This window comes from Cnephaeus nilssonii (genome assembly GCF_951640355.1).
Source record: "Cnephaeus nilssonii genome assembly, chromosome: 6".
Lineage (NCBI taxonomy): Eukaryota > Metazoa > Chordata > Mammalia > Chiroptera > Vespertilionidae > Cnephaeus > Cnephaeus nilssonii.
The window spans coordinates 88,696,375-88,840,553 of NC_137077.1; the positions used below are offsets into that span (position 1 = coordinate 88,696,375).

The following is a 144,179-nucleotide window of genomic DNA, read 5'->3' on the forward strand; positions in this document are numbered from 1 at the left end:
CCCAGCGCACACCTCCAGGTACTTACCGACTGGAAACTCCCGAGCCCTGGGCTAGGGCTTGTATGGAGGTTTCATCACACAGGCGTGATTGATGGAATAACTGTCCCTCTCCTTCCTAGAGGTGGGAGGGTGGGGGGACCTGGAAAACCTGACCCTGTAATCACATGGTTGGTTCCTCTGGCAATCAGCCCCATTCAGGGGGCTATCTAGGGCCTGCCTAGATTAAGCTCATTACCATATACTCAGGTATGGATGAAAGGGGCTCATTATAAACTACAAAAGATACTCCTTTCACTCAGGAAATTCCGAGGGCTTTAGGAGCTCTGTGCTAGGAACCAGTATTTTTCATTATACCACAAATGTTCACCACTCTGAGCCCTCACTCTCAATGGTTTTAATAAGAAACCAACACACATTTATTGAGCAACTGTTGTATGTGAAGTACCAGGCTGGGGATTGGTGGGGCATTTGTTCATTCAAATGAGCAACTATCAATTTCATTCTTAGTAAGATTTATTAAGGAGGCTTCTGCCTTTGAGGAAAAAAGAAGAAATATCAGGTTGTCACCCATGTGTCTGACTGACCAGCCATACATTCTGGGCTTGTTTCCACCAGACCGAGCAGTACGTTCTAACGCCCGAAGCATGCGAGCGGACTCAGAGACACAGATGCCGGGGTGGTCAGGGGAGGTGGGCTGAAAACTGGGCCCTGAAGGCACATGCAACACTGAGAGTTGGGGCAGACCTAGAGAGTGTTTTTACAGGAGGGGGAAGGAATTGAAAAACTTCCCTTTGTTGAGTCCTAGAAAACAAATGTAGCCGTATTATGCACCTGGTCTTTTCCCTTACCTCTCAGTGGCGTTAAGTTTGAGTCCCAGCTCAACTTGCTCATGACCTGAGACGTGTCACTTAACCTTTTGGAGAATGAGATTCTCATTCATAAAAGCAGGAAAAGGCAGCCAGTCCTGACATCTTCACAGGATCACTATGGAAATGAGGTCACAGAAGTGAACATTCTTTTTAAACTACAAAGTGTAATTAGTGTCATTATTGGTTTATAGTGTCTTTAATTATTTCATCACCTCCCAAAGAGTCATCTTACTATCAGAATTTTGAACTAAACAGGTTAATAGTGAAAATGCCTTAGAAATAATCACAAGAGCTAACATCTATCAACTCCTTGCTCGGTGCCAGGCATCATTTCAAGGTCTTTTACATGCTTGAAGTCGCTTAGTCCTCACATGAAGTAGATGCAGTCATCTGCATTTTACAGATGGAGAAACTGAGTCCTGGAGAGGTTAACTTGCTCAAGGCCATGCAGCTAGGAGGTGGTGGAGGCAGGATTTGAACCTAGGGAAATTTGGCCCTTACCATCCTTCTGTGTTGGATTCCTCTTTTCCATGGGGAGGAGGAGAGAGATGGCGTTTTCTCTCTGCTCTGGTCCCCAGCCTTTCCCCACCTCACCCTCCACATTTTTCCTGTTGCCGGTGGAAATGAAGTTCTTGTGGTATCGTGAGAAAAGCGTTTCAGGGACCACGCATGGAGGATGAGATGTAGTGGGAAGATTTATTGAAGCTGAAGAAAACACAATCGATTGTTTCCAGGATGAGTCAGTGTCTCCTCCACGGCCAGGCGGTTAAGCTCCGTCCCGCTGTGGAAGAAGTCCAGCCTACCTTCATCACGCCCAGAAGGAGGTCCAGGATCCAGAAATCCTGTGTCATCAGTTCAGGCGATGCCAAAGCTTAGTCCAGCTCAGTCCCCGTCCCCGTCCAGCTAGGTTAGTCCTTGTTTCCAGGTGTGCTCCGACTGGTGCTGCATTGCCCGGCCCCGGCCAGCACGTGGAGCCCATGCTTGGGCCTGAACACGCGAGTGCGCAAACACTCAAACAAACGAACGCGTGTTACCCTGAGAGACCTTTGTTAAGTTTTTATTATATTACCTCGGGCTTCCAAACTGACCAATCTCTTTCCCAGTCGTTTGCAGGCCCTTTTCCCAGGCTAGATGCCTCTCCCTTATGGTCCCCATCTTGGCTCCTACTGGCATGCGCCCAGCAGAGGAATTTTCCCTTTATTGTTTTATCTCTCCCTCAGTAATCCCAGCTAATGGCCAGTAACCAATCTTTCCTGCATGCTTCAAGAATTAGAGGATGCGGAGGGGTGATGGTGGTGGTGGTTGGGGGGGGGGGGGCGTCTGGAATGTGCAAAGCTGTAGCTTTCAACCTAATTAAGCTCAGCCAGTATTGCTCCCTTGTTTATTGGGCTTAATGTCTGATTCCATTTGCTCCCTTCCTTTATTTACAACTAACTAGCTACCTAGGCAAACACTCCCTAGTGAAAAGCAGGATTGGGGTGCCATGTGGGTGGCCCAGAACCTCTCCTCACCCCACCTACCCCTGTGATGCTACCAGGGCCCCACCCACATCAGGGGGCCTGACCATTTCCATGTCTTCTGGCAACTTCCAGCGGCCAGTGTCTGTCTCTTGCCTGGGGCTTTCCTGCACCCACTGCACACATGGCCAAGTGGAGTGCGGGGAATTAATGCCCCCCAGGTGCAGCCCGCACCCAGTGACTGATAGGGCTGATGTATAAATACCCCAGCTTCTTTGCCCCTGGGTTGGATCATTGAGACGTGTGGTGTTCGCCAAGCTGCAGAGGTACCTGGGATTAAGCTCAAGGAAGGCACAGTGCTTTCCAAAAGTTGGCTGCAGCAGGAGCCCTTTATTGTCCCTCTCCCCTCGCCCCCCCCCTCCTCTCCCCTCCCCTCCCTTTCCTTCCCTTCCCCTTTCCTCCCCTCTCCTCTCCTCCCCCCCACCCCACTCCTCTGAGTCTCAAGGTCTTCTGTGTCATTACTTGCTAAGGGTTGAATTGCACCCCCCCCCCCCCCGAAAAAGGTATGTTTTAAATCCATCTTAGTACGTGGGGGAAAAGTGCTTTAACCAAACCTCGGGGTTTCACAGGTGGCCTGGTTGCTGTTCATGCCCTTGCCCCTCCCTCTCCCCCTCCCCATGGCTCTGGGTGGACCCTCTGCTGGGACCAAGTCAGAGAGGCAGGTGTGAGGATCTTCTCAGGGAGCACAGAGTGGCCAAGCTGCTTCTTCAGGGGGCTCCTCTCTCCACCCCTTCCAACTCCCTCTCCCAACTCCTCCCTTCCCCCCACCACTGCTCAATTGTCAGCACAGGAGCCAGCCCAGTCTGGAAACCAGAACTTACCCCTATGAGACTGCTGTGTGCTTCTTTGACACGCGGTGGCGGTGGGGGTGGGGGGGGGGAGGTTGGGCAAATCCCACCCCTTCTCTGATAGGCCCCTTACTGTGGGGATAAGAACACAGACTCCAAGGCCAGATGCCAGACCACCTGGGGCACCAGCCATGTGGCCACAAACAGGTTTCTTCAGCTCCCTGAGCCTCTTCCCTCACCTGTAACATGAGGGTGCCAGCTCTTGTTACTATTCTTATTACTGTAGAACTCAAACCCTACACCCCAGATCAAATTCTAACCAAACAAACTGATAAACAAAAAGCAACAAAACAAAAAATATTATATGAGGGGATAGAATCAAGAGGCCCATCAACCTCCCATTGACTGCCCCGGCTGCATGGGACTTGGTGGTATAATGTCACCCACCACAGGCCACCAGGAGGGCCATGTGCCCGCCAGCCCATACAAAGGGGCTAGTGTATGCAAGCGCCTTTGAGAGGGTGACCTTTCCACTCTGTGGCCCACCAGGCACCATTCTCTGTATCTCACACCCATTCCTGGAGCTGCCTTTGGAACCCTCCCTGCAGCAGCCCTCCTGCCCCCTCTGCATTTTGACAAGACTCACCTGTCTCTGCCTTCCTGTGACAGCCAACTCAGAGCTAATGGTAGAGACTTGGGCTGCTGCTGCCTGGGGAGCATCCCTCCACCGGAGCTGGGTAATTGAGGAGGTCTGATGGGTCCTGAAGATGCTTTGAGGCTTTTGATTTCCTAACTGTGTGCTGCGGGAGAGATGCGAGGGAGATCAGGGTGGATTAATAGCCTCTTTCAAGTTTGCAAGGGATAGGGCATGGAGGGAGCTACCAGCTGTTTCCCATCTCTGCTGAGCCCAGAGTGAGGGGGAAATTAGCTTAGAAACTTTAGGAGGGTTTAGGCTTGATCTATGAACTTTCTGATTGCAATAGTTACTAAGCTGTTAGAATTACTTTGGAAGTCTGGGAAATGTTCCTGGAAATGGTCGAGGGCTGGATAACTTCCATCTGTGTACAAAGGCTTTCATGGACTCATTCTGGGGGGAGAAGAGTGGTCTGCTCTGAGGGACAGGCAGATAAACAGTAGTTTCGCTGTCCATACTGTTGTCTGTAGGTTTGTTTTTTTTCTTAATACCTTCACCTTTTGCACCCAGCCCCCCTTCCCCTTCCCCTTTGATAGCTTTGAGTCTGTTTCTATTTTGTTTGTTAGTTTCTTTTGTTCATTGGGTTCCACATGTAACTGAAATCATATAAGGGGTGGGGGAAGCAGGAGAGGATAAAGGGGGTGATAAATGGTGATGGAAAGAGACATGGCTTGGGGTGGGAAAGACACAATACATGGATGATGTATTATAGAATTGTACTCCTGAAACCTATATCATTTTATTAACCAATGTCACCCCAACGAATTCAATTTTTATAAAAGCAGTTTCTCTGTTCTCATTGTGATGGTGATGGCCCTTTCCCTTTGCCTTGGACCACACCCCACCACTTCCCTTTTGCAGATACGCTGTCTGCTGCTCTGAAAACTCAGAAAGCTGTCTCCAGCTCTGAGTCAGGACATCCTGGGCCCCATCCAAATGTGAGACCACAGGGCTTAACACTGAGCTTCCATTTTCTTTTGAGTTGAAAGTAGATCGCTTCTGTTGTTTTGTCGTCCATTCCCTTTGGAAGACCCACAGATGCTGTGCAGATTGCAGGCCAAGACAAGCCAAGGAGTAAGAGGAAGGGGGCTGAGCTCACCATGGGGATGGGCTTCAGAGGGACTGAGAGTTTTCACAGGGAAATTACTTAATTTTCAGCCGTTTCCTGCTTGTTAGATTGAATGTTAAAGGAGGAATCAAGCTCCTGAGATGAAGTACAATAGGCAGGGCTAGATTTGCAAGTCCTGGAGAACATAAGAAGGTTCTGGCCTGGACCTATTGTATTCTTTTTAAATATATTTATTGAGCTATTGACATGCATAAACTTCACATATTTAAAGTATACTATTTGATAAATTTTGATATATATTTGTATATATGTGTGCATGTATATATATGTACATATCTCCCACAATTAAGATTGTGAATATATCCACACACCCCAAAAAGTTTCCTCTTAATTCATTTGCAATTCCCCTTTTTCACCCTTCTCCTTCCTTATCTCTTTTCTGTCACTATAGATTGTCTTCATTTTATATAATTTTATGTACATTAAATCAAATAGTATGTACCAGTACTAGTACTCTTTCTTGCCTGGCTTCATTCATTCACATGATTATTTTGTTGCTTGAGTCAATCAATAGTGCCTTCCCTTTCCTGGGAGTAGCATTCCATTGTATGCACACAACACAATTTGTTTCCCACTCTGCTGGTGAGCATTTCTGTTGTTTTGGTTACTATAGCTAACGCTTTTATAAACATTCATGTGCAAGTCTTTGTATGGACCTATGCTTTGATTCTCTTGGATAGAATATTTAGCAGTGGGGTGGCTGGATCATTGGGTAGAAGTTTGTTTGACTTCTTAATGAAACTGATAAATGTTTTCCAAAGGGATTGTACCATTCTACATTCCCCGCTGCAGTGTAGGAGAGTGCCACCACTTGTGCCACATCCTTGCCAAGACTTGGTACGGTCAATCTTTTTCCTTTTAGCTGTTCCAATAAGTGTGTGGTGATATTTCATTACAGTTTAAGTTGTATTTCCCTTATGACTAATGATGTTGAACATTTTCATGTAGTTATTTGATATCTATGTATCAAGTGCCTTTTCAAATGTTTTGCCCATTTTAAAAATTGAGTTATCTTCTTATGAGTTTTGAGAGTTCTTTATATAAACTGAATCAAAATACTCTATCAGATATATGCTTTGCAAATATTTCCCCCCAGTCTATAGCTTAAATGGCATCTTTTAAAGAGCAGAAATTTAAAATTTTAATAAAATCTGAATTATTGGTGTCACAAATATGTTCTTGAAGTTTTATATATTTTGATTTTACATTTAGGTCTGTGATCCATTTTGGGTCATTTTTTGTATGTGGCATAATGTACGAATTGAAATTCTTTTTGCAAATAGATATCCAATTATTCTAGTACCATTTACTGAAAAGATTATGCTTTCTCTGCTGGATTGACTTTGCATGTTTGTCAAAAATAAATTATATATACAGATCTATTTTTGGATTCTCTATTCTGTATTCTATGCCAGGTATCTATTTTTCTGTCTTGATGCTGATTCCACACTACCTTGATTACTATAGATTCATGTCTTGAAATCAAGCAGTGTTAGTCTTCCAGTTTTGTTATTTTTCAAAACTGTTTTGGCTATTCTAAATTTATCTTTATTAGTATTTCCATACAAATTTTAGAGTGTGTTGTCAATTTCTATCCCTGATGGGATTTTGATTGGGATTGAGATGAATTTATACATGAATTTAGGGAGAAATGACATCTTAGTATTGAGTCTTCCAATTTGTGGACATGCATATATCTCCATTTATTTCTGTTTTCTTTAATTTCTCTTATCAACATTTTGTAGCTTTCAGTGAATAGGTATCACACATTTTGTCATATTGCACAATTTTTATGCTATTGTAAGTGTGTTTTTTTATTTCAACTTTTTATTGCTGGTATACAGAAATATAACTGATTTTTATATAGAGCACTTGTATCCAAATCTTGACTATTGTAAATAACGCTGCTGTTAACATAGGGGTGCATATATTCTTTCTGACTGGTGTTTGAGTTTCTTAGGATATATTCCTAGAAGTGGGATTACTGGGTCAAATGGCAGTTCCATTTTTAATTTTTTGAGGAAACGCCATACTGTTTTCCATAGTGGCTGCACCAGTCTGCATTCCCACCAGCAGTGCACAAGGGTTCCTTTTTCTCCACATCCTCGCCAGCACTTGTCATTTGTTGATTTGTTGATGATAGCCATTCTGACAGGTGTGAGATGGTACCTCATTGTCACCAAATAGCCACAGCAATCTTGAGAAAGAACAAAGTTGGAGGGATCACAATACCAGATATCAAGTTATACTACAAAGTCACTGTTCTCAAAACAGCCTGGTACTGGCACAAGAACAGGTATGTAGATCAATGGAACAGAACAGAGAACCCAGAAATTGACCCAAGCCATTTTTCTCATTTAATATTTGACAAAGGAGGCAAGAGCATACAATGGAGTAAAAACAGTCTCTTTAATAAATGGTGTTGAGAAAATTGGACAGATACATGCAAAAAAATGAAACTAGACCACCCACTTATACTATGCACAAGAGTAAATTCAAAATGGATAAAGGACTTAAATGTAAGATGTGAAACCAAAAAATCTTGGAAGAAACCATAGGCAGCAAAATCTCAGACATCTCTTGCAGCAATATGTTTGCCAATACATCTCCTAGAGCAAGGGAAACTAAAGAGAAAATAAACAAATGGGACTTCATAAAAATAAAAAACTTCTGCACAGCAAAAGAAACCATCAAAAAAATTAAAAGGGAGCCCACTGTATGGGAGAACGTATTTGCCAATGCTACATCTGATAAGGAGTTAATTTCTAAAATACATAAGGAACTCATTCAACTTAACAAAAGGAAGACAAACAATCCAATTAAAAAATGGGCAAAGGAACTAGATAAACACTTCTCCAAAGTGGACATACTGATGGCCAAGAGACATTTGAAAAAATGCTCAAAGTCACTAGTCATCAGAGATGCAAATTAAAACGACAATGAGGTATCACCTCATTCCTGAGAGAATGGCTATCATCTATTTCTTTTTTGATATTTAATGTTTTTCAAGGAATTTGTCCATTTCCTCTAAATTGTCAAGTTTATTGTTATGAAATTGTTCATAATAATCCCTTATTAATCTTTCAATGTCTGTAAAATTTGTAATGCTTTTATCTTTCAAACTAGAGGCCCGATGCACGAAATTCATGCATGGAGGGGGGTTGTCCCTCAGTCCAGCATGTACCCTCTCCAATCTGGGACCCCTCAAGGGATGTCCGACTGCCCGTTTAGGCCCGATCCCTGGGATCGGGCCTAAACGGGCAGTCGGACATCCCTCTCACAATCCAGGACTTCTGGCTCCCAACTGCTTGCCTGCCTGCCTTCCTGATTGCCCCTAACCACTTCTGCCTGCCAGCCTGATCACCCCCTAACCACTCTGCTGCCAGCCTGTTTGCCCCCAACTTCCCTCCTCTGCCAGCCTGGTTACCCCTAACTGCCCTCTCCTGCAGGGTTGATCACCTCCAACTGCCCTCCCTTGCAGGCCGGGTGCCTCCCAACTGCCCTCTCCTGCTGGCCATCTTGTGGTGGCCATCTTGTGTCCACATGGGGGCAGGATCTTTGACCACATGGGGGCAGCTATATTGTGTGTTGCAGTGATGATCAATCTGCATAGTACTCTTTTATTAGATAGGATAGAGGCCTGGTACAGGAGTGGGGGCCAGCTGGTTTGCCCTGAAGGGTGTCCCTGATCAGGGTGGGGTTCCCTTGGGGCGTGGGGCGGCCTGAGCGAGGGGTCTGTGGTGGTTTGCAGGCAGGCCACGCCCCCTGGCAACGCAAGCGGAGGCCCTGGTATCTGGAATTTATTTCCTTCTACAATTGAAACTTTGTAGCCTGGAGCAGAGCCAAACCTGGGGCTCCCTCCGAGGCCCGCAGCCATTTGTGTTGGGGTTATAATTGATACTTTGTTGTCTTAAGCGGGTGGGCTCGGCCAGGGTGTGCGGAAAGCTTTGCTTCCCCTGTTGCCAGCGGCAACCCTGGCCTGCTCTCTCAAGCTCCATTCTTCCGCCATTTGTTTGAATTTGTTTACCTTCTATAATTGAAACTTTGTAGCTTGAGTGGAGGCTTAGGCCTGCAACGGCTGGCAGAAAGCTTGGCTTCCTCTGTCACCTAGGAAACCTTGCTCTCTGTGGCTGTAGCCATCTTGGCTGGGGTTAATTTGCATACTCGCTCTGATTGGATGATGGGCGTGGCTTGTGGGTGTGTCGGAGGTATGGTCAATTTGCATATTTTTCTATTATTAGATAGGATTCCTGATATTGTATTTGGGTCTTCTCTCTTTACTGCTCTTAAAGAACCAGATTTTAGTTTAAGTTTTCTCTATTTTTCTTTATTGCTTTCTATTTTATTGATTTCTGCTCTGATCTTTATTATTTTTCCTCTTATTTTGGGTTTAATTTGCTCTTCTTTCTCTAGTTTCTTAGGATAGAAGCTGAGGTAATTGATTTGAGGCCTTTTGCTTTTTTCTTATATATGTGTTTAGTGCTATAAAATTTTTTTCTTGAGTACTGCTTTAGCAATAGCCTACAAATTTTGATATAAAGTATTGTGCTTTCATGTTCATTTAGTTCTAAATACTTTTTAATTTTCCTTTTCATTTCTTCTTTGACCCATGGGTTAATTCAGAAGCGAGGTTCATAGTTTTCACATATTTGATGATTTCCCAGAAGTCTTTCTATTATTGATTCTAATGTAATTCCACTAAGATCAGAGCACATACTTTTATGACTTGATTCCTTTTAAATTTATCGAAACTTGTTTTATGGACCAGAATATGAAATTTTTTGGTAAATATTCCATGTGCACTTGAAAAGAAAGCGTATTCAGCTTTTGTTAAGTGGAGTGTTCTATAACTGTCAATTACTAGTAGTTGACAGTGTTGTTTAAATCTTCTGTGTTCTTAACTGACTTCTGTTGATAAAGGGGCATTGAAATATTTTAATATAATTGTGGATTTGTGTCTTTCTCCTTGCAGTTCTATCAATCAGTTTTTACTTCATCATTTTAAAATCCAGTTATCAGGTGCATAAATGTTTAGGACTGTTACATCCTTTTGATGAATTGACTTCTTTATCATTATGAAACGACTTTATCTTCATTAATATTCTTTGTTCTAGAATCTACATTGTCTTCATATTAATTAATATGCAGCTTTCTCTTGACTAGTGTTAACATGGTATATTTTTTCTAACTTTTAACTTTTAACCTATTCGTGTCTTTATGTTTAAAGTGCATTTCTTTCAGGCAGCATATAGTTGGGTTTTCTCAACTTAAGGAGTTTCCAGGCTCTGCCTGGATTTCCCCTTCCTGTGCCATGACAGAAAAACTCTTTAGGCAACAGGACTTATATTGTTTGTTTCCCACCTCTCAAGAGCAGGGCTTGGCTTAGTGTGAGGTGAGTACAGCCCTTACAGTGAAACTTTTAGATGATAAACACTCTTGGATACATAGTTTGAAAGTGGATTCCTCTTTACATTTTGGACCCCCTTTAAATTTTTTACCTCAGTCTTAAGAAGATACAGAGTTGTGCAAATACAGGGCTAGCAACTGAGAGTAAATGCCTCTTTTATTTTTGCACTTTAGGGCCTCACTCAGCTTACCCTAGTCTCAGCCCTGTCTTTCTTTGCCTAATATCCAGTGTCTTGAAGACCATTAAAAATACATATTTTGTCTGGATTTTTTATTATTTCAACTGGAAGGTTGACTACAGTTTTGGTTACTCCATCTTTTCTGGAAACAGAAGTCTAGTACTCTTTATGAGATTTAAGAATCCTGGATATAGAGCTACCTGACTGAAATATGAATGTTTTCAGGCCTTGCAAAGAATTTAGCAAGATTGGTCTTCTGCAAACAATCAATGAGCACTTACTCTATGCCATATTCAGGGCTAGGATCTGGGGTTAAAATCAAATAAGACAAGGTACCTACCTATCCGTATTCATAGCTGGCTTCTTTAGAAATATTACATAGGCTCTTTTATACCATGCATCACCTGTGACATGGGCCAGGGAAGGCAGAGACCCAGAGAAAGTCAGACCTGGAACTGAGAGATCATCTTTACTAATTTCTATGCCCAGGGTGGTTCAGGGACTCACTTAAGTCACACAGTTGGTCAGTAGTAGATGATTGCTATACCAGTATAGTCTGTTTTGAAGGATATGAAGGAGGGACCCAATCCAAAATACCTTTCTTCACTGCCAGTCACCATGACTAAAATCCCACAGACACTTATTCATTAAGGTTGGGGACCATGTTTTATTCATGTTTCCATTTCTCAATGTTAGCTCAGAGCCTGCTATGTGGTAATCAATAGATATGAATGAATGAATGAATGAATGAATGAAAATGTTAAAATGATGAGCATGCCTCTGGGAGGTGACTTAGATTGTTATCAGTTGGGGATGTGTAGATTGATAACAGGCCCACAGCTGGGACCTATGATAGGAAGGCAATGTGATACAGTAAGTACATGAGTCTCTAACTATACTAGACCTTGATCTGAGTTACTTAACCTATCCCAAACTCCGTTTCCTCATCTGTTTGACAGGAATCCTAATCCTACGTACCTTATGGAAGGATCTCAGGTTTTAATAGGACGAAGTAGGTTAGGGGCCTGGGAATGACAGGTTTTATTAAGCCTAGTGTCTGTGACAGCAGGTGGGGATGAGACCTTGCAGAATCAGGAAGACCGCAGCTGCTCTGCTCATGCTGTGTATTTACAGAAGCTCAGATAGCACCACTGTCATTCTCCAAAGGCCCTCCCTGAGCTCAGCGTTGCACGCAGATGTACCAGGCAGTGCACATAAATAAGCCTTGCAGACACCGCCCTGCTCTCTGGGGACTTACATGCAAGGCAGTTCCCCCTGGGAAAGACAGAATAAAAATGTTAAATCTGCCTCTGATCAGGTGATGGCCCACTCACATATGTAGGGATGAAGGAAAGACCATTTCCCGAGTGAGGGGCTGGTCAGAGGAGTCAGGGTGGGAGTTCCTTGCTCAGCCCGAGCACAGAGAGAAGGGGAGCCTGCTCTGCCCTGTCCCGGCTCTGTTCCGTGGAGTCCATTCCTGGGGCCGAGGCAGTCATCCAGCTCCAGGCCCACGACTCTGGACATATCTCACAGATGGAAGGTGCTGACTGAAATAATAGATGACTTCGGAGTCATGGTGTAGTTGAGCCACAGGCCCAGAATCTAATCGTCAGAGAAACCCACCTGGTGATTCAGGGATTTTTCTGCCTTTATTCTGACCGTGGTCACAGGAGATGTGATTTAGGACTTCACTTTCTCTAGTTTCCCATAAAATGCATTACAGTGCATAGCTATATTTTTAAATTCAAGTATTGTCATACATTTGAAATTTGGACCTAGTCCACTTCCTGAACATTCAGATGGAAAACTCCAAGGATATTGCTATTTTTTTTTTATCATATTAACCCAATTTTTCACTAAAAACATTTAATTATATTAAAATGTCAGACGTCCAGACTGTTAGAGCGAGAAAGACCTTTAAAGACAAGCAGGCCCAGTCTTCTCATTGTACAGATGGGGAAACTGAGGCCCAGACAGGTGACTTGTTCAAGGTCTCATAAGTCGCAGTGCAGTCCAGACTAGAAGCCGGATTTTGTGTGCCTTCTTCTATGACATCACATTGCACTGAACCTTCTGAAAAAAACTCCTTGAGGGACTTTAAGAACCTGATTGAGCCCCAGCTGGTTTGGCTCCGTGGATAGAGTATCAGCCTGCAGACTGAAGGGTCCTGGGTTTGATTCTAGTCAAGGACATGTACCTAGGTTGCAGGCTTAATCCCTGGCCCTGGATTGACAAACCTGGATGGCAATCAACCGATGTGTCTCTCTCAAATTGATGTTTCTTTCTCTGTCTCTCCACCTCCCTTCCACTCTCTCTAAAAATCAATGAAAACTATCCTTGGGTGAAGATTAACACACACACACACACACACACACACACACACACACACACACCCTGATTGAGGTCTGTGATTTGTGATTCTATGTTGGCTGAAGATAGAAACACAAATCACAGAAACCAGGCCTGGGAAGTCCAGTACAACAGGAAGCTTCTTGAGGACAAGGTACACTTTCTCATCCAGCCATCACGGCCTCCATGGATCCGTGGCAGAGGCTAAGAGCTCACCAAGAACTTGTTGGCTGTGAGTGATATAGGAGAGAGTGCATCTGAGTGAGGGGAGCCCTCCAACATTGGCTCAGGAGGAGTCAGGACAGTGTGGGATTAATATCAAATACAAGTTAGGTGACCTTGCATTTATATCACAAACAGTTGTACAAACTGTTGTGTGGCCTTGGCAACTCACTCAACCTCTCTGAGCCTCAATAAAATAGAGATGATAATATCTATTTCAGAGAGATGAGAGAAATAAATGATGACATATAGAGAGAGAGACCATTGCCTGGTGCCTGCCTACAAGTAAACACTCAATAAATGGTAGCTGGTCTATCAGGATCTGTTTAGTTGTTTGTTTAAATTGGGAGAAATTATTTTCAGGCTTCCTCTACCCATTTTCTTTCAGTCTGGAAGTGTCTGTTTTCTTTACCCGCTCTTCTCTTTCCTCTTTGATGGGCTGGCTGATCAATTAGCGATCATGGCACACTTCCCCTTGTCTGAGCTTTTGCTAATTAAGAGGTGGTTGCTAAGAGATGCTGGGCACATTGATAAGCAGTTCTGTGATTCTCTCTCGTCCCCTGTCATTCTTTCTCAGCCTCACTTCATCCCCACCACACCCACCTCTCTCTCTCATCTTCCATTCTCAGGGTCTTGAAAAGATTTGGAGAAAGTGACAAACCTGGATGGCTACCCCTGACCAGAAAGTGGTTTCTAGGCCCCAGAGACCTGCCCGGGGACCGAAGGGGGATGGGGCCTGCCTGGGTCCCCTGGACAGCCTGGAGTGTATGGAGACACAAGAGATGGCGCTGGCAGAGGTAGCCATGCTGAGGAAGGCACAGGAATTCTTCCAGACCTGTGATGCGGAGGGCAAGGGCTTTATCGCCAGGAGAGATATGCAGGTAAGAGGGGCGAGGCTGGGCCTGTCCACCTGGAAAACCAAAAGGCCTGGGTCTCCCTGTCTCAGGTTACAACTTGCCCCCTTGGAGGCAACGTCCTGAACAGAAAAGAGGCCATCACTCTGCCCTGGAAGGAGGCATCAGTCCAAGCTCTCCTGGTTCCCTTATTTTTCTGGTCTTTGCTGTCACACTCGGTGGTTGTTTCCCCTCTCTGACTCAGTAACTCCTCAGGGTTGGGGAGAGGGTGCTAGCAATAAAAGGGACGTACGTCAGAGACGGTGAAGAACCTTCTGAAACAGGTGAAGAGGCACCAACTTGTTGCTTCACATCCAAGCTCTGCTGAAGTCCTTCCTGGGAGGTGCCCTGTGTGTCGGGGCAGCACGCAGAGAAAGGCATTTCTGGAGCTCATCTTGTCTGTCCCTCATGCTGAAACCCAACCACACTTAACCCCTTCTGTAAGCATTCCAGAGAGAGGGATTGCAGATCCTCAGCGCACACATCTACTAGTGTGGGGCTCAGCAAACGGTCTGCAAAGGGCCAGAGAATATATATTCTAGGCTTTATGGGCAACGTGGTCTCTATCCTGACTGTTCAGCTCTGCATGAGCCGTCATAGGCAATATGTAAATGAATGGGAGTGGCATTGAAACTTTATTTATGAAACTTCATCCAATGAAACTTTATTTATTTATGGACACTGAAATTTGAATTTGAAATAATTTTCATGAATCACTAAATATTTTTTTAATATTTTTTCAACCATTTAAAAATGTAAAGGCCATTCTTAGCTGACTGGTCATACAAAAGTGGGATATGTCTGATTTATAGCTAGGAAATGGTTTGCCCACCCCTGGTCTGGTTCTTCTTGGTGTCTCACTTAAGTCTCTTATGCTGCAGTCATAATTTCACCCTGATGTGAGTAAATAAAATACAGATAGAGGTCTATGGAAGCATCTCTTTTCCACATCTTGTCGTCACTTGCTCTGTCAAGAGCATTTTTGGAGGGAAACACAGCTATGCTATTAGAAGCAAGACCTACAATGGCCAGGTTTTCTTTTTTTAAGTCTAGGTTTTCAGAATATACTAAAGTTGGACAATGAAACGTAGACCTCATTAGTTTCAACCCCATTGCTGCTCACTTGTGTGAGCCACAAGGCGTGGAGGCTAAAATAAGCGGGTCTTTCTCTCCTGGACCAGAGGATGGTGTTTTCTGGCTTCTCCCAGCACCCCTCCACCATCCAGTCGTTGTAAAAATTGAGGGGAAAAGACCTGGGAAACAGAGCCAGCTAAGCCCACAGTGAACTCAGACTTGTGGGTTCAATTGCTTTCAGTAATTGACCCTTCAATAAATGTCTGTCACTGAAACTCATCCCCAAAGCCTCACTTCACGTAGAAGGCCGGATTTCATGTATTTTGTGCAAACCAGTGACAAACCTCTGCCTGCAAACTTCGTTCACAGGGCTGGTAGTGGTGCTTGGTGGTCATAGTTCCAATGCCATCCTTAACTTTTGCTTCTCCCTTCCAGAAACAAAGAAAAGGGAACTCACATTTATTGAGGGTCATTCTGGATCACATGCACAGTGCAACTCACTGTGTAGATCCCAGTTAACCTTCATTGAAACACACTCTTCAATGAAAGGAGGCAGAGGCGTGGGGAATCTAAGCTGCCAAGTGTAAATTGTTAAAGAAATCATTTGTGTTTGACTTGGAATGAAGTCAGAAACATTGAGTGCAGAGATACCAGCTCATCTATATCCCGCCTTAGTCTTCCTCCCTCATTCCTCACCCCTGACCCAGGCTGGGGGGCGGGGCGGGGGGGGTGTTGGGGGGGAGGGGATGGCATCCGCCAGCAGATGCATGTGCATTCATGGCACTTATTTCTACCAGCTCCTTAGTTTTTTGAAATTTCTGTGTAACTGTGGACAATGAAGCATTGAACATTCTTCATATTTTCAGACTAAGAGAGGCCTATCAAAAGAGAGAACAAAGCATGTCACTTAAGCACCATCTCTCTGATGCTTCCACTGGTCACGTCTGGAGAAAGACAGGCTGGAAAGAGAGAAACAATGGACAGTCACCTCTCATAGTTGACCCCGGGCTATCTGTGAAAAGTCCATGTGCCCCGGGGTTCTCCTGGGCAGCACCTGCAGATATCTGCCTGCCGCCTGTCACTCCCACATCCTCACCCCTTTGGTTGGTGGTCAGCTCCTTAGACCTGCCCAACACCACCCTTCTCACCATCAGCTCCTAGCACAGCCTCATGGGAGCCGGAGGGAGAAGAGTTCAAAGTGTTCACACACACAAATTCAGCCACTAGGAAAGGCCCTTTAAAACAGAGAATGGCTCTCAAGGAAGGAGAGGCTGTGGGTTACGTGGGATGGAGAACTTAGGGGCTGGAGGAGGCCGGCGAAGAGGCAGTTGGAACAAAACCTCGAGATCTCGCTGTCCTTTTGAAAAATGAACAGGAGAGTTAAGCTCCTTCCCCAGTGCTCTTGTTCTTTCTCCTGATTAACAAAAATCCACGTGCAGAGCGTGAGGTGGACTTCCCAGTCATCTGTGAGGTGGGGGACAGGACCACAGTGGGCGGAGCCCCAGCAGGAGGCAGTCCGCCTGCCCTGAGGAGCAGGGAGCCCAAATGGGAAGGAGCAGGGGCCAGGAGAAGCCTTTCTCCTTAGTGGTCCCCGGAGGGACTGAGTGGCTGCACTGAAGGCAGGGGGTCCTTGTGAGGACATCCTGCTGCAGGGTCAAGAGGGTGGAGCCTGACCTGTGGGAACAGCTTAGGCAGCAGTTGAGGGTCCTCTGCTCCACCCATCGCCCCTCAGACTCCACTCTCCCTCCACAAGGAACCTCTCCGGGTTCCAAGGGATCACCCCAGGCAGAATGGGGGTACAGATTGCTTTGCAGGGTGGGGTCTGCACAGTCCCCTAGAGAAGCAGAGGGCCCTAGAGGGCCCAGGGCCCAGGGTGAGAGCCAGTCCTGTCTCACAGGGACAGAGGGACGTGAAAGGCCAAGCTGGAGAGGGCACGGAGGGACTCCTGCATCTGGGGTGGGAGTGGCATGCAGGGTGGGAGTTCTCTCTGAAGAAACCTAGAGCCTCAAAAACCCTGTTTCCCTAGTATTTTAGAGGAGTGAAATGGTTATCTACCTCCCAACGCTGCCTAGAACTCCTGGCTTAGCCAGACTGTTAAGAATCATCTAGGCATTGGCAGACCAAGCGAATCTGGCCCAGCAGCTGTTCTTGCAAGTGAAGTTGTATTGGAACACAGTGTGCTCACTCGTTTACATAGTGTCCGCAGCAGCTGTCACTCCGAAGGCAGAGCTGAGCAGTTTGTGACAAAGACCAGAGGGCCTGCAAAGCCTAAATATGTACTACCTGACCCTTTACAAAAAGAGTTAGCTGACGCCTGGTTCAGGTTAACAAGAAGACTTTTAAAGATATTTTTTGGGGTAAATTAACCTGAGTGTTAATCCTGAATCTGCAACTTACTAGCAATGTGAGCTTGTATGTCTCCTCACCCTCTGGCCATGCTTCCTCCCCTGTGAACTCTTATAGCACCTCGCAGCATTAGAAGAGAATAAGTGAGCAGTAGGGCACTGAGCCCTGAGACCGGACCTGGTGTGTTTCTGGTGCAGGGGGAGGAGGGGTATTTGTACCCTGTGTCTTAACCCAGACCCTAGTATCCTCCACACCATGATTTTTAAAAATTGTGGTAAAATGGACATCACATAAAATTTACCATTTTAACAATTAAGTGTATGGTTCAGTGGTACATATAGTTCAATAGTCTTCACCACCACCATCTCCAGAACTCTTTTCATCTTGCAAAATAGGAACTCTGTGCCCATTAAACACTGAGTCCCCCTCCCTCCCCAGTTCCGGGTAACCACCATTCTACTTTCTGTCTATGAAGTTTACTACCTCATCTAAGTGGAAATACACAGCATTTGCCCGTTTGTGACTGGTTAGTTTACTTAGCAAAATGTCTTCAAGGTTCATGCACATTGTAGCATGTGTCAGGATATGCTTCCTTTTTAAGGTTGAATAATATACCATGTACACACATGCTCATTTTGTTTCTCTGCTCACCGGTCAATGGACACTTGGGTTGCTTCATGTCTTTGAGTTTCAACAACAGTGCTGTGAACATGGGTGTATAAATATCCTTTGAGTTCCTGCTTTAAATTATTTTGGTTACATGCCCAGAAGTGCAATTACAGGATCACATAATAATTTTTAGTTTTTTGAGGAAATGCCATGCTGTTTTCCATGGTGGCTGCTCCATCAAGCTGTGATTGCAAGTCATCTGTCCTTCCTCAGAGATAAACAAAGGGCTTTTCTGCTGAAGAAGGCACCTTCCATTTGTATCTAGCTGGTGCTATTTTTGTTTGTGTCCAGTGTGCATTAGTGAAGGCAATTTTGCCTCATAGAAAATTTGGCCATATCTGCAGGCATTTTTGATGGAAACAACTGGAGAGGAAGGTGCTATTGGCATCTGCTCCGTAATGCCCAGGGATGTTGCTAAGTATCCTATAATGCACAGGACAGCTTCTCCTCCACTGCCCCTCCTCCAACAGAGAGCTCTCCATTCCAAGATGTCAATAGTGCAGAGGTTGAGAAACCCTATCTACACCAAAGAATCACCCGAAACCAAGCACATCAAACCACAGAGCAGGAAAATGTGGATTCTGCCTCCAAGGCCTCACAGTCTCACCCTGAAAACCTTTGGTTCTGGAAGCTCAGCTCTACCACAGGGAATATCTGGCTGGCGCTGGGACAGAGGTCTGGGCAGGATGCCCTGGAAGCCCCCAAAGGTGGGAGACTTCCATTCTGGCCATAAAGATGGAGCTCTTCTGGTTTTCTGTCTCATGAGTGTCCCCTTAGACATGGATAAAGCCGTGCAAACATTTGCTTCAAGCTTCTTGGGGCAAGTCATGGGCTGTGACCCAGAAGGTGGAGGGGTCAGGCTGGAGTGCAGCAGAAGACAGTGTTTTCCCGGGCCCTGGAGCCCGAGCCCTCGGTGCTGCTGCTGCAGGATTGCACCCGGTTGGATTCCCCAGTTTATAAGAATCTACAGTAGTGCTGCCCTGGCGTCTAGACCAGGGTTCTGTCTATAGGAGTTCAGGATTTCTGTGATCACTCCTAGTCGCTCATTTATTCAACAAATATCTAAATACTCCATGTGTGCACCCTGGCTGGTTTGGCTCAGTGGATAGAGCGTCTGCCTGTGGACTGAAGGGTCTCAGGTTTGATTCCAGTCAAGGGCACATGCCCGGGTTGCAGGCTCGATCCCCAGTAGGGGGCGTGCGAGAGGCAGCCAATCAATGATTCTCTATCATCATTGATGTTTCTATCTTTCTCTACCTCTCCCTTCCTCTCTGAAATAAATAAAAATATATTTTAAAAAAATAAAATAAATACTCCATGTGGTTCAGCACGGGGCTGGATCCTGGGGTCACAGTAGTGAGGAAAAGTGAATGGGGTTCCTGTTCTCAGAGCTTCCAGTCCTCTGAAGGTGCAGACATTCACCAAGGAACCACATCTACAGCGTGTAAAATACAAACCCAGGTGAGACCTGTGAATGAGAGAATGGGTTTGGGGAGTCTGTGTGTACTGGCCAAACCTGGGGCCACAGAGCTCCCTGAGCAAGTGAGGCCGGAGCTGAGAAGGAAGCAGCAATTCAGAGTTTCTTAAAGGTGGTGAAGGGAGGCCAGTGTTTACAAGAGTCGCAGACTCTGAGGAGCTGGTGGGGCCATAGGCCAGGGAACAGGGCGCACTGACCTCCTTCCATGTCTCCTCCCCTCTGCCAGCCCTGCCAGCAGATGGGAGTGAAGCAGGGGCTCTGCCAGGCCGTGCCTGGTGGTGCTGGCCAAATAGACGGTGGTGGTCGGTGGGCAGGGGTGGAACGGTAAGCAGACAGGGAGTGAGAGAATGGTTAACCAGAGGACCCTTGGACTGCAGCGGGAGCCGGGATGGGAAACTGGGTCTTCCTCCCAGCGCTGGCCTCTGCTGTGACTTCAGAGTCTCACAGGTTATTTGCACAGTGGAATGAGTAATCTTGACCAGACACAGCACACTAGGTTCCCAGGGGACAAGAGCAGAATAAGCTGCAGGCCCGAGAGGAAAGACAAATAAGGGAGAATTATAGGTACTAAGACTAAAGGATTTTCCAAGTAGGGCCAGTAAAAGGGGTTATGAACTCGCATGGTGTGGCTTGCGGAGAAGGCTGCAGAAGCTCTCAGTGTGAATTTGCCGGGAGATGAAGAGTAGGAATTACTTAGAGGATATAATAGTGCTCTCCCACCTTCACTGACAACAGAAAGAGGAAACTGGGTTTGAGACGTAGATAGAAGGATTGGGATTAGACAATGGGAAGGATTTGTGGTGAGAAGCATTAGATGCAGGAATGGTGCCTAAGGTGAGCTATGACATAGCTTCTCTTGGCTCATCCTAACAAGATAAAAGCTACCACGTGTGGGTGGTTTGGGTGAAAGCCAAGTTGAGGACCCCACCGACCTCTGCAGTTTCCTTCCAGCCCTTTTCGGGCTTCAGCACTGTGTGTGATGTCCCATCCCATTTCACACCAGGTCCAGCAACCCTAGGCTGATGGTGGGGAGGGAGAAGGATATTTCCAAAGAAAGGACTGGAATCGGGATGGGCTAGGAGTGTGGGCTCTTCCCACCTCCAGTGTGATGCCTTTTGTTTCAGTGGAGCTAATAAATGTTCTTCTTGCAAAACTGATTCCTCACTCCCCATTCTTCTCTTCCTGCGGCTTTTGAGCCGGCTGGTTTATGGATTGCTGGTAAACCAGAGACTCTGCTGTATGCTAAGCAGATGCACTTCTAGAATTTTTGCACACACCCTCACTCCCCTTCCTTAAAATAAAAACTCATTCATGTTTAATTTAATTCTTCAAAGTGGTCTTCCAATTTTGTAATGCTTCATAGTCTCCCTAATGCACATACCTGCCAAATTAAACTTTATGGCGTATCAGCTAGCAGATTGCCACTGGATCAAGCCAAGTATTCTTGCATGTTATGTTATGGGCTTTCACACCTGCCAGCTTTTTTTGTGTCCAGATGAGTATATACTTCCTTCTGGCAGCCCTGTGTTCATTATATTCAGCTGTCAGTCACTTTCACACCAGCAGGAATTCTGTGCAGTTGTCCTTTGGCTAACTGGGAGGGGGATATATAATGAACTCCTTGGGGAGCCCTCATTTGGAGACTTAGATTATTAAGGTATAAGAGGACATTTGTTTCCACGATGCAAATTAACCTTGGCTTGGACCACTGCACACCAGGCAGAGGTGAGAGGCTTGGGCCACTGCACACCAGGCAGAGGTGAGAGGCTTGGGCCACTGCACACCAGGCAGAGGTGAGAGGCTTGGGCCACTGCACACCACACCATGTTGCTCGTTATCCCATCAGTTGGTCCCTTCTGTTCTGGTCTTAGCCCAGGACTCAGGTCAGCGTTTATTTATGACCTCCTCACACACCATCTTGTCCAGGTTCCTTTAAAACACAAATGCTCTCTGGAATTGATGCCTTAAGTCCACAGCAGTTAACATCCAGTCAGAAATTAGTTGAGATCCAGCAGGGAGCAAGAGTGGAGCACAGACTGGTGTGAGGGGTGCAGGTCACTCAGAGGGAAGAAGCGGCTAATCCAGTCCCCACTCAGGGCTGAAGGACCAATCTGTGTCTAGAGAACTTACAGATGTGGTGCTGGGGCCCTGAGACATGAGTGGCCTTCATCAGGGAAAGCTCTGAGAGTGTGACCCACACCCGCATCTCAGTAGGGAGGTAGCATGGCTGAGGAAAGGGGCTCAGGCAGGGCAGGAAAAACGGGGCACAAAACCTGCTTCTGCCGCTGACTCACTGAGTGGCCTTGGTTGATCTCTCTCTCTCTCTCTCTCTCTCTCTCTCTCTCTCTCTCTCTCTCTCTCTCCCTTCCAGGCATTGTGCCATATTCCTTACATTTGTTAGCTCATTTAACTTGACAGCCTCATATTGTGTGGGTATTACCCCACAATAGCATTCAGTCCTGTATAGTTTCAGGTACAGTCGGTCCATTACAGCTGGGAGGAGCACCAGCTTTGGAGTCAGACCTGGACATGACTCCTGGCAACGTCATTCTGTGAGGTCCGAAAGGTTGGTGACTGCTGGTTTAAGGAAACCTTTGGAGCAGCGGTCACCAACCGGTGGTCTGCGGACCACTGGTGGTCCGTGAGGTCCAAAAGGTTGGCGACTGCTGTGCTAGACAACCGTGGGACAGGTCATTTAACTTCACATCTCATCTATAAAAAGGAGATAATAACATCCACCTCTGAGGGTTGTCATGAGAATTCAATGCAGAGATATATTAACATAGAAGCTATATAAATATATTAATAAATATATACATGTTTAAATACTTACTTATAACTCATTTAGCAAATTGCCTAGCACATTGGTAGGCACCCAATAAATGGTAGACATTCTAATATTTAAAGGAGGAGAAGAATGGTGACGTGGTCTTCAGAAGCTCACTCTGGCTTTTGTAGGACAGGGCCAAGTCTGGACCTTTTTTGGCAGGAGGTCCCAGGCCATCCTCCATGATCATGAGTGTTAACCATTGCGGTCTGGGTTGTTTTCAGAGGCTCCATAAAGAGTTGCCCCTCAGCCTGGAGGACTTGGAGGATGTGTTCGATGCCCTGGATGCTGATGGCAATGGCTTCCTGACTCCAGAGGAGTTCACCATTGGGTTTAGTAAGTTCTGATGGATGTGGGGCCCCCCATTGTTTGGGTCTACCTAACTCTGCAGAAAGTGCACCCTGCCCACCAGATCCCAGGGTCTTGGGAGCACAAGCTCTCCTGCCTTCCTGACCTGTTCAGGCTCTGGATTTTGTGGCTCTTTCATATGTCTTCCTTGGCTGCTCACACCACTGCGCTCTCAGTGCTTACCACACTGTCACTGCCAAGTTCCCTGCCACCAGGAATGGCAAGTGGAATCCAGAGAAGCTCTGGCAGAAGGCCTGGCACGAAAGGGGGAGCTGACATGAGATTCCCAGCCTCTCCTTTCTGCCTTGGTACTAGAGGACGATAAAGTGGAATGACTGCATGGCTCACTCCAGCCCAACTCTGGCTGAGTCTCAAGGTTTAGGGCTTTCTAGGGGGTTTGAATAGGACAGTCATTCCAGGTTAACCAGGAGGAAGGAGATCAGAGATCCATGAAGAAGACAAGAAAACCAGCTATGCCATCAAATTAGATTGATCCGATATTGATTAGAGCAGATACTGATCAGATAAATCAGCAGGCATGTTTCACCACACATCTGGCTCTTACAAGGCACCGTATAGTTTACTGTGAAGTATCTGAGGCCTTTCCTGACCTTTGCAATGGACTTAGGAAGGTAAGACAGATTGCTGTATTACTAGACCGTATGAGAATGGGAAAAGTGCACCCAAAGCTATACAGTAATTTGCGAATGTGAAGTATAGCGATGCTGCTGGTAGGTCCAAATAGATGATAACATGGAGCATGGGCAGTCAGGTCACTGGGGTGTGATGGAAAGAAAGGTCTTGTTGCTTAGAGAAGAAATCAATGAAGAGCTGCGTTCTAAGCCAGACTTTAAAGGACTGAGAACCACCAAGGTGCCAGAGTACCTGCCATGCATTCTGCCTTTCCCAGGTCCTATTCTAGCATTTCTGGCAGAGTCTCTTGGGAGTAGGAAAGACACAAAATCCAGAATATGTTATCCTAGGATATTTGCTATAGGTGGTTTCCCTTTTTCTTCTCTCAGATGAACCTCAAATGATTGTTGGCAACTGAGAAAGGGAAGGTCTTCTTGGGTGAGCATTGCCTGATTCAGACCATGTACCATGCATCCCCCAGGTCGTTTCTTCTTCAGCCAGAGCAAGCCAAGTCAGGGAGATGCAGGTGAACAGGCGGCCCAGCTCCAGGAGGAGAAGGTGTATCAGTCCAGAGCAGAGGAGGATCTGGGTGACCTGGATGAAGATGAGGAAGCCCAGTTCCAGATGCTGATGGACAAACTTGGAGCCCAAAATGTTTTGGAAGAGTAAGTGGTGACAGTGATTTGGGGGAGGGAACCCAGCCTAGGAGAAACCTCTGTATCTGCTTCATTCAACCATTAATGTTTGTTAAGCCCCAGAGCCAGGCCCCAGGCTCCGAGCTGCCAGCTTCAAGACTTGCCCCATACAGCCTGCCCTTGCAATGTCCTGTTTGTGTGTCATGGTGTAGGGGCTTTGTCTCTACTTTTTCCACTTTTTTCATGGGGGTCACCTATTTCCCTGCTCTTCCACTCTTTGCGTTTCCTGCTGTTCATTACCAGCACAGTCTGAGGTTCAGTGAGGAGTGCTCACACATTAGAGGGCTGTGCCAGGCCTTGTGGTTTTCGCAGTGCATTTTGCCTAAGGCTTCACCGTCAGCTCACCAGCATTGGAACCTCCATTGGAGCCAAACCAGGCTCTCTGGGGCTGCGGTGTATCCCAGCCACCCCACTGTGGTATGCTCCTGGCAAAGGCACCCTATGTGGAAGTGTCTGCACATTGTATGCCAAGCCAAACCAAATCTGTCAGGAAGCTGAGGCAGGAAATTAACCAGGTTTTACCAGCTCACCACTTGGATAATCAGTAGCTCAGCTAAAAATTTTAGATGGAACTTCAAACAAAACATAATACTCCATTTTTCTATTTTTTCGCAAAAAGTGTTTTGGAAGAGACAGAAGAATCTAAGCCCTAACATTTAAAATGGAATTTAAAATTATATAAAATAAAATAATAAAATAAAATAAAGTGATGGTATCACTAATGGAAACCATACAGTGACCTGAAAAAACATGGAATACTCTGCCTCCTATTTCTGTTGCCTTTTGCCTTTTCATTTTTGGGTCTATAGGTCTTGAGCTGGGTGTGTGTTTCAGGAAGGGTGGGAGTGGCCTAATGATTGGAGCTGAAGTATCCTGAGCTTGGGAAGAGGAGACTGTGATAAAGAGGAAGCAGGAGAGAAGGAGCCTGCAACAATATGCAGGCCAAAGAAAGTGTCTGTTGCTCTGTGAATTTTCTAGCAAATGACAGGCTGTGCAAATGATTTGACTGGCTGTGTCAGAGTTGAGAAAAGTTGGGAAAGCCTGTGCCAGGCAAGGAAAGGACAGGTGGAGGTCTAGGTGAGAGCCCTGGTGGAGGCTCTGGCCAGGAAATGAAATGACACAGTGGCAGCGGCAGCAGCTCTGCTCAGGCCTAGAGGGCTGGTGCAGGTGCAAATCTGCAGAACTGGAGTGGGATAGGCAGGCGTGCTGGGGGCTCAGGTATGTGGGAAGCTCATTAGTCAGACACCTGACTCAGCTTCTCCAGGGACAAGAGGCCAGAGCACAGTGACCACTGCCAGTGGCTGCGTAAAGCCTCCTCCTAGAGGAGGGGGAAGGGGAGGGCAGTGTGGGCAAGCCAAGGGACTGTAATGACAGAGTGGTGCCTCTCTATCCCCCATCACTTCCGGAACAGCCACCTTCCTGGCAGGGCTCGCAAATCAGAGTTCACCAGATGTTACTCTGGAGACTTATGTCAGAGGCAGAACTGAGTCACATGAGATTCCTGGAGAAGAGAAGGCTCTGGGGAAGGTCTCAAGAGTGGCCTACAAAAATTGATACATAGAAGATGGTGACCAGCAATTTCCATCCTCATTGAGGTTGAACAAGATGGAAGAGGGCTTAAGTTTCAGCATGAGGGTTGTGACTGTGGGACTCCAGATAAGGCAATAGATCTAGGAGTCTGTGAAGACTAATATTTCACGCGCCAAGATGGCTTGTGTGTTGTCTTGGAAGCAGGGAGATGGGCAGGTTGACCACCCGAATCCCTTCTAGCTCCATACTCCTATATCTTTCCAGAGGAGTACCCTAGGTGTAGAATGGACATCTGGAGTCCTACCTTTTTTTGATAGTTTGATTCATTGAGTGATTTTGTTGTTTATGTGCCTGGCTTATTATTTTTTACCAAGGGTTTAAAGACTTGTCTTTTCTCTAGAAATCTGGGGGAGGTGATGTGGCCATTAATAAGCGGTTCAAGAGCTTTGGAAAAGGGTCAAATGGGTCTGCAAATCTCCTGGAGGTTCTAGCCCAATTGGTGGTTCTGTCAGGCTCCATTAGGAACTTGACAGATGTGAAAAGACCGACCTAGGCTAGTAAGATGAATCTTTTTATAATGCAATTACTCATAAGGAGAGCAACCTGTCATAGTGACAGGAGGCCATTGTGGTATCACCCTGAGACCTTTTAGCTCTGAAACTTTAGTGCCATATCCAAAGTGGATAGCCACAACATGTTCTGTGTGGGGAGAATGGAGCTCATTATGGAAATAAGGAAGCTCCTTACCTCTCCTTCATTTGTTTCCCAGATTCCTTCATGCCATCCAGTTCAATGCTAGTTTTTCAACAGATAATAAATACTTGTTTGGTGGATGGGTGGGTGGATAAATGGATGGATGGGTGGATCAATAAATGGATGGGTAGGTGGGTGGGTGGATAAATGAGTGGGTGGGTGAGTAGATAGATGGATGGATGGGTAGATAGATGGACAGATAGGTGGTCTAGATGAGTTGGTGGATCTTTGGATGAGACGGAGCAAGGGAAGGAAGGAAGGAGGGAGGGATAATTGGACAGATGATAAGATAACTAACCAGAAGTAGGTCTATTTCTCAATTGGTCTCTTCTCATAGAGTAATATCTACATTCCAGGCACATTAGTAACATGATACTATCAAATATCACTCCTGAAGAAAGTTTCTCAAGTATGGTGCTTGTGATATAAGCACAAAGGATTTTATTCATCACCATGAAGGTTTCTGATCATAGCTACCCTCATATCATAGTGGTTGTAGGATTTAATGGAGTGCAAATCAGATTGCTGTCTAGCTCAGTGGGATCATTGGCTGTAGATTACTGAGTTTCTCCAGAGAGGGGAGCAGGGTCCATGGTGTACACCACCTCCCTATTCCTCCCTGCTGGTCAGCATGACTCTAGTTGTCTCTGCTGCTGTGCATGAACATATGAACGTGCCCTGTATGCATGTGTTGTGTTTTTTGTTTGTTTTTTTTTTGGGGGGGGGGCAGTTTCTGGCCATGTCCCTCTATGTCTTTGTCTCTTGTCTGCTCTTTCCCTCCTGACTTTGTCTTTCCATGTGTGTGCACACATCTTTCAGACTTGCCGCTTCCCCTCCTTTCACCTGTCAGTCATTCCTGCTGCCACCGGGCCCCAGTGGGGTGTTGCCTATTCTCTTCCTTTTCCCGCAGTGACAATTGCTTCTGCCATCCATCAAATGGCATGTCTTTCCCTCTCAGCTGTGAGGACCTTTCTTCCTAGGGCGACAAGCTCTTTCCTGTGGTTCCACAGCATTTGTCCTCACATGCACCAGACTCCTGTCCTCCTTTCTTCTTCTGGGCATCTGAGATGTGCCCAGCACACAGCTGTGCACGCTCAGCACCACCAGCCCCTCGAGAAAGACAGGGGAGTGGAAGCAGCCAGTGAGGCAGATAAGGAGGTCAACACAGGAGCCAGACAGCCCGAGTGTGCCTCCCAGCTCCATCCTTTACCAGCCGAGTGGTCTGAGACAGCTCCTCTACCTCTCCTCTCCTCATCTGTCACCTCATCTCTAAATGGGTGATGGCAGCACCTGCCGCAGAGGTTGCTATGAGATAAAATGAGCTAATATGCTCACAGCAAGCCACTATCGTCATTATAATGATGACGATGCTGTTTCTGGCTGTCTGTTTCACAGCTGGGGACTTCTGTGTTCCCTTAAAGCCTCATTTCCACACTCCTACATTAACGTCCCTTTCCTCTTGCAGTGAAAGTGACGTAAAGCAACTCTGGCTGCAGCTGAAGAAGGATGAGCCTCACTTACTGTCCAACTTCGAGGATTTCCTGACCAGAATATTCTCCCAGCTCCAAGAAGCCCATGAGGAGAAGAATGAACTGGAGTGTGCCCTGAAAAAGTGGGTTCCCGCAGCTGCTCTCTGTCCATCTGTGTGAAAAACAGGAATGTAAATGGCGCTTTCTCTTATATTCTGTAAGAGTAGGAGCCGGCCCCATTGCTGTCATAATGTGTGTGTGTGTGTGTGTGTGTGTATCTATATCTATATCTATCTATATTTAAGCCCTTGCTCACATTTGTTAGGCCCTCACCATATGCTAGGCGCTATTCTAAATGCTTTATATACACTAGCTCATTTGGATTTATTTTATTTTACTTTTTAATTAATTAATTTTTTAATTCTCACCCACGGATATGTGTATTTTTTAAATTTATTTTAGATAGAAAGAGAGAGAGAGCAAGAGAGAGAGAGAGAGAGAGAGAGAGAGAGAGAGAGAGAGAAACATGATCAGTTGCTGCCCATATGCGCCCCAACTGGGGATTGAACCCACAGCCTTTTGGTACACAAGATGATGCTCCAACCAACTGAGTCACCCGGATGACCAACTGAGTCATCCACTCATTTGGATTTATTTTTATTCACATCACAGATGAAGAAATCAAGGGACTGAAAGTTTAAGTAACAAGCCCCAGAATAAACATCTTGTAAGTGGCAGAGCCGGGGTTCAGAGGGAGACAGCCTGGCACTGAGACCAGTTGGAAAACCACTCTACCTACCTCTGGACAGGAAGGCTCCAGCATACTGGACCAACACTCCCAACTCTGGACTGGCCCTTGGTTCACTGAATTCCCCCCTCTGATCACACTGCCATTGTAGCTCATGTCTCTCCTACTGCCTTCTTTGCCCTCAGGGCCTCTCTAGGTAACTAGCAATTTCTAGGATTCCTCCTTTGCCTGGAGGAGGCAGGACCAGGCCAGTCAGTGAACACCAACACCTGAAGAGGCTGCTTAGGAGTCAAATGGGAGTCAGCCAGGCACCTGTTGGCCACAGATGCAAAACCAGCCTATTCACCTGGAGTAAGGGAATGAGTGTACCATTTGGGTGCTGTCCTTGTACACAGCCATTAAATGTATATTACAGCAGGGAGCTCATGTGCTGTGAAACATGGTGTAACTAAGGATGATGCATAATCCTGAATGTGCAGCCAAAATGCATGGCTGCGTTTGGGTAAAGCTCAGAAGCATGCCTCAGCCACAGACTCGTCCCCACCTGGAGACCCGCCTATATTCCATAGGAATCCTCAGCAATTCCAACACAGACCACACCCCCAACCATGCAGATACTTCCCCACAAGCTTCCTGGTGACCAGCACAGCCTCCTGAGGGCAGTGTTTCAGAGTCTGTGTGGACCTGGCCTTAGTGAAAGCTTGCAAGCCCCTAATTAAAAAAGAGATCGCCTTGTGTCTTACTGTGTAGGTCAGCTGCCATATATTACCCAAACTCTGTGCCCACCGCCCGCGCCCCCCCCCCCCACACACACACACATTAACTCTAAAGATAACTTGTTGAGGTCCACTAGTACACAGAGGTCTAGAAAATAAGACCTTTAGGTCCCTGAGTTATAAGAAAGTGTGACCAAGTAGTGTTGGGGGAACCTGGTTTGACTGAGCAATGTCATGAGCCTTCTGGGGAGAGGCCTCCAAGGCTCAGAGAAAGGAGGGTTAAGGATACATTTCCATATAGTCTGTAGCTGATTAACCCATGAGCCAGACAGATCTGAGTTTGAACGTTGGCTTTGCCACTTACTAGCTGTGTGAGTTAGGCAAGTTACTTAAACTCTCTGAATCTCAGCTTCCTTATCTATAAAACTAGAGGCCCAGTGCATGGATTTGTGCACTGGTGGGGTCCCTTGGCCTGGCCTGCACCCTCTCGCAATCTGGGACCCCTCGGAGGATGTCGGAGAGCTGGTTTTGGCCCGATCCCTGCAGGCCAGGCTGAGGGACCTCACCAGTGTACAAATCCATGTACTGGGCCTCTAGTATGCATATAAAATCTCTGGTTAATCTTTTCCTGCCTTTCCTTCTACCCACTTCCCTCTTATATTCATCAGTCTGTTCCATGTTTCCATGCCTGTGCATTGAGCATCTGCCCCCTGGTGGTCAGTGCGTGTCATAGCTACCAGTTGAATGGTAGAACCATCGCTTAGGCTTTTATATATATAGACTAGCAGCCCGTTTGCACGAAGATTTGTGCAATAGACCTTCATTCACCTGGCTGCCTACACCAGTTTTCTGCCAGCATCGGGGACCCAGGCCTTGGCTGTGGCCACCGCCTTCTGCCTTCTTTCAGGGTCGGGGCTTGGCCCCGGGCGGCGGCCTTGGGCTCTGCTGCACCCCAGCATCCCTGCTAAGGATCTTAGAAGCCGACCCCCGATGGTTGCCTGCGATCCATGCAGGCTCCCCGCTGGTGCCCAAGGCCGGGAAAGCCTCCGCCTGAGGCTTTCCCGGCCTTGGGCTCGGCTGCACCCCAACGTCCCTGCGACGGTTTCCTGGTGGGCGTGGCTGGTTGATGTGGCTTGTGAGTGTAGCGAAGGTATGGTCAATTTGCATATTACTCTATTATTAGGTAGGATTGGGATGATAATCATATCCATCTCAGAGTTCTGAGGATTAAATGTGATAATACATGTAAGCATTTGGAATAGTACAGGTACATAAGTATTCAATGAATGTTAAAATAATAATAATGATTGTTTTAAATGTTTGTCAGTCTTAGAGGACTTGCCAGGTTGAGGTGAAGAGTTGAAGCCTTGATATAATTGGAGGTGACCTGTGAGGATCCCTTTACCCTGTCATAGAACCTTGTTACTCAAAGTGTGGTCCATGGACCAGCAGCATTGGCATTACCTGGAAATTTCTTAGGAATGCAGAATCCCAGGCCTTGCCCCAGTTCTATGGAATCTGCATTTTAGCATGATGTCCAGGTGCTTTGTACATGGGTTTGAGAAGTGGGAGGCTGGGAACGAGGAGCTTGAGCTTGAGTCATATGTGGCTCTCCAACCAGCTTGCTCTGTGACCTTGCTCAATTCTCTGGGCCTGTCTGAGCCTTGGTTTTCTCACCTGTAAAATGAGGGGGTTGGATTCGTTTCTGACCATCACCACACTCCCACTCCCCACTGACCATAGCATTCATCACACCAGGAACCATAGCACAAGTCAGGTACCCCCCACCCCCCAGAGAGGATGGCACTCGTGTTCTCTAAGGAGGTGAGGGTAATCACAGTCTGAATGGGCCCAGCCCATGGCCTGGAATCCTACCTGCAGGATGCTGCTGTGCTGCCCATACTCCTGCAGAGAGAGGCCTGTGCTCCTGACCTGCGGCAGAGCCTCCTAGCCCTCACATGCATCTTAAAGTGGCCTCCAGTAGCGCTTTTGCCCTGATTTAGCTATTGCTTAAGAAGTTTTAAGATGAATGTCAAGGGCAGTCATGGCTGAATGTGCAAAACCAGCTCAGCCAAAGGTTCCAGGCCTCTGAGCCCATCATTTGTGGATATCCCTGCCAGCTCCCCAACCTGGGGTCAGGTGATGAAGGCCCACTCCTGGCTGGGGAGCTCTGGGGCGGGGGGGGATTCACGGTGCTCTCTTGACAGTCCCATTCCAGGGGTGTTTTCTGGGTGCAGAACCAGAGCACGGCAACAGGACAGGAGAAACCGGAGTTCTTGCCTAGGCACTGCCACTGACAGCCCTGGGAGCTCAGGCGATGTGCTTTACAGCTCTGTGCTTTCGTGTCCTTATCAGTAATGTGAGAGGATGGGCTTGGTGTTTTTCAAACTGTTTGTGGTTGTGACTCACTAGAAGGGAATGCGTTTGCTTTTGTAACTTCCATACACGAGTGTTTAACTGAAACAAGTTTTGTGAAATAGTGCTCATTCTTTGTCATTTTCTATTAGAGTTTCTTTTATTCTCCTTTCTTTGAGACAAAAAAAAGAAAAGGTTGGTCACATCTCACTTTGGGTTATGACTGGACTAGGTGATCTATAAGGGCTGTCAGAGTCCAGAAGTCAAACAGGAAACCAGTATCCCCAGTGGAATGTAGACCATTTCAGTGGGATTCTTTACAGATGGCTCAGGGTGAAGTTAAGTGGTTCTGGGCATCTTCTAGGAGATGAGTTTGAGGTTTGGGCTTGTGTGTGGGAGGAAGAGAAAGGTGCTTGTGAAGGAAAAGGAAGGAAGCGCTGGGGAATGGCCCAATTCAGGCTGGAGTTGGGGAATCCTGAGGAGTCTCGGAGCACCTCCCAGGCTCCTCCACAGCTCCCTTTCAGTACAGGGAATCACATTTCAATTCCACCGGGAAATGTGCACCTGTCCCGGAGATGGTAATGAGAGCTCAGGTCATTACTGCTGTGTGTCCAGCTCAGGGCCAGGCACCAGGGATACGATCCACGTGTTTCTGGTCGCCCACATTTAATGATCACTTAGTCTGTGCCAGGCTCCGAGTTAGGCAAATAGAACACAGAGTCCCTATCCTTGAGGAGTTTACAATTACAGTGATGAGGCAGAGTTTATACCCATAAAAATTCTGCCACAGAGCCAGCCAGAAAATTCCCATGCTGTTGAAACACTAGACAGTGTTGCCATTGGCAGCTGCGGCCTCTGCTTCTTCCTCCTTTTCCAAACCACGCACCTCTTTCTTTCTCCCACTGGGCCCAGAGGAGATGGGATTGACCTTGGGGGAAATCTGGCCTTAACCAGGTCAAGCAGGTCATGGACTTCCTGTCCCAGCTCCCCAGGCTGGGCCATGCCCTGGGATTAGAGTTTTGTGCAGTGAGTGAAACAGGCCCCCCAGCTTCTTCTCCAGGTTCACCTCCGGGTTCTGGGAGGTAGGAGGATGCAGCCAAGATGAGTGCCTGGGATAACTCTTAAAAGCTGATGTCAGGAGACCCAATCTCTGCAGCATTGTCAGAAATAATCCGGGGTCCCCCTTACCTCACTGCCATGGATACTCTTTAAACATGCATGTTGGGAATAGGAAAAAAGGCCAGTCTGGGAGCATCCAATCCTCCAGCCCCTTGTCCTTTGGGGCAGAGGTTGAGGAAACCTCAGAGTTGAGTTGGAAGCCTGGGTACAATGTTTGACTCTATTGCATGTCCACTGGGAAGTAGCCACAGTCCTGTGGGGTGAGGTGGGGGACAAGGTCAAATGCAGGAACCTGAGGCTAAAACGCAGTTCCGCCGCTGAACTTCCAAAGCGAGGAATGCTCCATCCGTGCCTCTACTTCTCTCCAAGGGAGTGGGGTTAGATGGCCACTGTGCCACTCTCCTCCGTGTCCACTGCGCAGAGGCTCAGCGTCCTTTGCATTTAGCATGAGGGATACAGTTTACAGTAGACTGAGGAAGAATATCTGGCCACCTGGGAAGGGCCTTAGCTGTGTCATTCTTGAATGCTACTTTGCTTCACAATGACAAGAGAATCTTGATTAAAAGGTAGATTCCTAGTCCCTTCCACAGAGATTCTGAATCAGTGTGTCTTGGGGCCCCTCCCAATGCTCTCCCCGCAGTGGTTCTGATGCAGGCAGGCCACAGACTACACCTTGAGAAATGCTGCTCTAGCTTGTCCTTCCAGAATGTAACAACCTGCAGAAGGTACACCAGGGTGCCCTTCCATCTGTAATTTTACTCCTGCTCTGAGAGTAAAGGTAAGTTCTCGGCAGGGGGGGGGGGGGGTGCTCAAGCTAATAAGGCTATGGCTTAATCAGGTGCCTGCATTGGTGTATTATTATCTGAGGCAGCAGTGTGCTGTTAACGTCGCCCTGAGAGCAAGTGGAAAGGTGAGGCCTGTTTGTGCTCTTCGTGCTCCATGGGCATCATTTGTAAACCTAGCTAATGAAAAATGGTTTGCTTTATAAGATGGGATAAAGCTGCAAAGTTGGTTTATACAAGACAGCAGAATCTAATTAGGGAGAAACCATCCATCTTGAAAATTCAATTGGTGGTTTCACAGTCTTTGCAGAATTTTCTACAAATTCTTGTTTTCCTTTTATTAAGCTCTACTCTAATCATATGTGCATGTGGGTGCATGAGAGAGAGAGAGAGACAGACATACAATTAGAGAGTCCTAGAGAGACTATTTCCAGGGGAACAAGAAAATTGTAAATACGGATTTTCTAGTAAGAGCTTCTCCTTGCTGTGCAGAGACTGCAACTGCCTGAAGAAGGTGACAGGGGGCAGTGGCGAATCTGAAACCCTCACATTCTCATCTCAACCACAAAGCTGGTTGAGGCTGAACTTTGCTTCCATTTTCTTCTCTGGCAAATAGAAGACTCATTGAGACTTTTCCACTCTGGGATCAGTGCATATGGGGTGGAGGTGGGAAAGACATGGGGAAGGGAGTCAGGCCTTGGCCATGATCTTGGCCTCCCCAGCCCTGTAGTGCAGTCAGCTGGCTCCATTCCTCACTCCAGTGTCTGCTCATTCCACAATTGACAGGCTCCAGATGGTATTTGGATCATTGATGATCCTAAATGCAAATGTAGGGATTTTTCAGTTTTAGGGAAGACAGTGTGCTGTTGGGGATGGAACATGAGATTGGGAGTTGAGGCCTGGGTTCTCCCCTGCTCTGACCCATGGACTCTGGGTGACCACAGGTTGGTCCAGTCACTGCTTTGACCCTCATTTTCTTCACATGCACAACAAAGGAGGTGGAATACATGAGCTGTTTAAGCTCAGAGTCTGTGATGGGGAGGGGAGGAGTTCTTTCCCCTTTGCTTTTCACCAGACTTTGCCCACCAGGAGACATTGATCAGGCCACTGCCCGTGCATAGAAGCCATGAAATAAGGATGATCACTCTCCAAGGCCGGTGGCCATTTCTGAAGCTCTGCCTTGAGTTCAAGCTTCTGAAATTTATCTAAAATATAGAGAAACTAGAAGCCCGGTGCACGAAATTCATGCACGGCGGGGGGTTGTCCCTCAGCCCAGCCTGTACCCTCTCCAATCTGGGACTCCTAGAGGGATGTCCGACTGCCCGTTTAGGCCCGATCCTGGTGGGATCGGGCCTAAACGGGCAGTCGGACATCCCTCTCACAATCCAGGACTGCTGGCTCCCAACTGCTTGCCTGCCTGCCTTCCTTATTGCCCCTAACCACTTCTGCCTGCCAGCCTGATCACTCCCTAACCACTCTGCTGCCAGCCTGTTTGCCTCCAACTTCCCTCCTCTGCCAGCCTGGTCACCCCTAACTGCCCTCTCCTGCAGGGTTGATCACCTCCAACTGCCCTCCCTTGCAAGCCTGGTCCCTCTCAACTGCCCTCCCTTGCAGGCCTTGTCCCTCACAACTGGCCTCCCTTGCAGGCCAGGTGCCTCCCAACTGCCCTCTCCTGCTGGCCATCTTGTGGTGGCCATCTTGTGTCCACATGGGGGCAGGATCTTTGACCACATGGGGGCAGCTATATTGTGTGTTGCAGTGATGATCAATCTGCATATTACTCTTATATTAGATAGGATAGAGGCCTGGTGCACGGGTGGGGCCCAGCTGGTTTGCCCTGAAGGGTGTTACAGATAAGGGTGGGGGTTCCCTTGGGGTGTGGGGCGGCCTGAGCGAGGGGCCTATGGTGGTTTGCAGGCCGGCCACGCCCCCTGGCAACCCAAGGGGAGGCCCTGGAATCTGGAATTTATTTTCCTTCTACAATTGAAACTTTGTAGCCTGGGGCAGCAGCCATTTCTGTGGCAGTTAATTCACCTTCTACAATTGAAACTTTGTAGCCTTAAGTGGGTGAGCCCCGCCAGGGTGTGTGCAAAGCTTTGCTTCCCCTGTTTCCGCCGGCAACCCTGGCCTGCTCTCTCAAGCTCCATTCTGCCGCCATTTGTTTGAATTTGTTTACCTTCTATAATTGAAACTTTGTAGCTTGAGTGGAGGCTTAGGCCTGCAACCGCTATGGAAAGCTTGGCTTGCTCTGTTACCTGGGAAACCTTGCTCTCTCTGCCTGTAGCCATCTTGGATTGGGGTTAATTTGCATACTCGCCCTGATTGGCTGGTGGGCATGGCTTGGCTTGTGGGCGTGGCCTATGTAGCGGAGTGATGGTTAATTTGCATATTACCATTTTATTAGAGAGGATGTCACTTGTTCTGTCCAAGGTCAAAACTACACCTTCATTTAGGGAAGAGAGAAGGTACTTTTTTCCTGCACTGAAGAAAGTACCCCTACATAGAACCTAGAAGGTGAACCAAATAGCTTTCTGAGACCCCCCCGAACTCTGAATGGATTTTGCTCTTGAGTGAAGGCAAAGGAGAGAGGGAACAAGGAAAATAATATTTGACCAAATAACATTCTAGAGCAGGAAGGTGTTGGCCTGTGGTATGGAATAGTAATGCTTTACTCTAGTGTGGTACCTTAACTCTCAGTATGCAAAGCACTTTGTGAAGGTTAATTAATTTTCATAACACCTGTGGAAGGTTTGCAGAGTAAATTATTGCTAACTACCTCTCACCTTCCAGTTACCTTGTAAAGGCCTCTCAGAACCTAAGCCTTCATGAGAATCAGTATTTCCCCACCTCTGCCTTCTTCCCACACGTCCCATCCTCCAGTCTCCACTACCACACACTCATGTGCACACACACACAAACACAGACATTTATGCTCCTCCTTTAGAGAGGGGGCACCTGCCACAGGCAGATATCTGGCTGACATTCCGTGCTCTAGGTTGGATCTGAGCTTTTCATACTGACCTTCAGGAAGACTCATTTTTTCAGATCCCTCACTGCACATATGGTGTCCTCAGTACATAATTGTTACTTTTCCCGTCACTATGGAAAATCTCCCTTTCCTGGACTCAGCCTTCTTAACGTTTCCCCCAACAACTCTACCATCTTCCCCACCACCAGAGCAGGCAGCTTCTTCTACTTCCCTCCAGTCAAGGCTCTGTGGTCACAGAGTTACTGTCAGCTGGAGTCCAGCAAGGCACTGTGGGCTGGGGTCTACTTCATGGTGTGTTGATTTATTGATGGTAGCCATTCTGATAGTTGTGAGGTGATATCTCATTGTATTAATTTGCATCTCTCTGATGATTGGTAATGTTGAGCATTTTTTTCATATGCCTATTGTCCATCTGTATGTCTTCTTTAGAGAAGTGACTATTCAGGTCCTTTGTCCATTTTTTAATTGGATTGCTTGTCTTCCTGGTGTTGAGTTGTACAAGTTCTTCATATATTTTGGAGATTAACCCCGTATCAGATGAATCATTGGCAAATATGTCCTCCCATACAGTGGGTTCCATTTTTGTTTTGTTGATGGTTTCTTTTGCTGTGCAGAAGCTTTTTAGCAGTCCCATTTGTTTATTTCTTCCTGTATTTCCCTTGCTCTTGGAGACATATCAGCAAAAATATTGCCTGAGATTTTACTGCCTATGCTTACTTCTATAATTTTTATGGTTTCATGACTTACATTTAAGTCTTTTACTCATTTTGAGTTTATTCTTATGTATGATGTAAGTTGGTGGTCTAGTTTCTTTTTTTTTTTTTTTGCATGTACCTGTCCAATTACCCCAATACCATTTATTGAATAGACTGTTTTTACTCCATTGTATGCTCTTGCCTCCTCTGTCAAATATTAATTGACCATAAAGTCATGGAATATTTTTTTCCATCCCTTCAGTTTCAATCTGTGTGAATCTTTTGCTCTGAGGTAGGTCTTTTTTAGACAGCATATATATGGGTAATGTTTTCTTATTCATTCAGCTACCCTATGTCTTTTGATTGGAGTATTTAATCCAATTACATTTAAGGTTATTATTGATGGTACTTATTTGTTGCCATTTTTTTCTTTATACGTATGTTCCTCTCTTTGTCTATATCTTCTTCTTAAAGCAGTCCTTTTAACATTTCTTGCAATGCTGGTTTGGTGGTAATGAACTCCTTTAGCCTTTTGTTTTTAATCTGGGAAGCTCTTTATTTTACCTTCTATTTTAAATGATAGCTTTGCTGTATTGAGTAGTCTTGGTATCACATCTTTGTTTTTCATTATGTTGAATATTTCATGCCAATCCCTTCTGGCCTCATGTGTTTCTGTTGACAGCCTTATGGGAACTCCCTTACAGTTAACTGTTTCTCTCTTTCTGCCTTTAAGATTCTCTCTTTGTCTTTAACCTTTGCCATTCAGTTATGATGTGACTTTGTGTGGGTCTCATTGGATTTGTCTTGATTGGGATTCTTGTGCTTCCTGATGTGACTTTTTCATTCACCAGGTTAGGGACTTTTTCTGTCATTATTTCTTCAAACAAGATTTTGTATCCCTTGCTCACTTTCTTCTCCTTCTGGTACCCCTATGATGTGACTATTGTTACATTTCATGTTGTCCCAAACTATGCTTGATTTTTAAAATTATTTTTTCTTTTTGTTACTCTGATTGGGTGGTGGGTTTTTTGTTGTTTTTGTTTTTACTTTTTATTTCAAATAGCTGATTTGATCTTCTGCTTGATCTAGCTTACTTTTAATTTCTTCCAGTGTATTCTTGATGTTAGATATGGTATTCTTTATTTCCAACTGGTTCTTATTCATGGTTTCTGTGTCATTTTTCATGTTGATGTAGTTCCTATTAAGTTCCTTATAGTTTTCATTAATTTACTTGTAGTTATCATTAAGTTCCTTAAACATCCTTATAACCATTGCTTTGAACTCTATGTCTGATAAATTGCTTGCCTCCATATTATTTAGCACTTTTCTTGGAGATTCCTCCTTTTCTTTTATTTGGGGGTTGTTTCTTTGTCTCCCTATTTTAGCTGTCTCCTTGTGTTTGTTTCTATGTATTAGATAGAACTGCTATGACTTCCAGTCTTTGTGGGATGGCCTTATGTAGTAAGTGTCCTGTGGGATCCAGTGGTGCAGTTTCCTTGATCTCCTGAGTTGGGTGTCTAGAAATGTCCCTTGTAATTATTTCGGCTCTCCTGTTGCAATTGCATGTTGATTGTTGTTGTCATGTTCGTGAGTGTGATCTCCCTTTAGGCTGGCTGACTGTGAGGTTCAACCCCAATCACATCTTGTGAGCTGTTGTACAGGTATTCTCACTATACCTTTCAGAACTGCAGTCTTCACTGGCCCCTCACTGCCATATCTTCTAGCTCCCATGTCCAGAAACTGCCACATGCATATTCTTATTTAATCCTCACAACCCTTTTCTACAGTAGGTATTACCACCTGATTTTTCAGATATAGATCACTCAGGCCCACTGAGGTAATGTGACTTGTCCAAGGCCAAAAAGTTTATAAATGCCAGAACCAGGATTTGAACTGAGGCCTTTCAACTCTTGGTTCAATGAACTCTGAGCCAACTGTAGCTGTCACATGGGGCTTATGACCTTGAGGAATATGCTAAAGACGTCATCTAGGCATCATAATGAAAGGAGAGGATAAATATTAGTGCTCATGACTATTATTTACTCTGGCTGGCTCCATCACACATTTGTTTCTCTGTCCCCCTGAGAACTCAGGTCTTTTTCCTTCCCTTTTATTTCATCTATCTCTTCTCTTTCTCCTCTTCCATTTATAGCTCACAATAACTAGGCATAAACAGCAGACAATGAAATAATTAATGCCCTGGAAGATGGATGTTTGAGAATGGCTAATAGAAGACAGGTTTAATAGTTATGCCCACATTTATTAATTAATAGCTCAGATAGGTTTATTATAGATTGTTGTTTTTGTCTTGTTCAACATTTTTACCAATGGCATAAATAAAAGGAGATAAGGGGGAATATTTTATAGTATAAAGTTTCAGCCATAAAGAAGATTCGACAGATATAAACCTTTATGCACTAAACAACATAGCAGCAAATAGTTATAAGGCAAAAACTTTTAGAAAAACAAAGGAAATCTGATAAAAGCAAGATTTAAGAATTTTAGAAGTCTTTAATAAACTTATCTCAAATTTAACAGATTAATCAGGAAAAAAGTACATTAAATATGTACAGTACTTGAAATCATCCACCATCAGGCTTAATTTAAGAGACGAATGTAGAGTGTGTGCCCTACAAATAAATACACATGCTTCCCATAGAATTTACATAAAATTGATAGTGTTTTTGGTTACAAAGGGAAGGTTAATTGATTTTGTAAAGTAAATACCTTACCAGTATATTCTCTTATTATAATATGATAAAACTAGAAACTAATAGTATATATTGCATGGGGCGACCAGGCCAGCAGAGGGTTATTGAGGGATGACCAAATGACTGAACAGCAGGCTGTGTGGGGCAACTAGGCTGGCAGGGGAGTTAGTGAAGGACAACCAAATGACTGAACAGCAGGCTGCGTGGGGCAACCAGGTCAGCAGGGGGGGCAGTGAGGGATGACCAAATGATCAAACAGCAGGCTGCTTGGGGTGACCAGGCCAGCAAAGGGGGGCCCTGAGGGGCGACCAGGCCAGCAAGGGGGGGCCATGAGAGGCAACCATGCTGGCAGAGGGGGTCAGTGAGGGGTGACCAGGCTGGCAGGGGGCATTTGGGAGCAACCAGGCTGGTAGGGGGACCATGAGGGGCATCCAGGCCAGCGGGGGTGGGGGGACAGCAGTTGGGGGTGACCAGGTTGGCAGGGGGGGCAGTTGGGGGCAACCAGGTCGGCAGGTGGGGGCAATTAGAGGCAATCAGGTTGGCAGGGGGGCAGTTGGGGATGACCAGGCTGGCAGGGAGGACAGTAAGGGGTGACCAGGCTGGTGTAGGGGGGCAACTGGGGGCAACCAGGCCGGCAGGGGGGGGCAGTTGGGGGCAATCAGGCAGGCAGGCAGGTGAGCAGTTAGGAGCCAGCAGTCCTGGATTGGAGAGGGTGCAGGCTGGGCTGAGGGACACCCCCCCCCCATGCACGAATTTCGTGCACCGGTCCACTATTTTTTGTTTTGTTTTAAATTTCAGAGTGGAAGGGAGAGGGAGAAAGAGAGAGAAACATCAATGATAACACAGAGTCATTGATCAGCTGCCTCCTGCTCACCCCACACTGGATATTGAGCCTGCAACCCGGGCATGTGTCCTGACTGGGAAATGAACTATGACCTCCTGGTTCATAGGTCAATTCTCGACCACTGAGCCACACTGGTGGGCAGTTTATATATTTTAAACAGTCTTCTAAATAACTCTAGATAAAGGAAGTAATCAAAACCAACATTATAGATTATTTAGCTTACATTATGATTAAAATTTAAAATATAGCAAAACTTAGAAGGTCATTGAGTACACTGAACAACCATGTGATAAACAATTAAGACAGTGACAGGCTGGAAAGATGGACTGAATCTAACAAACATGAAATCTAACAGAATTATATTTAAGATTTTGCAAAAAAACAAAAAGTCAATGGCAGAAGCACAAAGTGGGAGAGGTATGATTGAGTAGCACCATTTTTAAAACAAAAACCATCACACAAACATAAAGTTTAGAGTTTTTAGTTGACAAATGGGTCATGCCAAGAAAAATCATGTGATATTAGGCTTCATGAATAGATATGCATCATTAAGAACAAGAGAGGCAATAGCCCAGGTCTAATCTGCACTGAATAGTCTTCATATACAGAATACTCAGTTTGGGGGTTTGTGATTTGAGAGAGCTAAATTAGAGCCCATTTTGCAAGGCATAAAGAGAATGGTGAGCAGACTTACCAAAAAAACACATGTGAGACATGATTCAAGGAAGTGGAGAGGCATGGCCTGAACCCAGGGCTATTCTTTGAAGTATTAATGCTGTTTCAAATATATGAAAGGTTTTTAGGGAGAGGATGTTTATAATCATAGGAAGACACATTTCTATGGGCCAGAATATTCCAAAGATGAAAGAGTTGCTTAGAGATCCAGCAAGTCCCCTATCACTGGAGCTGTTCTAATATAGTTTGGTTAAATACTTGGTGAGGATATTGTGGTAAGAATTTTAATACTGGAAAAATAGGTGGTTGGATCAGACAAATCTCCCAACCCTGAAATTCTTCAATTCCCCTGGAATCTAGTGTTCCCCCAAGATGGTCCACAGGCTTCTGAGTTTGATACCCAAAGTCTTAAACATTAACATTTTGAGCACAGGGCCTGTGGGTGGCATAAATGTCTGATTGTTTATAACCTAATTAAAACAGCATTAACCCATATGAAACAGTTCTTCAGAACTTAAAAATTAAATGTCAAATAAAGACGTGTGGTGTCCTAAGAGTTCAGAAAAGGGGGTCAGTGAGGGTTGGGATACATAGGGAAATCTATTGGCTCATGGAGAAGATTTCAAAGTCTATGCTTGTGTGCATCAAGCAACGAGTGGTTTTAGAAATTATGGGAACAAAAATGTATATAAGAAGCAAACAGAATTGGTTGCCTTTTTCCTTTGGATGGAAGAATAAGGTGTGCCCATCTGAAACAACACACACTGTGCGCATAGATCTTTTCAGTGTCTCTCGCTATTATTGCTCTCACAGGTCCCTGCAGAGCTTCTTGGCTCTGCAGCTACTGCTTTCACACAACCTTGTCTCTAATGGATTGGTCTGACAGCGGTTTTTATTGACTAAGCTTTGTATTCTTCATCTTCGATTGCCTCTGACCCTTACAATCCCAACAGCCCTTTTACCCTTGAAACTAAGGCCCTCCTCCCCTTGGAGGAATGCCGGTCCTTGCCCTCCACAGCTCCTGATAATAGTTATCATAATAAATAATCCCTACATTTATTTAGGGCCTTGTAGTTCCAAATGCTTTCCACACCTGCTCTCTTGTTTGACATTCATCATGACAGTGCTGGGAAGGATGCAGGGCAGGTGCTATCCTGGGATATAAGGTCACTTGTCCAAGGTCACATGGCTCTGGGATGGGCCCCTCGGGCTCTGACTCCTGAACTGGCTTCTCGTGTGTCGGATCCAGGCTGGTCAGGAGTCAGGGCGCATCCTCAAAAGTCACTCAGGCCTGGGCAGTCTCCCAGGAGGCCAGCCAAGCCAACGCGTTTCCAAAGGCCTGGTTCCATGTATGAGTCTGGTTGGGCCCAGGATCACTGATCCCCACCTGGACTCCCGATGCTTCTTTGTAGTGGACTCAGCCTGTGTGAGTGAGGGCTGGGAGTACACACCTTTCAGAGGTAACATCTGCCTTCCCTCCAGTTGTTTTCTTAGCAGTTTGCAAAATTACTTCATGACTAGCAAACTGACAAGCATAGAGTTTATTAATTTAATCAAATAAAACTTAGAGCAACGTTAATGTAACACATTTAATGATAGTACAGAATTAATGCCCTGCATAGTTTTTAGGCATAAATGGTAAACAGTTTATGAATGACTGTAATTAGTATTACTTTAACAGAGCCAAATTAATTTTTTAATTCCTCTCATCTCACTTTATTAGTTCCCCAGTATTTATATAGTTGAAATTGCTGTCTAAAGTTTTCCTTGACACCATTTGCCATCTAGCATCTGAATTTCTTCACGTACAGGAAGATAATTCCTGGGACCAAGAGAAAAGACCATTTTTCTTTCTGAAAGTTCTTTCTAACTGTATTCATTTCTGTCCCTGAGATGTTCCCATTTAACAGCAGGTGTTCTTGTTCCTTATTTCTCTGTAAGATTTTCTTGTATTGTCATGGGTTAGCTAAGAACAAAAGTAACCATCCAAAACATCTGTCATTTACCAAGAACAGATTTCTTACTCTTAGCTGAAAAGGTATTTGTTGCACCCAAGATGTCAAACACAGTGATAAACACAGGGCTGCAGCTCATGGAAGTCTTGGAGAGCTGTCACCTTTTACTGAGCAGATCTTGGGACCATTGCTGTACTCACTCAAAGTCATGTTTCTGGTCTTGGATGTACTGGTACAGCTAAGAAAGGGAACTCAGAGGCTGGTGCTCTAATGAGTGACCTTGACCATGGAGATTCACACCAGTTCCTTTTTCAGGGTCTGTTTTGTGGTTTCTGTAGAATTAAAAGGATGCCAATCAAAATGGCTCCTTAGTCATTGCTCAGTCTGGGCAAGTGACAGGTGGCAAGAGAGGAAGGGGCAGTGAGCAGGCTGTAGTGCAATCTTAGGCAGCAGGGACAGCTGACACTGGGTTAGAGTCCCAAGTGGACATAGGGAGGTAGGGCTTAAAATGATGGAAGGCTCACGGGAATAAATACATACCCATCCTTGATGTTTTCTTCAGAAATCTCCCCAGTACCTCTTAGAACTGAGACTAGCACTGTTTCCTCAATTATTAAAGTCTTCTTACTTGAATTAAGGGTAGAGGGAGCTTGCTATCATTTGAGTTTAGGCTGACAAGTGCCAAAATTTGCAGGATGTGTGCATGTTACATGCTCAAAACAGACCTTGAGAGCTGTGATCTTGGCCTGTTCACTGGAGCCTGGAGTTCCTTTAATAGGAGAGAAAGGGCAGCGAGCAGGGGCAGAGAGGGGGCCTGTCACTGCAGGTCAGAGAAAAGGTATAGAAACACAATACCCTGGGAATGTTAGTGCGCAGTGTGATAACTTCCGGTCTCAGTTCAAATGCTAGTATCTGATCCTTCCTGTTTGAATTTGGGCGCAAAAAGGAGGAACAACCCCAGGGTGACTTACAAGCCTTATCCTCACAGCCTCTTTTGTTTTCATCTGTGCAGAAGCCCTGAGCTTCCTTCCTGTCCTGTGGGGCTCTTCTGAGTGGGGGGAGGATGATGAGAGCGGGGATGAGGACATCTCATTATAACTCCAGCCTTTAGCCAGCCTCTCAGTCTCATACTGTCTGCCTGTGGCCCTGAGCCTAGAGGGCATGAGCACCTGGGCAGGTGTGGCTCCTTCCTTTGCAAGGGGTGTAGTGGTGATGGTTGTCATTATCATGCAATCTTTTGAGCTCTTATGAGAAATATGTATCCCACAGACTTCAGCACACAATTCTAGGAGAGCCCTCTGATAGTGTGGCTCAGATGGTGCTGATGTAGCCAGGTAGAGAGAACGCGTCCAACGTGGGAATGACATAGACCAAGAAGCCAAACAGGAAAGAAGCCCACACAACTTTATGCAGTCTACAAACAGGGGGGTCAGCGGGCAGGAGGCAGGGTGAGTGTAGCAGAGGCCAGGGCCTTGGTGTTAAATAAAGCTGATAGAGCCAGGGTAGCTTCGCTGAGGAGCATGTGCATGGCCTGGTGTGATGGTCCGAAGGAGGAAGAGGAGAGGGTCCTGCTGGCCTCTGTAGTCAGCTGATCCTGAGGACCTGATCCTGCAGCTCAGACTGACCTGACCCCCACCACCCACAGCTCCAGTGGGGTTCTGGTGCCCAAGCTCTAGGACTTGCGTCTGTGGGACAAAAGAATTTCAGTGTAGGCCTCATCAGACACTCCTTTTGCCCTCTCTGCAGGAAAATTGCTGCTTATGATGAAGAAATCCAGCATCTCTATGAGGAGATGGAGCAGCAAATCAAAAGTGAGAAGGAGCGGTTTCTCTTGAAGGTAAAAGTCACCTCCGGGGCTTGGCTCTGCGGGCCACGTTGACCTCTGACTACCTTCCCCAAGTTAAGATTGCAATGCCTCACCCATGGCACTACTGATTCCCTTTTTCTCAACTTGATTTGTAATTATTTCAAGACATTTGTCTCCTTCAAATATAACATATAATGTACTTGTTTATTTTTATTGATGGTCATCTGTATGCTCCCACTAACATGTAAGCTCCACAAGAGCAGGGATCTTTAACTTTACTATCTAACATATCCTTAGCACCTTGACCATGCCTGGAACGTAGTAGGTACTCAACAATTGTTTGTTGGATCAATGAGTAAAGGAACAACTGAATGAATAAATGAATGAAAGGATGAAGGTGTATGCTTTACCAGTTTAAGTAGCCTGAAGACTGGGTCTGACACTTGCTCTAGACCCATATGGTAGGCCCACACAAACGGACCAGCTCACTCCACTCCCTAAGGGGACCATCCTTGAAGCTTGTACAGAAAAATTTTGATCTTGAACAGTGACCTCCTGTCTTAGTCAGTTTGGGCTGCTATTACAAAAATACCATAAAATGGTTGGCTTACAAACAACAAACATTTACTTCTCATCATTCTGGAGGCTAGAAGTCCAAGATCAGGATGGTCAGATTCTGGTGAGAGCCCTATTCTGGGTCGCAGACTGCCAACTACTCTTTGTCTCCTCACATGGCAGAAGGGCAAGCAAGCTCTCCAGGGTCTCTTTTATAATGGCACTAATCACCTCCCAAAGGCCCCATCTTTTAATACCATCACCTTGGGGGTTAGGTGACAGCATATACATTTTTGGGGACACAATACTGAGACCACATCATCCCTGGCCACTCAGCACTGGGGCTGTTGTCACAAGGTCTTTTTCCCCCGCTAATGTGGCTGGTTTGAACCATTTTTTAGTTGTATGCAGCTTTGATCATCCATACCACATCTTCATTTATTATCACAGATGTCATTGAAATGGAGAAGGAGTCTGGATGCCTTCCAGAAAAAGCCAGTCATGTTCTTTAACTAGAGCCTTATGGAGACTTGTCAGTATATCCTCCCTGTTCCTTTTTAGAGCTTTAAAACACTCTGGCTGCCCCCCAACCTTCAGCATAGGGAGTGAGTATATGGCAGACAGAACTCCCACACTCCTCACCTACCAGACCCTGAAACAGTCCTCCGAGAACAGCAGCCTTCCCCGACCCTGCAGTAGGAGAGCCACTTCCTTTACCCAAAATGGCCCACTGCACAGAGGGGCTGAGTTCCAGGGCATTTGCCCCTCTGCTTGGGTCATGACAACAGGTCAAAGTCCTGGCTAAAGAAAGGGGATGCTTCCAGAAGCAAAAGTGGGCCAATGCATGGGGATTGGGAGTGGGAAGAGGTCAGAGGAAAAAATTCAAGGACAAATTAGTATCACAAAGGTGACCTGACCATGCTGCTGCTTCACCCACCTGCCCCTTTCTGTCCCCTGCTTCTCCCTTCTCAATAGCAAACACCTTTCAGACTCAGGGCTTAGATTTATGTTTTCTGCATAAGCATGGAAACTATTAGAAAGTGCTATGGCATGCTACTAAGCCTTGGATACGCAGGCTTTTGCCGGGTCACAGTGTGAGCGCAGTGGTGTTACAGTTGATGACAGCATGGAAAAGCAGGACCTTTTGGGGTTTGGATTCTGGCTCTATGGTTAGTAGCTTGTTGACCATGAGGGAAATATTAGTCACTTGCACACCAAGCTCCAGGTACTAGACTCTCAAAGCTCTGTGCTGCGGGGCAGTAAGACACTTGCAGGCCCATGGTGGAGATGGCAGCATTGCCATGGGGATCTATAGCTGCTCCCCTCCCAGCACTGCCCACTGGGTACCTGCCCCATGAGCAGCAGACAAGCCAGATGAAACAGGTTTCCTGTAACAGAAGTTGGGAGCAGGAGCTGCCTCATCAAATCTGCTTCTGCCATTACGTGTGGTTGAGATGAGGACAGTCGCAGGCTGTCCCTGAGCTGCAGTCACCTGCCTGAAAATGGGCAGAAGAATCTGGTAGCATTTACGAACAATGAGCCCAGGAAATACCCTGAACCTTTCAACAGAGGTGTCCAAAGGCCTCTGCCCCGAGAGCAGCCGTGTTTCCCGACTGTTGCACCATCACGCGCAACCTGCCAACAGGACGGGCCACCCCTCCAGTGCAGCCTCCACGGCTGTCCTCCTCGGGAAGGCGTTGTTCCATGGGACGGGCAACCGGGGCTCCTACAGTGAGTTATTGGAGGTTATGGTGGTTTCTTCTCTTCCTGCATGGTTTGCACCTCTGCTCTGCCTTCAGGCAAGTGGAAAGCTACAAGCGGCATGGGTATTTTTGTTTCTATTCTATGAACAAAGACTCCATGATCTAGAAGAATGAGCAAGTTAGCTGGGCAAGGCAAGGCCTGGAACCCAAGTCTCCGGACGTCCAGTTCAGGGCCTTTGCACCATTCCAGGCTCTGTTGAGAGTGTCAGGCATCCTGACAACCTACACACTTTCCTCTTTATCCCGCAACCAGGTCTCTTTTGCTCCTGCATCATCAGGGCCTCTGCATCCCTGCGTGGGGAAGCTTAGTTCTAGGATGGGAGGGAAGGTAGATCAGGAGGAAGGGAAAATCTCAGTCAGGGTCAGAAAACAGTGAGGACCTAGACCCAAAAGAAATGATGCCCTGTGTTTCCAGAGTGAGGGTCATTTAAAGGATGAAATGACAGGCCCAACGTGGAGCAGAGTATCCACATGGAAGGATAATCCACCCCCCAATTTACAGATGAGGAGACAGCCTGAGATTTGAGGTCAGGCCCTGTTCCCTTCTCCCTGCTCAGTACTCCCCCACTTACTGACACTGCTTTTACAGGGGGGGGGGGGGGGGAGGGGTACATTGTCGCCAGTCAAGCCACACCTAGCACTTGCACTCTGTATCTCACTGGGCCGCACCAACCAGCTGGCAGATCACCAAGGCCCTGGAATGCTATGGGGAGGCCCCAAAGTCCACCAGGATGGGCAGGCCCTGCTGACGAGCAGGTTCAAGGTGGGGAAAAGTCTCCATCCCAGGTGCATTTATGCCTCCCGTGTCCCTCTCTCTGGCAGGACACAGAGCGCTTTCAGGCCCGCCGTCAGGAGCTGGAGCAGAGGCTGCTGTCTAAGGAGCAGGAGCTGGAGCAACTTTCCCAGAAGCAGAAGCGGGTATGCTGTGTCCTCAGACGCCCGGCCCTCACTGCCTCCTCTTCTCTGGCTCTGGCCCACATTCCCCGACATGCACTTAAGGACTTCTCCCTTTTTAAATCTGAAAGAACCATTTAGTTGTACAAGAGAGCATTTGAAATCAGAGATGACCCCAAGATAAAGCCTTTGCTTCTCCAATGCCAGGTGTTTAAATTGAGAAGTTGCTAAGAATTCTCCCTTGAGGTATCTGCAGGCATTGCCGTATAATTGTGCCCAGGAGCCACCCGAATGCCAAAATGTTAATTTGTTCCCTGCATGCTGTATAAGAGAGGAGGGGAGTGCTGAGGTACAAGGGACACAGTCCCTGGTACTTTGGGGGAGGCTGCAGACAGTACTGTCTGCCCGCCAGGATGGCCATGGAGCCTCCAGCAGGAAGAGGCTCTTCAAAGGTCAGATTTTCCATCCCCATCCCCCCCTGGGCGTGGTTCATCACCTCCTTGATGACTGTTCCATCATCCTGAAGATGGAAGCAGACACAGACGCTTCCCTGATGCACCTGAGCTCCCAGCAGGCAGGCTGGGTGGTGCACGGTGTCCATCCACTATGGCTGGGAACGCCTGGCTAATGACCCCAGAAAGATTGATTACCTCGGCAAACCTCAGGCTCACTGCCTCCTCTTCAAAGCCAGGGCTCGTGGAGGGGAGAGACCAGAGCGCCACTTATCCTCCTGTTTTGTCTTGTGTTGGGAGGAATCCAGCCCTGGACAGACCCAGACACATTGCTGCAGTTTAAATAGAGAGGGCTATTTTTAGCAACACATGAAAATGTGTTTGAAGACACCCCATGCTAAGGCTGCAGAGTGCTCCACTCCTGCTGCTACCCAATCTATGGGTTTGGGTTTCTTTCCTCTGCAGCAAGATGGTTTCAACTCCAGGAACTGGCAGCTGCCTTTCCATCCCCCTTCCACAGCCTTACCTTGACTTTCTTCTCCCACTCTTTCTCCTCCTCACTATTATGCACTAAGTCCTTACCAATTAGAGTTATCCCTCACATGAATGATTGCCACTCGATTTACTTAACTGCATGCTTACCTGATTACACAGGAGCCTCCTGAGAATCACACAAAATTCCTCATCGTTTCTTCCTCCTCCCCTTACTGGCTGCATTCATTAAACTAAATTTTTTATAATCAGTTTGCCTTGGTTTGATGCTTCCTCTAGTGAGAGGGTTGGAAGCTCTGCAAGGCATGAGCACTAGCCAAGAAAAGCTGAAGTCATTCAAATGCAGGTTTTTAGTTGCTTTAGGAACATGTTTGGTTTGACCTGTTTTAGCTATTTCTTAGGAATTTTCTGGCTACCATCAAAGCTTCTGTAGATTAAAGGAATTGGACTTACACAGCTGAGAGAAGGAAAGGTAACAGATAGATTTATCTCAGTATTCAAAATTGGGAGGGATGTTTTATGAGGATACCCCTTACTTAGTGTTCTCCATTCCATTGATGGCCAAGGAGAAGAAACTGGCTTAAAGGACAATAGGAAGGACTTATTTTAGATCTTAAGTCCATTGATGAGATGATGATAATTACCATTGAGATAAGAGTCAAAGGTGGATGTGGAATTTCCTTTTCTCCTAGCCCCATGGAGACAAGGGAGAGCTGAGATTGTTCTGGAAGCTCCTCCTGCTTCCTGCAATGTATATGTGTGAATGAAGGAACAGGACAAAGTTTGAGGGCAGTGAGGGGTACAGCGATGGTCCCTGCCCACCAAGTGGAAAAAGCTAGATGAGGCCAGGGTAGGCCAGCCTGACAATGGTGCTTGCCTGCCATTCCTCTCTGTCCCCCATTCCTTTCCAGCTGGAGGGCCAGTGCACAGCCCTGCATAACGACAAGCATGAAACCAAAGCGGAGAATACCAAGCTGAAACTCACCAACCAGGAGCTGGCCCGGGAGCTGGAGCGCACCTCCCGGGAGCTGCAGGACGCCCAGCAGCAGCTGGAAAGCCTCCAGCAAGAAGCCTGCAAACTCCACCAGGAGAAGGAGATGTGAGTGTGGCCTTTAGGCACCCCTATCACTGCTCTGCAGCTCCCTCCCTGTGGTGAGCATGCCATCTCCCCTCTTGGAGACCCTGTCCCTTTGCCTGTAAAATGGGGATTGGACCCCTTGCTCCCTAAGATCTCGTCTAGTTTCCTGAAACTATTAGCAGACCAATGCTGTGCTGAGCATTATCTAGGATATACAGCTCTGTTCTTGGAAAATTTATTATGTGATCAGGAAGATATGTTATCCAACCAACAAATATATTTCAGTCTGTGAGAAAATGCTGAGTGAGCGGATAGACAAAACATGACTGTAGTAGTTTAGGAACCTGGGAGACCGAAGCGGACGAAAGTGAAGCCCGAACACTTCCGAGATGGACATGTAATTGGATGGGGCATGTGACGGTGCCCTGGAATCTTCACTCCAGCTCTGCCCCTTTTCCCTACAAGTATTCTTCTGCATGGGCTGGTCGGGGAGCCCCACACCCCTCGGGGCCTGGTTTGCTAGTGAACTGCTTGTGGTGTCAGGACAGGGCTCAGCTTGTGAGGCAGAGGCATGCCTGAGAAGATTCCAGGTGTGGTCTGTGTGTTAAGCTGGAGAAGTTGCTGAGGAATATCAGCATTTATCTTGTCTTAGGAGTGTTAGGTTTTGAGACCAAATGCACTCTGAGGCCTAGGGAGAAGAATCTCACTTGTTTATTTATTCATTCATCTCTCCATATATTTATGTACTTATTTAGCAAATATTTATTGAAAACTACTCTGTGCCAGGTACTGTGCTGAGCATTCAACGTATCTCACGTGGATAGTTTAACATTATCTCCTGTGACCTTTACAGCATCCTGATGTGGCAGGGACGCTTATGATCAACTTTGATTTATAGATGAGGAAACTGAGGTTCAGAGGTTTTTTAGCATCTGTCCAAGAAGCTTAATGCTAGACACTCTTGGTTACCCTCCCAAGGAATAACGAGCCAGCTAGAAAATATTTACACGGGCATTGGACTGGCCAACATTCACTCACTCATTTGTTCATACACTCGTTCATGTCTTTATCCATTCATTCTGCGAAATGTTTTTGTGTGCCTGGTCCTGTGCTGGGTAGGACGAAAGTCTGATTTTAGAGGAGAGACAGTATTACTTACCAATGCTTGATGCTATACATATATTCACTTTCCTTGCTCAAAAGTGAAAGCCCTCACTCTGTCGGCTGTTGGCAAAATGTTGGTCCACTGGCCTAAATCAAATTGTCCTGCTGTCTGGCTCACGGGTGGTGTCTTGTACCATGTGGGATTGATTGCCTAAGGTGAGAGGGAGGTGTTTGGATTTAAAGTTTTACCCTAGATACCTGCAGTTAACACACACACACACACACACACACACACACACACACACACACACACGCACGCACACGCGCACACACACCAATTTTTGGGTGACCAGTGGAAAGACAGTGTATTTCATTGTAAACGAGCAAAATCAGTTCCTCCTCATTGAAAGCAGGTCAACAAGGCACAGGCATTTAACTTTGCAAACAATGAAGGATTCAGGCTTTTAAAATTCAATCAAGTTCTAAAAGCAACAAACATCTGAAGGCGCAGGCATTAGAATAGCAGATGGAAATGAGCACACAGCGTGGAGTACCAGATCACAACAGGAGGATTCAAATCTTCCCGAAGCCTCATCTTAATTAACCAAGCCAGAGATACAGTCTCTGGAGGTTGGGAATTAAAAAAGAGGGGAGGAGGGATAGGAGGAAGAGATAAATGATTTCCCCCTTCACAACTTGTTTTGGAGAAGCGTGCAGTGTCCTGTACAGTCAGAAAGAGTGCTGGAGCCCAGGAGAGCGTGTCCTGGCCTTCCAGGGAGGTCAGGAGAGAAGGCAGAGAGAGCCTCGCTTGTCCTCTATAGAACAGAGTCCCAGACCGCCGGGACTGATAGGACCTAAATGCTCTAATCCAGTGGTTCTCAACCTTTCTAATGCTGCGACCCTTTAATACGGTTCCTCATGTTGTGGTGACCCCCAACCATAAAATTATTTTCGTTGCTACTTCATAACTGTAATTTTGCTACTGTTAATGAATCGTAATGTAAATATCTGTGTTTTCCGATGGTCTTAGGCTCTACAGCAGCGGTTCTCAACCTGTGGGTTGCGACCCACAGGTTGAGAACCGCTAGCAGGGTTGCCTAATCCACCTCTCCTTTTATAAATGAAGAAACTGAGGCTCAGAGAGGTATAGTGACCAACCCAAAGCCACGCAGCTCGTTAGTTCCAGAAAATGGGACAGAGCCTGGTTCTGATGCCTTGCTGCCTGACACTGCTTCACAGCCGGGAGGGGAAGAGGGAAGATTCAGAGATAAACAGACTGAGTCATTTATCAGCTAGAATTCTGAACGGGCAAATTGATTTTCCTGTTCTCTGAAGATGCTCAAGGAAGGAGAACTAGATTTTAAAATATGATAAAGAAAGAACAATCAAGCAGGGAAGATAATAAAGATGAAGGTCAGCTGAAAGCACCTCTCCGTTTATTTTGTTAATTAACTTTTATTTAGGGTAGTTTATGACAAGGCACAAAATTCAAAGGGCACAAAAGGATATGCACTAAAAAGAGGTTTGCCTCTATCCCCTGCCTCATCACTTCTGGCCTCCAGCCACGCAGAGGCCACCAGTCATGGTTTCTTGTGGGTCCTTCTAGAGAGTTCTATGCATATGCAAGTGCACATGCATACACACAATTTTCACTTACAAAATGGTAGCACATTATTCTGCATTTGCCTGCATTTTTCACTTGACAGTGTATTTCAGAGTGTGCTCCATATCTCATCTGTCTCCTAAAAACAAACCCAATAGTAGTTCCCTAACAGCAACCATACATCTCTCACCAACTACTCCTGTGAAAAAGACAAGTTCTTCCCCTTTCAGTTCACATATTACCAATGTAAACATTTAGAATGTCTGGGTTAGAAGGACTTCCAAGGTCATTTAATCAAACATCCAAGCGCCTTTTTTCACCCAGAAATGCTTTTCTTTTTGTTAACACGAAACAATCTGAATGTTTCTATGTGTATAAATGGGTCTGAGCAGTTCAAACCCACATTGTTCAAGAGTCAGCTGTATTTTCTATCCCTGGTTGGTGGGATCTGTGTAAGTGGAGGGTCAATTTAACTTATATGGATTTCCAACTGCTCAGAGGATTGGCACTTCCAACCCCCACATTGTTCAAGAGTCTGATGTCTATTTATCTATATACTAGAGACCTGGTGCACGGAATTCATGCACAGGTAGGGTCCCTCAGCCTGGCCGGGCAACAAGGCCAATCGGGGTCTTCTGGCTGCTGGCCAGGGCCTTCCTTCCTTCCATGCCTCCCCCTGGTGGTCAGTGCACGTCATAGCAAGTGATCGAACTCCCGGTCTTCCGGTCGAACTCCCTAGGAGACAATTTGCATATTAGGCTTTTATATATATAGATATCCAACTGGATGTATGTTTACTAGACAAATGAACAGATGTGTTTGCATGGATGTGTAATATAATATATTAGTGGCCCAGTGCACAAAATTTGTGTACTTGGGGGCGGGAGGGATCCCCCAGCCTGGCCTGTGCCCTGTCACATTGTGGGAGCGCCATGATTCATTGCCCCAAAGAGGTAGGCCCCACCAACCCATCCAGGGCTCCTCGATGGATTGCCCCAAAAAAGTAGGCCAGAGCCAGGGGAGACCTGCGGACCCCAGGCTGTGGCAGAGGCCTGTGGACCCCCAGGGGCGGGCCCACAGCGGAGGCCTCCCTCTGTGCATGCCTGCCTAAGTCCCGCCATGGCCCCACCCCCATCCCCAATGCTGCAAGGCCCCATCCACCCACGCCTGCTGTGCATACCGCCTGCTAAGTGGTCGTGACATATAGTGTCCTAGACAATTTGCATATTCCTCTATTATTATATAGGATTATTATCTAGGATGTGTGTATATATGTGTGTTGGTATAGCTCCAATGGTCAGCTGGTTCTGTGAGAACAAGGCCAGAGAAGACCTGCAACACCTTCTTATTTAGGAATTGGCTCCTTAGTCAACCTCCCTGGGAGAACCCAGACTGAGATCTGCAATGAGTGGTTCTCCATAGCAGGGGTAAGCTGTCTGCTCCCTCTGCCCCCAGAGAGAAGCAGGACCAGATGGGGTCACATGAAGCTCCCAGGCAAGCTTGGCTCCTGGGGCACAGAGGCAGCCAGGAGGCAGCTCTCACTGCCAATCAGAGCAGAATCCTAGACAGGGTTTGGGAACCTGGTTCGGGTAATGACAAATATGTTGTTTTTCCCCCAAGTTGAAATTAAATATAATTGGTAATAAAATGTTAGGAATTTGCAGCTCTGCAGGAGCCAGAGAAGTTTTGTTGCTTAATTAGGATTATCTGAGGTGAACTTAGAATTTAATTCAGTCTGTTATTATTGTAAACTGACTTTATAATAATTCTATAAAGGGGGGAAAGCCATCACAGATACCTCTTCAGGAACCAGGTCATTGTGAGCTTGGCCGAGTCTTATGGACCCAGCAAACTGGTTCTGTTTTCTCCAGCTCAATGACATGGATGGGTGGCCGAAGGTGACTGTCCTTGCCCAGCCCAGGGTGTGCACAATCCAGATGCTCTGACAGCCTATGCAAGTTGATGATGTTATCAGGCTGTAAGATGCTCCCTTCATTAAATGCCGTGCTGTGGTTTGGAGAGGTGGAACTTTGGGTCCTTTGCATAAAACATGGTGCAGAGCACAGAGGAAAGGATGGAGGTGAAGTTATGAAGTCAATCATGGTTTATTTCCCAGTGTCTCCAGTTCTGCCTTTTTCCCTTTCTTCCCTGAGTGTTGTTGAGTACCTCCCCAACTCACCTCTACCCTTCCTTCCTTCCTTCCTTCCTTCCTTCCTTCCTTCCTTCCTTCCTTCCTTCCTTCCTTTCTTCCTTCCTTCCCTCCCTCCCTCCCTCCCTCCCTCCTTCCTTCCTTCCCTCCCTCCCTCCCTCCTTCCTTCCTTCCTTCCTTCCTTCCTTCCTTCCTTCCTTCCTTCCTTCCTTCCTTCTTTTTCCCTCTCCACTCTTTCCTTCCCTCTCTCCTTTCTTCCTTCCTGCTGCTTCTTGTTGACTCTGCCTGTGTGCAGGGCCCTGCAGGGAGCATTCAGATGTAAGCAAACTTGACAGGACCCTGCCTTATTACCTTGCCCTCCAGCCACCCATGCAACTTTCAGCTTCTCTCTCCCTTCCTCACAACTCCCGATATGGCCACCATGTTCACACTGTGATATAAATAGCTGATTGTAACTGATGCATTAAGTCTCTGCTTTATAGCTAGAAATAAGAAATCTAAGTCAAAGAAATGAGTGATCAATGGTGGAAATCCCAGATATCTGAAAACAGATTGGAGACTTTGGGAGGAGGTGAAGCAGGAAAATGATTCTTTGAGAGCTCCTGGAAACAAACCTAACCAGCACCCAAGGGAAAAAGAATAGCAGTTCTGCTCTCATCCTCCAAGACTGGGCTGGAGACGAATATTGATTCTAATCCCCTGAACCTAGGGGGCAGGACCATTTGGAGCCTGGGAAAACAGTGGTTCTCTATCATAGAGTCGTGCTCAGAGATGACGTGCGAGTGGCTGTAGAATGAGCATGTCTGGGGCCAGGAGGCCTTGATGAGGACCCTGGATTGTTTGTGTGAGCTGGGAGGATTATCAAAGTTCTGCCTGTGTCTGTGAAATGGGGTGTCTGTGATGACTAACTGAGGTCATGGCTGTGAGCACTTGCACGTGGCAGGTGCTCTCCAAGGAAGGTCATGTTCCTTGAAACCCCTCAGTCCCCAGCATGGGCACTGCCTGCTGGTTCCAGTGTGAGGGTTCCTGGGTGCCTCATACCCCGTAGCTCCCCCCCCCCCCCACACACACACACCAGAACAATCATTCATCACTGCTGTTTGCCTCCTCCTCAGGGAAGTGTACCGCGTGACGGAGAGTCTGCAGCGGGAGAAGTCGGGGCTCCTGAAGCAGCTGGATTTCCTGAGGTGGGTCAGCACTGTGTGTGTTCTGAGAGCGTATCCCAGATGCCTCAGGTGGGGGCCAGGCTGAGTCCTCCCTGCCTACATGCTGGAAAATATAGCCACTGTCCTTGACATATTGTTCAGACACCAAGTACCACCCTCTCCATTATGTTTGGTCCATCTACACATGCCCACTTCCCTCTCCAGTTTATACCCCTTCTCAGTGTCTCTCACAGCCTGCATGGCCCTTGTCTGGTAGGAGGGGACCTGAATTGATTGAGCATCTACACTGTGCCAGCCATACTACCCCTCTCATCTTCAACAAAACTTAGGAAAGTAAGTAGGGCAGTTGTTAATACAGGAGTTAACTGATGAGGAAGTTGATATTAGAGAAATGAGATAATTTACCAAAAGGGACACAGCTACTCACTGGTGGAGCCAGAATTGAGATCCACGTCGGGTCGATTCTCTTTATCCTGCCGTATTCCATTCATGTTGGTTGAATGAGTTCAGGCACACCTCATTTTATTGTCCTTTACTTTGTTATGCTTTGCAGATATTGTGGTTTTTTACAAAGTACATGTTTGGGGCCATGGTGCATTGGGCAAGTCTATTGGTGCCATATTTCCACAAGGCTCAAATGATGTGTTGCATTTTTTAGCAAAAAGTATTTTTTAATTAAGGTTTGTACATTTTTTAGACATCATGCTATTGCACACTTAATAGACTACAATATAGAATAAAATTATATTTATATGTACTAGGAAACCAAAAAATTCATGACTTGCTCTATGACGATATTCACTTTATTGCCATGGTCAGCAATCTGCAGGGTCTGCCTGAAAATGAGTCAAAACAGCACCACGAATGGCGTTTTCTTAGCCTGCTAAAACTCACTGTAACTTCAAAGCTCATTGGTATGGAATGTGCCAAAAACCCAAACCAAACAAAACCCCACCAAACCTGTGTGGGAAAGGTGGCATTTTGAGTTCTGCCTCTGAGGTTTCTAAGTGCCTGCTGCCTACCAAACACCTCCCGGGGAAAGGTGACCAAGCAGAAGGACTCTCGGTTCTGATTTGTAAAGGGCAAGTGCGTTTAAATCAGGTAAATGATGAAGCTTTTGTTTAGTTTTTTTTTGTTTGAAAGCAAGGTGAGGTCACTGTGTCTGACATCCATGATGCTACCAAATTGAAAAGTGCTTCAAATTGAATGCCCTTCAACTTTACTGCGCTCAATGCCTGGTTCCAACAGGCCCCAAAGGCCAAGTTCTCATCCATTTAAGAGAATATGTTGATTCTCAGGAAGGCGTTAGTGAAAGGAAGAGAACAAGATGTTCAAGGCCAAGTTTTTGTGTTTCCCCCCTTCTTTCTATTATACTTGGAAAAAAGAAAAGGGCAGATTCAACGTGAATGAGCAGAGGGGAGTGACAAGGCAGCACTCTGAAAATGCTTATGGATCTTTTTAAAGGAGAGCAGCATTTGTGCAGAATCACGTGGCTGGAGCTACTGCATGGTTACCAAGCTCAGCCTCTGCCAGCTGGTGAGAGCCCAGATGTGGAGGGGAAGCCGGTTTCTCTTCCACACTGAAGTCACCAGCTAGTGACTCGGAGCAATGGGGAAACGCAAGTTGAGGAGAGGAAGTTGGGAGAGGGGTGAGGTGGGGAGAATAGTGGGAATGTGGAGGGGTGGTGGTGGTGGTGGTGAAAACAGGACAATAGCCGGGATGTGACCGGATGAGGAGGGGACTGCCCTACTAAGAGAAATGGAGCAAATGGAAGCAATTTCAGGAACACACCCTTTGCAGCTGCATCTGGTTCCAGTCCCAGCACTGCCCCTCATTACCGTGTGTGCCCTTGGACAATTGACTTAACCAGAGGGAGTCTTAATCTCCTGCCCACCTCTCAGGCTTCTTTTGAGACTCAGTTGATAGATGTGGGTAGCAATCCCCACAGGGAGTGATGCGAATGAAAGTGGACACATGTAAAGAGCCTAGCATGTCTTTAAGTACTGAAGCTTCCGCATGGCGGTGGCTGCACAAAGCATGAAACGACAGCAAAGCCCTGAGAAAGATGTGGCTCCCAGGGCTCCCCAAGTCCTCACCCACACACAGGGCTGCTAACATCACTCCTGCACAGAGGGAGGGCCATTCCGGCATGAGAAGCTCCCCTGGCCATCCTCAGGGCTTACAAGAACCTTCCTCGTCCCTCCCACTCATTCTGCAGGCCCTGGCTGTGTGCCTGCCTGCTCACCAGAGGCACAGCTGGGGCAGAACAGCCCCGGGAACTGAGGTCTGTCCTCTGGCCTGTCTCAGACCTGCGCCTGCCGCGTGCAGCTCCCTTAGCGGAGTGCCTGCCCACGGTCCGTGCCCAGTAAATGGCCACGTTACAATGATGACAGTCAGACCATGGCTGTGCCCTCCCTTTGGAGCGATCTACATGTATTATAATATTTCTTATATAGTATCTCATCCTCCCCTCCACATCTAGCTACTTTCCATTTCTTTAATCACTTTCAACAAAACTTTCAAAAGATTTGTTTGCCCTTATATTCACCGTCTCCATTTCTTTCCCTCATATTCTCACCCTCTAGTCAGGCTTTTTCTACCATTATTCCACTGACGGTGGAACTAATGACCGACCAACATGTTAATTAAAATATTGACCAATTCTCAGGGCCCCGTCCTCGTCCCCAGCAGTCTGTTTTGGCACAGCGCCTATAGGGCTCCTTTGAAAACCTGGGTCAGATCAGGACACTCCTCTGCCTCCCCTCACCCACCCCCCACGGCTCCATCTCCCAATTGGAGGAAAAATCAAAGTTCCCACAGGCCATGAATGGCAGGTCACCCTCCTCCTCTATCTTTTCTCTGACCTTGCCTCCTAATGCTCTCCCTCTGAGCACGCTGCTGCCCTTCATTCTGTTCCTCAGGCACAGCAGGCCTCCCCCAGCCCAGGCTGTGCCCCGGCAGCCCCCTCTGTGTGCCATGCTCTTGCCTCAAATACCCACAGCGCTTCTCTCTCCTCCTCCGAATCTCTGCTCAGATGCTGCCTTCTCAGCAAGGCCCCCCCTCACCACCCTATTGAAACACCACTCTACCCCTTGGCACACTTTATTCCACTTTCCTGCTTTCTCTCAGCAGCAATTATGCCAGCACTAAAATACACATTCTCTGAGGGCAGGAACTTCTTGTTTTGTTCATTGGTGTAACCTTCACAGGCAGAACAGTGCCTGGCACATAGTGGGTGTCCAGGAGACTCTTGTTGAGAGGATGTAGGCACGAATGAATGGTTCACAGAGGGCACACAGGCCCCAAAGCGACTCACAGGCCCAGCTGGAACTCCTGGGCACCCTCTGGGGGAGGCTCCCTGGTGATGGCATAGACCAGTCAGTGCGTGATCTGAAGGGCATGGGTGCCACGAGGCCATTCTGTCTATCCCCTTCCTCTGAGCTGATTTACACAGACTTCCCTCTGCCATTAACCACAACCCCTAAGGAAAGAGGTTGCACCGCTCCGGGCCAGCCACACCACGCCTTCCTCCGTACCACCCGCTGGCAATGCTGCCATTGGCTCAGTGGACCACAAACTCCATGTTTGAATAGATTCCCCTTTTCCATCACAGGGAAAGGAACAAGCACCTCCAGGATGAAAGGGACATATGTTTTCAGGTAAGTGCCCGGTGCCCCCTCCTCTGGGGAAAGACAAGGACTGTGGTCCAGTGGCAGCCAGCACCTGAGCCGGGTCTGGCCGGCAATGTCCTGAGGTTTGGGGTCTGCTTGCTCCTTTCTGTGTGGCAGGACCATGGCATATGCTTTTTAGAAAATAATAAAAATGCAGGGGACCTCCTGGGTGACAGCGTGTTAATTTCCCATGAAGTCACACACTTCCCTCTTGGCATAACAAGGCAAATAATGGGGAGGGTCACGCGTTTCTTGGATGCAGAAATGGTAGTTCTGTCCCTGAGATGACGCAGTTGAAATGTCATGATCACTTTACACCACAATGCTCACAGCGTTTTTCTTCATTAAAATTTTTTATCTCTTGATGAAAAATTTGCATTTTAATTCAAAATGTATACTTTACAATTCACATAGTAGATTTTATGAGCAATGTTTTTACCCTGTGGGGACTCCTGCTTCTCCAGACCTGAGCACAATGCTTACACATTTTCCCAAATAACATGAAATTCTATATTTATTTAAAATCTTCCCTTTGGGCTGCATTAAACAAAATCTAGGATCCCACGTTCCCCTGCTTTCTTCCCTCTTAGACAGCAGTTGTTGGGTGCTCTCAAGGGAAGAAAAATGGTGGCAGGACTGACTGATGTGGGTTTTTAATTATTAGAATGATCACACCATGAAGTTCATGTGTGTCCTTCCTTGGGCAAGTTATTTGCCTCCTTGAACCATGGCCCTGCCTACCTCATCAGGAAAGGGAATCCTTATTCTTTATTTTCCCCCCAAATTGTAGGGATTTTTGAGAAAAACTTTTGGAAAGAGGAGGTCTTGCACTGGACCCTTGGCTGAACAGTGGCCTAAATGCAGGCGGCAAGGGGCAGCTAGTTTGCCCTGAATGAAGTGCGCCCGGTTTATAACTGCGAATCCTGGAGGGACCTTGTTCCACCGTTTCTTTTCCATCACTGACTGGCAGCAAACACCTCTGCACCACCTGAGTACTACCAGAGCAAGGCTTCAGCCTACACGTGTGTTTGATGATGATAATGGTTATTATTTTAGAAGTAACTCTGCATTTATTTTAAAACTTCCAACCAAATGTCATCCTAATCCCTTGACCTTGCTTTCCCTCACCTGCCAAACTCATTTTGCTTTGAATAGGAAATGGGCTTAAGAAAGAGGGATACAATTATGTTAATTCTGGGTAATAATTAAAGATTAATTTGGAATCATTATAGTCATACTTGCAGAGGCCCTGGGAGTCTTGCCACTCCCCCCGCCTCCCCCCTTAAGGATCATCAGGAATCATGGGGATGGCTGGTTAATGAGAGATTCCTTTAGGGACTGTTAGAGAGCATTGGCAAAGAGGGTGCAAGCCCCCACCCCACCCAGGCTCTTCATTACAGATGTGTGAGCCATTTATCCACACCCAGCTCCCTCCCACAAAAGGTTTGAAATACCCTTTGCTAGCTTAGTAGCTGTGGACAGGGGCTGGGTGAACTGATCCTCTGGGCTGTTCTCTTTCTTATGTCTGAGGCTTTGGGAATACCTGGAACTGGAGCCACACGGTATTGGCTGAGTGTGATTTAAAGAGGCAGAGTCTTTTCTGTCCATAAGAAGTCTTCCTATGCTTTCCACATTTAGCTCCTCTTACTTATGCTCTTGCAAATGATCAATAGTCCTGTGAAGGGCAATATCGTGGACCCCAGGCTCTAAACTGTGTGTTGGCTCATTTGATTAGGTTATTAAACAGGAAGTGGAGGGATTCTGGTGAAAATGCCAGCGGGGAGACCAGAACGTCACTTGCTTATTCAGAGTTTTGTCTAAAGCCTGACCTATGAGGTGGGAAAGTTGAGCCCTTTCTGCTCAAACATTGGGACAAACTGGCAGGCATGGATCTGAGGGCCTTTTGTATTTCTGCAGAAAGATAAGGCAGCCAAAGCAAACACAGCTGCTGCCAAGGCAAGCTGGAAACAGAGATCTGGCTCTGTGATAGGCAAATATATGGACGGCAGAGGGATCCTTAGAAGGTAAGTTGTCCTCTATTTGTTCACTCGTTGTCTGTTCGTTGGTCTTGTACTCCTTGGGAGCAGGCCCCGAGCCTGTGCTGTGCTGAGTGCAGACTAACGCTCGAGAAGTGGCACTGGTGGAGAAGCCTGGGGTCAGCTGTGCTCACTCCCCTTGAATCTTGGAGGACGTATCCCTTCCTGTTCTCACATCCAAGGAGGAGCCGGTGCAGAGCAAGCCCAAAGGACAGGCCATTGTCTTTTCTGTCCTTCCCGTCCTGTCCAGTGTGTGCCTGCAGAGAGGGACTGGGTCAGTGCTTTAGATCAGCAGAGGAGCGAGAACAGGAGAGGTCAGGGACAGAGATGGAGGGTGTGGCCTGACAAAGCCCAGTTGTCAGTTGAGCAGAATGGATACACTTGGTTTTTCAGGCACATGACTATTTGGGCTCTGAAGGGCAATGAAAGTGTTCTATGGAATCTCTAATAGTTGAACTCCTTCACAGACAAGAATAGGTCCTGTGCTTGACTGATTCCTTTCAATGATTCATATTTAATTAACTCAAAGATGACATATTTTGTTCCTGTTGGATAACACATAATTGCCTCCCCAAAGGAGGGGTTTGTTGTTTATTCAGAGACCAGCCAATCCCCTTCTTCTTGTTGTTGTTGGCATGTGCTCCATCCACATGGATGGCCAGAGAGAGGTAGAGGCAGCTGGATCCCTTAGTATTAGATCTGGGGAGAAAGTGTGCGAACTTGCTCATCTAGGAGACACTGAGGACAGCACGCAGGCAATGCCAGGTGGGCAAAGGGAGGTGGCTCTGGGCTGTCAGTCAGCTGATGAGTCAAGTCTCTGGACCTGATCATTGTGAATTTCTAAGTATCTGAACAGTGAGATACAATTTTGGAGCTAAGTTTGTGCAATAATAGTTGGCCTGTTGGTTCCTCAGAACCGAATCTATTCATTGATTGATTCAGTCAATAAGCATTTACCAATTCCCTCCTCTGTAATAGACAGTCTTTTGAGTTCTGTGAAGATTCCAAAGATAAATTAGACATGAGTCCTGCCATTAATGTCTATTATCGAGTGCCTGCTATGTGCAAAATACTGTGCTGTGTGCTGGGTATAAATACAGTGGTGAGCAAACAGGCTCTGAGGCCACTTCCCCCTGACTGACTTGCAGGGTCACTGGAAGAGAAAGGGAAAGGAAGGAGAGGCAGGTCGAGATACCCTGGCTTCCTTCGACCCAAAGCCCGTGCTCTAGTGGGCAGCTGCCTCTGAGCCAGGAGACATCTGGCTAGTGGGGACATACAGTTAGTTGAGCTGGCCTTGGGACCAGAGTGGAGGCTATCTGATTGTTAACCCAGGATGCTTTATTTATGATCCTTTTTCACACCATTTTCTTCTCTATCAGCATTTCTCACAACTTGTAAAAATGTGTTTAGTTGTGTCATTATTGCTTTAGCCCCTCCACTAAGCTGAGCATTCCTCAAGGACAGGGGATGTGTCCATTTGTTCATGACTGTGACATTAGCTTAATACCTGGTAGATCATCATTATTACCTTCACGGTCATCACCATCATCACCTTCATCATCACCTTCATCAGCATCACCTTCACCATCAGGAACTTGTATAAGTGTCTTGAGTAAATGAACTAAACAATGCTGGATCTGGTTTTCCCTTACCCGGAACTCTGTGCCTCCAAGGTGTGGTGCTCTTTTGTCATCTGTCAGAAAAGCTATATGGCTTCCATATTGATACATTTAACCATTTGCTTCCCCCTCTTCTTTCTTCTCCACCCCAAAACAGCCAGTCAGAGGAGGAGGAGGATGTGTTTGGCATGCTGAGGAGGAGAAGCTCCCTGGGCCTGAGTGGGTATCCCCTTACAGAAGAGGAGCCAGGAGCCAGGGAGCCAGGGGCTGAGGGTCCACTCCCCCGGGCACTCCGCAGAATCATCTCCATTGAAGAAGACCCTCTGCCCCAGCTCCTGGATGGCAGCTTTGAGCGGCCACTGAGCAAATGCCCAGAAGAGGAGGAGGTCTCCGACCAGGGGGTGGAAGGACAAAGCCAGCAGGCCCAACCTTCTCAGCTGGAACTCATGCCCACATCTCCCCGAGGGCAGCCTGTTGGGAAAGAAGCTCTGTCTAAGGTAAGGGCACGTCGCACCTTGGTTTTAGAGGTCACTCCTATGCCATGCCCCGAAGGCAGCTTAGGAAATCAGATGTGACTGGTCTCACGACTCACTATATTTGTGTCCTTCAAATACTACCTTTCCCTGCTTAGCTGAGTGTCTTGGGGGAGACTCAGGGGTCCTGGTAAATTCTCCTTATAAACTCTGATGTTTGCCCTACTCCCTACCCTATGCTCTTTTCTGATTCAGCAAAAGGCTCCAATCCCATGTCCCACCCGAACTCCCCACCAGGTCTTCCTCTAAACTGTGGGGAGAAGGAGGCCATATGAACCATCTTCCTCTGGCTCATAGTGGTGATGTTCCACACCTTGTTTGTGACCTAAGCCTAGGAATAGGCTCCTTGAGCCCTGACCCCTCCACATGACCCTCCAAAGCAGCGTTAGAAATGGCCTCGGCAGTGTGAAAGAGGCTCCTCCCTGCACACCAGGCCAGCCCTTTAGAATTGAACCCTTGCCACCTTGAGCATTTCCATGGCTGTATTAGCATGTGTGACAGGAAGACTTCTCTGGCCACTGTGCAGGGACATGTGGGATCAGTTATCACCCTTGGGTCTGGATTAAGATTCATGCCTATGTGTCACTCCTCTGAAGGGTGGAATAGTGGAGGCCCAGGCTCCAGGGAGGATGGAGAACTGGTGGCACCCAGTGGTGGGGCCCCTTCACCTACCTGTCCTTCCACAACCCTGTCAGCACTATTCATGTAGGCATTGGGCACAGATGGGGTTTTCAGTACCCCATGCTTTCCCCACAAATGTGAAAGAAATGTCAAGAGGCCAGCAGTAGAGGGACAAGGCTAAGCATTGTGTCTGCTATGGCATTTGATCCTTGCAGTCATCTGATGAGGCTTTGGAGATGTATTCTTCCTTCTGGCAGACTGGGAAGTCAAGTCCAAAGGGGTGCAGCCTGGCCCAGCCTTCTCCCTCTGCTCTCACACATTGAGGCTCCACCAGGTTGGATGCCTTCCAGCTGGGGACAGAAACTGCGGCAACGAGGAAATACGATCCACCAGCAGCCACAGCAGCCTCAGCAGAGGCTCTGCTCCGCGGAAGGTGGCATGAGGCAGGCCCTTCGAGCCAGGCTGCTGAGCCAGAAACTGTGCAGCCTTTCGGGACAGTAGATTGATAGCAGGAATCGTGAACTTACAAATACCACGTCCTTTGAACCAGCACTTCTCCTTCTAACAATCTTTTCTCAGGAAATAACCAAAGTCAGACAAAGATTTAATGCAAGAATATAAGTGTATAATAGCAAACAGGAAAATCTAATAGGACATAAACCATAGCATATTAATTCAGTAGAATATTACACTGCTGCTAAAAATAACATTTAGCCCTAACCGGTTTGGCTCAGTGGATAGAGCGTCGGCCTGCAGACTCAAGGGTCCCAGGTTCGATTCCGGTCAAGGGCATGTACCTTTGTTGCAGGCACATACCCAGTAGGGAGTGTGCAGGAGGCAGCTGATCGATGTTTCTCTCTCATCAATGTTCCTAACTCTCTCTCCCTCTCCCTTCCTCTCTGTAAAAAAAATCAATAAAATATATTTAAAACAACATTTAAAAAATAGTGAACCAGAGAAATATTTATAATTTAGTAATATAAGAAAATAATAAAATTATAACATCTCAAGTCACTCTATAAAACATATGTTCATTCATCTATATAGAAAAAAAGCCTGGAAGAAATGCATTTGAACATGAGTAGTGACCACTGCAGGGCAGTAGGGTAAATTATAATTATTATATTCCTCCCTACTTTTCTGTTTTTCCTAATTCTAAAAAAAAAAGAAAATGCACACATTAGTTTTATTTTTAAAGTGGTGGGAAGGAGATGAGCAGACCTTTCTCCAGTTCTCTTGCCCCAATCCGGTTGGCTCACTGTGGATTAGCCCCAGAAGGGACACGGTTAAGTGCGTGAACACGGAGTAGGAGTTTGCTGCACCTGGGAGGTGTGTCCTGACGCTGCTGAACCATCAATAAATGTGTTTATCTTCTTTGGCCTGAAAAACAATAGTGTTCTATCCCATGGTGGGGGTGGGCACAGGGCTAATGTCAGGCACAGCCTCTGCAGCCGGGACCTGCTCCCCCTGCCCTGGGTTTCTCATGCCTTCCGCACACCTGGGCCTGAGGATACAGATGCTGCTCTGAGCTTTAGTCTCAAACAAATTACAGGGAGACAGAGGCTGAGCAGACACTGGCAGAGAGCCCATACCCTTGGCATTGCAAGAGTAAAGAAAACGGGGCAGGGGGCATAGTTTTTGAGTGTGGAGCATTTTTTTCTTTAAGTTTAAATTCCTGAAATTGACCTTGAATTCCCACTTAAGTGCTGCATGGAATTGATTTCTCCCCAAAAAGCTGTTAGTGGCTTTTCTCTGATACTCAAGTACTGCTAAGATCTGTTGCCACTCCATTATAGTATTTGCTCGATGACAGAAGCTAATTCCCCCAAATCCACTTCTAAATTGGTTCCAAAGAGTTTCCTCACCTAGGCCAGCAGTGCTGTGCTGGGTTTGAAGGCGGGATTGGGGGGAATGAGCAAACAGCTCTTCCAAAGGAATGAGGGCTCCGTGGAGAGCAATGACCCGGTGCGGGCAGCAGGTCCTTACTCTGCCTCTCATTCCCTCAGTGTCTAAGCAAGTCCATTCCCCACTGGGCTTCAGCATCCCAGACAAATGGGCAGCGGGCTCAGCCCCAGCCCTCCTGCTGCCGGGCAGGGCAGGAGGAGCAGCAGTGCTGGGGGATTTGAACACTCTGCCAGTGGCCTGGTGTCAGGATTTCCCAGTCTACGAGGGGGAGACTGTCTTGCCTTTGTTCCCAGGGCAAATGGGGATCCTGGATGGAAGCTGATGAGATGGGACAGAAGAGCAAAGGGCAGGGAGGCAAGAGTATCCCCGTCAGTCCAGGCTTTCAATGAAAGGGCAGAAGCAAGAGCCCTACCCCATCCTGGGCTGTCTCTGGCCCTGTGACAAAGATGTCTTTTTTCTATCTCCCCTCCTCCCTTTCTATCTCCTTATCCCCCCTTTCACCACCCCTGCCTCTGCTTTAAGCCCAGCTCAGGGCGTCTGCTGGGTGGATCCCTGCTCTCCGAGCACTTGGAACATTGTGCTGAGATTGTCTGTTTACACGCCTGTCCCCTTCTTTCCACCACAAGCCAGGCCTCCTCCTCATCCCTGCATCATAGTAGGCAGACAACAGGTGCTGGTTGAATGAATGTCCCTCTTCCCCTTGCTGATGCCCTGAGCCCAAAGCTACCTGCATCTGTGGCTGGGCGGTCTCCTAGTGCCAGTGTGGAGGCCAGGTCCCCACTGTCCCCTGCACACCATAGGGATGGGAGAAGGGCAGGTGGTGGCAGGAGCGGGGCTAGCACCCAGACTGTCCGCCGTCCACAGGAGGAAGGCTCCCTCTCCACCCCAGACCGGCTCTTCAAGATTGTGTTTGTGGGCAACTCTGCCGTAGGGAAGACATCCTTCCTGAGGAGATTCTGTGATGACCGGTTCTCCCCGGGCATGACAGCCACTGTGGGTAAGTTCTCACCCCTAAACTGGGTCCCGCCGCCTCTGGGAAGGGGAGGTTGTGAGAAGGGGGCCGAGGGAGGGACTTGGAGCTCAGTGGGAGCGGCTGTGGGCCCTCAGGGAGGGGAGGCCTGGTCTGCCTGCTCCACAGTGAGGCTGAGGGACAGGTGCAGTCCGTTCCTGCAGAGAGATAGCTGCTAAGCTCGCTTCCAGTGGGACAACACCACTGAAAGCTTCCCATGTCCAGCCTGGATAGAACTGAAGTTGCCAAAGATGAACTTCGGCCCTTTTACCCCCTCTGAGCCTCTCTCTCTCTTAGTGTTTCTTCCCACTTTCAGCAGGGCCCTGAATCTTCATGTTCCTGCTGGGGCTTACTCCCTTTCCCCCTCCCCCGCTCCTGCCACCACAACCCCTCCCCCCACCATAAGCCAGCTGCTTCCATGCCCTGCCCCTCTCAGTGTGTGTGTGTGTGAGAGAGAGAGAGAGAGAGAGAAAGAGGGAGAGAGAGAAAGAGAGAGAGAGAGAAAGAGAGAGAGAGAGAAAGAGAGAGAGAGAATAGGAGGGATGGAGGGCAGAGCTCTAGATGGCTCCTTTAACCAAAAGATGAGACGTTACCCATCCTGCCTCCTGGGCCTGCTGGGTGGCAGCTGGAGTTCACTGGAGAAGCCCGTTAGGCGCAGCTATTAGTGGATGATCATGGCTTCATGTGCTCCCGCTCCTGTGTAATATTTTATTTAGATGGAGGACTTTCTCCCTTCCCCAAAGTTGCTCATTGCATTAGAATATGTGGTGAGACCACAGGCATCTTGACCTTTTTAGCTTTTACCAAGTTGAATCACCCAAACAAAAAATAAGTCCACTGAGTGCCTACTGTATACCATTTAACCACACTGATAAGTCAACTATATTTGAAAATATATGGATATATCTGAATATTTACCATGGGCTTTCATATTCATCATTTCACTCTACCTTCATACAACCCTGGGAGGCAAGTGTTGTTATCAACCCAATGGACAGATCAGGAAACTGAGGCCCAGAGAGGGCGGCTTGTCCACATTCCCATCAGCTGGTTGGTGCAGATACTGGCCTCCCCTCTGCCCCCACACCCCTTCTGTTCCATTCCACAGTGTCCCTAGTAACCTTGAGTTGTGTGTGCTCAGCACCCCATGGGTTTCAAAGACACTTTCCTGGCTCTTTGTCTCTGCTCTGCCACTAACCAGTTATGTGACTCCAGGGGGACACGTTCCCTCTTTGGGCTTCAGTTTTTCTCATCTGAAAAATGAGGGAAATGAACTGGGTCACACAACACTGCTTCCAGGCCATCTTTTACCTTTGGGTGTCTGACAGCTGGCCCCACAAGACAAAACTTTTCTGCCTCAGAGTCCTGACTGGGGAGACTCCATGTTCTTCCTCTCATCCTGAACTGGCCCTTCTTCCAACTTTCCTCTACAGGTGGGTCTCCTCCCACATGCTTCAGGGTGCCATTCTTACTGCTGGGCCTGTTCCTGTGGTGTTTTCACATCTGGAATATCCTCCTGTCCCTCCCTTCTGCTCCATTTCACCCAAAAACTGAGAGCACCTCAAGATGAAGAATTGGGACCCTGAAGGGGAGAAGAGCAGAGCTGTGAACCCATCCCAGAAGAGTCTGGCCTTGTCTGCCCTGGAGAAAAGTGGCTGGGAGTGAGCCAGGCGCACCGAGCGTGGTGACACAGGGAGCAATGGCTGAGGAGGTGGACTTGAATTCCTGGGAGATCATTAGTGGGGTGGGCCCCCACAAGCCATGGCTCCAGCACAGACATGAGAGCCAGGAGGACAGATTCCAAGCATTTAGGTGCCTCTCCTGTTGAAATCAGGGAATCAGGGTCCATTTACATTTCCAACTGGTGTCCCTAAGATGGAAGTCTCTAAAAAGAGAAAACCAGACTAATTTGCACTTCCCAGGGGGCCAATTATGGAAACACCTACAAGTTAGGTGCAGGAACTGCGGCTCAAATTAGTGTCTCAGCTACACAGCAGGCCTTGCTCTGGTGCACCTGTCAGTAGGTACAGTACAGCCATAGAAGCCACCTGACAAATGCTCCTGTAAAGGGACAGAAGAGCCACAGCGTCCTGGCCCTGGAGGGCCAAAGCCGTCCAACCCTAGATTGGCGCTCTAGCCAACCATCTGTCCAGGGCAGCAGCCCCTGAACCATGAACACAGTACAAACAGGGACTCAGCAGCCCCTTAAAGCTCACCTCCGTCATCAAAGGGGACTTCCTGGCTTCCCACTGCCTCAAGGGAACATGACTGGTACTCGACTCCTGGCTTGTGCATAATGTAAGTTCCACAGTACAACAGTGTGACTTGAGCACCTGCCTGCACCACTTTAGCACCACATGATTCCTTCACAAACAGGTGTTTGGGTCCTGTGGGTGTCAAAGGGTGGTCTTTTAGAACATTGGAGTTCATTTTGTAAATGAGAAGACTGATTATTAGAGGCTAAAGCTCCCTAGAACCCAGGACCCCGAGTCCAGTGTTTTTTTACTGCCCCACATTGAGTCACCGCCCCTGCTTTTCCCAACAGAATGCACTCTGCTCTTTCTTGGCCACCAGTTGCGTTTCTATCCCACTCCCCATCTCTACAAAGAAATTCCTAGTTGTCTCCATGATAACTTGCAGATACTCCCATTCCCACATCTGTCTTGCTCTAAATGACAGCTTGGTCCTGTCTTGTCACCCTTTCTGGAGCCCATCAACCAGCTCTAACTCATTACCATCCCACAACACAACACACTTCATGGTCACAGAGGCTCCTGATTTCCAGCCGTCATTCAGGAACCAGTTAGGTTGCAAGTTGGAGGTCACCTCCATGTGTTCATTGAATGCTACAGCTGAACAGATCCTGAGCACCAACTTATCCCATCCACACCCTCCATCACACCTCAATTTACAGGTGAGGACAGTGAAACTCCCCCCAAATGAGATGAAGTAATGTCATCATGATCACATAGCTGGTCAAAGGCAGGACTGAGATAGGAACACAACATGGTCGCCTGGCTCCTGGGGTATTAGAACTGGTAATGGTCTTAGAAGTCAGTGTAGTTCAGGCCCTCTGGTCCCATGTTATTGTGTTGCCTCTTCTGTTGGACTTGACTCCTTGTGTCTCTACTTTCCCTTGCCTCTCCCTCCCCTGGACTTATCTGCTTCCTGGGCCTGCCTGTCTGAGGCTGCAGAGAGAAGCACTAGTACCTGGCAGGGACTCTCACCAAGCTCACCACAGCACAGAACCTGTTTTTTCCCAACATTCCTTGGTCCACCTCACTCTCTGCAAGATAAGCATCCTGTCCTCCAGCAAAGCAATCAGCCAGTGTTGTAGAGCACAATCATAAAGAGCTGAGACCTGGCTGCCCCCCTGCCTTCAAGCCTTTCTTTCCACCAAGAAGGCGGCTCTGTCCTCAGGCTTCCCACCTTGGGCTGGCTGGTTTCAGATCAGGCCCTGAAAGTGTGTTGACAGTGCTGGCATTCTCCTGAGTTGTTGCCAGAAAGTAGACAGCCCCTTCAGTCTCCTAGAGTACACACTGGGGAAACACTTCCACTTTTAACCAGGAAGAAAGCTCACTCTGGATTCAGCTCCCAGCCAGTTGTAATTCATTTGGATGGAAGCCCTGGACTTTCCAGGTGAAATGAAGCTGCCAGGCGTCTCTGTGCCCAGGATACTGGTGTAAAAAGAAGAATGAACCTCAGAGCTGGGTTTGCAACACACTGCAACTGATGAGCTTGGGCGATGCATGCCATCACTGGATTCTTGTTTCTTTATCTCTTGTTGGTGTGGTGGGTGGGGGTGGTATGCATATACATATCTGTGTGCATGTGTATGTATGTGCATGAGTATGTGTGCAGATAACTCAGATGATGTCACAGGGGGAGCACTGTGATGATGGAGAGACAGCATATGAAAGTTAGAAATATCAAGCATTCCACCAATGGGTCAAATCACTCTTTTCTCTACCTGGAAAATGTACTGCTCCCTCTGCCCTCATCTGCGAAGCACAGGGCCTCTGGAGTCATTCTAGGGGTGATGACTCTCCCGCCTCTCCTCCACTCATGGGCCCGTAATGCACTGGCCTTTGCCTGGGGACAGTGGCTGGGATGACCTTTTCCATTGACTGCCTCTTCGTTGTCTGTTTTGTCACTTCTGTCTTTTCCAGTGCAAGCTGCTATTTCTGTCCCTCCCTTAGCCCTCCAGGGTGAGGACCTCCGAAGCTGGGCCCTTTTGGAGGTGGTAGGGGATGCCCTCTGTTTCCAAGGTTTGATACCTTAAGAGGGAAAGACTTTTTGAACCTCATTAAGCATTTGTGAACATTCTTAAATGATATAGAGAGAGGAATGTCTGTTATCAAGGAACTTCTGAGGGGTGCTGTGGGCTCAGAATGCGTGTACCTGAGCTTGCTCCCTCTCTCTGTGGTCCATGACTTCAAGTGGGATTGCAACATCAGAGAGACCATTGCGAGTGGCCCAGTGGCTGGGATTAGGAGCTCTGATGCCATCTCAAGGGTGAATGCTGCCTTTGATTCCCTCCCCCATCCTCTTCTCTTGTAGCCCTCCCTCCACCTGCCACCCCTTCCCGTCCTCCTGCTCCCCCTGTTCCTCCTCTGGCTCTGTCACATACATTTGCAGTGGCTGATGGAAGTCTGAAAGTATGATCCATACCCAGGGATATTTGAACTTTATTAGGGGAACTTTGAAAATGATTTTAGGGAGAAGGGAAGGGCGGGAGGGAAGGAAGGAATGGGGGAAGGAAGGGGAAAGGGAGGAAAAAATTTAAAGACAGTCTTTCCTCCTCCATCTTTGCAGTGAGAGAGTAAATTCATGAATATAACAATATCTTTGCATTGGCATATTGCTTTTACATATGTGATCTCATTTGAACCTGATTGTAGTATCCCTAAGGAGGGTATGGATTACATTACAGGGAGGAGCCTGCAGTTCAGAGAGGTTAAGTGATTTGATAATAAGTAGCAGAGATAGAATCAGGCCCTACACCTCCCTGTCCAGTGCTCTGTCCATTTCCCCACGTCGCCTCCCAGGAGCTACACAGGAGCTGTCATCCTTGACCTGATGTGATTCCAGACATATTGGGGCATCATGTTCTTATTTGGAAGTAACAGGCCTGATCCACCTTGCAGGCATCGATTACCGTGTGAAGATGGTACGTGTGGGTGACTCTCAGGTGGCCCTGCAACTGTGGGACACGGCCGGGCAGGAGAGGTGAGGAGCCATCCCTGATGTAACACTGCCTCCTCCATTCCCCCGAGTGGGGCCAAAGGTCTGGGCTGCAAGGGAGGGCTGTGCTCCCCTGACCTGTGGCCCTTCGATGGCAGGTATCGTTGTATCACCCAGCAGTTCTTCAGAAAGGCCGATGGTGTCATCGTCATGTATGACCTCACAGCCAAACAGTCCTTCCTGTCGGTCCGGCAGTGGCTGAGCAGCGTGGAGGTGAGCTGGTGACCATCCTAGGAGCACTATGCGGGCCTCTTGCTTTTCTCTCTTCTCTGCCCATCTCCTGACTGTTCCTCTGCTCTTTCAAAACCTGATCAGGAACCACCTACTCCAGGAGCAAACCGATTCATGCATTTGTTTACCCAAGTGGCCAGTACCAAGCTAGCTACTGGGGACTCTAAAGTGAACAAGACAGATACAGTCCCTGCTCCCATGGGACATAAAAAATAAAGATTACACCAATAATTGTATCATTATGATTTCAATAAGAGCTATAAGTGAGTAGGACAGGATTAGAAGAGGAGTACAGAGTACAATGTCAAGGAAGGTGTCCCTGAGAAATGGGTGTTTAAACTGAGTTACAACTGTGCTGTTCCCCCATTCTCACTACCGCCTCCCCAAGCCCCTGCATTTTCTAGCTCCAATGGGCCCAGCTGTGCCCAGCCCACACAGTGTTTTGGGGCCTCTGTCACAACCCTTCACATGAGGGGAGGTTGAACCACACTGTGAGGGCCCCAGGCTCACCCCAAAGTCACCCTAGGTGGAGCCCACAAGCAACAGCACTCTTATTTGAATTCTAGATTATCCCTGAGACACTATCTCTTGACTTATACTTGCAATATGTCCCTTTTAACTTCCTGACCACCTCCATGCTCTTCCTTTACTACTTAAATGCAAACTTTTCAAGGCCAATGGCAGAGTGGGCAAGCCACTTACTGCTTTTAATAGGGCCTTGCTGATTCATTTACAAAGCAATCAGGTAGGGTATCCCATTTCCTTCCACCAGCAGAATTCATGCATTGCTCATTTATTTGTTCAAAACACTGCCAGCCACTCTCCTAGGATCTGGGAATTAAAGCAGCAGGTAGATGAAGCAATGTCCCTGTCCTCACGGAGCTTATGTTCAACCTCTATTCAAGCCCATTAGACCTTCCATGGACCCCTTACCTACTTCCCACACTGACACACTGCTGTAAAGGACATAGTTCCCAGCTCGGGTCTGTGCTGCATGCACTCTGTGCCTCCTGGGAACTGAAACTGCCTCTTTGTCATAGTAACAAAGCGCTTGCAGGGGTCCCCACAGAACTACTGCTCAACCCACATTGGATACCTGAATGGATGCTATATCGTTGTGCAATCAGAATCCTGGAGTTGTTCATTTCTTCATCCTTTGGCCCTAATATCTATGATTCCTCTCACCAAAATCTGTTGCTCTTATAGTTTGGACTAGCTGTGCCACTTCTTTCTCTACTCTTTTATTTATTTATTTATTCTTTTCTCTTTTTTTCTAAGAGAGAGAGAGAGAGAGAGAGAGAGAGAGAGAGAGAGAGAGAACAATATGAGAGGGAGACATCGATCGACTGCCTCCTGCACACCCCTACTGGGGCTCAATTCTGCAACCTGGGTATTGTACCTTGACGAGGAATTGAACCAGAAACCTTTTGGTGCATGGGATAATGCCCAACCAACTGAGCCCCACTGGGCAGGGCTCCTTTCTCTACTCTTAATCCCCATCCTTCTCATTTCCCCCAAAATAAAGAGTAAGAATGGAAGTCAGATTCTTGGGTTTCTCAGAAATGTGCTTAATACAAATTATTTCTCAAAATTATTGAGCCTAAAAACAGTTATAATTGAGAAAATGTACATTTTGAAATGTAGTGAATGGCTCTACACCAAGCTATTAATGGAAGCAAATGGTATGGGTCATCTGGAAGTGGATCCTGTTTGAACTTTGGGATTTCAGAACTGACTTTTCTTTGACAGCGCCAGTGATTTATCTTCCTCATTGAAGTTAAGCACCAGAGACTTTAGTGCTTACTTGATACAGTGGTTTTCAGACTTTCTCTGGTGGAACCCTAGAATCAGAGTGACACTCCCAGGGACAGAGGCAGAGTATGGAAAGGTATAACATCACAGTTCTGGGCCCCTCGTCCCCTCTCTCAGTCAGAGCCACTCTAGTTCTTTCAGTTTGGTATATTGGAGGTGCAGTTTGGTATATTGGAGGTGCAGGTACAATTTTGCTACGTAAGAGGGTTTCCCTTTGAAAATCAGTAGTCTAAGACAGCCTTCTCATTCTCAAACTAAGAGGCTGAGGATATGCCTTTGTCAGGTGGCTCAGTCGGTTGGATCATTGTCTCATACAACGAAAGGTTGTGGGTTCGGTTCCTGGTCAGGGCATATACCCAGGTTTTGGGTTCAATCCCAAGTTGGTGCGAGTATGGGAGACAACTGATCACTATTATCTCTCACATAGATATTTCTCTCTCTCCCTTCCTCTCTCTAAAAATCAATAAGAAACATATCCTCAGGTAAGAATTTTTTTTAAAAAAAAAGAAACAAATTGAGGCCATAACTGTTTTTTGGGGGTTTTTTTTTTGGGGGGAGGGGAAGGTCAGCCATTCCTTTTCTAGCCACAAATATTTTTTTTATATATTTTAGTTTTCCAAGTACAGTTTACATACAATATTGTATTAGTTTCAGGTGTAAAACATAGTGATTAGACATTTATATACCTTAAAAAGTGATCATCCCAATAAGTCTAGTACCCACCTACCACCACACATAGTCTGTTCTCTGTATCTTTAGTCTGTTTCTGTTTCTGTATTGTTTGTTTATGTTGTTCTTTAGATTCCACATATAAGTGAAATCATATGGTATTTGTCTTTTGCTGTCTGACTTATTTCACTTAGCATAATACCCTTTAGGCCCATTCATGTTGTCTCAAATGGCAGGATTTCTTTTTTTTTTATGTCTGAGTAATATTCCATGTATATATGTACCACATCTTCTTTATCCATTTATCTCTTGATGGACACTTAGGTTGCTTCCATATCTTGGCTATCCTATATAATAAAAGGGTAATATGCAAAATGGTGGAATGACTGGTCGCTATGATGCGCACTGACCACCAGGGGGTAGACGCTCAACACAGGAGCTGCCCCCTGGTGGTCAGTGCACTCCCACAGGGGGAGCACCGCTCAGCCAGAAGCCGAGCTCAAGGCTAAAGAGCACAGCACAGCAGTGATGGCGGGAGCCTCTCCCACCTCCACAGCAGTGCTAAGGATATCTGACTGCCTAAGGATATCTGACTGCCAGCTTAGGCCCACTCCGTCAGTTGGACATTTCCCGAGGGCTCCCGGTCTGCGAAAGGGTGAAGGCCTGGCTGAGGGACGCCCCCACCTCCCGTGCACAATTGTTGTGCACCGGGCCTCTCGTTATAAATAATGCTGCAATGAACATTGGGGTGCATATATTCTTTTGAATTAGTGTTTTGGGTTTCTTTGGATATATACCTGAAGTTGAAACATTGGGGTCATAAGGAAGTTCCATTTTTAATTTTTTACGGACCCTCCATACTGTTTTCCACAGTGGCTGCACCAGTCTGCATTCCCACCAACAGTGCACAGGGGTTTCCTTTTCTTCACATCCTCACCAATGCTTGTTGTTTATTGATTTATTGATGATTGCCATTCTGACAGGTGTGAGGTGATAGTTCATTGTGGTTTTAATTTGCATTTCCTTGATAATTAGTGACATTGAGGATCTTTTATTTTGTGTATTGGCCATCTGTGTGTCCTCTCTGTTTTGCACAGAGAGCCTGTGACTTAGCAGGAGAGGTAGAAGATCAGGTTGAATTTGGTGTTGATGGTAGAGGTGAAGAAATATCAGAGGGCATCATCACAGCTTGAAGCATGAGTTCAGTCATTCTTCAGAAAAACTATGCCATGCGCTGTTCCTTATGGGTGGGGCTGAAAGCATTGTCAGCATGGGCCCAGCAGGAGTCCCCCGTGGAGCCCTGGTGCCTCTATGGGCTCGGGAAGCCAAGCTAAGATGGCAGTTCTGTATATGGTTAATTCAGAATTATCTGTGTGTAGATGGGCCTTTTTGTATAATTTGTAGTTTGAGTTATCCTTTTTTAAAATTAGCAAAAGATACAGTTAAGCTCTCAATGACTATCCCAAAACCTAGATGAACATCAGGATCACCTGTGGGGCTATCAAACAAAACAGATGTCAGGGCCTTCTCTCCCAGATAGACTGATTCAGGGCCTGGAAATGTAAAAATAAATAGATGACACCTTCCCAAGTGATTCTCAGCCTCCATGGTTCCCAGCTTGACAAGTGCTTCTCAAACTCTAATAGGCCTAGGAGTGTCCTGGCCATCTTGTTAAGATGCGGAATCTGACTCAGCAGGTCTGGGCGGGGCCTGAGATGCTGCATTTCTAACACGTGCTCAGAAGAGGTTGATGCTGCTGGTCTAGGGACCACACTTTGAGAAGCAAGCCTCTAAAATTTAGAGTCTAAATCTTATTTAAAGATGTCCATGCCCTTCAATGAGAATTTTCTGAGCTTCTCCCACATGTCCAGCACCCATGAGGTACTCCTGAGGACTCAGTATGAGGCACCCAGCTGGGTGGCCCAGGGTTTGGAGAGCAAGGGCAGAAGGCTGTGTCAGATGGCAGACGGCGTGGTGAAGGTGTGGCGCAGCGGCATCATAAATGTGATAATTCTCAAGATTCTTGAAAAGCTAACTCATTCTGCCATGGCAACCAGCAATCAGAGGTGTCAGGCGATAGATTAAAACTTGACACCTAATTTGATTGGAGGGGAACTGAAGATAACAAGTACTTTATATTTGTGGAGCACCTTATTTTTCCATGGAGCTCCAAGCATGCTGCCTACTCCCTCACCTGGGGAAGGGAGGGTGGAGGGGAGCTTTACAGCTGCAGGTTCTAAAGCCGTATTATTAAGTGAATGCTGGCCAGCTGTTCTCAATGCCCCTTCCTCCCACAACCTGAAAAGCAGCACAAGAATAAAGGGCTAAAATTACCCCAGATTATACATAGCAAAGACTTAGTCTTGGAAGAGGTTCTGTGGTTGGAACAGACTCTCAGGGGAGGTATGGAGTTCCCTGAAAAGGGAGGTCTTACCATCCCAGCTCGGCCATTTCTGGCCATGAAACTGTGGCCAGTCACACAATGAAGGAAGGAATCAGAGTCTCTGAAAGGTCCCTCCTGGCCCCTACATTCTACAAAGTATGACATTTGACTCTCTGGGAGCCACACGATGGGTCAGAAGTGTGCGTGCATCAGCGGGACCCTAGAGGATCCTTCCAGCCCAGAGGGAACCAAAATCCTCTGGCTCAGAGAAGCACCTTGCTTTGTGAGGTGGGAGCATCCTGCCCCTGTGACTGTTCTTTTTCCCCACCCTCCCTCATCCTCCCCACCTGGAAAGCTTAACCCTGCCCGCAGGCCTTCTGCAGAAGAGGCCCACGCCGGGCCCAGACACACTCTGTTCTGTGCTGATACTCCTGCCCTTTTACATTTCCTACACACCTTGCAGGAAATCAAAGCAGTTAGTCATTCCTGCCAACTCAGCATTCCCAACCCTCCCTACCTCCTTCTCATCTCTGCTGCTGGGACTGGCTTAACCAGTCCAATCTGAACAAGAAACTGGTTGATCTGTAAGGGCCCCACATTTAGACCATGGGACACACCAGACATCTGAAGGCTTTGGGGCCCGTATCATTAAACAGAGAAAATAGGATTTAGAATGAGCCTGGGAGGGGGCTGGTATTTCCCCAAACCCAGATTTTGGGTCCTAGTGTCTGCATGTTGAACTTCTACTTTTGGATCCTTTTGTCATTCTAGAGCACTATATTGTTAATCTATAAATCAAGGAAATGGAATATGACTGGTATCATTAAGCCTTCAAGACCAGTGTCTTTGAGCTGGAAAAAAAAGGGGGAAATTAATTCAATGCAGCCTCTTGTTTTAGCGATGAGAAATCCTGACATCCAGAGAGGAAGTGACTTGTCCAAAGGCACCCCCGGCCTGTGGGACAGCACAGCCAGAACTAAAATCTAGGGCTTTGCCACTGCGGTATGCTTCTCTCTCATCACATGGCCCATGGTTGAAATCTGCTTCTGAGGAAGAGGTGCTCATTTCTTTTTCAGTCCTGCCAGCTCTAGTCTCAAAGCAGAACCATTAGTTCTTCAGCAGAAAGGGGTCAGGCCCACTTTCCTCTCCTTTTGTGGACTGTTGGCTAATTCTCATTCTGTGATCTTTGTCATTGGTGACAATGTGCAACACAGAGCAAAAAATAGCAGATTTGTTCCCCACATTTCAAGCTGAGCTTGAAGCGCTGGCAGTTTAAACGAACTACACAAATAAATCTTGTTTTGACTCATAGTCCAGGGGGTGGATAAATATGGAAACCCCCAAGATATAATTTTACAGTAATTTTTTTCTTAGCATAACTGAAGGCTTTAATGTGCTGAGAAAATTTTGTTCTGGCTCCAGAGAGATAGCAGCACCCTCCCAGTTAAGTGCTTTTCTTGCCTCTCAGCAAATAGATGTACGTACACACACACACACACACACACACACACACACACACACACACTACAACCAACCAAACCCAACAGCTGCACATTCGGAGCTGAATGTCAGTCCTCTGCTCCAAATTGACAGCCCTTGTTATTTAAAATCAGAGATGCATAATCTTTTGAATTCCAACTAGTCTGTCTTCCAACAAGCTCAAGTTCACAGAAAGGCAACTAAAGTGATTGGAGGTGTAGAGAGGCTTCTGTATCTAAGTCAGAGGAGGGAAACCAGCTCTCGAGGCCTATTTCACAGCTCAGAGAAGAGAGAAGAGAGGAGCAGAGAGGAGCGATGGGGGCGGGCCCCACAGGACAGCAGAGCCAGGTCTCCTACAGAGAGTGTGTGCGTGGCTAAGGGGCTTCAGTTCCTTCTGTCTGGCCTGGCAGGCCCATGGGACTTTACCAACATCTGTAGAAACATCAGCAGAGGTTGGGGGAGGTAGACTTGTTAAGAGGTGAGCTTTGGACTTTTAAAAGGAAGTGTTGCTTCATCAGGTGGATAATTGTGGCAAGCGATATATAGGCTGAAAACCTAGTTATGTGTACAAAAAAGGTGGAATTTAGGCAGAGGTTAAAGTGAGAGAGGACCATGAGACACCCACCCCAGCCCCAACCCCTCCTCGTGGGTGGCCCTGTGTCAGAGACTGACTTGGGTCTGGAGTGACGTCCACTGGCTGCCCACGGTAGCACACTCTCCAGTGTTATGTGTGGTCTCACTTATTTTTGCCACATCTTTGGAGAGAAACCGAATTCTCCTTTCTCAGTGGCAGGCCAGGGCCCCTGGAGGGGAAGTGAGTTGTCCAGAGTGTCTGTGTAAGAGGGACAATGCAAAGAGCAGAAGCCACCGCTCCAGATGGGGACTTTCTGCTCCTTCTAAGCTCTTCTATGTTTATATCCAGGGATTTCTTTTAAACAGAAGACTGCCCCTTCTTTTCCCAAGGGGCGCACTGCTGTGTGTGGCGCCCGGGGCTCAGATGTCAGGCTTAGGACTATGTCCTACCTCATCCGATCCCCTCCTTCAGTACCCAGCATGCCCTTTAAAAGGGAGGAAACTGAGGCCACCATTCATGCCAGATCGGGTTAGACTCCTGCCCTGGGATTTCAAGTCTGATGCTCATATTTTCAGAGTTTTCCATGTCAAGAAATCCCACAAGCCTTAGTCATTCCTCACACATAAATCTACAAATATCTCCTGTGCTCCAAGCAGCAAGCCATTTGGCCCCCTCCTGCCTTCCTCCTCTTTTCTTCCTTTTCTGTATAAAACTCTTTGCCCAAGTTTCAGGGGCACAGCACAGTCAGAGAATGGGGGTAATCGACACAGCATTCTTTATATGCCAAAAGTGGGGTTTTCACTCGCAAATTATTAAATGCAATCCACTTAACACATCAACTACGGTGCACATAATTGAATCTATGTTGATGGGTCAGAAGATAATGTAAGATCTTGTGCCTTTGAGTCACTATTACCAACATTATTTACCATCTTACCATGGATATGTGGAATACTGCTTTTAGAGAGTTCTAGTTAATAAGACACTAAATAGCAGAGAGTTTGTTGGAAATCAGAATTTAGAGTAAAATATTAGAGAATTGTGGGCCCATATACTAAAGGGTCCTCATAACTCAGTGACTTTGATGTCAAATGTTCTCTTGGACTCTCTGAGCCTCAAAATTCTCATTTAATAAATTTTTTCCTGACCGATCTGCAATAAAATTGAATGTATAGTTTAAGGAATCATTGAGGCTTAATTTCAAATGTAATTGCATTTAAACTTAAAATAGGTGTACCTATTGGATGAGCTTTGGACATTTATTTGAAATGGCAACATAAAATGGCTGAATTATTGGCAAAACTATAACTGTTAGCTTCTTCTCCCACAGCCCTCTCTCTTTAGTAAGACATTTAGCTACAATGAATAACTATTCTCTAACAAATTATGATCAAAAGCCCCTAATTAAGTATCTCACCAGTAAAAATAACAACCTGCTTACATGTGAACATTACCCTATGTCCTTTCTAAATAGCTGCGAGGCCTGGGCCCTTTGCCCTTAGGAGAGGGACGGACAGTGCACCCATTTCACAGGGAGGACGCCGTGGCACAGGGACTCTGGGTGCACAGCCCCTGCTGGCCTGCCGCAGCTGCAGGAGGAGTAAACAGGGTTGACCCCTTGAATAAACCTGTCACTTCTGGCCCAAGAGGTGCAGTTGCTATGGCCACACAGTTCTTCCCACGCAGGGCTTCCTTCAGAACAAGAGTACCCGATGACAAGGCTCTGCAGTCCCACGTGGTGAACTCTATGAGGCACACAACAGTCATTTTCCCGGCACTGTGGACCCAATAGCATGAATCAGATTTGGACCCAACCCTCAGGGAGCTTATGTGCCCAATATGAGATGCCTGGAGATGCCACTTCTAACCCAGCAACCCCTACAACAGCCCCAAACCACATTGCATTAATTCCTTTGGTTCATTCTTGTTAAGACTAAGTCTGGTCATGTAGGCATGCCCTCGGGGTGCTGAGAGCCCCGGAGAAGGACACATCGTTCAAATGTACCCTCATCCTGATACTCATTCCCAGCACATCCAGGGGGTCTGTGTGTTCTGTCCAGCATCCAAGGAGAGTGGCGAGGGGGAGGTCACTGCACTGACAGGGACTGGAGATACACAGAGTCACCCAAAGGTGGGCATCGGGCACCTGGCAGAAGCCTTGTGAACTGAGGCTGCCACAGAAGGTGGGTCTCAGCTGTCAGGATGACTCTGTTGTCACCTGGCCTATTGCAGCAGGAGGGTGTTCGCAGCCGGATGTGCCTCTCCATCCAGCATTTCAAGCCTGCCCTCTGGTTCTCCTTGTGGGTGCTTCTCTGAGTGGGGGATGTCTGTTCCTCAGGAAGCTGTGGGGGACTGTATTCCTGTACTTCTGCTGGGCAATAAAATTGACAACGAGAAAGAGCGGGAAGTTCCCCGGGGCCTTGGAGAACAGCTCGCCAAGGTAAGAGCAGGCATTCCCATCTCTATGGACAGGGTGGCATTCAAGGCAGTTGGGCATGTGCCCCAGAGCCTTGGGGGGAGCCTTCCCTGGAAGCCCCCTGGGAAGGAAGCGAGTGGGCAAGATAGGTGTCCTGGCATCGTGGGAGCAGCCAGCTCTTATGCGTGTGGAACTTTCCATGGGAGCCTCAGACTGTAAGTGGGAGTTGGCCAGGGATGACTAAGGTATGGGGAATTTTCCCAAATTCTTCCCCTCAGAACTCAGAATTAGAAATTCTTAGATAGTGAGAAGTTGGCTAATTTAGTCCCTATCTGATGCTCAAATCCCATCATCTGTGTCTCCACTTGACCGCCTCCCGGGATGAAACACTCACTCAGGGCAAGGCTGGTCCTTCTTTGGACAGCTCTGCAGAGAGGGCATCCTGTCGGTCAGACTGAGCCTCAAAGCTGTGGACTCCAGACAAACGCAGGGCACGCACGGGATGGCCTGCCGTAAAACAAGCAGCGGCCCGCTTGCCCAGGCCCAGAACCCACAAGGCTTGACGGAAATCAGGCAGCAAAACTCAGTGCTCTCCCTGGGCTGCTCCAGCCCTCAGCGTGGTTCTCAGGGCGCTGTGTGTCCGGAAAGACGGGGTGCTGTCTGGCCAAGGACTCATCATTTTAGTGTGCTCCATCTAAACAGAGGCTCGCGGCTCAGAGGCTGGGAAAACGAGCACTGATGGTAAGATCTAAGGAAAAAAGAAGGAAGACGGGCCTGGCAGACGGTCCTGTGGAGTGCCACCGAACAGCTACATCCACAGTCCCTCACCCTCAAGTCCCAAACCCAAAAAGCTCTGAAAACAAAAAGCGGTTTTGATTTCATCTGGCAGAAGCATCTGACCAGAACTGACATGCAGCTATTTATGGTCTCTGTGTGCCACACTCTGAATGAATATTCAAATGTTTCACTGAAGACATATTAATATGCTTGGTTACAGGATGCTGTCCCAGACCCACTGAGGGTACTAAGTAATATCGTGTATACATGCATTATCTTTCTGAAACTCAAAGTTTCTGGATTCCAAAATACATCTGGAGCCAAGGATTTTGGTTAAGGAACTGAAGATCTATATTTTTATCATCCCATTTTCTTCTTTCTCTTTTGTCAGTGAAACAAGAACTGAGGCTCAGAGATATTAAGTGATTTATTCAAAGTATCACACAGGTCCTCAGTGGTGGAGTCTGCACTTGAAGCTGGAAGACAAACTGTGTCTTCCAATTTCAGGTCCTATGCACACCCCCCCCCCAGCTCACCCTCACCCCCCTGAAACCTTCATTCTTCACAGACTGACCAGGAGTCAGGGTCTGACTGAGGTGGGAGGGCAGGGGTGAAGAGGGTGGAGGACAGAGCTGGGTCTGTGGGGTGTGCAGCAGGAAAGCTGAATTGGAAACAAGCATTTGCACAGCCGTTTGATCTGCAGCCACAAAAGAAGTGTCCTCACTCAACTGGCTGCATCCCACAGGACATCAGCCTCCAGGGCTCAGTGCCATTAGCACTGTCGTAAGGAAGCAGGACAGCTATAAATGGGAGTGATAAATGGAAAATGATGAGCCTTGGCCAAGGGCCCGCTGTGCGTGCAGCCCAGCCTCTGCCTGTGAAGGGATGGACAGCTGTCCGTGCACCAACGCTGACAGCCACCGCTGGAGTGCTAATTAACTGTGGGAAGGAGCATTCCTGTGGGAGCCCTCAGTGACATCTGCCCCTAGGCCATGGCATGCCTGCATCCTGGGAAAAGTATGCTGCTGGGAGCCCTGCCATTAACTAAAGACAGGGCTGGAGCAGGCAGGGACTTATATCTTCTCTAGCCTCAGTCTTCCTGCCCATAAAGTGGGAAGAATGTTGCCCATCCTGGCCTCTGAGTCTTTGCCTGCATCATAGGCTGGGGTGAAAAGGAAGTGAGTACATGCCCTACCAGAGCGTAATTGGAGGGAGTGTGAAGCACTAAGGAGCTTATGGTTTTGTGGCTTTACAGTTGTTACAGCTCACCGGGGAAATGGTTACAGAACTTGCCTGAGAAGACAGAAATCTCGAGGGGTGGAGGAATTAAAGGGGAGGAAGCAGGGGTGTGGGTAGATGCAGACAGGGTGCTCTCCCCTGCCCCCACAGTTCCCTCCAGCTCCCCTCCTTTTATTCCCTCTGCTTCATGATTCTAGGAGAACAATCTGATCTTCTATGAATGCAGTGCCTATTCTGGTCACAACACCAAAGAGTCCTTGCTCCATTTGGCCAGGTAGAGTACAGCTCCGTGGATAGGATGGGATGATGTGACTGCTCTGCGGGTCTGACAGGGACCACTGCACTCCCCCGCCCCCCATGCCTCCACCTGCGCCCTCACTGCACTCCCCACCCCACTCCCCACCTGCTACCTCACTGCACTCCCCACCTCCTCATGCCCCCACCTGTGCCCTCACTGCACTCACCCCCCCCATGGCCCTACCTGTGCCCTCACTGTACTCACCACCACCCCCCACTTCCCACCTGTGCCCTCACTGCCCTCACCCCCCCACACACACTTTCCACCCCAAGCTCACTACATTCACCACCACCCCCTGCCTCCCACCCCCAACTTCATTGCATTCACCATCATCCCCCACCTCCCACAGACCTCTGGTCTGTTTTCTGTCTGCCTGAGCCTCTGGGCAAATGGGCTGGTGGCCTGGGCCAGGGGGTGGGGGGAGGGGTGGGGAGTGAGGGGGGAGGTAGGGGGCGGTTCCAGGGTCAGGGACAGCCTCTGAGACCAAAAGAGCCAAGAAGGAAGCCTCCCTGCCTGCCGCTGGGTCTGCAATCTTCTCTCTTAAAGGCTGCCTTTCCCAGGCATTCTTTATTCTTATTTTTATTGCTAACACTATTATAGATGTCCCCCATTTTGCATGCCCCCTTTAGCCACCCCCCTACCTTCCCCCCCAACCCATCACCACACTGTTGTCTGTGTCCTCTTTTTAAATGCAAATGATCATGGGAAAGGTCTTATCTTAGGTCCCACTAAGCTGGCTCAAGTCTTAGCAGGGATTCCTTGCCAGCCAGCTGGGAGCAAGGAGGGGTTAGGGCTCCTAGGGAGGGGGAGGGGGCCCAGGAGAGAAGGGCTGTGATGGGAGACCAGAGGCACCCAAGGTGATGGCATTCCAAGGGCTGGTCCCATGGGAAGACGCTTCCATAAACCTCTGCCTACATCAAAATTAAGAAAACGCCACAACACACAGGGCCCTATTTTCCATACTTGAACATTCACTCCTTTATCTATCCAGGCATTTATTTCATTCCATCCATGCACCAGCTAACAAATACCTAATAGTACTCATCTGTGCTCAGCATTCATTCTGGGGCATCAAACACATTTTTATGTGAGTAATTAAGAGCCCAGAACAACTCCTATGCCTTGGCGAGGCTGTAGAGTGATGGAAGACCATGGGGAAAGTAGGCTTTTCTCTGCACTGATTCTCAGAGCAAGTCACTCTGCCTCTGCGCTTTGCCCCTAACGCAGGAACATCAGTCATATCTTCCCTGCCCACTCCCAGGCTGGTGTGAGAATGAAAACAGGTGCTGAAGGTGAAAGCACTTTGACCGTATAAAGAGGGATAAGATACTTGACACTGTTTTTAATCCTTCATTTCCCACATTTAATCTGGAGTTGTGGCCACATGGGACAGCCCTTCCATAGAGTTAATAACTAAGAAATATATTTTCCGAGCCTCTATGTGTTCCGGGAACTGTGATGGGCTGCAGAAATGCAGAGACAAAAGATAGTCTCTGCTCTCAGCAGCTCCTTCAGTGCTGAGGGAGCGACGGGGTTTGAAGAGAAGGGTCAGAGAGCTGTGGTCGCACTACACCACCTGGAGGGACAGGGGAGGCTTCCTGGAGGAGGTGGGAAGGCTCACTAGTGACAGAAATCTGGCTTTACAAATTATACTCACGTACCTGTACTCCACAGGGGGAGACTAGGGATACTCTCTCTGATGCTCTGGTGAGGTTGCGGTCCCTCAGTGTTACCCAGAGGGTCTGTAACCCAAGGGCCTAGCAGCTACCCACTAGTGATGCTATCCCTTCCCTCCTCCCAGGATCCTCAAGGAGCAAGAAGACACAGTGAGGGAGGACACCATCCAGGTTGCCCGCCCTGCCAAGAAAAAACCCTGCTGTGGCTGAAAGGCACTCCCCGGCCTCTCCCCGCAGGCCTGGCTCACAGGGCCCACCTGAATCCTGCACGTGCCTCCTGCACAGGTGCTCCCACCACGGCCAGCCCAGACCTTTGTCCTTGACAGGGACTTGCCTTCCCCAAAGAAAGGGGAGCGCCTCCTCTCAGGAGAGCTGCTCTTGGAGCACCGTAGTCTTTCCTCTCCGTCTTTCTCTAGATCCCAGATGTCCATTCCTTTCCCGCCCTCCCCCCACCTCCAGCTTGGCTTCCTGGGGGAAGAAACAGATGGGCTTTCCCAGAGAAGCCACCACGTGCCTTCTCCACCTCCCTTCTTCCCCCCACCCCTTGCCTTTAAGAGCCTCAGAATGCCGTTGCCATGGTAACTGTGCAGGGCCGACTTGCTGCTTCCTGCAGGCCACAGAGACAGCACTTGGGCAATGAATGCCAGGGTGGCTGGTCTGGCTTTGGCTCCTGTTCTCTGGATGCCAATGGGACACTCTTGGCATATGCTTCCTGGACCTCAAGGTGCCTGTGTGGTGTTGAGGGGAGCAAACCTGGGCACCCACATCCTATTCCCCACCCCACATCCTCCACCCCCAGGAGTCCTGCTCCTTCCCAGGCTTCAGGGCCCAGCCTCTCTGAGCGGCCACTGGCCCATGGTATTTGCCCCACGGGTTCTCAAGAACAGTGCCTTACATAGAACCCCCAGCCCTTCCTCCTCACCACCCCCCCCCCCCCCCCAGCCAGGACTCCATGGACTGGGGGTGATAAATGTGTGCCTGGGGCTAGGGAGTGGCTTACTTCCTGCTTCACTTTCAGAGATGAAAAGAAAACCAGGGGGAAAACCCATCTGCTGCTAAACAGAGCGACCATTTCTGGAGGGTATAAATAAACGATAGCCATGTAAAGCCATTTTCTAAATGTTTCTCAAAATAGCTCTCTGAGAAATCCTACGTGATGATTGACAGGGTAGCTTGACATGCAGGCAGTGAGGCCCAACACCAGGTCCGTCGTTACTGACTTCATTTGATTTTATTTGAGTTTTTCCAGAAGACTGTGTAGTGTTGTGTGTGTGTGTTTAAAGTGTGGCTGTGATGGTGACATTTTGCTGGTGTTTGTCAAGAGCGTGTAGCTGCCGGCCTGGGCACCGTGACTGCAACAGCTGAGGGCACTGGGATGAAGGGAAGGTCTGGGCCGGTGGTGGTCCCTCGCCTCGGTGCTGATGCGTGCCCAGCCCTGGCAGCTCCAGCATCACTGGCTGGCTGGCAGCGGGGCTGGCGAGGGCACGCTTGCCCTGGGAGGGAAGTTGGATGAAATGACCATCAAGATCACTGCCGATGACCATTCTCGGGCTGTGGACCCAGGCCCACAGGAGAGGGGGTGGTGAAGGGAGACAGGCAGAAAGTGTCCACCCGCCTCTGAGAAGATGACTCAAGACAAGTGCATAGAGTCAGCCAGGCTGGGGAGAGGCCAGAGTTCCCAAAGCTCCTCCCTACATCCTCTCCACAGACCCCCAAAGTGGTCAGAGCTCCAGGGGTCTCCAGGTAAATGCCCACGTCTTTTTGCAGACTCCTCTCTTCTCTGTCATCCAGCCTTTGTAGGCACCAGGGAGCCTGTGAAGGGTGTGGAACAAAAACCAGCAATGAGCACTGGAAGGTGCCCCATGATCTTGGGCAAGCCAGCTCCCGCCCTGGGCCCCATCTCATCAGTAAAGTGAGAAGTGGGCTATTTGATGCTCCAGGCTCTTTCCCCTCAGAATGCTTTTGATCATTTTTCCACTTAGCTGCTCTGGCCCCACTCGGAATTTGAGGGGAACTCACAGGAGACTCCATTTCCTAGGAGAGGACACTGGTGGTGGTCTCATTAGTGGGATGTGGGGGGGGGGGGGACGGTCACCCAGCGGTGGCCCTCTTATCTGGTGTGTTGCTGTATGAATGTATGTTTTATGTGTATGGAGTGCTGGTAGAAGGTAGGGATCGCCAGGGAGAAAGGGAAGCAGCTGTCCTGCTTCTGATGGAAACGGGATGGCAATTGGGATTTATGGGGCAAGCAGGCTCTCTGTGGGGTTCGCTCAGCCACAGATGCATTTGTCCCTGAACACCTGATCCTTGGCTCGGGCTGCATTTTTTCCATGTAGGAGAAGTGGATTCAGGACTTAGAGCAGGGTGGGATGACCCCAGGGCCTGGCCTTCTAGCCTGTGGGGTAAATCACCACGAACCCTCAAAGGTCCCAAGAGACAGAAGGGCAGAAAGTGTCTTGAGGCCTCTGCTGCTCCCTCTTCCAACCTCACTTGAAAAAGTGTGGAGCATGAGGACTTCAGAGAGACTCTGAGAAGTTCTGTGTCCCCACGTCTCAGCCTCCCCTTCTCTCCCATTCCTTTTAAACCGCCACAGTGATCAAAGTCACCCAGGGACTGGCAGCCTGGCCCTGAGGAGTAGTGCTATCAGAAAAACCTCTGTCTCCATCCCATTTACATTGCTGTTAGGATCTTGAGCAAGTCACTTCTCCAGGCTTCATGTTAATCTGTAGATTAGAGGTTTCAACATCAACCTCACAGGTATATACAATAAAGCAATGCATGTGAAGTACTTAGCACCGTGCCTAGCACAGGAGGTGCTAACAAATAGGGGCTATTACTGTTGAGCTGCTGCCCAGACCCTTTTCCTTGCTTCAGTTTCAGATAAGAACCAACTAACACCAAGTGTTTACCCCCAAACTGGATAAATCCCCATCCCCCAGTCCATTTACCTGGCTGATGAGCTTGTATCTGGCTTTGCCTCATGGCCTTGCTCTGCCTTTGGCTCTCCAGCCAGTGTCTGTAGACTACCAGTGTCTGTGGTCTGATTCCAGCCCCTTAGCCCACTCTCCCTCCTTGTCTGTGGTTCTCCAGGACTCAGACAGCAGCTCAGACCTGGTGCCAGCTCCTGGGTGTTTACCTGGGAATGACCTGTGCTCGTTGCCATTCCTGGCTCCTCACTCGTTGCTGTATTCTGCTTCCTTGTGCTTCTTCTGGGGTCTGCTGCTGCCCTCAGCTTTGAGTTGCCAAACCATGAGCTCTGGCACCAAACCAACGCCCCATTCACTTTTCTTTCATGGACTCATTGGGGTCTTTTCTGTTTCTCTGTGATACCCCAGCTTTCTTCCACAACTTCCCATCCTGTACTCTTTCTCTATTCTTTTTTTAAAAAAAATTTTTTTTTTTATTGATTTCGGAGAGGAAGGGAGAGGGAAAGAGAGATAGAAACATCAATTATGAGAGTCATTGATCGGCTGCTTCCTGCACACCCCCTACTGGGGCCGAGCCTGCAACCCTGACTGGGAATCAAATCACAACCTACTGGTTCATATGTCGATGCTCAAACACAAGCCACTCTGGGCTCTTTCTCTATTCTTAATACCTCCACCCAGTCTTGGACTCTCCACCTTCCTACTCTCCCCCTGGCCTACTCCAGGCCACACCTGTATGCTCTATCAAAAATGTTTCAGCCCTTTGTTTCTGTCACAAGAGGTTACTGCTCCAAAAGATCTTAAACAATTTTCTACTAAGGTGTTAATACAAATGGTGGCTTCAGGGCTATATTTACATTTTAACAAAGAACTCTGAGGGAGACTAAAACTTTAACCCAAGGAATGAATTCTTAGTGGTAGACTATTAAGCACCATAATGGGTCATGGGCGTTAAATATTTAAGACAGAGCTGCCTTCTCCTAGACGGCTCTTAAAGACCTCAGTTTTCTCCATGTATTTTGGGGCTCTATTTCTAGGTTCATATATGTTTGTAGTTGTTTATTTCCTCTTTATGAAATAGCCCTTTTATCATAATGAAGTATCCTTCTTTGTCTTTATAGCAATTTGTATCTAAAATCTATTATTTCTGATATTAGTATAGTCACAACAGTTCTCTGTCAGTTGCTGTTTGCATGGTGTATTTTTCCATCTTTTAACTTTCAACCTATTTGTGCCTTTGAGTCTAAAATGATCCTCTTATAGACAGCATATAATTAGATCATGTTTTAAATCTATTCCTCCCATCTCTGCCTTTTAATTGGCAAGTTTAATCTGTTTACATTTAATATAATTAGTAAATTAAGATTTATGCCTCCCATTTTGCTATTTCTTGTTTATATTTCAATGTCTTTTGTTACTCTATTCCTCCATTACTGCCTTCTTTTGTCTTAAATAGTTATTTTCTTGTGTGCTGTTTTAATTCCCTTTTTTTTTCATTTACTATATTTTTTAAACTTATTTTCTTGGTGGTTACCCGGGATTGCTATTAATACCTCATTTCTAACAAAGTAGTTTAGATTAATACCTACTTAATTTCAATGGAACACGAAACTGCTTTTGTATAGCTTTATTCCCCCTTCCTTATGTTGTTATTGTCACAAATTGCATATTTATACATTTTGTTTTCATCAACATAGATTTACAGTTATTTTATGGAGTTGTCTTCTAATTCAAACAGGAAAAAAGGAATTAAAGCAAAAAATACATTTATACCATTTTCTATATTTAATTATGTAATTGCTTTTACCAGTGCCCCTTATTTCTTCATATTGATTCAAGTTACTATCTAGAATTCTTTTATTTCAATCATATTTATTATAGAGCAGGTCTGCTAGAGACAAACTTTCTCAGTTTTGTTTATTTAGAAATGACTGGATGATAACTGTAACATATAGAACTTTTGGTTTATAACTCCCCCTACCACTTGCCAACCTTCCCTCCTCCCCCCCCCCCCCCGCCCTCACACTCCCTTCTTCTCTCATTCAGTACATCAGTACTTTGATATACCATTCCATTGTTTTGGGCCTCCATGGTTTCTGATGAGAAATCAGCTGTTAATCTAATTGAGGTTCTTTTCTATATGGTGAATTGCTTCTTGCTGCTTTGATGTGCCTAGTTATGGAACTCTTTAAGTATCCTACTTGGAGTTGGTTAAGCTTCTTGGATGTGTATATTAATGTGTTTCATCAAATTTGGGGAGTGTTTGGTCATTATTTTGTTAAATATTTTTTTCTGCCCCTTTCTCCCTCTCTTTTCCTTCTAGGACTCATATTATGCCCATGTTGGCATGCTCTATGATGTCTCACAGGTTTTGAGGCTCTGTTCAATTTTCTTCATTCTTTTTTCTTTGTGTTCCTCATACCAGATTATCTCAATTGCCCTATCTTCAAGTTCACTGAGCCTTTCTTCTGCCTGCTCAAATATGCTATTGGGATCCTCTAGTGAATTTTTCATTTTCATTATTGTACTTTTCAACTTCAGAATGTCTCTTTGATTCCTTTTTATAATTTCTACTTTGTTGATATTCTGTATTTGGAGAGACATTGTTCTCATACTTTTCTGTAGTTCTTTAGGCATTGTTTCCTTTATGTCTTTGAAAATATTTTTTAAAAGCTGATTTAAAGTTTTAAAGACCTGATTACAAATCAAGCTCTGCTTTCCATCCCTGCTTTCTTCCTTATATTCCACACCACATAGCCAGGACTCTGAGTTCATTCCTTAGCCCTACCTCTAAGCTCCTCTCCAGCATATTTCATCTCTTCTTAATTGGAGGAAGAACATGAAACTCAGAAGTCCTTCAGATCTGAGAACCCTCCTCTCCATTTCGAGCTTCTAGGTTCTGTGCTAGAGATGAGCAGCCCAAGGAGGTATCCAGTTCCTTGGAAGTGAAGAAGGCCAGACATCCTCAGGCAGTTTCTCCTCCTGCCAAGAATCCAGACATTCCACAAAGCTTTGGTCAAAAGTTGTAAATGAAGGAAGACTACAAATCAGAAGCTTTTTTTAAAAAGCAGATTAATTACTTCAAAATAATGAAATCACAGTACACAAACATACAAAACCTAAGACTTAAATGCCCTGTGGCTCTGTGGCCCTGGGAGTACTGCCATCTCTCTTCCTGTCATCTGAGGAATGGAGATTGGTTTATGCAAATTCTAATCAGTTTCAGTCAAAATTCATAAGATTTTACATTCTTATCCTGGGGTGTGTATGTTGTGGTGGGGGTATTGATAATGGTTGATAGGACATAGGAGCTTTCTAAACCTCCCCCACTTCCTAAATCTATTAATGTGTCCATTAATAAACATGTTCATTATCAGCAGTAAAAGTAACAAAGAACATTATAACTCTAACCTTGAACACAGGTCAGTGGAGCCAAGTTAATTGAAGTGTCCTACTTAGGAAAAGAACTTGCTGGAAATAATGGAGGTTGGGAAACAATATAGCACTTGGCAGAGGACCTGGAATCAATGTGGAAACTGAGGAGCATTGGCGAGGTGTGTCATTCTTCACCCTGGGGCAGGTCTGAGTCAGGTCCAAGTACTGACCCTATCTCAGGGCTGGGGCTTGATCAGGGCTTTGGCTCTGATTTAAAAGTGGGACTTACAGGCTCTTGTCATAACACCAGGAGATTCATCTCTCAACAAATGAGGACTCACAGAACCAGTGAGACCTGTGCTATCATAATGAGTTATTGCTTGATCCATCTGACCTATAAAAATAAATGGTACACACAAAAACAACACAGTACTAAGCAAAAATGCCCCAAGAACATGGACGGAAAGAATGAACTTTTTTTTTTTAACTTGGAAACAGAAATTGAAACATGTGGACTTCAAGGGGCCTTAGAATGTTTGAGTAATGTGACTATGGAACTAGAATTTATCGAGCATGTGTAGCACTAGGTCAAGGGCAGAGTGTCAGGGGCAATCCAATATCTGGCCCATGAGCTCCCCAGGCCATTCTGTAATGTTAGTGTGCAGTGATTATTTATACACACTGCCCCAAGGGCTCTAATGAGCAGAATGCACTGGGTTGAGCTCCTGACGCAGGAGCATTCACCTCTGTCACCTCATGTTTAGCACAGTGACTGGCACACAATACTTGCCTAAAGGAGCACTCAGAGCAGAGCTTCATTTCTAAAGAACAAGGCTCACCACTTGGTGAATTCATACCCCTGGAGCCCCAAGTCCCAAAGGCTGAACATCTGGGCCTGTGACCTGGTAGACCCACAGGGTTTGCTTCACTGGTTCAAATGAGTCAAATGTTTTAAAATGCTTCTGGCTTTTAAAACAAAGTGTTGAGGAGCACTCTAGCTGCTGCAATTTAATTGCCTTTCAGACAGTGTGATGCCCATCAGAGCATTCCAGCTCATCACCCTGCAGCCTCCCCAGCTGCCACGAGCAGCAGCAATCCATTACCCACAGGCAGCTCAACAACTTAATTTGACTTGAGCTCCATGCTTCTGCGTATAAAAAGACACTTTCCTGCCCAGTTCTCCTTCTTCCTGGTGTGGAACCAGCCATCTTCACCCAGGCTGTGCTCCCCACAAATTATATGACCTTGAGAAAAACCTGGAACTGCATAATACTGTGAGCCCCAGCTTCCAAGTCTGTACAATAGTGCTCTCTGCCCAACTGCCCTCACAGGGTAGTGTGAAGGTCAAATGAGAACTCTGAGGAAAGGGCTTAGTCAACTGAAAGTCTGTAGACAAATGTTAGTTATTTAATTTGTGTAAGAGACCAAACAAAACAAAAAAGGAAAAAGAAAGAAAAGCCCACATTTGGTAACTGGGAGAAGCTGAGGCCTCAGGTAAGAGCAGCTCCCATTTCCCTGAGCCAATAAGGACAAGGAGAACTTGCATCATTTCAAGCTAGAGACTTTTATCTAAGAAAGCTTTGTACCCTCTCACACTGCTTTGACATTGGACAGGGCCAGCATCTCAGATGATAAGGTTCTCACTGGCAGGGCTCTGGTCTCATTTGTATTGTACTTACTGGGGCCTGGTATGTAATAGACATGAGGCAGTGGATGGGTGGATTTGCTGCCCATCAAGACTTTATATAGCACATTCCTAATTAAACCACCTTTATATTAGATTTATAAAACACTCACTTGGGGATGATGAAAAAGTTCTGGAGTTGGAGAGTACTGATGGTTGCACACAATATTGTGAATGTACCGTACTTTCTGGCATATAAGACGACTGGGCGTATAAGATTTTCCTGGGTTAAAAAGTCGTTTTATACGCCGGAAAATACGGTATATTGGACTATATTGATGGGATTAGATATAATGGATTAAATATATTGGACTACTGTATTTTCCGACGTATAAAACGACTTTTTAACCCAGGAAAATCTTATACGCCCAGTCGTCTTACACGCCGGAAAATACGGTACTAATGCCACTGAGTTGTACATTTAAAAATGGTTAAAATTATAAATTTTGTTACCTATATTTTACCTCAATACATTTTTTTAAAAAAACAACCTTCATAAACATTTATATTCCTTGAATGAATGAAGGATGGATTCTCTTCAATGCCCAACAACTGGTCTCTAAGATGCTCAATGTTTGTCTCAGGTTATATCCAGAGGTGAGGGAGCAGGAAAGTATCCTCTGAGTACTTGAGGAAACACCTAGAAACCTACAGTGTACATTAACGTGCCACAACAAGGCCATGGCTCCCTTCCCTGAAGGCCCTCAAGCCAACCTCACCCCACACCCACTCAACAGGGGAGGGACTCTCAGTGCTCCTGGCATCTCTGCCCCTGCCCAGCACACACTTCTCTTCAGGAGCTTGGCTCCCCGCTGTATATAAGGTCCTGGACAGGACCTTCATATTCCATATGCCAACAAGAGCACCTAGTCGGACCCCAGAATAGGGGCTTAATGAGAGTGTGTTGAATGATAACAAAAAATGAATGACAAATGTCTTTTGTTGTTCCTGGAATTTTGTTGCATTGACTACAGCTGGAAATACATTCATTAGCACCCAGAAATATTTTGTTTTTGCAAGATTTATGTTGTAATAATGTATAGTAAGGAGACTGGGAACCAGCATACAAGGATGAGTGTGGAAGAGGGACCGGCATATTGCATTCAGGGAGGGCTAACTTTTGTGTTACACTTGTTCTGAGTGACTCAAGAGGGCTGGGAATGCAGACAATGGGGACTTGATTTATCGCAAGGAAGCTTATCCCAGTGAGCATGGTCCAGCAATGGAATGAGCTGCCTCACTCAGTAGTGAGCTCTCTTACACTGGAGGTGTTCAAGCAGATGAACTCTTCTTTTGGGAATTCCAGTGAGAAACTAGAGACAGTGAATTACAAGGAGCCCACCTCCACTTTCTCTCCTGCTCTCCCCCTACTTTCCCTCCCGTTCTTCCTTTTCTTTATCTTTCTAACTCTCTCTATCATCCTCTCCATCTCCTAACCCCCAGCCTGTGCTCTTACATCAGGGATTGGAAAGCACCTGGCCTAAAAGTCAGCCAAAGAGGTTTGGCCTGCACAGCTCCTCTAGCATGGGGAGGGGGGCTGAGGCCTCACCAGTGTCCCGCCAGCTCTCTACTGTGGCAAGTGAAATTACCAGCTTCCCACCGTGGGTCTATTTAAATCAGCCTCTCATGTCTGATGGATTTAAAAATGTGCTAGAAGTCAGCATCTTAAATACAAGAAACACAAATAAGCAGATGAGGCTGCATTTTCCTTCCTCTGTGTTCATACCTCTCTCTTTCTCTTCCTCCCCCCACTCCTTACCTGCCCCCTCCCAGAGTAGTTTTACTCATGAGCGCCATCTCCTCCCTCTCCCCACCCCTTCTCTTCTCTCAGTGGCATGAAGTTTGCAGCCTGAGCAATGGTTGGGAGGCCCTGGGGGTCTATCCAGGTTCCCTCCTCAACTTGGTGGGAGACAAGTATTACCACTTTCATGAGTGTTGGGCACCCTTACTCCTAGCTCACTGCCTGCCTAACCACTGGTCTTCTCATTGACTATTGGTGCAAATGCAGAGCCAGACCGATTCCAGAGAAGGCTCACCAAGCTCCCTCCTGTCACAGATGAGGAAACCGTGGCTCAGGCAGGAGGAGGGACTTGCCCGGGTCTCAGGTCAGTGAGCAGCCATGCTGGCTCCTGGTTGTCTTGGACGTCACAGTTGCCTTTCCAATTCTACATGTTCTGCTTTTGGGGAAGGTCATTTGCTACCCCCAGTTCCTCTGACTCTCAATAATCCACCTGTGAGGGTTTCACAGGCTCCCATCACAGCAGGGTTCCCAGTCTGTCCCCGGATATGTACTGGGAACTGGTTCTGGGGCCTTGGCCCACTTTGGTTGATCTAACCCAATTTTCTCCTGCTGTGATTCAAGTCATGTTCCCTCTAGTCCCCGAGCATCATCTCCTGGAGACTTGATAAGTAGGCCCCGCAGCATGCCCCCATCTGTGGGTGGCGGCCAGCTGCTGGGTTGCAGTGGTTGAAATCAGGACTGCTTCACCTGAAACAGCAGCACCACCCTGCCCCACACAGCGGAGTGATGTCTAGCTCCTGCACTCAACCTTTCCTGCTCATTGGAATCACTGGGGAGAGAGGGGAGAATAGGGGAAGGATTTTTCTTTATTTTAAATAGTTTATTTATATTTATTCCACTTTTAATTGTTTTATCTATTTTTATTATTTTAAAAAATCTTGCTCTCCCCTCCTACCATAAATTCTGATTCAATTATAAGTTAAAAGAGTGTTAAAAATTGTTTAATATTACCATTATTATCAACAACAATAATGGAATGGAATAATAGAAAGTGAAAAATCTGCTTGTGTGTGAACATTTTCTTGACCTTGGATCTGCCCTGTATGCCTGTGTCATTGTCCATGCTTTCCCTCTGGACTCTGTTTTTTTTTTTTTTTTAAATATATTTTATTGATTTTTTTACAGAGAGGAAGGGAGAGGGATAGAGAGCTAGAAACATCGACCAGCTGCCTCCTGCACACCCCCTACCGGGGATGTGCCCGCAACCAATGTACATGCCCTTGACCGGAATCGAACCTGGAACCTTTCAGTCCACAGATCGACGCTCTATCCACTGAGACAAACTGGTTTCGGCCCCTCTGGACTCTTTAAGGGAATTTCAATGACTTGTCTATGGTCATGCAACAGGTCGTTAGTAAAGCAGATCGCTAACAGGGTTCTGGTGGACCCTCTCAATTACCAGGCCATAGATAGTAGTCACCTGATTCCCTACACTCAGGAGGAAAAGTTGGGGTTCAGTACTACACAACACACACACACACACACACACACACACACACACACACACACTGATGAAGCCACACACTCTACCCATTTTAATTTTATCCTTGACTCCCTCCCCCATTGTCCTATCACTTATGACTTGAAATACATTCCACGAAAGTTGCAATATTTGCCATTACACTATGCCCTTGGAACATAAAAAAGAACAAAAAAAAAAATGAAGGAGCTCAAAGTCAGTGGTGGAGCTATACTAGCAGATGGATAGAATACGAGAGACTGCAGTATAGTATGGGAAGTGAGACTTTAGCAGGATTAAGTTGCCCCTGGACTTGGAGGGGGCGGACAGGGAGGATGGGTAGAGGCAGCCATGTTTTAACAAAGGATTCAATGACGGTCTGAGAAGTGAAATCAAAGGGAAGCCCTCAGGCAAGGATGGAAAGAAAGGGAATAGCTCAACAGTCAGGAATACCAAGGGGAGAGAAGGGCCCCAGGAGAGTGAGCTGGTTTGGGGACCCACCCGTGCTGGACTTATGGCTGGAGCAGAGTGCGGGGTGAGGAGTCTGGGGTTGGCTGAAGCTGGGCTTCGAGAGTGAATTGGGGATGGAAGCAGAGAAGCCCAAAACTTGAGAGCCACTCTCCTGCATCAGAAGAGTTTAAATGTCACCCTGTAGGGTGACAAGGAGCCTTTAGAGGGATGTTAACAGGGCAGCCACAGGTCTGCTTTACAATTGTGCCAAAGAGAGTGGAGTGGAAGGAGGGGGTAAGACTAGAGTGCAGCAGTGAGAGTGGCCCAGGGTGTGGGGAAGAGAAGGAAGAAGGAAGAACTCATACCAACCAATCTCAACTCTCAGTGTGGCCTGGGTTTGTCTACGAGCCAGGCCATATTGTACCCTTGGCCTTCCCTCTCTGCCTTCCCACAGTCCAGGGAGTTTCCAGGCTACCCGATGCCTCCCCACCCCATGCTTTAAGTTGTTACATCTCAAACACTGATTTTTTTTTCCAATTAAATCCAGAGCCTTAGGAAAGGGGATTTCTCAGAATAAGGTGGAGACTTAGGGATTATACATTGCAAATCTCAAGTCAAATAAAATTACATTCTGTATAATCCACTACTTTGAATTCTCCAGGCCATCATTTCCTCCATGAATAATCAAAGCTCGCTGTGCGTGTACACTGAGAGTGAGTAACAGAAAACCCACAAGTGTAGGCACGTTAGAGTTTTAGAGTCTCTTCCTCGACACCCTCTGTGAATCATTTTCTCTGGGTGGAAAGTGAGGCTCCCTGAGCATGAGGACCTCCTCTAGAGCAGGGCTGGGAAGCCAGGACTTCTCTGGCCCAGGACCCTTAAGTCCGGGGCTGGAGCCACTGTGTTTAGACACAATCACGTAGTTTTCCCACAGCGTCCATCTCTCCCAGGCCCCCTGAGCCTGGACACCCGCTCAGCCCTACTCTCCTTGCTCTTCCCTCACCTTCCTCAGAAGTCCACATCTCCAAGACCCACTCATGAGAAACACTTGGGAGGGGCCCATGAAAGGAAATCTCATCAGAGATAATCAATAGGCAATATTAGCAGGGCCAAATTAACTCCCTGCATGGACGAGAGTCACCCAGCCCTGGCCAGCTCGCAGCCAGAACCCTTAATTCTATTTCCTGACAGTTATTAAAATGATTGTCCAAAAGATAGTCCCATTTCAGCAGAGTCACAGGCTAATAAAGTACAGTCAAGCGCCCGGTGGAGCCCAGCATCTTGGCCTGCACCCCCACCCTTTCCTGTGGCTCCTCATTGGCAAAGCCTCCGGAATTCTCTCTGTTGTCCAGGCAGGTACTTCATTTCCTCCTCGAGCCTTTATTTCTCAGCCTGATCCCTGCCCCTCCAAAAGCCCAGCAGTCATTCTACTCTCCTCACTGAAAAGTCAGGATCTTCTTGGCAACTTCTGAGTTCAGGTTCATCAAATAAGAGCTGTGGAGCTACAGAGTTAGAAAATCACAGATTCTTCATGCTGGTGAGGGCCTGGGACCACTGTGAACTAAGCACCATCATTTCATAAATGAGAGCACTAAGGCCTAGTAGGGGACAGGCCCCTGAAGGCCACACAGTAGGTCCCCTAGTAGGAGTAGCAGGCGGATCGGCAACTGACAGGAGCATCATGGCAGCAAGCCATCATTTGCTCATCGGGCCAGTGTTCCCTGAACACCTACAATGGACCAGGACTGACCTGGACCCTGAAATACAAGCCCAAGTGAGACACAGAACCTTCCCTCCTGGACATCACAGTCGGGGGGAAGATAGACACAAAAACAGAGCTGATACCATGCTTGGTAAGTGTGGGCACAGATATCCACTCAGGGGCACAGGGAGACACCCATGAGGCTCAGAGGGGCTAACGTGGGTCAAGTCTGGAGGAGCTCACAGCCTGGTGTGTCAGAGCCTCGACCGGTCGTCATAGCTGTTACTACTGTGACGGGTCATCATAGTAGTAACAGCTAACACAGAATGTTGCCCTGGGCCTAGGTACGGCTCGTATTTGACCCTTACCACCTTCCTCTGAGGAAGATCATGGGATTACCACCTATTTACAGGTAAAGGAAACTGAGGCAGAGAGAGGCTAACGACTTGCTCAAGGTTACACAGCCAAGCGTGTGAGAATTGCTCTTTGAACTCGCTCCTCCTGCTCCAGAGTGCACACTCCGCCAAGCCCCGGCTCCTCTGCTCCCGAGTGACTGTGAGTCCTCATTACGACACCACGGGAAGCCTCCTGCCACGAGCTCTGCACCGTGCAGAGGGTGGCCTCAGGCCCTGGGTCATGTTTAATGACCTCAGGTTGCCCTGAGCCCGGGCCCTGCTCTGAGCTCCCGCAGCCTCTAATGCAGGTCTCCAAGACCCCCTTCAGAACCATTTCTAAGCAACAGAGGATCACGCCTTGAGGCAAGCTCTCCGACCCACTGTGGGCAGACACACTCCTAGAGCTGCCTCTCCCTCCCTCCCTGGTTGAGCCCAGAGGCACCTGCACAGTCTTGTCGGGGCCTCCGTTTCAGAACTGGAAGCTCCCGTTCACATGCAGGCGTGGGGCCATGCACTGCGAGGGTGCGGTACCAGACATCTCACGCTTTCTCACCTGACACTCACAGCCACCTGGGAGAAAGGTGTTATCATCCCCGTTGGACAGGGAAGAAATCACACAGGAACAGGGAGCTCCAGGAACTTCATGCAGGAATCAGAGCCTTTGGCAGGAGGCGCCAGGCTTCAGTCCCAGGTCTGTTTATTCCCGAGGCTGGCTGGAGTTTCAAGGCATCATCTGTGACCGTGAAACTGAGCAGTGAGCCTGTGCAGCCTGTGTCTTTGGCTTCAAGCATGATGTGCTATCCAACTTAGCTAACTAACCATGGCCAGAAAGCAATTGCCATAATATCAGAAACCCATTAGGCTCCATGAAGCCTCAGAAAGACACTTCAAGAAGACGTCTGTGAGCTGGAAATGATGCCAAGCGCTATGCGCCCTGGAAACAGCTGCCTGGGGCCAGAAGACAGCAGAACAGTCCTGAAATGCAGACCCAGCCTCACACAGACCCTACCAACCACCTCCCGCCTCCCGGACAATAACATCCTCGGAGCCCAGAGGAAGCCGCCTGTGGGAAGAACAGGTTGAGGTGACACGGAAAGGATAATCCAAATGATCTCTGAGTTGTACAGATTGCCCATTTGCAGATTCCCAAGTGGTGAATGAGGCAATCCTACAATGAAGCAGTCTGTATTCAAGCCATTTTCCACAACAGCCACCCAAGAAAGCCTCCATCTCCATCCTCCACGGTGGCTCCTACAGGTTCCGCAGTTTTACATTTATCTTTCCTGTGGCTGATTTCCTGAAGTAGGCAACGGGTTAAGTCTACTGTCATTTTCCAGGGGAAATGACTGCCAACTTGGGCTCATTAGATTTCGAGCACATGTGGATGCTAATCCTGTCCTGTCACTTCCTTCACTAAAAGCCGTCAGAGTCTTCTCACTGCCCAAGGAAAAAGTCTCCTTGACACAATTCACAAGGCTCTTGACCGTGGGCCCTGGCTACATCTCAAGCCCCCCTCCTCACTGCTCTCCCCAGGCCCTCACCTTTTCCTATTCTCAGCTCTTCTCGAATTTTCAGATTGACCACACTCTCAAGACTCCTTCGGGCTGGGCCTCAGCACATGCCATCTCTCCCTCTCCGGTACCTCCTTTCCTCTTCTGCTTTTTCAAGTTTATGTTTAAACTCATATCTTCACAGAGTATCTGGATCTCTTAACAGTCTCTTATTCCCTCGGCCTCTGTACTTTCTCTTTCATAATATTTATCACTCTTATTTAGGGTCTGCTCCTCCAGCAGCCTGTAAATTCCAGAAGGGCAGACTGGCATCTGTTTTGTCCCAGTGCCTACCACAGTGTCTGCCACACAGGAGGGCCCTGAGAAATATGAATGGAATGAAGTTGGGAGAGACAACTCACTTACCTCTCGTGGTTCCAACTGAGACCAGAACTGGAGCCATTGTACCGAAGACGAAATCCCACCCCATGCTTAATCTGAAAGCCATGCCCAGCCTCCAGATAACAGGTGGTGAGTATATCCCCATCCTAGATATTCCGTGTTTCACGGTCACATGCTATCCTAGACCACAGAGCTGTGGTGCAGCACAGTATTTCCATATCTCTAGGTTTTGCTTCTTCCTTCCTACACAGATGTTCTCTAGGGAGGCTCAGTCCTTGCCCTGCACACAGAAAAGGATCCCTACTGTTCTGTTCTTCTAATGGCTTCTGACTCACAATGCCATAGTGACATGTGCCTCTGTCACACTGATGGCAATTTTTAACAATGGGGGATATTTGGCTGGATATTTCTTATTAAATGTAGCCAGACATCTCTCAAACATCTATGTGGCTGCCATTGCAGTCAAGATGAGGTTCTCAGCTTGGTCCCTAACTCATCCCTCTTGCCGATCCCCAGAATGTGCTTCCAAGCCACTAACTCTGGCCATCAAAGAGATTAGGTGCTGAGAGTATACAAACTCAACACATTATTGATCAAAACCAAATATGACCAGGGGAAAAATTCTCCTGGGAAAGGCAGCATGTTTTGGATTTCAAAATAAAGTGAACTTTGGATTACTACTGCTCATCTCCACAGGATGCAAACAGGCATTAGACATAGACTTAGTCTCAAGGTCACTAAGAAGTCCTTGTGATTAGAAATGCAGGTCAACAGAGCCAGAAGTGGAGGCCCTGCCCAGAGAGCCCCAGGTGGGGCTGTGGCATCTCAATAATTGATGCTCTTTTAGTACAATGGAAAGTCATGTGCCAGGATGCCAGCCAGCTGTTGCCTGCCCGAGGGCTTGGAGATAGGCTTTAAGAGCTCTGCAAGCCACTTGTGAACCAGAGCCATGAAACAGGCCACTTTTGCCCAGGGCTGTCCCCAAACTCTGAGCCAAAGTCTGTGGCCCTGGGGGCTGGCCAGCTGCTGACTGAGGCTGTGATAGCCATTCCTGCTTTGCCCCAGGACCTTCAGAGGTGCAGGCCTCAGGCACTGGCACCCAGTGTGCTTCTCAATGACGGGGGCTAGAGTGCAGGGTGGAAATATTATTAAAATAGCATTATAACTGGGATTTCCATTGTACCTTATAGATTCCAAACATGTTTTATTTTTTTTTTTTCATTTTATCTGAGTTACTTCTTTTTGAGTTTCATGGATGTGGAGGACTTGCCCAAAGTCACAGAGTAAGTAGCAGGGATGGGATTTGATTTGGTCCTTTGGCTCCAAACCTCATGTCATGAGTTGTCCAGTGACTGTCACTGGCCTTCCAAGGTAGGGACAACAAGGGGCCTGGGTCTAATGAGCCATTGTCCTGCGTGTTTTCTCTGCCCCGTTTGCTGTGGCTGCCCTTGGGACTGAGGTGTTAGCTACAGCCTAGTGGTTGGAAAAGGCACTTTTCACTTCTGCTGTGAGAAACGACCAGTATAAAAAGGGGTCTCTGACCTCCTTTGAAAATGGACAGCTTGGCCCTCCTGTGGAATTTGCAGATTGTGGGCTTCTGTTTCGTAGGCTTAAAGACTGAGAGACGCCAAGGAAGCTACACACCTCACCTCCAACCCTGACATAGCTTATGTTGCCGAGCTGGGCTAAGAAGATGGATGGCTTACTGGGAGGGACAGGTAGAGTGGGGTTCACTAAGGATGGTGGCTGAGGGTCTGCACTTCTCATTATTTAGGCAAGAGCAGGCCAGGCCTTCCCAGAAACTGAAACCCAGGCAGTATGTGCTCTGAGGGCAGGGACGGTGCTTGCTGATGCTGCTGTATTGCTATGCCCTGTGCAGAACCTGTGGCCCATTAAGTATCCAATAAATGAATGTTGGCTGAACTTCTGATCACTGAGCATGTTGTGTCTGAGCCTTGACTAAATATGGACCAGTTGCTTCCAATGGACCAAGACAGGCAGCCTGGGAGTCTCCAGACGTGGAGCTGAGCGCATCAACAGTGGTCAGTTAGGCGTGAGGAGATGAGCCATCCTCAGGAAATCAGGCTTTTCCTGGCAGTCACAAGACCACAGGCCCAGGGCTCAGACACAACATGGGACAGCCTGGGGGTCTAAGGCAAGTTAGGGTGCATCACAGGTGGGTGGCACTCAGAAACCAGGTGTGCAGGGAGGTGCCATTCAAGACTCCAGGCAGGTAGCAAGGATCCAGAAAAATCGGTCTTTAGGAAGAGGGCTCCAGAAACCAGGCTGGGGATCTTCTGTGTATGGGGGTTTGGGAGAGGGGGGCTTGCAAGAACAAGAAAAACCTCACATACCACATAGGACCTGGAACTTAAAAGATAGGAGATCAAGGCAGGGCAGGTACCCAATAGTCAGAACTGGTCAGACTCCTGGCTACGTGACCACCCCAAGGCACAGGGATGGGCTGAGGCATTTGACTTAACTTTATCCCGTTACTGAGGTCTGGTGCCAGGCTGGGCCTGGAGATGGGATGCCAGGTGTGGTGCCAAGAGAGAAGAAGGTTTCAGAGATGGGAAACTAGGCAACACTTGGCAAAGGAGTGGCTTTTACGAAAGAAAATAAAATGTTGCACCTCCCCAGGGCACAGACAGAAGGACAGGAGCCTGGTGGTCCTGGACATGTTCCCCAGGAATCAAGCTGGTCAGCTATCACCTTTGATCTCCCTCCTGCACCCCCAACTCTGTTCAGGAAAAAACACAGGCAGAAGGAGGCAGGTTCCTGCCCTTGGAACCTATGGTCTAGTGGGGATGAGACCATGCATGCAATGAAGCTCCGAGCAAGCACAGGTACCAACAAGCCCAATTAAGACCACCGAAGAGACACCACCGCTGCAGGTCTGGGGGAAGGAGGGAACTAAAGGGAGATGTTCCCCAGGAAGGGAGAAGAGTGACGGGGTTTAGTATAGTCTAAAAAAAAAAAGTCAGATTCAGGGAACAAACAGGTTCCATAAGTAAAGTCATTTTGATAGCATCTCTATCATCATGCTGAAACCTCCTCGTCTTACACACTGACTTCTCTTTAGAACATGCTCCAGCAGATATGGCTTATTTCCCACCGAATCAGAGAGAAATGACAATTCCCACTGGAGCTTTCATTCCCAGGGGCAGGACAAGGGGGTGCAGCTGTGGATTGCTCCTTCATGCCTCCCAGGCTTCACTCTGCACCTCAGGAGCAGAGAGAGGGGGGTGGTGTGGTGGGGGCTGCAGACCCAGGGCCAGGGCAGGCCTTGGGGTGACCCTCTTCCCCTCTGAAGGCAGGAGAGGCCCAAAAGACTGCTGGGCCTTGTCTTCGCCGACCTCCTGTCCCCCAGGAATGTCAGGATGCCTCCAGGTCCCAACACCCGAGCTCCTGGGAGATCGTCATCGTGGTTGCTCTTGGCGTTGTAGGATTTTGCCCACTGACCATGGGTGGAATCCTCCACGAAGTTGGAGGGCATTGCTGTTTGAGGCTAGGCAGGATCCAGAGCTCCTGACTGCCACCACAGTGACAATTCCCCGATGAGTTCCCCTAGCATGCCCTAGGGGGCCCCAGCCCCTGTCCTTCCTCAACCCCTCCTTCTTCTAACACAGTCACTGTGTTGTCTCCTCTTAAGTTTCTAGACTTTTCTTGCTTAATATGTGTGAACAAAAGGCATTTGGCGGTTTCCACTGTGTTTGTCTCTAGGTACAAAGAGAGGCCTCGCCGGCGGAGGTTCAGAGGAAGAGCACTGCCAGCAGAGGCCCGAGGAGCAGGATCGTGCCCACTGCCCAGCTCTGCTCCTCCTTCCCGGTCTTAGTGCCTCGGCCACACACGGGTGGGGAGCACCTCATGCCTAAGTCCCACGGCTTTGGGAAAGCCAACAAGCGAGCAGATGCCAGAGAGCCATTGCTACTGAAGTTAGTCATCATGTTTAAGGCCACTACCAACCCCAGGACACCCACCCCCAGGCAAGCCAAGGCCTCCTCCGCACCCTCCCATCCTGGGCCCTGTCAGCTGGACCACTTCCTCTAAATGGCCCCTTTGCCTTCCCGGACCTGGAATGTCTCCCCAAGGAGAAATGTGGACACAGATGAGACTGCCCTGCCCCAAAGCTAAAGAATAACCCCAAACAAACCAAAGTAAAACCCTTCACCAGTTCTGGCAAAGGACAAGGTAATTCCGTCCCCACGAGGTGTCTGATGGAAAACACAGGCTCCAAGGGGCCCAGCCTGCTGGGACCCTAAACAGAAGCCGGGCCAAGGGGCAAGTGAAACCCACCAGCCTGCCAAGCAGAGCTGCCTCAGAGCTACGTGCTCCTTGAGAGCACCCTGCCCCTCCTCTGCCGACAGAGCCTGTCCCCCTTCTGAGTGAGGATGGAGAGGATATTGTAGAGCCGATGGGGCAGGAGATAACAAAGGTGCAGGTGAGGGAAAATATGGTTCTGGGCCAGGTAGTAGGTGCGCAGCTAAGACCCAAGGGCTCTGGGGGCTGTAGAAAGTGCTTTAGGTGAGGCTGCACAGGTCTGGTGGGCAGGAGGGAAGGGAAGAGAGTGAGTCCCAGAGAGCCCTGACTTTAGAGTATTAGGACTGCGATCACCTACCTAAAAGTCATTTTCAGAGGGGTTTGGTTTTGGTCGTGGTTTCTTTACATTTCTTTGTTTTATTTTTACTTTTAGTAGAATTCTGTTCCCCCTCCCCCCCCCCCACAAAAATAAATAAATAAAAACAGAGAAAGGAAAAATGGTTCTTTCTGAAGTTGGGGGGTTGCTCCTGGCACCTCCCACAAGCCCTATAGAGCCCCAGGACATGGTGTGGAAAACACTCACTTGGTCCAGCCCCCTTCTTTCAGTGGTGCTACAGCCCCAGGCGCCTGGCCCCTAAACCGGAGGCAGGCCCTCCGCTACCTGGCAACTGAATATTCAGGGCAGCTAGGCCTGGTCCCTGTCCACAGGTGACGCTCCCACCTTTTCCTCAAGTAACAGTCCCAGCCCAGGAGTCTCTCACCTGGTTCTGCCTCTCTGTGATGGGACTGGAGTCGCAGAGGTGGCAGGATGAAGAAGTTGGGAGGACTGGAAATGTATCCACCACACGGGGAGGGAGCTGTTGTGGGAAACTGCATGCCACCTCCAGGACCAAGTGTCTTGCTTGAGCTCAGTGGGAAGGCCCCGTTCAAGATGGGTGGGCTCCTGCTGATGCAGAGGCTGCCAGGCCAGGCCAGATACTGGCCCAGGGGTGAGGGGCAGGGACGAGATCACCCACCAGCACACCCTGTGAGGTGCTGCAGACTCTCAGCACCCTACACAGGGAGTGTCCCTCGCTGCCTACTGGCCTTTCCCTCAAACCCTGTCTCTCTCCAGTGACTCAGGACCACAAGCTCAGTCACCATCTCCTGCTTTCCCCCAGCCCTCCTGGCAGCGGGCACATCCCAGCTTCCTGCTCCCGACCTTGGCTTCCCTCCAGGACACATGTGGCCTCCCATTCTAGAGCATTCTCAGTCAGCTCATGTCCCCCACTCCAGCACCAGGACCCTCCTCCCACCCCGAGAGTCTGCGGGGAGGTGCCTTTCAGCCAGTCCTGACTTCACAGCTGCTTCTACCCAGGAGCCTCCCTTTCTGCTCCATCGTGGCCTTTGCCTTGCGCTCCCCCCGCCTCTCCCCCGCGCAGAGCACCAGGAACACAGCCGTCCCATTGCTGCACTCTCGTGTGCCTTTATTGAGCTCCCACAGAGTGTGTGGTACTATGCTCCAGGGTTCGGAGCCACGGTCTAGTCAAAAGGAGACCAAAGCTAGTACAGAGAATGTTTCATAGCTGCTTACATCTGGTCAGGGGTGGGGGAGGGGAGAGCTAATCACAAAACAAAGTCCTATTCCAAAGCAACAAAATCTCCTCTGGGAGTAATAGATATTCTACGCGCGCACGTGCACACACGCCCTGGATGGACACTTGGGTGCACCCAGTGGTTGCATATGCATGCATATACAGTGTTGTGGGTAAGTAAGCGACTGTATATGCTGTCCGCGCGCAGGCACGCACACACCACCGCACAGACAGAATCTGGCTTATTCTATCAAAGACACTAGCCTCCAGGTTCTAGTGAAGCCTCTGCCCTAGATGCCTGCAGCATGCAGAACCTGGAGATCGGAGAGTCACAGTAAAGGACAATGGGTATACATGGGCGCATCTGTCCCCGGGCCCAGCCGCGGCACTGGAGGTCGCTCGTGGTCAGCGACAGCAAAGACATTGTGAAGGGCTCACAGAGCAGAGCTGAGCAGCTGGAGGTCATCTGTCCAGTGTCAGGGCCACCTGAGCCCTGGCGAGTTCCCCAATCTTCAAGGCAGAATTTAAAACTCTGGTTTTCGAGTGTGTAGTCCTGCAAACAGTATTCTCGTCACCGTGCCGCAGATCGAGGTGAGTTTTTTCTCGCTCGCTCTCTGCAGCTTCCCCCGTGTGCTAACGCATTTTGTAGTCATTAGATACAGATGTTTCACACAGCTGTCCCTTGAAATCCAAGTCTACTGTGAAATCGAGGTCTCGCTGCAGAGAAGGAGCAAAGGGTCACAGCGTCAGTGTGGTGAGAAGTGCCGGCCCCACGCCCCTCCCCGCAGGCAGATGGATGGGCAGCTACTATGCTCCTAAGGTTTGCTGGCTAAGGAGTTCCCACCAACAGCCCTCGGGAATCTATTTTGGTGCCTCATTATCCTCACAGGAAGTTCTTTGATTCCTAACCTAAATCCTTCCTGTCATAATAGAAACTGTTTCCTCTGATTTCATCCTGGGAGAATATAGAGTGGGGTGGGTGAGTCTCCTGTGGCATATCCTGCCAGGCATTGCCTACAGCCAGGGTGGCTCAAACAGAGAGAATCACAGCGTCCCCAACCCACTAGGCCCACTGACAAAATGCAAACCAAACTTCTTCTGGGCCACCAGAAACTCTTATTTCCTTCTCAGCTCGTCCTAAATGAGGTGAAACCCATGGCAACAGCCTCCGTTCTCAAAGCCCCTCTACGAAGAGCTAGAGGCTGTGCTCCAGGCTTAGAGAGTCCAGGTGGGGAAGAAGGGGCTAGAAAAAAGTCTCAAATTCCCGAGCTTTTAGGAGCCAACCCTGGAGTCCTTCAGTAATGCCTAGTTAACTAGTACATCCAAGCCCAACTTCTTACTGCCTCATCTGGTAACTTTCCTGACTGTGCACAAGGCACTGAGTCACCTGGGTGAGTGGACACTGGGGCCAGCACTGTGGTCCCTTCTCTCTGACCCTTGCCCACACAGAGACCATCTTAGCACTCACCACATTTTTGGCATTTGGCTTCATGGAGATGGACCCATAGAGCTCTTCCCCCCTCCGGACGGTGAGGTAATCTTCCAGGTAGAAGACGGTCTGCTTCCAGTGGGTGTAGGGGGCATCAGGGGCTGAGGGGCAAAGGATGGGGAGGTAGGACAGAACAGTCAGAGAAGACGTCTCCAGAAGGGCTGCGGCTGGGACCCTGCCTGCAAGTCACTGGCTTTCCTCGGGACTCTGACCCCCACACAACACTTTTGTTGGGTCAGGTGCCAGCTCCGAGCCCACACCAGAACTCCTCCTCAGCCTCAGGGACCCCTCCTTCCATCAGATACCCACCCCTCAGGGCTGCGGGTCTTAGCTGTGGGTCATAAGAGAACAAGCTGATATTACAATTTCATACACTCTCACCAAGTAAACTTCCTAACACAAATGAATCTCAGAATGCCACTGTGTGTGTGTTTTAGTTCAATAGAGTGAAGACTTTCCAACAGTGTAGGGGAGAGATTCACAGAGTAGGACATCCTGTTTCCCCTTAAATGGTATCATTTATGCAAAACTCCACAGCTAACCCAGTTTCCCCACTTCCACTGCCAGCCCGGTCCTACAAATAGCTTTCCCTGCCTGCCTCGCTGCCCTAGAACCAAAATTAGTACCCTTGGCCCAGGCTTGCAGGGGTCTCAGCTGTGCTGACCAACTGGCTCAAATAGAAATGAGGGATGATTCTCTTTCCACCGCCCCAACGCTGGCCCAGAGCCCACACCTCCTGCATGATCCAAAGCCACGCTGATGCTTGCACCTCCTCTGTATTTGCCATTAAATCGCACACATCCCTCTCAGCACAGTATAGATTCCACAGCTCCGTGACAGGCGCAGCTAATGGGCCATCTTCCTCAGCAGCAGCCGTCCCTGGAACACTCTTCCCCCTGCTCCCTGCTCACCAAGCTCTCTCTCCCTCATCCTTCAAGGTCACTTTCTCTGTGAATCCCTGCCTGACCGCCTACCTGGACTAGGGCACCCTGAGCCTGTGTGACCAGGGTGTCTGTCATGGTGCAGCACAAATGTCTTTTTTGCCCACTTGTTTGTGCCCTCCCCAAGACTGTAATCTCCATGAGGGCAGGGACCCTGCCAGGCCTGCTCACTGTTATATCTTCAGTGCTTACCACCTCACGTAGTAGATCTTTAAGCACTGAACAAGTGATTTATTTGATATAAAACCAGACTAGATAGACATCCCATGAAGCTTCAATGCATCTAGAGATGCTCAGTTACACTGAGGGCTTTGAATCTAAGAACAATAGAAGATCCCATCTTATAGTCAGTTTCTCTTGCCCTTCAGGCACTTATCTTCCCCACCAGGATACAGGACTCATTAATACTGATTTCCTCTTTGCTTAGGACCAAAGTTAAAGGTGAGAAGACTTGGGGGAGAACATAAATGCCTTTTAAACACTACAAAAAGCTGTCACATGGAAAAACTCATGTGTGACCTTGGAGGAAGAACAAAGGTTAGCTGGTGGAAATTACCAGAAGGCAGACTTTAATTCACCAGAAAAAATTAGAACTGTATCGCAAGCTTATCAGCTACCTGGGGTCTACTGACTTGGGATTTATCATGCACCAAGTCAGACCAGGTGGCCTCTCACATCTTTCAAGCACCATTTGAATGGTGATGAAGACTTTGTCTTTCTTTGCCCTTTGCAATGAACTGGCTTGATCAAATGTCAGTGGTTTGGATTCAGACATGAGTAGCCTTCAGTGTGTGCATGTGGGAAATCGATGCAAACTCAAGGTCCTAGAGGGGGAGAGCAGCCTGAACATTTGGAAGGGCTTGAAGGAGGATCACGGGCATGCAATCTGTGACTCTCCGATCCTGGAACCCCAAACACATCCAGCCTTCCTGTCCTCTAGTCTAAGGCATACTGCTGTCTACAGACGAAGTGTGCCTGCCTCCAGCATCTTCCCTACATCTAAATAAATTGTCAAAAGACAGTCTCCAGTGTGTGTGGAGAAGAGCAGTGTATGACTGACAGCACTCTCACCCCCACTTCCACCTACAGCAGCTCAGACAGGTGTCTCTCCAGTTCTTATAGACCTTCAGGCAAGAGGATTCAAGCACCTTTCTTCTTTTACCTAGTCAGATGCCTCATGAGAATCCCAGAGACTTCACTGGCTCAGATTTGCCAGCCACCAAGCCTAGGAGTCTGACTCTGATGGTAGCCCCCGAAAATATGCCAGCCTTGGGTTGGAGGAAAGTGCTCTCCCCTGACATCAACATCAAAAGGTTAAGAACTTCCCCACGGTCTCATTTCCATGATGGGTTCATTAGCTATGGACTAATTAAACCAGTCTTCTCAGTCCTGATCCTCCAACAAGATGTCCAGAAGAAACTTATTAAAATTCAACTGTTTTCACTCTACTAGGGATTCGAATTCAGTATTTCTGGGGGTGAGAAGGGAGCAGGTTTGCCAAGACTTAAAAATCTCCCCCAGGTGATGCAGATGAACAGCCATGGCTGAGATCACTGAGCAAACCAAATGGTTCACATCTGATACCACCTTTTGGATGGATGTCAGTGGAAAGGACCTTAAAGTGGGCACAACAGACCCAGTTTCCAGCTTCCACTTTGCCACGTATTTGCACATGACCCTGGGGCTCATTTTCTACACCCCCAGACCATGGGACTCTGTGAGGATTAGATGGGATGAGAACAGGGAAAAGATACACTAAGGATGACCAAACCTGTTGTGCACAGTTTACTTCTGTTTTTCTGGCATAATTATTACTAGCTCTCTCTTTCACTCTCAAAGGTTTCCTTAATTGAAAGATAAATTATATTACCACCCACCCTATAACATAGTAAGCCTATGTTAGGGTGTTACTAAGCATTAGGTGGCTATTTCATCATTATGGAAAGTGATATATCATTTTACTTATCCATAAACTATGGCTCTGGCCTGCAAAGGTGGGCTTCTCTATTCTAGTGATCTAGATTCTAGAGTGTCCTGGGGAAGCATCCAGAAAGTTGCTGTGCACAAGGGCGAGCACTCACCACAGGGCTGTGCAGGATACCTGGCGTTCCTGTCAGTGAGCAAGTCTTTTCTTCTCCTCCCCTGCCCCCAGCTTTCCCTGTTATGAAGATAACCTTCATACTCAATATCTGGACCCCCTTTTCTCCTTCTCTGAGGCGTCTCTCCTCACAGTCTCTCTGGGTTCTGGATTATAGACAGCTTGTGTTTTGTATTTTGAAGTGGTTGTGACCAATACTGCCTGCAGGATTCCAAGTGTATATGCAGTCATCTATTCATCCATCCATCCATCCATCCATCCATCCATCCATTGATTCATTCAACAGACATCTATTCAAGATGCCTCTGATGTGCTAGATATGGTCCTAAATTTGGGGAGCAGCAACCAATACAGCCTTTCCCCCCCTCAGATCCTACCCTGTAAGTGAGAAGACAAGTCTGGCATGAGTTGTGATCACAGGGGCCATGGGAACAAATAGCAGGGGTTTCACAAGATTATTCCTGGTGCTTTTGGAAAAAGAGTGGAATCCTGCTTTCAGTTTCACTTCCCAATGGTTAAGTGGAATCTAATGCTCTTCCCATCATGAACCCAGAATTAATATTGATCCAGTTCTGTGCATCTGGGATCCTTAGAAACAGAAAGGAAATCCTCCTTGGTGTCAGAGTGCAGAGGGTCTGTGTAAAGCCCACTGCCAAACCCTTGCTAACTGGTAAGGACATCTGCTCTGTGCGGGAAGCAAAACCCCACGCTGACATCTCAGGGTGTCTGAGAAAGCAGCTAACCAATTTAATTTCCCCTGATAGCTGTGTATGTGGAAAGGCTGCAGCAGGAGGGATCCGTCAGCCAGCAGGCATGCAGTCAGAAGGCATACCGCAGTCAGGAGATGGAATTGCCTTTCCAGAGGACGTCAGCACTGGTGAGGCATGCTTGCACAAGGGCAGTGGTTTTCAACCTTGATCGTGCATCACAATCACTTGGAGAACTTAAGGCACAGATTCCAGTGCCCCACCTCAGAATGATTGACTCAGTAGGTCTAGTGGGGCCGGAGAATTTGCATTTCTAACAAATTCCCAGGTGATGCTGATGCTGCTGGTCCATGGACCACACTCGAGAGCTTCTGCTCCAAGACACAGGAAAGGAGGACTACAGGAAATCCAAATGTCCGTTCAGAACCTAAGTTCTGTGCACAGGGGAGGGGACATAATGCCATGACTGCGAAAGACAAAGAGGCATGCTCAGACCTTGAACTGGACCCAAGGTCGCAACTCACAGGTTGAGAACCGCTAGCAGGGTCGCCTAAGACCATCAGAAAACACAGATATTTACATTATGATTCATAACAGTAGAAAAATTACAGTTATGAAGTAGCAACGAAAATAATTTTATGGTTGGGGGTCACCACAACATGAAGAACTGTATTAAAGGGTCGCGGCATTAGAAAGGATGAGAACCACTGGTCTAGGTAAAACCTTCCTGCTCCATCCTGGCTGTCCCTACCCACCAAGAAGATGAGCTTGCAGGCTGCCCCTCGAAGAAGGGTAACCCCTGTACTGACCCAGACTGGACCTCTGGTTTCCCCAGGGCAGAGAGTGACAGTACTGGCCTGGCTGATGGAGATGAGAAAACCCTGGTATTGGCAATTGGGAGACACTGGTTCTGGAAAAAGCCCTTCTGTGAGGAATTAGATAAGTCGCTTGCTCTCTCTGACAACAAGTAAGAGAGGAACATTGTCACCAGGTCTTCTGAAGTGAATAAATCACATCCTTGAATTCTGGTACAGCCCACCAATTCCTGACACGTGCACACTAACCCCAACTGCATGCTCCCAGGTCCCAGGGTGACCCCACGTGAGTGGTGACTCTGAATACATCCCCATAGAGATTTGTGTGTTTTTTCTATAGAGATTTGTTTAAGATCTGCTATGATCCAAGCACTGCCATAGAAGCCAGGAGAGCAGAGACTAATGAGATGTGATCCGGACTCATAGGGAGACCAAAGATTGCAAAATGGGTGGAAATGTTGAATAAATGATGGCACGCCTTACATTGAATTTCTGTGCCGTTGTTTAAAAAAAGAAAGTAGATATCTCTGTGAGGCTATGGAAGTACCTCCAACACATCTTGTTAAATAAAGGAAAGGTAGCAGAAGGCAGTGTACGGTCTGAGCCAACCTGTGTTTTTTTAAATGCTGTAGTTTGATATTGTACTCTAGTTATGTAAGATGCCACCAATGTGGGGAGCTGGGCATAGGGTTCACAGAACTCTATGTGCTATATTTGCAACTTCCTGTGAGTCTATAATTATTTCAAATAAAAAGAATAAAAAAGGTATATATAGATATGGATGTGCTTGTGCACCATTGACATTTTTTGGAAGAATACAAAAGAAATCCTTAACAATATACGCCTCTGAGGTGTGAAACTGAGGTGAATGGGGAAAGGACTTTTTATGCCCTTTGGTTCCTCTTTGCTATTGTGTATAAGCATCACTTTAAACATGGCCATGACAGATCTAAGCACAGGGTGTTAGGGAACCCGAGGAGGACACCTAAGCTTGAAACAAGAGGGAAGGAGGGGATCAAGTACTACCGAGCTGACAGATGAGGCCTGTGATGGGGTGGGCCAGGTGAGAAGGTGGGGACAGGGGAGGTGTTATGAGTTAAATTGTGTCCCCCCAAAAATTCACATGCTAAACCCCTAAATGCCAATACCTCTTAATATGACTATATTTGGAGCTGGTCCTGTAAAGAGGTGATTAAGTGAAAATGAGGCCCTTATGGTGGGCCCTAATCCAATCTGGCCGGTGTCCTTTTAGAAGGATATTAGAACATACACGGACACCAGGGATATGTGCACACAGAGGACAGGCCACGTGAGGACACAGGGAGAAGGCAGCCATCTGGAGGAAAGGACATGACAAGAGCTTCTGACATAATGTAAAGACCCTCTTGCTCCCATGGCACACTGCGGTGGACACGGAGTTGGGGTATGCGAGGCAATTCCCAGAGACTTAAGCAGCCTCACTGAGTTCAGGGAACTGCAAAGTGCTTTGTGTGAATGGAACAGGGGTGGAAGGCAAAGCAAAGGATGGGTGAGAAATGAGGTTGGAGGAGGTGGGCTAGGGCCAGGTCTCCAAACCCCCACTTACCTGGCTAAGACATTGGGGCTTATCTGCTACAGGTAGTCTTTGGGGACCACTGCCAGGGAATTAATGAGGATGGACTGGGTGGACTTAGTGAAGAAAGCAGGACACATAGAGATGCCACTTGTAGTCTACTGAATCTGTAGTGAGGCATGGCAGGGGGTAGAGAAACCTAATTCCACTCTATTTTCTTACCCCCTCATAAAATATGCTCTAGAAATGCTAAATGAACAAATGTGCATTTGAAAAGGGGCCCAAACCCCTGCCTCTCTTCACTTAATGCTCTCTCATAGCTCTGGCCATGGCAACCACAATTTTATTTACCTTCTCCTTGTGCAGCCAAGAGTTTGGTGACATGCAATTTTCTCAGATTACTTCGCAGCTGCAGAAGGCTTAAAGATGCCAACTAAGGGCCCTTAGCTAATGCCCAGGTCCTTCCCCCAAGTTGGGGCCAGCCCAGTGTCACTCCCCACAATGCCTCAGTATGGGGGAAGGCTCACCTGTGGAAAACCCCATTTTCTTGTGGCACTTGGTAAATTCAATATTAAAATAGGTGACCAGGGCGTGGATGTAGTCATTGCGCTGGATCTGCAGGCAGAAGGCAGACGTGAACGACAGCTCTTCGGTCTTGACTGTGTAAATGTCCACCTCCTGCAGCCCAGAGAAGAGAGAAGGCCAGACACTTAGCACCTCCACCAGGGTTGTGTCCTAGTGGGCAGCTGCATTCTGCAGGGGACTACCTACTATACACTCTCCAGGGTGTCATTACTTAAGGGTGACTCCCCAGGCCCACCCCACCACCCTCCCTATGACCCCCTCCATCCTTTCTAGGGTAGAACAATGAGACAAACAGATATGAGTCAGAACCCAGGGGGAACAACATTAAAAGGGTAAATCTGTTGGTGGTGGGGGCTGATGGAGAGGGGAGGGGAGAGAAAAGAAGCTTCATTAGATGGAGCAACCCTAAACCCAACCCGAATGTCCTCAGAGTGGTCCACCTCAGCATCGTTATGTTCATCTAGTCACTAGTGGTTTTCACAGTGAGGTCCCAGAATGACAAGTGTGGGCATCACTTGGGAGCAAATTCTGAAGGGAGGGCATCCTAGCCCTACTGAACCAGAACAGCAACCTGTGCTTTACCATGTCCTCCCAGTAATGGGGGAACCAGACTCTCATTTCCAGATGTTTCATATTTATGCGACTGGCAGTAGGAGACAACAAGTATTATCACAAGAATGAGGACCCAAGCCTCCCCACAGTCATTGACTGAGCTAAAGGAAGTCCTGCTGGGCATTTATAACAAGTCTGGACAGTGAAAGGAAGAAAGAAAGGAAGAGAGAGAGAGAGAGAGAAAGGGTAAATAAGAAGTGAGTTTTTCAGTTCTGGCTGGAGAATGAAGAACTAATAATTCTAACAATTTCAGCTGGGAAGTGGTTGAAAATCAATCTTGTGTGAGGAGCTAGTGTAATAAAAGTTTGCACTGTGCTGTTCTTTTCTAAGTGAAGAATGTTGGCTGTTGTTTGCTGGCTCCAGTGAGACAGGGCAAACTTTTCAAGAGCCCAAAAGGCATCCAGGCAGCTTTCAGTGAGGTCTAAGGGAGGACTTCCCATGGTCGGAGTGTGTAGCGAGGATCTCTGTCCTGAGGACTGCAAGAGCCAGACAGCTGTGTGTCTGGGATGGTTCTCAGAGGAAACATTGGGAATACATGTTGGGAATGACAAAGCCTGTTGGACAGGGTCTGAGGGTGGGAAAGAAAAGCAGGGAAAAGACAAAGTAAGGTAGCAGAAATGCCCTTATCTCTACATATTTCCAGGGTAAATAAGCGAAAAGCAGATGTGATGCACCTGGGGACCTTCAAAGAGAAGTCCTGCCTCCAGGGGACAAGGAGGAGGAGGTGTGGTCAAGGGAGCCAGCGATCAGAGCCCTGTGGTGTCTGGGGTGAGCAGCTTTAACATCCCCGGGGGAGCTGAGCTCTGACTTATTAGTTGGGAAGAGGTGGGACTACAGGTTTAAGGGAATGTGGGAGCCCCAATAACGTTAAGAACTAAGGGAATGATGAGCCCTGGGTTGGGCATGCAGAAGTAGAAAGCCAGTCCCCTGAATCCAATGCAAGAGCCCCTCGGAAGCATTCCCAGGAAGTGGCCATCTGGTGCTTGCTTGAACACCTTAGAGATGATGCATTCACTACCTACCAGGCAACTGATTCCATTTCCTAACACCTCCAATTGGTGGATCCCTCTACGTAATGAATGAGAGCCTACACCAGTCTCTGTAATCTCCACCCACAGAATAGGCTGAATGCCTGTTCCAGCTCACACCAAAACCTTTTCTTCTCCAACTGCCTCTGTTTTTCCATTTGCTTCTCCAAAGTCATGCTTTCTGACTCCTTCATCAGCCTCTGACCTCAAAGAGCACACTGCTGGCTCTTCCCGCATTTAGTTGGCCAACCTCCTCCCCCAACTTCATCCCTCTCACCTTCCTTTGTCCTTTCTTCCTGGGGCCCAAGTGCAGGAGCCCTCCATTACATGTCATTCTGTTAGTTTGGGCCATCATCCCCGTTCAGGAAGTCTGTTTAGACTCAGTGCCTGTCAGCCTTCATGTTGATCATTATCCTTCCTGGCCACGTGTTGTCCACAGGTTCCCTCCGGCTCAACAACTCTTAGAGCAAGCTGTGCTGACCATATTTGTATTAATGGCATCAGCACAGTCCACCAGGCTCCCAGTGCCTACACTCACTGACTTTTCCATCTCCTTCTTAGTCAGGGCCAGCTAGCCAGGCTCCAGGCTCTTTCCAAGGTCTGTGGCATTTTTTTCTCTGTCCCCTCTGCCACGAGCCTAGCCTGGTCTTTTTACCCTACTTCTGGCTCATCCCAGCAGCCTTACCACCTTTGTCTTGCCCCTGCCATTGGACTGGAGCTCTGTACTGACAGAGGCTACACCTTACTGGTCTGTGTACCCTTGCTGTGTGACATAGCACCTGACAGGTCTCCTATGTGACAATTGTCCTCCCTTTCCCAGGTCTCTCCTTTATACCAACTGACTAATCTCTCAGATCCATTCAGACTGTGCTGCTCCCTGCATCCAAAACCTCCCATGAGTCCTCATGGCTTAGCTAAAAATATCCAAACATATTGGCCTGAACACAGGAGGGGAGAACTGGAAAGTGGGCTCTGTGACACATCTAGACCTGGCTCTTTTCCTTTTGTCACTCCTCTCACTTCACACACACACACCACCCATCTATCAGGAATTCTATCCCTATAGGGTCTTGCTCTCAGCTGTCCATCAACCAAATGTCAACTATCAACAGTATTAGCTGACAGTGTTCACCAGGTCCTGCAGACATTTGCATCTTAATGGGGACCTATGAAGGAATAAAAGCCTCCAAAACAGAAATAATGGAGCTATACATTAAAATGGTGCCAATGGAGGCAGTGGGTCTTTAGGAGTGGGGGTTGGGCCATCTGTGAGAGTGGGATCAGCTGTGGCTGGGCTTCTGAGACATGGATGCCCTCTGGGCTCAACTCTCCTCTCAGATCCCAAGTCTATAGAATCAAACGCAGTTATCCTGGCTCCCCAAAACCCAGACCCCCTTGCTGGAAGGTTGCTTTCTTTTCACAGCAGCAACAGCATCTCTGAGACCCCTGGGAGACCCCATGACTTGGCCTCAGGTGACCCCATGAAGTGGAGGGCTCCGCAGGCATTAATTACTCAGAAGAGCCCCTGGTTGCTGCTATCCCCACCACTAAACAATGTTACAAATGGTTGTCTCAGAGCAGAAGTCTGGTCAAAACAGAGTCTTAATTATAATAAAGTGTCACACTCTGCAGCGTTAATAGCATGAAAATAGCAATTAAGTGTGTGAATAAGGGCAAGTGTTTTCCCAACAGGCTCAGCAAGACATTTGCTTAGCACATTAGCAAGATAGCTGCTGGAGGGGCGCTCCTGGTGGAGGAAGCAACCACAGCCAGTCCCCAGCCTTCTCAGAGGTCAGGGAAGGGGAAGGGGAGGGGCAGGACTGCAGCTCAGAGCTCCAGTCCTGACACCTCCTCACAGCCTCTCTGCCCCTCTGTAACAAGGTAGTAAGGAGCTAGGAAAATTCCAGAGCAGGAGGAATAGGGAAACTGAGACAAGAAAATTAAACAAGGCCTAACAGCTTTACAGACAATTTGCAGCAAGATCTTATCTTTCCCAGTCAAGGAGCTTGAGAACAAATGACTAATGTTTCTCCTCTCTCACCAGAGAATACATGGCTTAAATCAACCTGGAACTGCTAAGGCAGGAGGGGGGAAGGGGGAAGAAAAAGGGGAGAGTTCATCTCACCCACCAAAGAAGTCAGCCGTCTCAGGGAAAGGGGAGCATAGGGGGAGTTTTATCTCACTCCTTAAACCAGGGGTGGGGAACCTTTTTTTTCTGCCAACGGCCATTTGGATATTTGTAACATCATTCAGAGGCCATACAAAATTATCAACTTAAAAATTAGCCTGCTCTATTTGGTCAAACACTTAATTAACTCACCCCTAATGCCTTGGCAGGGCCAGACCAAATGATTTCATGGGCCTTATATGGCCCTCAGGCCGGACGTTCCCCACCCCTGCCAAGCCGGCAGTCTCAGGCTTGTCAAGATAAAACTGTCAAATGTTTCTCATAAATTCTAGGAAAGCCATAAACAAAGAAAAAGGGAGACCTTGAAGCTAGTCTGTACCAAGATGCCCAGCAGAGGAATTTTAAAACCGGTGGACAGAAAAGCACAAAAAGCCAAACCTCTACTAGGCGGGGCTCCTCAGATTAGCTGAGAGCCATCTGTGCTTCATAAACCAGTGGTATTTTGATAGATTCGCTTGCCTTGAATCTTTAATAAATTAACTTGCTTTCTTTCTTTAATTTATTCGCTTTACTACAACACAACTGTCTGGGGTCGCTCATTTGAATTCTTTCCTATGAGACTGACAAGAACCGAGGAGGGGACAGCCCTCCTTCAACTCAGGGGGCTGTTCAATAACACCTTTTCTGGTACTTCTAGTGCCTGTAACACCTCCTTCACTGAGTCCGGCTACTTTCCCCTGGCTGCACTCAGGTGCTACCAAAGGGAAGTCCCTTGCTGGTTCCTGGGCGGAATGAGGCAGAGGAAGGAAGCTAGGGTGCCTGGGCAGATGGAAACAGGCCAGTCCACAGTGTGACCAGCAGATGTACAGTGTCACACCTGCAGGTCAGGGACAGAAAGCCACCTGGGGCCCACGCATACTGAGGAATTTTATCACGAAGCTAAAGCCATGACAAACAACTGCCTAATGGTCAAATAGAGCTGCCACGTGTCATTTTGACAAATATAGTTGTACAGTGAATTCTATCTATTCCACAATAGTTACAGAAATGTTTGCACTATGGTGAGCATGTTTCACAGGGTACTTTCCTGGTTCTTGTTTGGGACACCTGAAGGGAGAGGGGCTGGTAGGAAGAAGTACTTTGACCACAATCAATCCTGCTTGGACTTGGAACTGGCTGCATAAAGTAGTGAGAACTGTGTCAGTGGAGAGTCTGAGACTTAGACCCAAAGCCAAATCTCTTAGATAGAATGTTATGAGAGGGAGACAGAGTCTGTTGAGACCTGTGTGAGGCTCATCTCGTTTTATTTGCTCTCAGGGGTGGTTCTAAATGCCGCAGTGACGCTATGAACCAAGGGTTGTGGTAGTAGGAAGACCGTGTCTGGGGACAAAGAACATTTCTCATCTGTCAGATCAGCAGTTTGCATTAGTCCTTCAGAAGCTTCCTCTCCTCCCCAGTGGCCCTGCGCCCCCTCCCCTTCATGCACTGTAAATGCCCCAGTCCTCCACACCAATATTTCCAGAAAAGAGGTGATATGTACAGGACATAGCAGGCAAGTATGTTTTAGCAAGATTAGGGCTGAGTGGGCTGATGAATACTTACATAAATGAATCCAGATTTTTAAATAAAAAAATCAGCTTGAACCATATGAAATTAATGTCTTCCTAGCTTTTAAAAAATCACATGTCAATAGTTTATATGACTCAACATAATATATTAACATATATGCATGCAAAGACTTAGCAAAAGGACTGGAAAGCTCAATCCAATGTGTGAACAGTGGTCCCTCTAGGAGGAGCATGCGCTTGAAAGGAAGGGGAGGTCAAGGGGAGCTTTGCGTTTTACTCTATCAAATTTGGCTTGTTTGCATATTCAATAATAATGAGAACACACTAGGGATTGATATCATGGGGATGCTGACCAGGAGTTCTGCATCTGCACTGAAGAAAGCTTTGGGGGGGAAATATTAGGTCATGTATGAACAAGAACACTCAGGTGGGTATTGCTGTCTGAACATCCCACGTGTGCTAGGGCGTGGGAGTGTAATGACGATTACACAGCAGATTTCGGTACTGGATTTCTTTTGTAAGAGGGCCATTCACCTTTGAATGGAGTAGTTTACTCAAACCTGAACAGTCCCTCCTGCCTGCAGGATGTCCTCTCCTCTATTACCCCCTGCCCCCAACACCACCAAGGGACAAGTACTGACTCCCTTCAATCAGCTGTGCCACTGTGGACTCCAGTTTCTCTCCATATGACTTTTTGACTGGTCATCTTGTGATGCCAAAGGCTCTGGCTAAGGTGTTCTTGACACCAGGCTGGAGCCGGGCAAAAGCTGGCAATGCCTTATTCCAGGCCCACCACTCTCCAGGGTGGTAGAGATGGGTTCCTGGCATGCCTACAGGGTGGCACAGCTGGGTTCCCAGCATGTCCAGGCCCAAGAAAGATGAGTCTGCAGACCTTTATTAAACAGGCATTGGTCACCACTTGCTTTGGGTCCACGATGTCCACCAGGGGCTCCTTCATGGCAACGTCCCGGATGCAGCTCATGTCAAAGCCATAGACATTCTCCCACCCTGAGGGAACAGAGCAACACATGAGGGCCAGCAGCAGGACCCCCCAGAAGTCTCCCAGACCCTCCCAAGTACCACAGCAGGGCATGCCCAAGAGGGTGAGGGGCAGCCCGTGCTCCCCTGCATCAGAATAGGAGAAGAATGGCTCATCTGGGTGCAGAGCTTTGCAATGTGCCAAATGCTCATTCACACTATCTTATGTGTACAGGTCCCTCGTTATGGTTAGAAAAACTAAAGCTCAGAGAGGCTGGGAAACTTCTCTAGGGTCATACAGCTAGAATGCTACAGGCCTAAGAATAGAATCCAAACTACCTGTCTTCCTACACCTACTTTCCTGTCCCCATCTCTGAGCTAGCAGAGTCTCCTCTGAACTTTCTTACCTGCACCCACATTTCTATGTCAGTGCCTTTGCTCCAGCCATTCTGCACACCTAAAATGGCCATCTCTCTCCCTTCTCCTGTCCCCACTCACTGAACCTTCAATGCAGCAGAGAGAAACTTGGGCGTGTAAAGTAAAAGAGGCTACAGTTTGAATCTCAGCACCACCACTTATTGGTCAAGCCTTGTGCAAACTCCCTAACCTCCCTGAATCTCAGTTTTCTTAACTGCAAAATGAGGGGGGTGTCCATGAGCGTCTTTACCTCTCTCACATGCCATGATGTTCTCACTAAGGAGCTCTCCCATAAGAAATATCTCCAAGGTGGGGCACACACCACCCCAGTGGTGCTCGGTGGCCCCTTGGGCAGCTCATAAGATGCTTTGAGAGGAAGAAAGTTTTAGGGTTCAGGATTGGTGAGTAAATGAATGCAAGTCTGATGGCCCAAGATCACCCTTAAATGATGATAATCATTGTGATCACTGAGTGACCACCAAGCCCAGGCCAGATTCTTCACTTCCGCTCCCCGGAAAGCCCATGGGGATAGATACTTGTATATGTCAGATGAGGAATTAGGGCTGGAAGAAGTTGGCATCTGGCTCACATGCAGTATTTGGCCCAATGTCACTCATCAGGGAGATGGTGGCACTAGGTTTCAAACCCAGCTTGTCCCCTGACCGTGCAGCTGCACTGAGCCAATGTGACAGCACTGGGAATACAATTTCCCTCCGCACAATGCAGAGGGTGGCTTGCAGAGGCCTCAGTTACTAGGCAGCTGAACTCTCCGTTTACAGACAGGCTTAGAAATGCATTGAAGGAGAGATGCTTTGTTCTAAAATCTTTCAGGATTAAATTTTTTACAATGTTCATCAAATACATGGTATCTTAGGGAACTATGTCCCTGTGTGTTTGGGAGAGGGGGTGTGTGGGGAGGGAACGAAGAACAGCCAGTGAGAGCTGTGTTCCTTTGACTCACGCTTTTCTAAGGCACATAAAGACCTTCCTCAGGGGGAAGAGGCAGAGAACATAACCGTCTCCCAGAGGGTGAGCACTGGTGAAAGTCTGGCTTGAAGATAAGATGCCAGTCATACCCCATTAAATCACCCGAGGCTGGTGCCAAATTCCCAATTGAAACCTGCATTGGGAGAAGGAAGCTGCTCGGTCAGCCACAGGACCTGCACCAGACTCCCCTCTGGAATCTGGAAATACCTACCCATCCCCTCCCAGAGAAACTTTCTCACGAAGACACACTGCCTTTGTCTGGAATCCTTCCTTAAGAGCCTGCGCCACGCTCCTGCTCTTACTCTCTCGCGGCTGTGGCATAAGTTGAATTTAGTGCAAGTGTTGGGCAAATACCTGAGAGAGTCTGTGCATGTTATAAAGGCCTGGGCTTTGGAGTTCAAATCTGGGCTCTGCCATTTATTTGTTGTGTAACCTTCACAAGAATTTAGCCTCTCAAAGAGTTGCTTTCTTCTTCTTTAAAATGGAGGTGATGATAACTTCGGTTGTTATGAGGATTAAACGTGATAATAAACATACAAAGCGTAAGGCAGTGCCTGTAGAGAGAGGTTGACAGATAGTGGTTGTCATTATGTGGTTGGAGCGTTGGCTTTGCCACCATTCGAGCTGTGTGACCAGGGGCAGATCAATCTTTTCCCTGAGCTTATTTGTAAAATGGGGAGTTTGGTTCACTAGTTCTGTGTTCCACAATCATCTGGGACACTTTTAAAAATACAGATACCTGGGCCCAACCAGATCTACTGACTCGGGATCCAAAAAGCTGTAACTTTACAAATCCATACAGGCAATTCCAACCACAGTGTGGAAACTTTGTGTTAGATAACCTTTAAAGTTCCTCCCAATCCTCCAGGGATGAACTTGAAGTCTCACGGCTTTGAATAAACCCTTTCCAGCCATTCCTCACCGTGGGACCCTCCTGTATCCTCAGTACTTACTGCATAGCTTCTGGCTCAATACAGACCCACATATAATGCTCTTTCATTCCCAAATATTTAGTGTCCATACTGCTTTACAATATCCTGTGTTTTAGGTGTGTGTTTTTTTTCAGGGGTTAGTTCATTTCTTATGTCCCCAGCTAGACTATACTACCTTCAGTTATTCAGGAGACAGATCAGCCAGGACATTAGATTTTTCCCTCTCCTTTCTGCTGACCATTCATTTCCCAAAACCTCCTTGAACATAAGTGGAGCAGAGATGGGAGACAATGCAAATCAAGCAGATTAATTTTTGTTGCAATTCTGTCTTATCTATCAAATGAGTGAATGTGGAGTAAGGTCCATTTGCTACCAGGAAATATTGCTATTAATTTTCTGGTGATTTAAAAAATAACATCAGAAAGATCTGTGAACTTTTGTTTAAGGATTGAGACAAACTCTTTAAAAGAGCTGCACCGTGGTGCAATGAATGTAACTGAAGCAACAATGAAGCCCAGGCCTACCAAAACTACATACTAAGTTGACTCAAATCACCACTTTAATAGCTCAGTGGAGAAAAAGACATGTTCTTTCCTGGGAATACATATTATTCATCTATCTCTACTATTCTTTTACTATTTCCAGCATTAATTAAAAAATTACCAAACACATGAAAAAGGAAAATTATGTTCCATTACCAAAAGGAAAATAGTCAATAGACTCAAAGGTAGCTCAGATGTTGGAATTATTGAACAAAGACTTTAAAGTATCTATACTAAATATGTTTTAAAATCTACTGGAAAATCATGCACAAAAGATACAGAATTTTATTGATGAGATGGAAACTATACAAAAGAGACAATGAAAATGCTAGAAATGAAAATCACAGTATCAGAGACAAAGAAATCTTTCAATGAGCTTATTAGCAGAAAGGATACATCCATTAGAGGAAATAATGAATAAACTTAAAAACAGGTCAATAAAAATTATCCAAACTTAAACATATAGAGGAAAATGAACAAAAAAATAGATCACCCAAGATCAGTGGAACAATATCAAACAACTTCTAGCATATGTGTAATTGGAGTCCCTGAAGAAAATTTAAGAGAATTAGGCAGAAAAAAATATTTGTAGAGATAATAGCTGAAATTTTCCCTAAACTAATGAAATCATCAGCCCACAGATCCCAGAATTCCATGGAACCCTAAGTGGGATAGAAACAAACAAACAAACAAAAACAACATATCTAGACACATCAGAGTCAAATTGATGAATATCAAAATAAAGAGAAAATCTCAAAAGCAGCTGGAGGAGAAGAAATGTGAAGTACTGGAGAACAAATTTCGCATTTCATTGGCAAGCGCTGTAGCTCCATCCTCCCTCCCAACTCTGGCCCAGCAATTTGAGTTTCTTTCTCGGGCTAATGGGACCGCCTCAGAGAACAAAGCAAATGTCACCAGGTGCCACTGACAGCTTTCTCCTCTAGACAGAAGGAAAGGTGTTTACAATCGTTTTATGTATTTTAGGCTCTTAGGAACAAAGTCAACTCCTTGTATAAATTAGGCCAGAGCCAGAGGCTAGAGCTCTGGATTTTGGAGGTAAAAGCGGAGGAGAAACCATGCACAGCAACTGAGCCCTTCCAGAGGTCCTGCCCTCCACCCCTCCAGCTGCAGGCCCCACTGGCTCAACAGGAGGCCTTCCTTTTCATCTTTTTCTCATAAGCCAGGAAGCGGGTGTCCATCCCGCTGACTCTCAGCAGTTTGTAGATTCATGTATTGGTTGAGATTCATGTATTGGGTAAGAATTCAAACAGAATACTTACCATGTTTCCTTCAAAATTTGAGAGTCTATAACTCTACTCTTGCCAAATTATAGTAGAAATTTTTAAAAAATGATTACTCCTTTCTCAAGTTTAAACAGTATGCCTTGCATATTCCTCTGTGGATTGCTTTTATTCCTTCATTTGTTTACTCATTCATTCACTCAACAAAATATGTATTGTGAGCCTAGCACAAGCTACAAGCCAGTCATTTGTCTCACTTTCTATGTTCTCTAGTAGTTGGTAAGCAAACTGAGAGCAGGTTCTGTATCTACTCATTCTTGTGTTCCCATGTTGCATGTGGGTGAGAAAGGAAATGAGAGGAGAGAGAGGAGAGGAGAGGAGAGGAGAGGAGAGGAGAGGAGAGGAGAGGAGAGGAGAGGAGAGGAGAGGAGAGGAGAGGAGAGGAGAGGAGAGGAGAGGAGAAAGATGGGAAGGGAAGAGGAGGGGAGGAAAGGGAAGGTGGGGAGAGAAGAGGAAAGGAAAGGAAGCTGTTTTCCTAACAATTTATTTTCTGAAAGAACTGGGCATGTTTCACTCTCCTGCCCCACTTCAGATTTTTCTTCTTTAGCTGGTTCTTGAGCCAAATGAAATTTGCTTACAATTGTTCCCTTAGCAACCAGCAACCTTTGTGCTTTACTTTTGATTTAGAACTCAGAGTAACGAAAATCTTCATTTATTTAAAACAGATTTCTAAATGGGTTTGCCTGCTTTACTAAAAACAAAAACATATCATTTGAAAACACATTTAAATAGAAAACTTAACTGTATTTTAAATTGATTTTAAATGTGTGTTTAATTTTTTTTCTGTTTCTGTGTGTGTGTGTTTTACATACTCCAGAGCAAGCATTCCACAAGAGAAAATGGGGCTGAGTGTCAATTTTTTTTTTCTTTCCCAGAAGCTATAAAAATTGCAACAGACAGTGCAAGGCTCAATCACATGATCTCCAGTTCTGGGCTGGCACCTGGGTAGCCGTAGTGCCCCTAGTACCTCGCAGGGCCAGCCCGGTCCTCTTCTGGCACCACTTGCTCATTAAAAGGTGCACATGCCAGAGGTTCCCAAACACAACCCAGGGATGGGAGGAGGAAAATATATGTTTGCTTTTAAACCACGTGGAAGTTCCTTAAAGAGCTGTGCCCAGGGTCGGAGCTCAATAAATACTTAAGTGCACGTGAGAATGAAGACTACCCTGGGGGTTCTCCTCAGAACACTGCTCGGTGCAGTCACACAGCAAGAACTCCAAGAGTAGTGTTATAATGCAGCTCCAGGGCACATGTGCCCTATTTAGACATACATTTGATCAGTATTCAGAGTTGAGTTGTTTCTGCAACCTACCATGACAGCACATTTGTCCCAGATTCTGAGCCACTGGAGGCCAGAAAGCTTAGCAATCGGCCAGAGCCAGGAGCAGAAAGGGGCTTAAAGAGCGACAGTTCAGAGACTAGACCAGTCTGGTGCCACAGAGCACCAAGAACTGCTGTGTCCTTCGATATGCATCATCTCACTTTATCCTCATGACAGGTCTATGGGATTGGTGATATTACCTCTAACTTGGGCTCAAGGATGTTAGATAATTTACTCAAAGTGACCCAGGGAGGATTTGAACTCAAGGCTGGCTGATCTCAAAGCATAACCATCTAACCTAGGCCACCCTACCTCTGAATCCTGTCAAATGTTAGAAATGATGCCCGATTGGCTGAAGAGAGAGGGCACAGAGCCTCAAACCGTCCATTTCTGCCTTCTTCTGAACCTCAACATCATGCTTTGATGTTATATTTCCAGAAGGGTGTGAACACACACAAACACACACATTCCATAGCACAGTCCAGCTGAGGTCTCATCAGTGGCACTAACAGCTATTAAAGGCATCTTGTGAATCAATTTGCTGAGCTATTGAATCTCGGCCTCTCAGGGCAAGAGGCATTTATCATCTGCTCAGTCTGTGACCCTCCACAGTCATCTTGCCAAAGAGGGCTGGACGACTGGAGGGGCAGGAACTGCTGGGTTCATCGGATTTCTGGAGTTTCTGCCTTGTGCTTTGGGCTGAATTATGTGTGTGTTACTTGTATGAGGGGTGCTTTGCTGCTTTGTCGTGTTTAGTTCTGGTTTGGGAGATGTGGCCATTTCTAACCTTATGAAAGGCTAGGAGGTGTGGTATAACCTCATTGAGAACCAGAATTGTTTCACTGAGAAATTTTATCCTTTAAATTAAATAGAACAAAACAGTCCTTTTAGGACAAGATAAAACAATGAAGATATTTTTTGGCTTTTTTTAAATCTAAGAGAACAACTTTTCAGCTGATAAAGCATTATGAATACAGATTTGGATATGAGACTCTCCCACAACAAACACACACACACACACACGCGCGTGCGCGCGCACACACACACACATGCACACATGCGTGCACACACATGCACACACGTGCACACGGCAATCTCCATCTCTTCCCACCCCCATTGCTTCCCCAAAGAACCACAGAGGAGAATACATATTGTACTTAATGTGAAGAAGAATGGATATCATTTTGGTAAGTTTGAGTAGTATGACGGCAGGAGTCAGGATGGTTGGCCTGGCTAAAGATCTGGCATTTCTGACCCCTGTGGTGGACTTTGGGAATAACTTACTGACTTCCAGCCTGCTATTCTTTGCAAAAGCTCAGCTTCTGCGGTTTTAACTTATTTTTCATTAACATTGCATTTATTTTCTCCCCCGGGACATTTATCTTATACCAGCCATATTGTTTATTTTCCCTCTGCAGACCTGCCACCTTTGGGACTAAAGGAAAAGATTGCAGAGAGAAGAAGCCAGAAAGGCTCAGGTGAACTCTACAGACATAGCAGTATGTTTATAAACTAGCTGCGCATCTCAGGCCCATTGAAGTGCCTCCCACCCTAAACACAGAGGGGTGGGGTGGGGGGAAGCCCAACAGAGAACGAAAGGTGACTTACAGTGGATTTTGAAGTCCTTGTACTGTCTGTCTTCAATTGCTACCACGTACAAAGCTGCCCGGTCTGGAAACATAAGCCCTCCAGGTTTCTGTTGATGAATTGTGGGGAAATGGGTCTCGTAATCTATTCACCTGACAAAGACATCACATTTTGAACTGCACATAGAGTTACTAGACAGGCATCTCCTTGCCAACATTTCTCATTCAGCAGACTGTCACCTTGGCCATTTAGGGCTCAGCTGGCAATGCTCACTTTTTATTTTGGAGTAAGGAGAATTGAGGGACCCAGATGGAAACAATAAAGCAAATAAAGTGGGAGAAGGTAAGTCCACTGAGGAACAGTGGAAGATGGTATGACCTTTTAGCCTAGAGAAGCCAAGGTCAGAAGCACTCTCGGCTCTCTGGCAGCCATGCAACCCTAAGTATTTGTTGACTAGAATAGACTTTTGTCTTGACAACACTGAATGGGTTTCAACTGTGGTGAAAGAAGCCAAGGTTAGACCTACAGGAGAACATTGTGACAGTTAGACATATTGGGCCCAGGGACATCATTCTGTTCCCTGAAACAGACCTTGTTTAAAGAGGGATGACTGGAAGAGGTTATCTTCTAGCCCAGGTCCTCATATTCTTCTAGGCTGTAGGTCAGGGGTAGAACAGCAAGGTAGCCAGAGACCAATAAGGGGAGAGCATGCAGGACACTTACCAGCCACTTGTCCCTGGCAAAGATGACCGTGTTGAGCATTGACTCATAGAAGAGACAGTAGCCCATCCACTCGCTGATGATGATGTCTACCTTCTCCACAGGCAGCTCCACCTCTTCCACTTTACCCTTAAATATGGTGATGACTGGAAAATACGAACCCCAAGTCCACACTTTGCAGGGCTCGATCTAAGGGTTTTAGCCTGGTTCTGATTCTACGTTTAGGGTGGGACATACCTCACCCTTCACCATGCTAATTTATACAAAGTGAATTGAAAGCTGCTTGCACATTTTCTCCCTAAAATCTATTGAGCAGTTACTATGTGGTGGACTAAGCCCACGACACGCACCATATTATGTAATTCTCCCAACAACTCTATGAAGTAAACACTTTATTCTTATTTAGAACTAAGGAAATTGAGGCTTACAGAGGTTACATGTGGCCGTGGAAATAGGGCCCAGATCTGATATGCCATGACGCTAACACTCTTCTCATGACCCCCACCCCATGTTAAACTCCATGATGATTCAAACCCAGAGAAGGCTGGGGTGATGCCTCTATTGCTCTTGCATATGTTCACAACCAGATTCACTCCCCAGTGGATTCATGAGGGAGACAACATAGTGTTTTGACAAGAACATTGGCTCTGCAGTCAGAAAAACCTGGGTTTATGGTAAGTGCTGGATAGTCTCATTATTAGCTATACTACTACTTTCCACAAATTATTTGACCAAACCAAACTCCAATTCTCCAAAGAACAGCCCAAAGGAACATCTACTTAGCAGGTGGTTGTACTGATGAAATGAAATAACACATGTGAAGGCCAGGCTCAGAGCCAGGCCTCAGCAGAAGGTAGACATTTTCTGACATTTCCTCCTTGCTGACCAGCCCATAGAGAGGTGGAGGGGATGGGCCGTGACAAAGCCCCTGCTCTAAGTGGCTTTTGCTAATGAGTCACTTCCAAGACCTTCCAAGACCCGTGGCAGGAGAAAGTTCTTAGTTGGGTTTTTGATCATTTGACATACACATACATCTAATTTTGGGGTCTCTCTTTGTATCCATTGTTGTAAAGATCAAAGCAAAAGCTCTCTTAGATGCCGCTGTGAAATTGACAGGGTGATGTATTGGTTGGTTGGTTCCATCTGAACATTTCCTCTGGAAGGTTACCCATATTTATGCTCTAAAACCCTCTTTCTGCACCATCTTCTGAAAAATTACACAATGCCTGAGCTTTGCTGTGAACATTGAACAATGACCTGTATTCTGGAGTTATAAAAAAATCCAAAACTCACATCTGTTCTTAATCTGAGTTTCACAAAAATTAATTTGGCTTGGAGGCTTCTAGATGGCAAAGGGCACACAGGTCACTGGTTTTATTTCCTGTCTTCACAGTAGATAATGCAGGTGGGTGATGGAGTGCCCATTAGCAACCTCTAATGATGTTCTACTTTCCAATATCTGGTATTTAATTAAGGCCTAATCAGATAAGGCCTACTCCATAAAGAATCAGACACCTGGCAGATGTACACTGGCCCAGGTCATTCACCACTGAGGCACAGGCTCATGTGACCCTCCTGATTACTGCTCAGAAGCCCTACCCCTAAGAAGTAAGAGCAGGAAGGCCAGTCTCCTCCAAAGGGTTAGAAGAGGTGGAAGGAGTAGGCATTAATATTTTGCTTCTCTGGGGCTCTGAGAGCCACGAGCAGGAACTCAGCCCAGGGCAGGACCCAGAAAGCACCAAGAGAATTCACAAGAAGACAAAGTAAAGGGCTTTTGAAAATGCAAATAGAGTTGCCTAATTTATTTCTTATTCTGAAAAAAAAAATGACAAATATGCCTGATCCACCTGCTTAGTTATTTGTGTGCAAAGCCTCTCTTGTCTTGTTTTTTTAAAACATTTTTAAAGTGTTTCCATGGCCTCCCTTTCTTTTCTCTGTGCACATTTCTTGAAGGCTCTTCACTAATGTCTGCACATGTCCATGGACACAAACATTCAAAGATTGTGAATGAATGAATGAGTGAGTGAGTGAGTGAATGGGTTAGATCATAGTCTCCCAGTGGCCTAGGAAGATAGCTTCTGCCTGTGGTGCCTAGTGCAAGGTTCCCCAGGACTATTCCATGGACTAGACTTCAGTAGGACTGCAAGCAGCAGAAATGAACAAGGACTTATAGTTTAGTCCGACAGATAGGTATGTATGGGACATTCCTTGGGTGCCCCCAGAGTGAGTGAATGCTGCCCCTGTTCTCAGCACTAGACCTTTATCCATTTGCTCCTATAGGTACAAAGATGCAGAGATACAAAGAGACAGTAGATCACAGAACAGCAAAAAGCATACTGTTTCTGCTTACAAAAAGGCAGACGGAATCAATTAACCCATAAAACACTCAGCAATCAGGGCCTCTGTTCATTAAACATTGCCCTTCTGCATCCAAACATTTCTCAGAGCAGACGTGGCCCCCACTTGGCGCAGTGAGTGGATGGCCCCTTTGTGAAAGGAAAAAGACACACCTCCCTTCAGTACAGCCGTGGACTAGATTTCACACCCCAGTTATCCCCTCACCCAGTTGCTTTTGTGCAGCGCCCAACCTACACAACCTTATACTGGGTCCTGGAGGCAGACAATTTATGCTCTTGTTCCAGCTGACAACCTTGATTAAATAGTTTCTCTTTTGGGGGGGCCTTGGTTTCCTCATTGGGTGCCTAATGCAAGGTTCTCCAGGACTATTCCATGGACTAGACTAAGTTTACAAATTAGGCATATATATATATATATATATATATATATATATATATATATATATACTAGAGGCCCGGTGCATGAAATTCGTACACGGGGAGGGGTGTGTCCCTCAGCCCAGCCTACACCCTCTCCAATCTGGGACCCCTCAAGGGATGTCCAACTTCCCGTTTAGGCCTGATCCCACCTAAATGGGCAGTAAGACATCCCTCTCACAATCCAGGACTGCTGGCTCCCAATTGCTCACTTGCCTGCCTTCCTGATTGCCCCTAACCATTTCTGCCTGCCAGCCTGATCACCCCCTAACCACTCAGCTGCCAGCCTGATTGATGCCTAACTGCCCTCCCCTTCAGGCCTGGTCACCCCTAACTGCCCTTCCCTGCATGCCTGGTCCCCCACAACTGCTCTCCCCTGCCAGCCTGATTGATGCCTAACTGCTCTTCCCTGCAGGCCTAGTCGCCCCTAACTGCCCTCCCCTGCAGGCTTGATCGTCCCCAACAGCCCTCCCTTGCAGGCCTGGTCCCTCCCAACTGCCCTCCCTTGCTGGCCATCTTGTGGTGGCCATCTTGTGTCCACATGGGGGCAGGATCTTTGTCCACATGGGGGCAGCCATCTTGTGTGTTGGAGTGATGGTCAATCTGCATATTACTCTTTTATTAGATAGGATAGAGGCCTGGTGCATGGGTGGGAGCCAGCTGGTTTGCCCTGAAGGGTGTCCCAGATCAGGGTGGGGGTTCCCTTGGGGCGTGGGGTGGCCTGGGTGAGGGGCTTGTGGTTGTTTGCAGGCCGGCCATGCCCCCCGGCTACCTAAGCAGAGGCCCTGGTATCTGGAATTTATTTATTTTCTGCAATTGAAACTTTGTAGTCTGGAGCGGAGCCAAGCCTTCTGTTTGCTTGGTGGTGGCAGCCATTTCTGTTGTGGTTTATGTATCTTCTATCATTGAAACTTTGTAGCTTTAAGCGGAGGCCTGGGCCGGCCAGGGTGTGCGGAAAGCTTGGCTTCCTCTATCACTGGGGGCAACCCTAGCCTCCTGCTCTTCCAGCTCCGTGGCTGCCGCCATTTCTGTTTGGATTTGTTTACCTTCTATAATTGAAACTTTGTAGCCTTGAGTGGAGGCCTAGGCTGGCAAGGGAAGGTGGAAAGCTTGGCTTCCTCCATTGCCAGGGAAACCCAAGCCTCCCTCCTGCTCTCTGTGGCCGTAGCCATCTTGGTTAGGTTTATTTGCATATTCGCTCCTGATTGGCTGGTGGGCGTGGCTGGTGGGTGTGGCAGAGTGATGGTTAATTTGCATATTCATCTTTTATTAGATAGGATATATATTTTTTTTTTTTGGTTGTTTTTAGTGAGATTATTTTTTCCTTTTGGCTTGAGTGGTTATTACATAAATGTAGTCATTATAATTCATGGTCATTGGTTTAACCATTTAGGGGTTTTTTTGTTGTTGTTTTTTTATGCTTTTGTTGTTGTTGTTTTATAAGCCAGGCCAGCCTGATCTCATTTGGGCTTCCAGCATGTTCATGAGAGTCAGTGGATCCCCCAAGGTCCATCTGAGTGGTTTCCCCACTGTAGACTCCTTACTGTTTCCCAAAACAGATCTTGTCCCACAGAAGAGTGGGTATGAGGGTCTTGAGTGGGAGGACAGGGAGCACGTGATGAGGCAGCGGAGCCTCCGCAACGCCACCCCCATCTCAGCCCAGCCACCCGCTGCCCTCCACGCCCTTGCTATGCTCCTCACACACCTATGTTGGCAACAATCATACTGCCTGCCTCGCACCTTCTGAGGGCCTGACTCACCTCTAGCCTCTGGTCTCCTCTTAGTAGTATTTCAGCTTCCTATTTCCAGGATCTAGCAGAGCACTTGCCTCCTCACAAACATTCAAAGATTATGAATGAATGAATAAATGAATGAATGAATAAGCCACTTTGGAAAAAAAGGAGTATTGAATTCAGAGACAAAAGATATTTAAACTAGTCTAATTATGATGGCAAAAAAAATTATCAGTATTTGAATAGCACCTTACACAGTGATTTTACATGTATTGTCTAAATAATCCTCATAGTTACCTGTGAGGTTGGTTTCATTGTTCCATTTGTCTAATGAGAGAACTGGATTTTACAGAAGTCAAAAGGTACAAGTCACCAACCTCCCTGAGATTCCTTTTCTTCATCTGCAAATGATCAGACTATCCAGCTCACCATGGGATTGTTGTGCATGCCACAAGAAATCAGAGAAGGCCAAGGACAACCCATTCTTCCCCTAAAGGCTGGTGGGGTTGATTGGTAGGGTGAGAAGAGGGGGAATCATTGTAGAGGTAGAACCCATCAGCTTGCCTTGGCTTCCCACCCTCATCTTCTCCAGGGATCAGATATATGGATAAACCCCTTACAAGGTCAAACCCACCCCTATTCATAAGCCAGTGATGATGGAAGAAATAGAATACCAACATCATTACCCTCAATATCTGATGGCACTTGGGATATATCCTGCAGGAAACAGACCTCATAATGGAGTGGCATCAATGAGGCCTAGGTGCTAGGTATACTCAATATATTAGAAACTTAAATATGGTTCCCCTCTCTCTTTTCCCAAGTCCGCTATTCACCCAAGAACATAGGGCTTGAGCTTCTGCCTTGTCGGGTGCATAATCTGTCTGGTTTCATGTCCTAGCCTGCTCTGGCTCCCTTGAGGGCTGAGGGCCTAGTCAGCTTAGCTGGAGCTCTCAGCTTTGGCCAGAGCCCTTCCCTGGCCAGAGCTCCTGCTTGGCACATCTGCTCCCCTAGGCACTGACTATACTAACACTCGGGTAATCAAACCCATGCCAGGACTCAACCCTACCCTAATTTATCATCAACCACTTAGAACCCCTAGCATGATACAGCTGGGCAGATCCCTGACACCTGGCCACATGCAGATGATTTTGTGGGCTGGGCCAACATGGAAGAAATTAAGAAGGAAATGGTACTAGACAGAGTGGTTGAAACCAATGGGAATGTAGAAGGCAGCAAAGCTTCCCCTAGACTCAGGGATTCAGGAGAGAATGCCAGCTTTCACTCACTAATTATACATGGGACAGGTAGAACGTGTCTCCCACCCCAGGGAATTTGTACCATCAGTCCTTCTGTGTAAATACTCTTCCCTCTACTCTTAGCATGCTGACCTCTCTTAATCTCTTGGGTCTCATCTTCAACCCTACTCAGAAAAGGGTCCTCTTTCCAGTGCTGTGCTGTTCCATGTTTAACAACAGGCTCTGTAAGTGGGGGTAAAAGCCCTGATTTTTAGTATTTGCTGATGTCTGTGGTGCAAATACTTCCACCATGGCTGATTTCAGCTCTCACCACAATGTCATTCATGGCAGGTTGGGAAGAGAGGCACAGAATCGCTCACAAGGTGGGGTGAGTGGTTCCAGTAAGCCACTGCCACCATCCAATGAAAGTGTATGCCCCATTTTTCTCAACAACTCTAACATGCTTCTTTCTAAGTGCTTTCACTATTTTAATTCTATTATGATATTGTTTGTTCAGTTTCTTTGATGTTTGCCTTCTCTGTGAGACTCTAAATTTCATGAGAGCAAAGATCATGTGTGTCCTATTTGTGTTGACCCACCCCTCGCCTGGCACAGGACCGGGAGAGTTGCACACTAATGCCTGGAGGGATGGTTTCAGGAAACCCAGTCCTAAGACTGTGAACTGGCCTTTGGAGCAGTTGGGAAAGGAAGTCACAACTGCCAGGAGCACTAGTACAAGTTCATTAAAAACCATCACAGCTGACTCACCTTGTTTTCTTTTGACAGGGTTATTGGTCAAGTTCAAAAATGAAGTAATAATAACAATACTTCACATTTATTGGCTGCTTACTGCCCTCCGGATACTGCTGTATTTTACACAGTGGTATGCTGATAGACAATTAACAACTGGCTCTCCAGGAAAGAAGCCCTGATTTTCACATTTGCTGATTTCTGTAGTGTAAATACGCCCAATGTGGCCAACTTCGAAACACCAAAGTGACTTCATCCATTCCACAAATTTAACAATACTGACAATTTAACAACCGGCTCTTAGGAGCCTATAGAGCCTGTTCCAGTACACCACGGTTTTACATACAGGAACTTGGTGCCGCTCACAATGACCCTATCAGGTATGTGCCACTATAATTCCCATTTCACAGATGAAGAAACAGAGACACAGAAAGTGAGTTTGACCAGATCTCACCTCCATGATATCTTTATGGGAAAGATGACAAATTATTGTGTGGGTTCATAACTGGCTACCTGACTGAATTCCAAGGTTCAGATTAGGAGCTGAGTGAGAACCAGCCTGAATAAGCATCCACATCACCCCTGGGCACCTATCCAATATACAAGTAACACCAAACAGGGAACAATGACCTTAAGAGAGTGATGCTCTGCAAGGAAGGACCAGATCCAACAGAGTGGTGTTTAATATAAATAAGAGTGGGACTCAGTTTGGATTCAAAACTACCACACAGCAGATACAGGTTGGGAGCTACAACTTGCCAGTAGGCAAGTGTAGTTGATTTCGACTCTGCACCAGTGTGACACGGCCTCTCCCATAACTGCTAATGGAACTGGAGCCACACTGGTCCAAGTGCAGCATCTGGGCCAGTCGCCTGGCTGTGCTTGTTTCTTAGCCTGACTGTCCAAGTGTGAGAGAAATACAGAGGCATGGGCAGAAGAAAAGGTGACTCAGACCAGCACAAAGGGTAAAGGAACTGGGGAGGGGGTTTGCCCAGAGATATGGGAGGAAGGTAACCATGTGAAGGAGCCTCCTCACTCCATCTGGCTCCAAAGGAGCACTGGGAAGCCCCCAGGGAGGAGAATGCCTCTCAGTGGAAGGCAGTGCTTTCTAACAACCATGGCTCTCAGAAGACCCCATCCAAGGAATCATCCCGGACTGGATGACTGCTACAGAGGACTGCTGCAGAGCAGATAATTCAAGCAGCATCTATAAAAGCCTTGGAGCTATGTGGTCAACAAAGTTAATTTTTGGTAGGCACCTACTACACATAAAGCCCCATATCAGGCACTTGACGTACATTATCTCTAATCCCCCAGCACCCCTGCAAGCTGTTCACGGACATATCTCCTCTACGTGGAGCAAGCTGAGCTCAGAACGGTGAAGCGATGTGCCAACGCCCCCCTGAAGTTATGTAGCAGAGGCCTCTCTGTCCATTGCCACTCTGGTCATGCTACGCTCAGGTCCCTTCCATCCATGACAGGTGTGTTTTAGGACGTGACGTGCACCAGTAGAAGAAGAGAAAGAAGGGATATGCTTTCTTTCCTTTAGTTTTCTGAGAAATAAAAAGGGTATATTTCTTTTGTTTCTAGAACTATAAAAATTGTATTAATCCCTGAGCTCCCATGTCAACATTTACAAGTGAATCTACCTTTTTAAGCATCGTAGCATCCCACTGGTTTCCTGGGCAGAGAAAGAGAGGAAATAATAGTTGTAGGAGCCCAAATCAGAGAGGAGGCTGCGGGCTTATGTGGGGGCCACGCATGTGGAAGCAACCAAGTGAGGGCTGCCCGGCTGCTGCATGGCTTCGTGGAGCTGCATGGCTGCACGCAAAGAATCCATCCTGAGGATCTGTGTGGAGGTGGAGAGGAAGTGAGATTGATTGATGCTGGGTGGCAGGTATTTTATGTCCTGTGTTGTTATTTATGTCTCTACACCTACACTCCAGAGACACACACAAATGCTGGCTGACACAGCATTTCAAGAGCATTTCCATGGAAGCATTTGTGCAGTTAAACTGTCCCCTCTCTTGTTCACATGCCACGGCTGGATGAGCTGTGCAGCTGACAGGACCCTGGCCGCCTCTCCCCTCCACCCACTGTTGCTACCTGAGGAGGCAGAGATGAAAGCAACTCTGCCTTCTAAAGGCCCCTCCTCCTGGGCACAGTGTGTGTGAGGGGCAGGAACAAGGACAGGGCATGGGGCACAGGGCTGGCTATTCACTTGAGGACAATGGTTTGTCCTTCTTAGCCTTTGCCTCAATGACAGAATCAAGTGTGAGCCATCAACATAGGAATCATGGAACAAGTCCATCCTAAAGCCATCACATAGGGCTGAGCGAACCAGACCTCTGTGCTGCCCCGGGAGGGGTTGGGGGTAGATGCCACAATAGTGCAGCGTGAGGTGTTGAAGCTTGAACAGTGAGGGCAGCCAGCACAGTACATCAGAGCCAGAGCGGGTGAGCAGGGCACCCTGGTGTGGGAGGGGGGCTACAGGAGCCCAACTGGAGCCTGAGCAGGGAAGGGAGGGTGCCCTGTGGGTGGCTGCCTGGCACAGGGTGTCAGAGCCCAGCACCGGGTGACAGAAGCATCTGCAGGGGCAGGAGGTGCTGACAATGGGAGGTTGTTTACACACAAGGGATTGATCCAGTACATAAACACATGCAGAATAACAGGAGCCAGAGTTTCCACGCTCAGAGAAATGAGGCACAAGCATGGGAGTGGGAAGGGCGATACAAGCTGGACACCGTGGTGCTGGATTAGAAGTGGAGAAGTATGATAGATAGACTCATACTTGACAATATGTGCATATAGATGTAGAAATGCATGTTCGGTAAGTGTGTATGTACACACACCCACACACACACACACACACACACACACACACTAGTTCTTTCTTCTGAGATAGCCGGGAGCATCCGCACCCTGAAGTCAGGAAGCACACCTAGCCCCGAGTCCTCATTTCTAAATGCCACTGTCCACTAAATGGAATCAAGGCTTGGAGAGAATGCTGGTTCTGGAACAGAGGCGTGGAAAGTCCGAGGTGAGCCTGAAACATCGGTGCCAGAACATGAGAACGCTCACAGGAAGTGAAGGAAGTATGTCAAAGGGACTTAGAAACCAGCTTGAAGATGCTCCAGTGACCAAATCAGGGACAATTTGAGAATCAAAGTAAGTACTGATAATAATAGATACAGTCTATTGAATAAAATGGGAAATGAATGATGAGGAATGAAATAGTAGTATTTACATGGTTTCAAAGTACCTGTCCCAGAAAACCTTACTGACTACAAAGGGGGAAAGAGCAAATTGACCATGAAGAAACCACATGGTCAAAGTCAATGCTGTCAGGAACCAGGAAACCCAAACTGCATGCCAGTGCACAAGGAGAACCAGCGTGGGGCTGCTGCTCCCACAGGTGCGTCACCAAGGAAGAGCCACACACACAGCCCAAACCGAGGAGCATCCACAGAACACGGCCTGTGGTCGAAGGCCACCAAATGGAGGAGAGTGTCCCAGCCTGGAGGAAAGAGAGACTCATTGACAAATGCTGCGCATGCCCGGAACTGAGTCCCTTTGCTGTGGGTGCGATGATAACAACTGGCAGGATGTGATGAGGATCTGAGCACTAGATAACAACAAGGTATTCACGTTACCCTCCTGACTTCAATGGCTGCCCTGTGTTTATATAAGCAAATGCCCTTGTTTGTAGCCATGTCCATTCATGTGTTCAGGGGTGATGGGGCACCATGTCACAACTTATTCGCCAATGGCTAAGAACCCACAGTTGTATTTGCACCTCTTTTGTCAATTGAAATGTTTTGCAGGCTACAAGAAAGAAGAGAAAAAGGAAGGGGAGGGGAATTTTAAAAAGTTATAGGAGTCTGAGGCAGGGAAGGGAGGTGGGGACCATGAAGTATGAATCAGAAGGGGTGGTCAGGGGCTGAGCAGTTCTTTTCCTGGCAAGTTTCAGCATCAGATCGCTCTCCTCCTGATGTTCAGGGATCTCTCTGCTTCTGCGAGTTCCTCCCACCCCACACTCTGCTACCAACGGTGCAGGGCAGTGGCCCTCTGCTAGCCAGAGCAGGGAGGTGAGCCTGGAGGCTGCAGTTCCAGACTCCGAGAGCCGGCAGCAATAGAGTCAGGTGAAGAGTAGGAGGCTGGGCAGACCTTCAAAGGGCAGGAATCCCTATGCAAGGGAAGCCTGGGCAGAGTGGGGGATTGTTAAATGTTCTTTGAGCCCAGGGCTGAGACTCAATAACTCTGACCAGAAATCCGTCTCTACATCTATTTTCATTTTCAGAATTGGCAGGCACTCAGAATTGATGAGCTTCCACATGAACTTTAGAAAAGAGTACAGGAAGGAGAGGTGAAACCAAAGGCTCTGCCCCACGTCTCCTGTCCTCAGTCTCCACATCTGTTAAATGGGAAACCACCTGTCCTACTTCACAGACCTGGGGAAAGGGAGGTCGGGTGAAAACACGTGGGTGCCAGGTTGCGTCACCCTTGCAGAGAAAACCCACCGTTTTCTTTTGCCATCTTTAGTAGGCCAGCAGGGAGATCACCTCTCTGTCACTTCTACCCAGCTCAAGTACTTCCATGAGGGGTGTACAGAAGAGATCTGGCCCCTAAGTGAACCAAGACAGGTTGAATGACAAGCCCTAGGTCAGTTTATCTGAGCAACTTCCCCTACTCAGGCTGGAAAGAGGCCTCTGGATGTTGGCTCTGCTCATGGCCCTGCAGGTGTTGCTCACCCACCACCCCTAGCCTTTTTCACTAGCAGTCACCTACCTGTACCCCTTCACTTCCTCACCTCCTTGTTCACCCAGCTCAGATTTCAAGGCTCATTATTGTAACTCTGGCTCCTCCCTCCCTCTGTTGTGTCCTCCCAGCAGGGCCCCCACCCAGGCAGCTGTCCCCTCCACTGCACCAAGGCTGCTGAGCACAGTAGGAGCACTGAGCTCACTGCATAGCTATGTCCATACACCTCTAACAAGGCTGCTGGCCCCCAGCCATCCCCACTACCCAGGGTGTTTGCTTCCCCTCCCTGCCCCCTCTAAAAGACCATTCTATTTCTTCTCATCTCCCTTACACCTCTCCCCTTCTGGTCTTTTCCACCAATGACTTTGTCATTCTTCATTGACAAAATAGAAGCAACAAAGCAAAGGTTTCCCACCATTGGCCCAGCTCCATTTGAACACTCACCCCTCACCCCTTTCCCTTTGTTACTGTGGTTAAACTGTCTCTACTCTAAGAGAAAGGTCAATCCTCCATCTGTGCTTTGCACCCCAGGCCCTCTTACCTTCTCAAGGTCTTTGCTCCTAAATTTACTTTTTCCTGTGTCTGCAATTTTGTTCTTCCTCTCTACTGGACCATTGAATCATACACATGTTTTCGTATCTCCTGTCCTTAAAAAAACAACTCACTTCTCTGATCCCACATTTCCTTGTAGCTCCTGTTCCATTTTTTCTATTCCCCATTACAGCAAGAAGACTTATTTGTAATCCTCACTTCACAGTCTCTCCCTAACCTACTCTAAGTGGACTTTGGTCCTCACCCCTACACTTAGTCTGCTCTTGCAAGAGCACCAGTAACCTCCTTGTAGCCTAATTCAGTGGCCACTTCTCTGTTCTTATCTTACTGGATCTGTCAGCATTCCCTAAGAGACAGTTGACCACTTCCTCTTTCCCTTGGTTTCATGGTACTCCTCTCTCCTGAATGTCCTCCAGCCTCACTGAATGTATCTTCTCCACCTCTCTGCTGGCCCCTTCTTCTCTGCCTGATCTCCAAGTGTTGAAATGCCCAAGAGCCTTACCTTTGGCCCATTTCTTTCCTCCTCCATCCCTAAGTGACCTCATTGTGTAGCTTTAAATAAAATCTGTATGCTGAGGACTCCCAATCCATTCTCTATAGAGAATGCTTTTCTTTGGTTTAAAATTCTCAAAAGGCCTTCATCATCCTTAGAAACTTGTTTTCCTAGTTTGTAAACCCTACATGATCTGCCCACTCAACATGGGGCCTGGCAACTAGATCTCCTTCTGCTGACAGATAACTGATAAAAGATACAAGGACACCTTCTAATCAGGGGCCACATCCACTCTACTGGATGGGTGATGGAGAGATATGGGGGCTAGGTGTTGTAGAGAGAGAAGAGGAGAAGGAGGAATAGCTGCCATTTTGCAAAACTCAATAGACTGCCTCTAGCAGGGGCCAAGCAGAGGGCATGGCAACCAAGAATTTAGCCACAGGCTAGGCTCATAGGAAGTTGATCTGGGACAAACGTGCCTTGGCTCACATGGCAGAGATTGGGATTGGGAACCTCAGAACCCCATGACCACAGCCATGCTAACAGCTGGGTTCCTTCTCCCCAAAGCCAAGTGCTCTGTACTCTTCTCTCATGTCACTCTCTGCCACCCAAATAAGGAAGTAAAAGCCCCCTCCATCCATGGGAAAACACATGGAGGTATGTCTTACTGTTGTCCAAGTGGTTGGCCTTAATGATCTTCTCTGAGTAGTCAGAAATACTGGAGCATTCAATCTAGAAAGGCACAGAACAAAGGAGCAACACATCAAAAATACGACCAGCATCACGTTAAGGGACGGAGAAGCTGAGACCTACAGGGGTGCAGTAACGTGCCCACAGCTGTCACTGCTAATCTGTGGCAGATTAAAAACTACAATGCAGCCCTCTCACCTTGTGGGGTGCCTTTGCTGCGAGGCTGGAGCCCACCCTGCACTTCACAATGGAGGCCCATGTCTAAGTTGGGAGATTTGGGAGGAGCTGGCAGACTTCACTCTCCCGACCAGGGAAGCATTGGATGAGGTGGCACAGCCACTGTCCTCCTGGAGAGCATGTAGGAGCGACCAGAGGTGCTGTGAGCCTCCCTAACATTGTCTTCCTGCCACCCCCCACCACCCAGCCCTCACTGGTTAAACTTGGAACATTCCAGGATAGGGACCATCTGCAAAATGTCAAGTCAGGGCCTTGGGGCCAGATCCCTCCTCCCCTCCCCCCCCCCCCCCCCCCCCCCGCCACACAAGTTTACTATCACCTCTTCTGATTTTTTTAAATCTAAAAGTCTTTCCATGCTCCCAAAATCTCCTGAGCAGAGGGCCAAGGTATTTGAGGGAGTAGTTGGTAGTTGACCA

At 47.4% G+C, this 144,179-nt stretch overlaps 2 protein-coding genes across 3 annotated transcripts in view; one reads left to right on the forward strand and one right to left on the reverse strand.

Annotated features, from left to right (window-relative positions):
* Positions 1-13,818: 13,818 nt before the first annotated feature.
* On the forward strand, positions 13,819-87,193 carry CRACR2A (calcium release activated channel regulator 2A; the record flags this gene model as incomplete). Its single annotated transcript, XM_079775442.1, has 17 exons — positions 13,819-14,034; positions 22,664-22,775; positions 23,902-24,085; positions 27,864-28,010; positions 45,203-45,293; positions 48,404-48,499; positions 50,331-50,518; positions 56,469-56,540; positions 60,133-60,178; positions 62,108-62,214; positions 64,003-64,342; positions 67,769-67,901; positions 73,061-73,142; positions 73,256-73,370; positions 82,644-82,745; positions 84,935-85,011; positions 86,837-87,193. The coding sequence occupies 17 exons, from the start codon at positions 13,819-13,821 to the stop codon at positions 86,919-86,921; spliced, it is 2,193 nt and encodes a 730-aa protein (XP_079631568.1). The 3' UTR covers positions 86,922-87,193.
* Positions 87,194-108,863: 21,670 nt separating this feature from the next.
* PRMT8 (protein arginine methyltransferase 8) overlaps positions 108,864-144,179 on the reverse strand; it is a gene marked incomplete at both ends in the record, with an annotated part of 83,574 nt that continues 48,258 nt past the window's right edge. For both annotated transcript variants that reach the window (XM_079775700.1, XM_079775699.1), the window contains 7 exons: positions 108,864-108,947; positions 109,699-109,820; positions 116,360-116,510; positions 122,646-122,761; positions 129,840-129,927; positions 130,542-130,684; positions 143,505-143,568. In XM_079775700.1, coding sequence (XP_079631826.1) covers positions 108,864-108,947; positions 109,699-109,820; positions 116,360-116,510; positions 122,646-122,761; positions 129,840-129,927; positions 130,542-130,684; positions 143,505-143,568 — 768 coding nt within the window. The remainder of the gene's footprint in view (positions 108,948-109,698; positions 109,821-116,359; positions 116,511-122,645; positions 122,762-129,839; positions 129,928-130,541; positions 130,685-143,504; positions 143,569-144,179) is intronic.